The sequence below is a fragment of the Juglans microcarpa x Juglans regia genome, chromosome 5D (genome assembly GCF_004785595.1).
Source record: "Juglans microcarpa x Juglans regia isolate MS1-56 chromosome 5D, Jm3101_v1.0, whole genome shotgun sequence".
Taxonomy (NCBI): Eukaryota; Viridiplantae; Streptophyta; class Magnoliopsida; order Fagales; family Juglandaceae; genus Juglans; species Juglans microcarpa x Juglans regia.
The window spans coordinates 2,536,542-2,657,984 of NC_054602.1; the positions used below are offsets into that span (position 1 = coordinate 2,536,542).

The 121,443-nt window shown below is 35.2% G+C and overlaps 13 protein-coding genes, 1 long non-coding RNA gene and 1 other non-coding gene across 20 annotated transcripts in view; 5 read left to right on the forward strand and 10 right to left on the reverse strand.

Moving 5' to 3' along the window:
* The window catches only part of LOC121266516 (homeobox-leucine zipper protein HOX11), a 2,246-nt gene extending 1,989 nt beyond the window's left edge, over positions 1 to 257 (reverse strand). The window contains 1 exon segment of the mRNA XM_041170365.1: positions 1 to 257. This exon segment is cut by the window's left edge and continues 543 nt beyond it. The gene's annotated coding sequence lies outside the window, so the exon portion shown is untranslated.
* Positions 258 to 10,781: 10,524 nt separating this feature from the next.
* Positions 10,782 to 13,074, reverse strand: LOC121265012. Its single transcript, XM_041168431.1, has 2 exons — positions 12,815 to 13,074; positions 10,782 to 12,374 (listed from the first exon to the last, which is right to left on the reverse strand). Exon 2 carries the CDS (start codon positions 12,370 to 12,372, stop codon positions 11,128 to 11,130), a length of 1,245 nt encoding a protein of 414 aa, XP_041024365.1. The 5' UTR covers positions 12,373 to 12,374; positions 12,815 to 13,074; the 3' UTR covers positions 10,782 to 11,127.
* Positions 13,075 to 15,541: 2,467 nt separating this feature from the next.
* On the reverse strand, positions 15,542 to 17,232 carry LOC121266546 (peroxidase A2-like). The gene is made up of 4 exons (XM_041170408.1): positions 16,957 to 17,232; positions 16,675 to 16,866; positions 16,391 to 16,556; positions 15,542 to 16,297 (listed from the first exon to the last, which is right to left on the reverse strand). The coding sequence occupies exons 1-4, from the start codon at positions 17,167 to 17,169 to the stop codon at positions 15,879 to 15,881; spliced, it is 990 nt and encodes a 329-aa protein (XP_041026342.1). The 5' UTR covers positions 17,170 to 17,232; the 3' UTR covers positions 15,542 to 15,878.
* Positions 17,233 to 29,463: 12,231 nt separating this feature from the next.
* LOC121266098 lies at positions 29,464 to 31,858 on the forward strand. 2 transcript variants are annotated; one of them, XM_041169823.1, is made up of 4 exons: positions 29,464 to 30,060; positions 30,243 to 30,301; positions 30,729 to 30,796; positions 30,903 to 31,858. In XM_041169823.1, exons 1-4 carry the CDS (start codon positions 29,758 to 29,760, stop codon positions 31,547 to 31,549), a joined length of 1,077 nt encoding a protein of 358 aa, XP_041025757.1. In that variant the 5' UTR covers positions 29,464 to 29,757; the 3' UTR covers positions 31,550 to 31,858. The 2 variants fall into 2 exon arrangements, with proteins under 2 accessions (XP_041025757.1, XP_041025758.1); XM_041169824.1 differs by having other exon boundaries at positions 29,974 to 30,060; positions 30,243 to 30,796; positions 30,866 to 31,858.
* Positions 31,859 to 45,229: 13,371 nt separating this feature from the next.
* LOC121266561 (probable L-type lectin-domain containing receptor kinase S.5) lies at positions 45,230 to 47,925 on the forward strand. Its single transcript, XM_041170431.1, has one exon. It carries the CDS (start codon positions 45,437 to 45,439, stop codon positions 47,411 to 47,413), a length of 1,977 nt encoding a protein of 658 aa, XP_041026365.1. The 5' UTR covers positions 45,230 to 45,436; the 3' UTR covers positions 47,414 to 47,925.
* Positions 47,926 to 50,710: 2,785 nt separating this feature from the next.
* On the forward strand, positions 50,711 to 54,943 carry LOC121265311. Of its 2 annotated transcripts, none has more exons than XM_041168890.1 (2): positions 50,711 to 50,896; positions 53,196 to 54,943. In XM_041168890.1, the coding sequence occupies exon 2, from the start codon at positions 53,309 to 53,311 to the stop codon at positions 54,791 to 54,793; it is 1,485 nt and encodes a 494-aa protein (XP_041024824.1). In that variant the 5' UTR covers positions 50,711 to 50,896; positions 53,196 to 53,308; the 3' UTR covers positions 54,794 to 54,943. The 2 variants fall into 2 exon arrangements, with proteins under 2 accessions (XP_041024824.1, XP_041024823.1); XM_041168889.1 differs by having other exon boundaries at positions 53,265 to 54,943.
* A 759-nt stretch (positions 54,944 to 55,702) lies between these two features.
* LOC121265312 (nudix hydrolase 23, chloroplastic) lies at positions 55,703 to 61,724 on the reverse strand. Of its 2 annotated transcripts, none has more exons than XM_041168891.1 (9): positions 61,106 to 61,724; positions 60,224 to 60,355; positions 59,319 to 59,395; positions 59,002 to 59,137; positions 58,769 to 58,912; positions 58,611 to 58,669; positions 57,920 to 57,987; positions 57,720 to 57,753; positions 55,703 to 56,104 (listed from the first exon to the last, which is right to left on the reverse strand). In XM_041168891.1, exons 1-7 carry the CDS (start codon positions 61,376 to 61,378, stop codon positions 57,927 to 57,929), a joined length of 882 nt encoding a protein of 293 aa, XP_041024825.1. In that variant the 5' UTR covers positions 61,379 to 61,724; the 3' UTR covers positions 55,703 to 56,104; positions 57,720 to 57,753; positions 57,920 to 57,926. The 2 variants fall into 2 exon arrangements, with proteins under 2 accessions (XP_041024825.1, XP_041024826.1); XM_041168892.1 differs by having other exon boundaries at positions 58,769 to 58,909; positions 61,106 to 61,719.
* Positions 61,725 to 64,798: 3,074 nt separating this feature from the next.
* On the forward strand, positions 64,799 to 67,943 carry LOC121264705 (actin-like). The gene is made up of 5 exons (XM_041167995.1): positions 64,799 to 64,949; positions 65,685 to 65,754; positions 65,868 to 66,261; positions 66,742 to 67,355; positions 67,569 to 67,943. The coding sequence occupies exons 2-5, from the start codon at positions 65,695 to 65,697 to the stop codon at positions 67,632 to 67,634; spliced, it is 1,134 nt and encodes a 377-aa protein (XP_041023929.1). The 5' UTR covers positions 64,799 to 64,949; positions 65,685 to 65,694; the 3' UTR covers positions 67,635 to 67,943.
* Positions 67,944 to 69,219: 1,276 nt separating this feature from the next.
* On the reverse strand, positions 69,220 to 73,904 carry LOC121264704 (probable protein phosphatase 2C 68). The gene is made up of 4 exons (XM_041167994.1): positions 72,703 to 73,904; positions 71,011 to 71,375; positions 69,900 to 70,136; positions 69,220 to 69,801 (listed from the first exon to the last, which is right to left on the reverse strand). Exons 1-4 carry the CDS (start codon positions 73,007 to 73,009, stop codon positions 69,553 to 69,555), a joined length of 1,158 nt encoding a protein of 385 aa, XP_041023928.1. The 5' UTR covers positions 73,010 to 73,904; the 3' UTR covers positions 69,220 to 69,552.
* On the reverse strand, positions 73,766 to 73,837 carry TRNAC-GCA. Its single transcript has one exon. It is a non-coding gene; the product is annotated as a tRNA-Cys (tRNA).
* Positions 73,905 to 75,004: 1,100 nt separating the features above from the next.
* Positions 75,005 to 76,066, reverse strand: LOC121264105. The gene is made up of 2 exons (XR_005940454.1): positions 75,458 to 76,066; positions 75,005 to 75,282 (listed from the first exon to the last, which is right to left on the reverse strand). It is a non-coding gene; the product is annotated as an uncharacterized LOC121264105 (long non-coding RNA).
* Positions 76,067 to 76,952: 886 nt separating this feature from the next.
* Positions 76,953 to 80,479, reverse strand: LOC121263970 (DNA polymerase delta small subunit-like). Of its 3 annotated transcripts, none has more exons than XM_041166971.1 (4): positions 80,420 to 80,479; positions 80,130 to 80,321; positions 78,048 to 78,158; positions 76,953 to 77,149 (listed from the first exon to the last, which is right to left on the reverse strand). In XM_041166971.1, the coding sequence occupies exons 2-4, from the start codon at positions 80,235 to 80,237 to the stop codon at positions 77,060 to 77,062; spliced, it is 309 nt and encodes a 102-aa protein (XP_041022905.1). In that variant the 5' UTR covers positions 80,238 to 80,321; positions 80,420 to 80,479; the 3' UTR covers positions 76,953 to 77,059. The 3 variants fall into 3 exon arrangements, with proteins under 3 accessions (XP_041022905.1, XP_041022904.1, XP_041022902.1); XM_041166970.1 differs by lacking the exon at positions 76,953 to 77,149 and adding an exon at positions 77,167 to 77,486; XM_041166968.1 differs by lacking the exon at positions 76,953 to 77,149 and adding an exon at positions 77,518 to 77,925.
* A 6,345-nt stretch (positions 80,480 to 86,824) lies between these two features.
* On the forward strand, positions 86,825 to 90,876 carry LOC121263971 (probable plastid-lipid-associated protein 13, chloroplastic). Its single transcript, XM_041166972.1, is given in 8 exon segments — positions 86,825 to 86,980; positions 87,539 to 87,660; positions 87,735 to 87,818; positions 87,969 to 88,068; positions 88,435 to 88,436; positions 88,543 to 88,754; positions 89,415 to 89,467; positions 90,722 to 90,876. Coding segments are annotated over 8 exon segments (756 nt in total). The 5' UTR covers positions 86,825 to 86,893; the 3' UTR covers positions 90,818 to 90,876.
* Positions 90,877 to 93,558: 2,682 nt separating this feature from the next.
* LOC121266005 (VQ motif-containing protein 17) lies at positions 93,559 to 94,287 on the reverse strand. The gene has a single exon (XM_041169690.1). The coding sequence runs from the start codon at positions 94,211 to 94,213 to the stop codon at positions 93,731 to 93,733; it is 483 nt and encodes a 160-aa protein (XP_041025624.1). The 5' UTR covers positions 94,214 to 94,287; the 3' UTR covers positions 93,559 to 93,730.
* Positions 94,288 to 101,310: 7,023 nt separating this feature from the next.
* LOC121264660 (delta(12)-fatty-acid desaturase FAD2) lies at positions 101,311 to 105,612 on the reverse strand. The gene is made up of 2 exons (XM_041167937.1): positions 105,447 to 105,612; positions 101,311 to 102,682 (listed from the first exon to the last, which is right to left on the reverse strand). Exon 2 carries the CDS (start codon positions 102,668 to 102,670, stop codon positions 101,519 to 101,521), a length of 1,152 nt encoding a protein of 383 aa, XP_041023871.1. The 5' UTR covers positions 102,671 to 102,682; positions 105,447 to 105,612; the 3' UTR covers positions 101,311 to 101,518.
* Positions 105,613 to 121,443: the final 15,831 nt, after the last annotated feature.

The following is a 121,443-nucleotide window of genomic DNA, read 5'->3' on the forward strand; positions in this document are numbered from 1 at the left end:
CGGTTCACAACCTAGGGAAGAAAGACAGGTTTTGTCTAACGATCAAGCTTACCCTATAGCCAGTTGGGTTATAAAAAGAGTAGAAAAATCGAATATTTTTCACTTTTTTGTGGTGAAAAGAAGAAAAAGAAAACAGAAATAGAGAATTTCCTTTTATCAAGAGAATGTTTTATTTTAGATATCTTTTTTTATCACGGCACTAGAGAACCCTTCTGTTTTAACTAGAGGAAACACACCAGGCTTGGCCGCTGGCATGCATTCGTCTGTTTCCAGGCTACCTAATTTATGCTGGAATATTTGATGATGCTTCTTAAACTCCTCCTTTAATAAGTGAACACTGAGATTTTTGCCAGCAAGGATCGACTACATTTGTGCAGATGGATGGAGAAAAATAAAGACTGTTTAGTAATTAAAGTGATTATTACTCCTGAGTGTCACTAAATTATTGTGTTCTTACCAACAAGGGCCACATCATAACAATGAGAAAATGATAAGTCATCCAACGGCTGCCACGGCCCTGTTCTTTCATTGACTAAATGGATATATTATTACCATCATTAAATTGATAATTAGAGAAAATGAATAATGATTTCTTACCAAACTCACAATTATTATATGATATAGCTAGCGCAGTACTGTTGCCTTCTTTGTTTTCAAATGATGGAAACCAATTAAGCCCCCGCCCCCTTTTTTCCTCTCTAATCCTTTGCAGTTTTCCGAGTTAAAAGTGTTATATTACTGTGACGTAATTCGATACGAAAGGACTGATGGCTCGGTCCGCTGACTTACCAATCAGACAGTGCACCTTTACTGGTTTAACCCACGTGTCGGGCACTAATTGCGTGGGTCACAACCAAAGGTAGTAAGCGTGATGCGTGGACAGTGGGAAAAAAAAAGACAGAGAAAAAGAACATTGGGAAGGATTTAGTCGGATTGGCACGAGAATTTGACCATAATAATGTGTTCTACTCGGGCAGACAAAACGACAATCTTTTCCTACTTGAAGGAAAGTTCTGTTTTTGAGAGAAACAATTTTCATGGCATAATTGAGGGTGGCTAGCTTTCTAATTTGCTAGAGCTCAGAGCAATGAAATCCCCGAACTACCACCACCTGAAAGCCATCGTCGGGTCGACATGCATGTAGGTATCCAATGAGTTGTGTACGTAAGAACTGGGTCCCAGCTCATCGGGTTTTCATTTATGGTTGTAGTTTATTGTTTTTGGGTTGGTGATGTTTGATTTAAATGAGGAGGGTAGTGGTCCCACGCGCGTGGGTTAGCTTTTTAAACAAAGTCGTGATTAAAATAGACATCTAGAGGATGTGACCAGGTCAGATATGTCATGCTTTTGGGATCATTGCAATTATTGAAGTCATGCAGGCTTTAATGATAAGTTGAGAGAGAGGGGGAGAGAGATATGGGTGAATTATTGGGTGGGACCCTGGGAACCGTGGGATAAAGGTGACCCCATCCAAAAGCCACCCCAACTACTACTTACAACATTCCTAATCACCATTTTTTTTTTTTTTACAATCATTAAGCATACATATGAAATTTGTATTAGTGATTTGGTCAAGAGCATGGACATCATGTCTTATATATATATATATATATGTATATATATATTCATAATCTTCTATTACACTTGCTTATGAAGTTAGCAGCTCAAGATGACTAAAAATATGCATGATATCTCCTCTCCTCTCAATTCAGACAAAACACGTTAATACCTTGTTTAGTTACTGATTTCTCGTGAAAAATGGATTTTCGTTGTGGTGATGGGGGGTTTGTCGAGTCTAAAGTTTCAATCCTGGAATTGACTTCTCGAGAGGAATCTGGCATGAAAAGTCAGGATATAATCAAATGACATTCATGACTTGTATATTGGATACCCTCAAAAAAATCTAACGGTTGTGGTGATGGGGGGTGTCACACATGATCATGAACTTGCTCAAAAGACAGAAAACTACCAATCATTTGCTGGAAACGTAGTAGAGGGCCTAACTTGATGTTAATGGATGGGCATTCACATGTGTTTCTGACATATAAGATGGACTTCCCACCTAGTCATGTTAGGTGAATGGTCCAATCTTGGAATATTAAAAAAAGCCAATCATTTCGACTATCGATTTATGCAGTGTTGCAGCTCACACCCTACCCTTTCCTCATTAAAAAGCTCTGAAAAGGATCATCTGCCCTAAAACCGGGCATAATCTAGGGGAGGGGAGCTCTCAGTAATTTACTTCTTAAACATTATGTATGACCAGTCGCATATAAGGCGAGGAAGGAAAGTATGTAGCCTATTTTGACTATGTTGCGTATATATATATATGTGTGTATACATATATAATATATATAGTTGTGTACGATATATATACCAATGATTCAAAGTCCAGACCCCATAATCACGTGTCAATGTAGTTTGATCCGATAATTCAAAACCTGATTCAACCCTAAATTTCAAATTTCAAAATAGTTGGGAATGCAAATTCAAATGTTTGTGGTGAAGTTTCCAACACCATATATCAGAATTAGAATATCGTTGCCTTCGTTGAAGTTTTACAGCTTATATACTGAGATTTTCAATTTTAGTGGCATTTAAAAGTCTTTTGCTTTTGTTAATTAACTTGGCTTTAAGTTAAGGTTTTCTACCTATTCTTTTTGTGGCTGGATGGAGTCATGGGAAAGCTTTGTCATGTTTGACCTGGATGATATATCTTTAATTTCCCTCGCGTACATAAAATAACACTACCAGGTGTTTCCATGAACAGACCACTTCACATTTTGGACCACCATACCAAACAAATGGCTGTAAAACTGAAACACCCACAGCAAATTAAGCTTAGGGAAAAAGAATATCATCGAGCTAGGGGAAAATTAAAAGGGTTGTAAAATAATTTCAAGTACTTCCTTTGATGCAAATCACTGATCTATGTACTCGATTTAGCAGTCATGAGTTCAGTCCGGAAATTTTTACAACTGAGATCTAAAACCTACTTCTTTTTAATGCTACGTGCCAAATTTATAATCGGAGGTGCAAACTTCAAAGGCATATTTACTACGTATACGAGTGCAGTAAAGGAGTTTCGTACGTTGTTTTGGTTTTCACGGTGGTCCTATATTAATCCTGAACGGGATTCATTGATCTCCAAATACAGCACATATCCTATATATCCTCCTACTCACTGTTCAGGTAAGGATCTAATGGATTTAGGCGACACGTTATGGGTAAAGAAAGAGGTCATGTTCGTATTGTAATGGACAAATGCGGCCATGTGTCGTAAAAACTGCATTCCAAAACAAAATCGAAACATAAAATTATGAACTTTTTTACACTTCTGATTTAAAACATCGAATTAGAAACACTTTTTAAAATGAAAGACAGTATGCATGGTTACATGCCCAGCCAAGCATTAAAGTCTAGTCTAGACGTGTATATATACGAACAATGTGCAGTGCAGTACTGCAGCTCAGCATTATATGGAAGGATGGGACGTAACGACATGGGAAAAATTACGGAACATACATTATATTTTCCATATATAAACAGAGAGAGGCTAAGCAGGCTAGCTCTAGGTAGGAAAAAGATGAAGTCACGTGAAAGACCCGTGAGTAAAGCAATGATGAGTATGGCTCGAGGAGTCAGAGGAATGACGTGAGAGATAGTGAGATTAGAGAGATGGGTTATGGGCGCGAGGGAGCTATGGCGATGCAGATTGCAGCAGGGATGCATGCAGATTGCAGCTGCTGCTGCAGCATAGGTAGAAATTTTTTACAATATTACATCGAGACGAATGATCAATAATGATAGCAGACTGGAGATAGGGAGGATGGAGGAGGGTAAGGAGTGGGACCCAAAGGAGAGGGGACAAGATGCAGTGTCCTAAGGAGACAATTTATACAACAGCAATCATTTGTACGTCGGATGTTTATGTATTTGAGCTTCGCTCATTCTTTTTTGAATTATTATTTGATGGACCCCCCACCCACCTTCCCACCTCCTCTTATTAGTTTATTTTTAAATATGAAATAAGTTAAAATAAGATAAATTAAAATTAAAAAATTTGAATAAAATATTTTTTAATATTATTTTTATTTTAAAATTAAAAAAAATTAAATTATTTATTTTATTTTACATAAAAATTTATAATAATAAGACGATAAGTTTTCAAAATTTTTAAAATTTAAAATTTTAATCTTGAAAAGTAATCTAGGCCTTAATTATCGGTTGATTGTTTTGTGTAATCTCGACCATCTTTATCGTTTTGCTTTCCGCCTTTTATATTTTATGAAAAATATTTTAATAATATAGTGATTATATAAAAATAATCTCACAAATTAATATAATTTAATATAATTTGTCATGTTATTAAATTATTTTTATTATAAAATAGATTGAACGAATATATATCAGTTTATAAGATTATTTTTATATAATTTCTTTATAAATATGGCACTACTTAAATAAAATATTCACCTTTATTTTATTTTTAAAATGTTTTTGGGGGAACCTAACTTCCGTATTCAATTTGATTTCAGCATGAGGTTTGATTAGTCCTAATTATGAAAAAATCCATTGACATCACAGCGTGAATGAAGCTAAATAAAAGAATATTCATGCAATGCATCCAGGGTTGTCATGATGGGTCCAATATCTATCTTCATTTTTCACCATATTATATGAAAGGACTGTTTTCTGTTAGTCCAACTCTATAACAAATTGTGCATACTAATTACTATATATATTTTTTTAATTTTAATAGCAATGTTGTGAACTTGTAATAAATCCTAGCTACTACGACTAGTCATGTACTTTCTCTGGACTTGTAGACTTAGTGGATATAATTTCAACCCAATTATTGGATTTTCGTATAGATTAATTGCGTGTCTTCTTAGGTGGGATATGAAGGATCTTGAGCTACCTCTTATATGGTTGGCCTTATGCAAAGGATTGAATGTGCGTGGGAATGTAATATTTATCTCAATTCGTTTATTGAGAATTGTTGAAAGGCACTCATGATCAAAGTGTAGATAAAAATATTCGGTTTTGTTTATATTTAAAATTCACCTCAACTTATTTCATCTCATCATTACAATTTTTTCAAATTTCTACACAAAATATAATAAATAATTTAATTTTTTCAAATTTCAAAATAACTTTCCTAAATTCTCACACAAATATAATAAATAATTTAATTTTTATTCTACTATTTACAAACCATCTCAGTTTATTTTAAATTATCTATAGAGGTAAATGAAAAGTATTTTTATAAAGTAGTGTTAGTTTTATAAAATATTTTATAATAATATCTATATATTAAGATGTGTCGTGAAAAAGTACTGTATATCATTTTTCTTTCGAAACTATATATATTCAAGGGTAGTATGGGTTCTTTCTCCTGTTTCTCCCGTTTCTAGCTATCACAGTGTCGCCACTCAGAAGGGGGGGGGGGTGGAGCTTTGTCTCCTCCCCCTCTCCGATCGCCCAGCTCTAGTTAATAGGATTATTTCTAGTTTTTTTGAACTTTTTTCGATGATAGTAACAAGTTGTTCTGATCTGCTACTTGTCGGCACTTTCTGACTGCCACGCGCCTCTCTAATGGTCTCCCCAGCCGTCGATCTGTCGAACGGAGGAAGGAAAATATCCAGATTTGTGACGCGTATGGCTCACGCGCGGCTTTCATTGCGCGTTGGCTTCACGCGCCTCCACATCAGAAGGATTTCCAGTTGCCATGCGTGGCACCACAGTGGCCAGTGGCCTCGGATCTTTCAGATCCGCCTGCTTCTTTCTCCCTCAGTGTGGCGCGTGCCATACACACGCCAGTGTTGTTGGTGGCGATCTTTTGTCAGTGTATTAGGTCTTTTAGTTGTTATTCTCCTATGTTACTGTTTTCTCTAACCCGCAATCAAGATGATGTGGTCGTGATAGTCTCCTACAGTTAGACCAAATCAACAAAACGCAGCGCACTTCTTTTGACTACAACGTTTAGTCGTAGGTTTATAGTTTGTTTATCAGACTATGTTAAAATCGCTTTTGAGCAGTATCCCTTTGTGGGATTGAGATGGAGTCAAGTTTTTGACTTATCCCATTTTCTTTTTATTTTATTTTTATTTTGGTACTACTTTTTATTTATTTAAGAGAAGATTGTCGGGGATTTTTATTTCACTGATCTTTTATTCTTGTAATTATTTAGTTTTATTTATGCTAGGTTTAACTTGCTTTAAAAAAAAAAAAAGAAGAAAAAAAAGGGGTAGTATGGGCTTGCTCGGTGTAAAAGGTGTGGTAGGAGCTAAGAATGATGTGAAATATCAGCAGGAAGTAGCTCTTTCTCCTGACTGGGAGCGATCAGAGGGTAGATTCTGGGAGTGTGCAATAGAATCTTGGTGATTTGGTTTTGACAGAGGAGCTAGCTAGAGATGGGCCTAGTAACGGTAAAAACTAGCTATGTCGAGAAACAAAAAACAAAAATATATATACATATAGATTCAACTCTGCAGCAGTGCTCTCTGTGCAGCAGCAGCAGGACTACTGTATTTTAGTTTTTTTTTTTATTTTGCAATGATGACTTTTTTCAGGGCCCCTTCTGTCACCCTACGTGTGGTGAGTAGACTGCAATTGTATGTGCAGCTGAATTGTTTTATAAATAATAGTATAATAATAGTTAGTTGAGTAAATGATACGAGTTATGTAAAGTTATTTAAAATGAATTTAAATGGATTTTGGTGATAAGATAAATTTAACATTATTTAAGAGAAATTTAAAAATATTGTGTCTCTTATATAAAGATGAAAAATGATATTTGCAATTGTTAGTATGTAAACGGCGTGCAATTCTTTTAAAAAAAATGAATAAATTTGAGATCTACATAAAAAAAAATTAATTTTTTAATAGTAAATTTTATTTTTTTTCAAAACGACTGTACGATATTTGCACATCCTACGACTGTATGTAAAATTACTCTATAAAAATATATTAAATTGAAATGAATTAAATATTAAATTTAATTTAAAATTAAATTGAATTAAATTAATCTCAACTAAATCTTACGATCAAACAGCCAAGCCGTTTCAGTAACTAAAATCTGTTGTGGTGTCGGAAGCGTACCATCAATTTAAATTCAATACCAGCAATAATGAAGGATCGTTCCTGGTTTTGATGATGGCGTATAGTATTTTCCAGAGAGATCTTTATCCTCATTGAGAATTTCTCATTCTTCACACGTCTCGTACGTAATAGCTTGATGGGTTTTTCATATTTATTGTATAGTTTTTGTTGACTTCATTTACTTGCTTCATGTAATGATATCAATGACACCGTGGGAATTTTTTTCAACGAAATGAAATGAAACGAGAAAGAGAATCGAATCCCAATAATGGCAATGCAAATATTAGTCATTATTTTGTTGACTATTCCCAGCACAAAAGGAGTAAAGAGATGATAAGAGGAAATGAGTTTTGGCCTCGTTTTAATTAACAGTGTCATGATGATCATAAGTAGGCCGAGGGGATATGGATGCTAATGTGGAAATTGAAAGAGTTAAAAAGAGTTTCTGTAAGCATGCATGATATAATTTAATCATGTAAATGATTGCAGAGTGCAGCACTCATAATGGAAGACTAAAAACAACTTTAGTAAACAAATAACTGCTGTTTTGTGATTACCAAGATGAGTGCAGATAGAATGAAGACATGCAGCATGGCATGGCATGGCATGGCATGCAACCCTGGAAATGGAAGGATCTTTTGCTCCCTCCGTAGACATCATTATTAGGCCTTTGTCAAGCTTTTGTTTCATTATCATAGATATAATCATCACGATATCATCATCACAATTCCAGTGTCCCTTTTTTCTATCCTAAAATGCTGTGGAATGCTGGGACATAATGGGGACAGTAGACCCCCTCATCAAAAACTCCATCCTGAAAACCTGCATCTGCTTTTCTTTATGTACTGTTTACTCAAACACTTCTATTTCTTTATTTGCTTCTTGTACAGGGAACTGATTTAGCAAACGTTGACCCTACCCATCCTGAACCTGGGCTGTATTTGCTACCAGGTGGCCCATCTAGTATTGTAGCTAGGTTGCAGGAACGTCTGGGGCCACGATTATTTTCTGGCTCGTTTGTTGGGATGTTGCAGGCCTAATGGCAAGAAGAACCATATGCTGTAAATTATCGAGTTTTCCCACAATTGGCGGAATCTCAACCTTTTATCGGCTCCCGCCGCTCCAGTTTTGACAAAAGTGAGCGTGGATGTCTCTTTACAGATCCACTCTGATACTGATTCTTGGATCAAAATCGTTTCAAAGTATTATTACATTTTTTTTTTTTTAAATTTAAGAGTTTTATATGTGTTTTTTTTTTCTCATTTTAAATCAACTAATCTAATTGTTGACACTTTATTAAAAGATAATTTTAATTTTACTTAAGTACCATTCATTTTAAGTAGTAAACCAATTGTAAGCTTTATCATTTTCTAATAACTCAAACACTTGGATGGAATTGGAGTAATGATGAGGTTTGTAGACCGGAGGACAGTGGGAATGCACGACATGGGGCTTGAAACAGACACGACTCCCGTGTGCTCAATCATAGTCCCTGCCTATGCCCTATCATATCGTCCCATTGCCATTTTCTCAGGCTTTGGAGACCTCTGTTTATTATCGTATTCTGATAAAAAAAAAACAATAACAAAACTAATTGAAGGAAAGGAAAACCTTCACTTTATGTTTATCATCATCGATCGTCACTGTCATCATGTCTCGATCTCATCAGCTAGATTAGTGGGGATATATATGGAGTAAAGTATAAGCAGAGGCAATGGGGAGAGGATCCCAACAAACTAAAGGTTGGAATGAATCAAGCCAGCTAGCTTGCCTGGGTTGGGTTCCCTTGGGGGGGTATAATTATTGTCCTCTTTGGCTCAATAATGATCAAATAAAGCCACAAGAGAAACCCCTCCCTCTCCCACAAAAACGAACATAAATAAGAAAAAAGGAGGTGGAGTGGAAATCAAGTTATTACTCTATATGGAGCTCAGATATTAATTGGACCGACCCACGCATTGTTAACACTGTCTATTGGTCTCCCAACGGCTTTTCATGGTTAATTAAAAGCGAAAATTTTCAAATTGCATTCTTAGTACAACGGTAAAGTTTGTTGTTTTAAATACCATGGTCGATCCTCCACTACTGTGCGAAAATGGAAAGGAAATAAAGCAAACGGATGATCCTCTGGGAACAGGACCCGAGGAAGAAGTATATCTGCAACTGTCCCAATTAAGGCTTCCAGATTAGCTTTAATTTCTACTGCGGTTTGGTATTTTGGTTGAGAGGTTGTCTTCTCAAGATCATATTTAAGAGAAGTTTTTAAGGCAATATTCACAGCAGATTCATTCAGCAGGGCAATTAGCACAGCTGCACAGGTGATGGATGATGCGTCATGTGAATTTTAGAGGACAATGCTTCCTAGACACCAGCTGCCTCGCTTTGGTATCAATAACATGCAGACAGAGCGGTCAATAACATGCAGACAGAGCGGAGGCTTTTTCAGAACTTCCATCCATCTTAAAAAACTTTGACTAAAAAAGCAAACAAAGTAAAAGCACTATTCGCAGATCACCACCTCGGGAAATTAAAACGTTTTAGAAGCTTTTTCGATGCGGAGCAACTTGAGGATTATTCCTTGAACAACAATGTCAAACTGAAAAACTTTTTAAACTTCATGGTTCTGATTTTAGGTACAACCAAAACCCTAAACGTGCTTAATGAATGAAAAGGAAAACAAAATGTGATTATGAAAGTGAGAATTATAATTCCAAAGTATGTCTTCACGGGTCATACAAATCCAGAATCTGAAATCCCTGCTCCCTGATTTCAACAACGACAATCATGCATCCGAGTTTGTCTCTTAATGTCTCTCTATCTTGTAAAAATACGGCATATACCGCAGGAAACATAAACTTTCAAGTAACTGAGAATGGGACTGTAGCATGATTAGATCATGGGAAGCTTGAAAGAATGATGTGGGAAAAACGAAGGTGGGGAGGGTAAGGAAACATGTCGAATGGACAAAGTGCATCATGGTGCATTATACAGCCACATTCAAGAAACTTCCGGTTATGTTCTTCGAAATAGACGTACAAGCAGCTATGCATACTAATGCTATGCTTTTAAAGGCATGTGATGTTTTCAAGAACATAAAGAGTACGTATAAACATACCGTTATTAAGATTATTGTTTGTCACATTTACTATCCACTATACAACTGCGCATAGAGGCGAACATCCAGACTAATTCCAAAAAAGGAAAGAGGTTGGCCTTTTAAGATCAGTTCTACTGAAATTGATTCGTATGATGATTGGCCAAAAATCACCTAAAAAATATGTTCTCGGATAAAAGTTCTAGGAAACAGTACTAACATATAAAGAAAAATATTATTTACTACACCCTAATCTGATTCCTATCCTATGTTGACGTGCCATTATCTATTATTACCTCTTGAATTTGTTATTCTTAAAAGTAAGAGTCGATCTATGATAGATAGACAATACCATATCAAGTGTATCATATAGCATATCTCATATAGAATTGCTAGGCAAAAGAAAGAACTGTGAATATTTGATGAGTCAAATTTTCAAATTAAGACCAACAAAGATGCAATTCTGTTAAATCAAATTTGGATGGCGACAATAACACCAGACATGACAATTATAGTAGCGATCTAATATCCGTAACAATTATGAGTTCCTCATTAAAATTTCAAATCGGAAAAGAAAGAAAACAGGGAAAATTTAAAGCAACTTTACTCGAACATATAAAGTTTCCGAGGTTATGTACAAAAGAAAATTATAAAGCAGCCCCAGTTTTCCACTACAAATTTGACTTGCCATTCAAATCACAGATCAGTTAAAGGCGAAGGATAAATATTTCACGCCAGATATTTCATACAAATTGAAAGCAGCACATGCTGCAAAAGCTTAATAATCAACTCTTGACAGTCAACAGGATACAAGATAAAGGTGAATACATTGAAGAGTTAACGCGATATTATGTCAAGGCGAACTTTCATATGTGGAGTATTTCTCGGGCAATAACAGGATATTTGAATAAAAGGATAATTTCCTTTTCTCAATGCAGCCGTCTTCTTCTATGGGCACGAGAATCTCCACTATCCACATCTGAACCCCTTGAAACATCATTTCTTCTTCGGGAAGATGATGTTGAAAGGGACACCATGGAATCAATTTCCATAGCAGTGTCCACCTGACTTTCTGAATTTATACCAGCGGCAATGCTTGAGAAAGAATCTCTATCATCAACTGGTTGGGGCTGCTCTTGATTTCTACCAACAGGATGGTTACGGAAAAATGCATCAACTAACCTTTCAGCAGAACTCAATGCAGAATGAAGTGATGTTCTATGAGATTGTGACCTTCGGAGTAAAAGGGACTGCACCTGGCGGTTTTCTCCAATCTCAGGGCTACTCATGTCGCTCTGTGTTAAATCCACTACGTCAGGAGCCACTGAATTTTGCTCTCTGCGAGCCCGAGATGTCAAAATCCGATTCAACAAGGAAGTTCTATCTACTGTTTCGCGGGTGCTGTCAGGCTCTGGTGGCTGAATAAAGTCCCGGGACAAATCAAACCTACCTCCAAGGCGACGGATCATCTCCTCCACAGGGAAAAATGCAGTTCTATGAAGGGTTTGCCTCAAGCTCTCAATCCGTCGTGCATGAGGCCTAGGAGGAATCTTTAGACTGGAATCCTCCTCTGTCTCATGAATATTGTTCCCACGACCATAGATTGGGGTCACACTTTTGATTGTCACCTCTCCCTTGCACACTGGGCATTCCTTTGCATCTGAATGGACATGCAACCATCGGTATAGACATGCCCAACAAAATAAATGGCCACAACAAGTCACAACAGGGTTCGTAGCCAAGTCCAAACATATATTGCAGTCAAAAAAGCTCCCATCATTGCCACTACCCTTTTCCACATCAACGTTTTTCTCCGATATCTCATTCTCTAAAATCCCATTGTTATTTTCACATGTTTTGGGAATCTCATTAATTCTTTCTTCCGCAGGGCCACTGCCCTCACCTGTCTGCAATGTACTCCTATCACCAGAATTGACCATCAATTGGTTCAATTCCAAAGAAATGTTCTGAGCTTCAGGTGGAATGTGAACTGGCCGCCATCTCCTCCACCGCTGTCGAGCTCTAAGCCTAATAGCTTCCCTAAGCCTACCAGAAGGATCTTCAACCCAATCATCCAAATTCAACGGGTCATTAGGTACCGAGCCTGATTGAGGCTCGGGGATAGGACCCAGGTTCAAGTCAAGATTCATTGTATCAGAGGTCTCCTCGCTCATCGCTAATTGAACAGACCCAAATTAGAAAAACTTGAATCACCACAAATTCAACTACCCCAGATTAAGAAACTTAGCTTTATTATACGATTACAGAAACCCAAATCACAAAGCCTCAAATTTTCTAATAAAATACAACAAATTCGACACAAGAACCCTAACTTGGATGCAAAAAAATGAGTAAACTTAGAAACCTTAATTTTCAGTACAGCATTAAAGAAACGTAGATCAAAACCCCTAAACTCAACACGAATTTCACATAGAAATATGTAAAAACTCAAGCAGTAACGACGAGATTAGGACCTTAAACTAGGTTTAGGTCATCAAAATGGTGACCGGTATCTTGGGTCTCGTGCTAACAGTTTGTGGATGAGAATCGAGGGGTATGCAAGTGGGAAGAGATAAATAGAGCTAAAATTGAAAGGTGGAGAAGAAAATTCAACACCTGGGTCTGCGAGGATCGAACTCGATGATCAACTCAGACTCAATCTGAGTTCGAGGCCGACGCGGTGACCTCCTGACCCGGATTGGCTCCGAGTCGATTCGCCATGGATGGTTCGCCTGTCAGGTCAGCGATCTAGAGCACGGAGAAATGGAGATAGAGAGCGATGAGATTCATGACAGAGGGTTTCAGATGAGTGTGTAATGGAAACGGCGAGAGAGGGAGAGAGAGAGGGAAATACTCTTGTACGAACGTATTTGTGCTATTTAGAGCATACGGAATTCAACGGACGGTTTTGATGAAGTGAGTTTCGTCCGAATTAACATAGTGCCCAATTGTTAGTGTGATCCAACGGATAAAATTGACTTCTACAGTTGGACTACACATTCCCAAAACCTTATTTTGAAATCTAAATTACAACATTTCTAAGCCCCACTCTCATGACCCTTGTCTAATTTTATTTTTTGATAGGGACTCTTGTCATATTAAATATTAATTGGATCAAATTTATTTTCTTTTAGTGTAAGATCTTAATTTGATGGTGTATAATATTAGAAAAATTCTACTTATTGTCTTACACTATGCACTTATTTTAATTTTTTTTCTCTTAACAAGTTTGTAGTATAGGGATAATGAATATAAAAACTTACTTAGTTTAGTAGGAATAAAATAAAAAAGATTAAAATTAAAATGAGTGTAGTGTGTGGTGTAGACATGTAACAACCCTGCCCAATAATTCTAAAATCGAGATATTAATAATTTTTATTGAACCTAAATTATATAAATGAGCCATTTTGGATAAACACATGAAAAATAAATTATTAAGGTTGATTATAAGTTTTAATTAGACCCAATAACTAGGTTAAATCTCATTTATTATTTATTGAACGAGTTAGACTCATTTTAGAATTTAAATATCTGCCATTAGAAGTTTATTTCAATTTAAAATATTAATGATTGAAGTTCTCTATGTAATCTTAGTCACTGTCAATCCTACATTGAGTGAATTACTAGATCATGTTTTTAAATTCAAATTCTCTTCTTAGACGATCACGACTGTATGTTTAGCAGATTAGTATCATTACATGTATTAACCGAGTCCAACTCAAATTGATCATCACCCTCTCTCAAATATCTTCATAAATATCTCAATTTCGAGTGTTATTTGAAAAAAAAATTATAAACCTCCCAGTCCAGTACCATGATCAATTTTGTATAAAAAATTTTAGGAAGCAATATTATAAGGTAAGTAGTTTTATCATAAATTAGAATTAACATATGTTAGCTAGTTATATATACTACTATCAAAGCAAGTTCTTTCGAATCCAGTATTTACATACCACACACGTCATGATATTTGCAAGCACCTCATTCATCATATTTCATTCCACATATTATAGTTATGTCTGTATTATGCATTTCACATTGCATAAGACACGTAAATTTCATAAGATCAAGTATAAGATAAGCTCATAACAATTAATCAGATGATCATTCAGATCATGGTACCAATGCAGTTTAAGAGTGGGCATGCAAGTCATGGACTTAAGCTTGGTCCATCGTAATACACCAAAGTACTGCACAATCAACTTCCTTTGTTGTAGCAGGGGAAGTTAGTGTACAACCTTGCACACGAGGTTAAGTGTGTTGGCCAGCCAGATAAGTCAGATAAATCAATCATGCATAGAATATGCATCAGTATAATTAGTCTTGATTTTATGTTCACAGTATGAAATATTTTATGAATAATCTTATATTAAGTATGTTTACGTTATGATGAGTTTTTTTACTGAGTCATTGACTCATTTTTAGTTTATTTTTATATTTTTAAACCACCCCAAATTATGATAATTATGACGATAGAGTTACAACCCCATCTAGGAAGACGTGACAGTGGCCTAGATCATGTACACAAATTTTAAGTTATAATTTTTATGGCATGAGTTGTGAGAAATTTTAATAAATGCTTCCATGCACACTCTTTTACGATCTAAGTATTTTAATAAAGAATTATTTTAGTTATAGAATTTTTGTATCTGTCATTTCCTTTAGAATAAAAGAAAATATTTTTAAGTCAAGATTCTGTAATAGTACTCTGGCTCTCGAAAATTTTTAAAAGTGATTTTATTATTAATCATGAAAAGCAAGGTGCTACAAGCTGATGGTTGCATAGCAAACCTCATAATATTAATGCATCCACCTAACTATAAGATCGAGGATTGTATATAATATGTTACACAGTAAAATTTGAAAAGAAATTATCAACATAGGGTATGTAAATACTGTATAGTATGCGCACTCATTTTAAAAAAAGTGAGTAAATATAAAATTAATATGAAAAATTAAATTTTTAATAATAAACCACACTCTTTTTCAAAAGGAGTGCGCATTACTTGCATAACATATGACTGTATCTAGTATTAATTTATTTAAATTGCCTCACTAAGTTTACAAAAAGAGTGCTTGGAGGGTGTAGCACGATGATGGGTCGCGATTAGGCTAAATAAAGATCTCGGTAGAAATGCTCGGACCAAAATGGGGACTCTAAGCATTTCTCTTACATAAAATGATTTACCCAATGAATTACAGAAATTAGAATGTTGTCAATAAGGGGAAGCAATATTCACTGCACGAAGATCATCATGGCATGCATGACTTTAGTTCCACTTAATTCTTACGATCCAAGGAGCCATTTGTGACATCAAAACTTGTAGTCAAATAGGTACGTGCTAATTGTAAAGCGGTTCCTTTGTATTCAATTCATTGGTGTAATTAACCACTAAAGTTACATTACACGATTAAGGCTAAAGGCAATTACTTAGATAATGTAAATGTAAATACAGTAGAAAGTTGGTCTGTTTCATCACTCCCATATTACTAAAATGATTGTACCACCAAACGTTACTACGTTTCAGTCAACTTACAATCCAAAACTGTTTATTCTTTCTCGCTGGCTTTGCAAAAACGAGCTTTTGACTAATTAAGTAAGAACTATATATTTATGTGTTTCCCATGCTTAATTTGCTGAGTGTGCTAGCTACTGATCATCTAACACCCAGATATCTCATTAACTTCCATTAACCTTCTTGCAATCTGACCTGATCTCTCCATTGCTTCCAGTTAGTGGGCTTATATTTCCCATGTTTATCATGGACTGAGCAAAGCTCTGAAAGAAAGCACTTTGGTTGTTGCTAAAGTTATTGACAATGGAGACTGTAGCAGCACCGCTGGTGGAGAATAACTCTTGATCCGATTGGAGAAGGCCTTGATTGTTTTGAAGGTTTGTGAAATAGCTGTTATCAAAATTATCTGGGGTTGTGAGATCAAGATTGGCAAGAGCAGTTCCACTCCCGTTTTGTGGACATGTTTGCTGGAGAGTAGTCAAGTAGGATGAGTTTAGTGTTGGGTCAGGGTTGCCGGTGCCGCTGAAATTGTATAGCCGGTTGCTGAATGTCCGACACTGAGCACGTCCAAAAGTGTGAGCGCCTGTGAAAAATTGATTAAACATGGTGAATTTAACTGCTGTATCAGCTGATCATACCAATGAAATTTTAGGATGCTTAGAAGAATAATTATTACCGGATAACGCAACAAGATCATTAGTGTCTAGACCAACCGCAGAGAACTTGGAAGTAATGTTAGTCAAGCCTTCGAAAGGTGAGGGAATAGATGTATTGGCTCCACCCTGGTTTGCAGTTAGACTATCCCGTCTCCCTAATAATACACTCCATGAAGGGCCTCCTGACTGCATGCATAATTAGTTCAATGTCCGAATAATCAAACGAGGAAGAAAATTACAACTCCCTCCCCCACAGCTTCATTTTGTTTTTCTCCCTATTTAGAGATAATATATAGAGACTTACCAAAGAAACAGAGGATTCAGCAGCAAGGGCGAGAAGGTCAGCACAGGAAACAACACCTTGGCAAGAATTTTCAAGAGCAGTCTTGATGTTGTCAACAACGTCAAAGCCTCGGATGGAGTTTGTATTGGGAGCGGCGTCTTTCTCACTCTGAATGTTTGCACTGTTGTCTAACAAGATTGAAGCATCACATCCCTTTAACAAAAGCCAACGCAAAGTGTTAGTGAACGGTGGCTTGTTTATACAGTGGAAGCGAGTTTGACAAATTAAAGAGCTCGAGTTTACATTAACAAAGCAGTCATGAAAATGGAGTCGGATGAGACTGGCCCCAATCCTGGAATCAGACTGCAAAGCATTCTGAACCACATTATTGACGATGCTAGACACGTTCGGGCACGTATTAGCATAAAAGGTGGCACTCAATTGAGCATTTGATTCACGGAGCATTACTGTTACAAAAATGGTTGCCACTACAAAGGAAGCAATGGAAGAACACATTGTTTTTTTTTTTTTGGCGTAGTTGTGAGTGAGAAAAAAAGGGTACAAATTTTCTGATGTATGGCTTTGTGACTAGTAGAACCACTATATATAGAAATATATATATGCCACTTTATCTTATTTTACTCATGACAGGAACATAATTGTCAATAAAGTAATTATTAAAGCTTGATTTCAGCGTCATTGACTTATTGCTTTAATGGGGTCTCTTGCCTCCCTCTTTTTTTTTTTTTTTTTTTAATGAAAATAATCACATTTTATTAATAAATCAAAGTTACAACTGTGACTTATTAATACATAAAAAAATTCAAACTATAAGTCAACTACGTATAAGCTCTGGGACTTCTCCACACACAAATTTCTTTGTGGTGAACATTGTTTTAACTTCTTAATAAACTCTCTCTTAACAAAGAAAGAGTTCTGTAGACAGAACTTGAAGGCCCCTTTATCCTCTTAGGGAGGAAGAGTACGAGATACTACTATGGATACTAAATCCAATAGCCTATTTCTATTTTATTAAAAACTAAAATAACAACTACTACCTAACTACTACTAACTAACAACTAAACTACAAAACCACAAGCCAAGCATCAACATCTCGAACTTTGACGGCACGAGCACCCACCTCACGCACGGACACAACAGCCTCTACTACGCATGTTGCACCTACGTGTGAGCATTGGTTGTACGATATCACTGGCCATAACATCACCCCCCACTCTCGAATAGCTCTTGCCTCAGATTGCGTTCGATCTAAAGGCACAACACCTTATTTGGGTCAACAAAAAAAAGAAGAACATAAAAACAAACGCAACAAAATATTGGAAGAGAACAACAAAGAAACAGAAAACCAAAGCGAATGAACAATGCAAGATGCGACGACAGTGGTGCGTGCAGGGTCCAAGTCACTCGGGGAGGAAAAATCGACGGTCGATCTTGGAAGTCCCGGAGTTAAGGAGTGCAGAGAAGCCGAGCGTGGCATCGGCAGAGGGCTCCGCGATGGCGCGTGATGGGCACGTATCGACGAGATTCGGAGCTTCATCCCACACGTGTGGGCTACGCTCCACTCCGATAAACGCCATATTTGATGGTCTTGTCTCCTTCTTAACTTTTGAAAAAGACCAAACTTTTTGATTGATTAAGCATCAGGTGGAAAGTGGAAATTGAAGTGAAGAAAATTCAGACTAGAGAACTTTAAATGCTGAACAGAGACGAAAAAAAGAGCGAATTGAAATTATTTATATTGTTCAATGAACAGTCACTACTTGGGCAAAGTTAAAATCTTTGCGAGGCATAATGCAACATTTGCATATTAGACTTACCCATGAGTCGCCTAGATCGATTTACATTCCTTCAGTGACACCCAACAGGGCTCTAGGGGTATTCTAGAAACTAGTTTTCCTAACATATTACATCGATCGAGTGAAATAATCAAAATATCCCATATTTGTCATCAAAACATCAAGGGATATTCTGGAAGTAATTATCACTCTTAATTGAAAACTTTCAGCTGTAGCAATTTCTACTTTCATTAAATATTCACGAAGGAGAAATATTTTAATCATAAGAAGATCTTATAAAAATAAATTCACAATAAAATAATTTAATATTATATATTAGAAGATAAAATTATTAAATTTTATTATAAAATTGATGTAATGTATAATTATTAGAGTATTAGCAGTAGTCTGATACTACACCACCGACGTCTCATTGATAATTCTCGAATATCTTTTCCGCAATCAGAGGAGGCAGTGTATCAAATGTGGGTCCATTGCATTCAATGGGAGATTCCCAGAAATAGTTTACATAGCGAGTGTCTTGATTAGTTAGATTAATTAGGTAAAGGGTATTATTATCTACTATAGAAGTACACGTTGTTTGTAACATTATTACAAGTCTTTATTATCGAACATACATTGTCCCCAAGGCAATGGCCTGCAATGTCTTAAAACCAGACAAAATCTCGATAATAGGAGTCAAAATCTCTCACAGGATGCTCGAGGTAGTTATCGCTATCACTTAAAAGAGTGAACACATGGGTTTGGTGAGAGTGGTTTATGCTTTACAGCAAATTTTGATTAGATCGTTAGGCTCGTTTGACCAAAAACTGGCCAATGAAAATGATCTCGATCGCTAGCTAGCTATGTGCCAAACTAACAGCAATGTCCTAATTTGTTTTAGTTTTACTTTCAACTGAAGAACAGCATGAATTGCATGCACATTCGCATGCTAAATATTAAATTTATTGTTCATCGTTTTCCCCCCCGGTGCCCTACCATGATGTTTTCCCAGTAATTGACAATGCTTTCTTAATCATAGACAAGAATTTCAACAGGAAGCAGCCAAACTATTTGTCTGTGATGCATAAACCGAGGCAAATTATGTGTACTGTTTTTGACAATTCAAGCTGCATATCCTATTTTTTTTAAGAAAAATGCTATATAGTACAAACTTCGGTTGAAACATCCATAACAATCTTGTTTTTTTTTTTTTTTGAATCTATCTTGTTGATTTAAGAAAACGCGTTCATAAGATGTAATTAATAGGGTTCTACAGAGTACCGATCGACGTCCCATGCATTCTAGAAAGTTAAGCAAACGGTAAAAGTAGCACATGCACATACAGTCCCAGACCGTCCGTATATGAATTTAATTTTTTTTTTATTTGTTGATTAAAGAAATAACTAATAATATATTAGTATTTTTTTTAATTTTTTAAAAATATTTAAACATGTTTAAAAAATATTTAAAATAAAAAAAAAAGAAAAGAAAAATGTAATTTGCCTATGAGCACACCAAGTGGGCAAATTGATGGGCATAGTAACTATCCTTGTTGATGCTAAAAAATCTTACAATAGGCTGGAACGAGAGAAAGAGTAATTTCCAGCCCACTGAGTCGACTGAGTTTTGATCGGTATTGTTTGGACCTCCCGACAGTGTTTCGGTGTGACTGTACAGTGGCGACGCTTATGTCCATGGCAGTGGATGGAACATAGGCGCAAATAAATTAAAGAGAGATAAACATAAAGATTTACGTGGTTCGGCATTAGGCCTACGTTTACGAGAGTTTGGGGATGAGAGTTTCCACTATAATATATTTGTTTACAGTCACTTATGGTCCCTCATATCTCACTGTAAAAACAAAAATCGGAACTTCGTCTGTTTGAGACACTTCTTCCTCGAGAGGTTGCTGAAGAAGAAGAAGAAGAAAATATGATCGAGGGAGAGAGTTGAAGTTGTCTTGGCATCTCCTTTTATACGATCATCTTCCTTCAACTGTTGGTAGTTGTGTGTCTAACCCTTCACTGCGCACGCTAGCCTGCCATGAGGTCACTGGTTTCCCTTGCGTGTCTGGACTCCTCCTTTTCCCACTTCCCTTCTGACTTCCTAACATCTGCATGCTCCATGTCCTTTCTCGTCTCCTACACCACTCACCTGACACCACTCTCTTAACACTACTCTCCTAACCCATGATCATCTCTTGTCTCCCACTCCCTTCCTCTCTACCTTGTCTTCTAACTACCTTATCTTCTAGCTAGGTAAGGTGGGCTAGGTTCTAGCCATGGGCCGTATATTTTATTCTATACAGAAACCCGTGATTCTTAAGGATAACTTGTTCCAACAAAGACCTTGAGAATCTTTAAGATAAAATATGCAATGTAGGTCGTCAGTAAGAAAACAAATTTCAAAAACGGGTTCTCTGTTCTCTATTATGCTTGTGTTAAGCGATAAATGCATCCAAGGACGAATGGGAGGCGCGTGTGACTGCGTAAGGTGTGAGTGCAGAGTTTGGATGCGGCGGGAGAGCTTTAGGCTCTGGCTCTTAGCCAATTCATCGTGGCCTGCCAAGGGATTGGGCTTGTACTCCATGAAAGTCATCAAGTCTAAAGACCTATATTCTGATTGGCTATTATTTGGGCAGAGCTCGGGGACTCTAGCCCTGAGCCAATGCATCGCGGATAGCAACCTAGAAAGAAAGTCGGCAAGGCAAGGGACTTGTGTTCCAACTGGTTGTTATTCGGGTAGAGCTCGGGGCTCTTGCCCTTAGCCAATGCATCATAGCCAGACAAGGGAATGGGCTTATATCTCTCGAAGGTCAGCAAGTCTAGAGACTTGGTGTTCCAATTGGTTGTTGTTTGGGCAGTCGAGAACTTTGGCCTTGAGCCGATGCATCACGGGCATCAACCTAGCACGAAAGTCGGCAATGCAAGAGACTTGTGTTCCGAATGGCAGTTGGTTGGGCAGAGCTCGGGGCTCTTGCCCTTAGCCAATGCATCGTGGTCAACCAAGGGATTATGCTTCTACCCCGTGAAGGTCAGCAAATCTAAAGACTTGTGTTCCGACTGGCTGTTGTTTGGACAGAGCTCGGGGACTTTGGCCTTGAGAGCCAATGCATCGCGGGTAGAAACGTAGCACGAAGGTCAACAAGTCAAATGACTTGTGTTCCAACTGGTTGTTGTTCAGGTAGACCTCGAGGTTTTGGCCCTTAGCCCATGCATCATGGCCAGCCAAGGAATCGTGCTTGTAGCATGTCGTAGCATGAAGGGCCAATAAGTCAAGGGACTTGTGCTTAGGTGAGGTTGAGATGGTGTAGGGCTCGGTAGCCTGGCCCTAACCTTACTTCGTGGCGAGTCAAGGGACTCGGTTTGTCTGACAGAGATGCTTGTCCATGCCAAGGAGACTGGTATTATTGCCAAGTGATTTGTTCCGATGGAGCTGTATTGGGATGCCCGAGCGATGCCCAGATGGCCCATATTGCCAATGTTTGTCATTCCGAGCCACAAAAAATAACTTTGTTAGTAGAAACAAAATTCACATAAGTTTTGAGAGATATAAACCGAGAGTTGTTGTTAGTTGGAGGGAGCTCGTGCTTACCAGCTGGGGGAGTATGCAAGGTGAGCTTGTTGGGAGAGTCAGTTCGCCAGGGAGGGCTCGTTGAGGAGTCCGCTAGGTGAGTCTGTCGGGAGAGCCAGTTGGGTGAGCCCGCTGGGGAGAACCTGCAGGGTGAGCCTCGAGTAAAGGAGGGCCCTATAAGTGGGCACTATCCAAGCCTAACCCATGGCGTCCGAGTCTTATACAAGTGGAGACTGTACGAGCCTAACCAATGGTGGTTGATGTGGTGACCGCCAGTACAGCAATGGACCTCGCAGTGGGGTGGCGTGGCCGCGCGAGGCCCCTGGGTGCACGACAACGTCCACCCAGGCACCTGGCGTGATGCCTTGTGCCATGGCACTGTGTACTGAGCTTAAATTACACCCCCTGGGTAGGGGAGATGAGCGGCCTGGTCACTTGAGTTACAAGTGCCATGTGCGAGCACCTAAGCGTACAATATTATCAATTACATGGGTGAGGAAGAGTTTACTCGCTTGATTTTTGCGATAACATCATTAATAAAAATAACAGCAGGAAAACTGTCAGTACTTATTTGTAGGAAGTTTTATTCATCATTCGGAATTTATTCAGTGTACTAGAAAATCGTCATTCTTCCACCTCCAGCCCACTGAGTCGACTGGGCCTTAATGATATTGTTTGTAGCCTCGGGTAGTGTTTCGGTGTGGTTGTACAGTGGCGATGTGTACATCCATAGCAGTGGATAGAACATAAGTGCAGAGAAAGTAAATAGAGATGAACACAAAGATTTACATAGTTCGGCATTAGGTTAATGTCCCACGGGGGTTTGGGGGGAGTTTCCACTATAATATATTTGTTTACAGTCACTCATGGTCTCTCATATCTCACTGCATAGAGAAAGTTGGAGATCTTCCTGCTTGAGACGTTGTCTTCCTCGAGAGGTTGCTGAAGAAGAAGAAGAAGATCTCATCAAAAGAGAGAGAAAGAGTTGAAGTTGTCTGGGCATCTCTTTTTATATGATCCTCTTCCTGCAATTGTCGGTAGTTGCGTGTCTGACCCTTCACTATGCACGCTAGCCTGCCATGAGGTGACTGGTCTCCCTTGCATGTCTAAGTGTCTTTGCATGTTTGGACTCCTCATTTTCCCACTTCCTTTTTGATTTCTGACATCTGCATGCTCCATGTCCTTTCTTGTCTCCTACACCAATCACCTGACACCACTCTCTTAACACTACTCTCCTAACCCATGGGTTGGGTTATAACCATGGATTGTATATTTTTTTCTCCACAATCCTATTAATTTAGCTTTGCAACCAGCTTTTCATGCATGCTTTATCTCTTTATCCTTTACTAGCTTAAGAGAGGACCCAAATGATCATCAAGATTACAAATATTACAACCTCATCGTAACAACGATTGCAGAAACACCTAACGCTTCCTATTTCTCTCAACCTCTGAGAGACCTATATTGTAAAGCCCGACGGACACCGATTTGACCAGGTGGGTCGTCGATCGAGTTCATGGAGGCCCATATCAGAAATTTAAGCACAAATCCAGCTGTTCCCATGGCCTTTTGATGTTATTTTTCTCCTTTTGACCTTTCTTTTTCTTTAGAGAGAAAAAAGAGAAAATTCCATAATATATATTAATGATATAAAGTCATATCATAAACTCGTTCAAAAAATATTATAAACAAAATCCGGGTCAATATTTTGAATACCGTTTTAGTGACTGTTTCAGTTGAGGTATTGAAACGAGATCTTTTGATATTGATACCGTTTCAGATATCGTTTTAGAATAGTTTATATATGAATAAATTATATATATAAATATATATAAAATTATATTTTAAAATAATAATTTATATATGAATAATTTATATATATAAATTATAGATAATTTAGTCTGAATTAGAAGTCTAAAAATAAAGAATAAATGAAAAAAAGAAGAAGTAAAGATCGAAATTCAAAATATCAAAATTTGCAATATCAGTCGGTACCGGTTGGTACAAGTCGATACGGTTAAAATTTTGATTCGTACGAAACTCGGCCTTTCTCTGTACTGGCTACCCGGTCGATACGAAACAAAATTAAAAACCTTAAGATAGCTTTAATAACATAAGCCGTTTAAGATGATATCCTCAAAATAGATAGAAAATAAAAAAAATAAAAAATCTCTCTCTTGCTGAGCTAGAGCTCTGCAGTAGCTACGTTGATCGATACGTAAATGATGGATGCATAATTACTTTTTTAAAACGATTGAAAATGATAAATATTATTTGACTGACAATAAATAGGATAGTCCCAAAAAAATGAATTCTAAAGTAATATTACGACGTTCTAAACCTCTACGTTATTTAATTTAGGATTAATTTTAGAATTGTTTCATTAACACTATTAGAGTTTTAAGTAGAATGATGCTATATGCCTATTAATTTATGCTATTCATTTTATTTTATTGACGTGGTACTATAATGTGATGCCATATAGCTTATTAAAAATAATTTAAATATATATATATTTAAAATAAAATAGAGTTTAAAACACAAAAAAAAAAGAGAGCACTAAATCTTAGTTTCTTTTTACTATTTTATGTAGGCGTTTTGAATAAGTCACGTGGCACTATATTATTATATCACGTCTAGGAGATAAAGTTAGCGGTAAAAATCAAGAGGGGTAATAATATTTCTCTTTTTTAATTAATGCATGCAGTACTATCAAAATTGATAAATCTTAAAACTGATAACTCATGACTATCCTGAACTAATCTTCATCGATCATGTATGGATTGCTAGGCTTTTAAATGTTACGAAACAATATTATCTTGCAAAATAGAACATGATGCTACCCAGTGGAGGTATCCTATGTATGACGATCGACCAAGTCATCTAGCTATTCAATGGATCTTGCATGTCATGTAGCTCACTTTGTTCTCCGGCCACGCGTCATCGGTACTGGACTTTATTACTTTCTCTGGCCTTTAATTAAATATTCATAATTGGCACACAATTCATGTGTTATAAATGGCTTGTTGACATTTTGACTCTTGAAGTTATCATATGGATTCTTTTTTTTTTTAACGATTATAGAAGTAGATATATTTTTTACATATTTAAAAAAAGCTTAAAATAAAAAGAAAAAGAAAATATAATTACACAAGTGATAAGTTTGAGGGAGCGAACTCATTGAACTGAGTAGCAGCATCCTAAACAATAAGCAAAATTATTCTTCTTAGAAGTTCTATTAGGTTTACAACAAAAGTTAGTTACAATAAAAAGTCTATGAATTAATGTGATTTAATAACTAGATTTAAAAAGATTATAATCTAATATACCATATTAAACCAAATTAATTTATAAACTTCTTTTTGTAAAATTCATTTTTAAAAACAAACATTTTTCAATCCCTTATATACGTCTAACATTAATGATCATTTTAAATGGAATAATGTTACACATCACACTTTCAACCCATTTTCATCACATTATATAAGATGTGGCACATTTATCATCATTGGATGATAAAAAAGTATCCAACAAAGGATCATTCAATGGTGATAAATTTACCACATCTTACACAGTAGGATGAAAGTGATCAGATAATAATGTAGTGCATAGAATTATCTTTTTAAGTGTGCTTGCTTGTTTTGTTACATTTTATTGGGGGTAAGAATACTAGGCCCAGCCCATCAAAGAACCATTATTAGGAGGCAAGTGGGAAAATAGAGAAATAGGACAAGACAAAAGGAAAAACAGGGTGTCAGAGAAAAAGAGAGCTCCAGAGAGATTACCTTCTCCATAAAAATGGGTCACCATCCTCTATTGTACAGAGAGGAAAGAGAGATGATGGGAGACTGTCAAATACTTATATTATAATGAATTTTTCCTACAAACGACTATTGGATGTAAGTTTTGTGTCGAACCAGGTAGATCTGTGTCTTCTTCTATATTTACATTTTCAATAATTTTTTTCTATTCACTGCAATGGATGTACGTACATACACCATATCACACCCCCAAACCACCGTCATGGGTGTCAGGCCGATTTATTGAGCTCATGAGCCACCTCCGTGTATCAGGAATGACTCTTTTTCTTGTTCCGACCTGTTATTTGTTTTTTGGTATTAACACTTTTAACCGACCTGCGGCCCGGGGGGTGGTGTTTTGAATTTGGAGTAATTTTGGACAACTCTTTTAGCATAAATTTTTGGGTCCACATTTGTGGGGTTAATTCTTTGTTGTGATAGGTAGGTGGCAAACGGAACAATAAATATCCGAATTAACATCCACCAACGAATGCAACGTTCCCTTTTAGGACCAGCATCCAATTAGTAAACACTTCTTGCAGATACATGATGATAACCGAAGCAGCACCATTCTCATCCCAAAATGCCGTTTCCCAAATACATCCTTAATTCTCACGAAATAACCTAAAAACTGATGGCAAATTAACCACGTAAAGTAGCCTGATCTCCGCCCGACGAACTAAAAAGTAGAGATCATCAGCTAGCTAGGTCGACTCCTACTCCTTAATTCTGATCTGATCTTGTTAACGTTAAGTTCAAATGCCAAAACATTTGCAAAACTGGAGAGCACGACCTGTCGTAATAGATCAGGGTACTACACATATAGGGGTCAAGGACATTAGTTTTTCCCTTCACCATCTGCTGGACCCGTATTGGCTGCTCGATCGAGTTCCACCATCGTTGAGTGGGAGTGCCGCAACTTTGAGTTGCGGAACTTCGATCATTGAGCAAGTCTTTCATGCTGTCATATTTGTTACCAAACGAATTAGGCGAGATCATCAGTTTTCTGCCTGCTGCATTAATGAGGACGTTGTAGGGATTAGAAAGGCACGTACTTGCATGGTTTCCTTGGGGTCATGTACGTGCTCGGTCGGGGGCCGGCAGGAATTAAGAGTCTGTGCATCAAGCTGGCTGGCATATAATATTACAACACCATGCATGCATATTAATCTGCATGTGATCATGTCAAGAGATAGAGGATTTATGAATCGCAACCGATCGATAAGAAGATCTATAATTGGAACGTGCGCGCGCGAAACAACTCCTCCCTCTCTGCAGGAAAGATCCGATTCTCGATACCTGACTGACTGATTAGTACTACTCCTGGCTAGACGTTCATCAATCAAATTGTAGGTGACACTTGCCAATGCAATACGTGTGTTCTCGCGAGAATCCTGCACCATATAGTTATACGTTGGATTTCAAATTAGAAGCAAATAAGAGAAGCTCTGGCCCATTTATGCCTTTTGAATTTGGGAATAGGAACGTCGATAGCACCCGCCCAGGAGACAAATACAGCGTTTCATCGAAATAGAAATGCTAGCTCGTTTAGAGTTGGTGATATAGTCATGGAGGCCGGCCAGAAAGTTGGGCTGAGATAAATCTCCAGAAAAACTAGTTGGACTTTGAACTTGGGCCTTCTCTATCTCGAAATCAAATCCTGTTTTAGGCGAGTAATGATATTATGATATTGCCTAAATACCAAAAGTCCCACCTTAATTTATCACTTTCAGTGTGGGCCGGTTAGAGTCTTACAAGGCTTGTTTGGAAAAAGTTTACATCTAAAAATTCTTATTTTATTTCTAAATATCAATTAAATATAAATATTTTTAAATTAATTATTACAATTTTTTTAAACAAAAAATAAAAAATAATTCAACATTTTCATATTCCAAAATAAAAATAATATTAAAAAAAACTATATTCTAATAATATTTTAACTTTATATTCAAATTTTTCTCTTTCATTTTTCAAAATCTCATAAAACATTTCAAACTATCTCACTACTATTCACAAACTATCTTATTACTATTCACAAAATTCTCATCTCATTTCACAAACTATCTTATTAATATTTTTCAAAATTTGATTTATAATCGACCTAACTAATTTAATTTTTATGTTAACCTTCATTAGAATAAATTTTATTTGAACCAGCAATCAGTAGTAAAAATTCCCATTTTCTCATAAAGAAAAACCAAAACCAGTATTTTAAAGACAAATGATCATGAGTTTAGAACCCAAGATGAAATCATTCACTGGCATAATAATCTCCATCCCATTTATCACATAACCACAAAAAATTGTACAGAAGTCTTCTATAATTCTTTAATATCATACCATGTAGAAATGGTTAAATTCCAGCTACTTTTTCCCAACTTAAATGGCTAGATCATCATGTTATCCAGCCAGACTTGGTTGCTTCCACCAAGTCACCGTTCATCATATAAATATCCATTATTTAGACGTGATATTTTAAAATGACAAGTAATTATGTGGAGCTATATACGATATATCTCCTTTGATTTGAAAAAACTGTATAAATTAATGAATCTTATAATATTTATTGAACGAGTAATTACAAGTCCTAAATAGATAATAGATAAGTCTCATACAAATTTTTTGAAATAAAAATAGTCCTACTAATAAAGAATAGTATTTTTTAAATTTTTTTTAAAGTGGGGTCTATCTTTTTACAAGGGCTTGCATGAAATTTGCTTATTTTATTGAGAAGTTCCACATGACTTAGGAACAAACTCGTCTTGGACTTTATAAGGAGTTACCCCACTCTTCCTATTAGATCTTTTTATGGATAGAAATAAGTGTTTTTTTATGGTATCAGAGTAGGTTAACTTATGACTGATGATGAGCTCCTGTAACCTATCCACGATAATAGTACCATAAATACCGGCCCCACACGTGAGGGTGCGTATTGAGAAATCTCACATGACTTAAGAAAATGCTCATCCTGAATTTTCTAAGGAGTTATTACACTCCTCCTATTAGATATTCTATAAATAGAAATGAGTATTTTTATATATTTGAGATTGTACAAATAATTTCTCTTTATCTCTATTCTACTTGAAATCATCGAACGATTTGAGATATTCTTTTTCCATTGATCATCAATTAGCTATAGACACCAAATATTGGGTTAAGAAATCTACAAAACCATGTTATCACTCGGAGAAACATTCTGGAATAAATACTAGGCATTGCTTGCTAATTGAGAAAGGGAGAATAGGAGTATGAGCAGATCATCATCCAGACAAAGGAGCTGTCTGATGAACAGAAGAGAATTAGGAGAGCCATATGTATATGCATATACGGGTCGTTGTAACAAAGAGAACCAGAGGTTGGAAGGGGGGCGTGGGGAGTGGTGGATGGGACCCCTTCTTAAAAGTAGAAACGATAAAACTACCCAACTCCCCCATCATTTTGTATTCCTCTTCCCACCTTCCACCCTGGCATCCTCGTTCGTACCCTGTCCCCTTCTTCGTCCCGATTCTCTCTTCCCCCTCTCTCACCTGCTACCTACTGAACCAGTCACCTATACCCCAGTCCCCTCACACGTGCCATCCTTCCTCTAAACCTCACCCTCCACACGTGAACGCTCCTCCCCTATCTCTCTCTCTATCTCTCTCCTAGAAACGTATGCGTCCCCCTTTCTGTGGTGCAATTGGTGCAACAAATAAAAGTTAGAGAGAGAAAGAGAACCAAGATTATTAAAAAGCACCAAAATTTTTCTTGGTCTTTGGGGTTGTAGTAGTAGCATATGGTCTTGCACTCTCTCTCTTTCTCTCTTTCTCATCTGTGAAATCTGACCTGAAAGATCACTTCTGGGTCTGAGTGCGTGAGTGGTCTTTCTTTCTTAGCCAGCCAAAAAATCTCTTGGTTAGAGATAGAGAGATCAAAATCTTATCTTTGCACCGATGAGGATCCGTAAAAGGCAGGTTCCCTTGCCTCTCTCGTCTCTCTCTCCGGTTCCTCTCTCAGATCCCCTCCTCAACCGGTCTCCGGTGGTGCAACTCCAACTCCACGATGCCACGCACCCAAAAGCCTCAAACCCACTTGGAAATCTCACCCCACAAGGCGATAGAGATGCCCACTTTGATAAACCGCCGTCCGATCAACCCAATCAACTTCTCTCACCGATCGGAGGAGGAAGCAGTGGCCTGGATTGCTCGGATGATGCTGGTGGGACACACCAGGGGAATAATAAGAAAGATTTCTCGGTCAGTGAAACAATCTCATATCATTAATTTTTACTGCTGTTGGTTTTATGTGTGTTTTGGGGTGCACTTTGGTTCAATGTGCCCTAAAGAGGATTTTCCAGATGCCGGATTTGTATACATAGAGGGGGCACATTAGGGACAAGCATGTGTGAGTGGATTATATATTTGTTGTGATTTTGCAGGCGTTATTGCTAGGGGAAGATGAGAGAAGGAGCGAGCGAGAGAAGGGTAATGATATCAGGTAAGAAAGGAAGCGGAAAAAGCTAACCCATGTTCTTCCCATCTTTCATGAAATCTTGTAGTAAAAAAGGTGAAAAGACGGAGACCCATAACTCGATTTTACCCATAAGAAATTTTTTAGAAAAATAAAAAATAAAAAATAAAATACTGTAAGTGGAAATACTGTTTTAAGGTGTTTTTATATCAGCTTTGGGCTAGCCACCATACCTTCCCATCTAATCTAATCTAATCTAGCTAGCTCTTTTTTATCTCTATCTCGGCTGGCTAAAATGCCCATGCGGTGCACGTTAGCATGAGTTTGCTGGTCCCAGCTACAATACATCTTGCTCCATATTGCACTTTTTTTGGGGGGTTTTTGTTTGGTTCTTCCTTGGGCTGTAAATTTTATGTATGTGGTTGTGCAACTCCTGGGTCTGGTTTGCTTTTAGGAGGGGAGGCATCCTGGGTGCAGAAACTGTTACTGGGGTTCTTCCAGAATCAAGCACTTCCCATCAAGGTAAAGGGTATTTACTAAAGCAAATTAGCCATAGAATTTATACCGTTAAAAGGTATTTCATGAATGTAGTGCTGTTGGTGGTTGTTTGGCTGCAATAATATTATAGCACCTGGAAGATGGTGTGAAGGAGAGAAAGCATTCCCACCAAAGAAGAGAAGAAGTACCTTTGAAAGAAGAGCGAACGAAGACGCGATAATGGAGAAAGACAAGAAGATGATCAAGACTAAGATGAAGACGAAGATGAACAAGAAATGTGCACAACAATACGACGAAGGAGAAGAGAAGGAAACAAAGGAGGCTCCTGAGAATACCAGTGCAAAAAAGAGGGGTAGAGGTGGTGCACTTATGGAGGGATCGAGGTGCAGTCGTGTTAATGGGAGAGGATGGAGATGCTGCCAACAGACCCTTGTGGGCTACTCTCTTTGTGAGCATCACTTGGGAAAGGGGAGGCTAAGGAGCATGGCAAGCGTTCGAAGCCGATCCTTGGCTGGGAATAATACTGCTCCGAAAATGGATCATGAGTCGGAGCCAGTACTTTCGGCACCTTCGTCGTCGTTACAGGAAAACAAACCAAAAGATTCTGTGTCAGATAATGATGGAGATGATGATGGTCATGAAGATGAGAAGAAACCATTGATGGTCACGAAGAAAAGGATGAAGCTTGGGATGGTGAAAGCGCGTTCCATAAGCAGCTTGCTCGGCGAAACAAACAACGGGCATAATGTTATGGCTGATAATCATCATGATCAGTAGTAAGGCAAAGTACGTACATACTCTCTGAAGGCAAAACCTGCGAGGATTATTGCGTGTCGATCGAAAGCCATAAAAAACACAATGGAGGTTCAGGTTTGACGTTGTGTTACGCAAGCTAGTACTGGTGCAACTGCTTTCAACATCCGTTTGCGTTTGATAGTTTTAATGAAATAACGAATATTAATTAATGCTTTTAGTTATCATCAATTTCTTTTTTTCCTTTGAAATCTTTTCGTTAATTAGTTCGATGATCTTTTGTTTAATATCAAATTAAGAAGTACATGGGAATTTATATATTTTGCAGCTTAATATTGTCCTAGCTAGCTAGCTAGATTTTCTTTCGATCGAAGAAATGGTTCTTAAGTACTGATCTAATTACATATGTCTTTTTAGCTAGCTAGCAGCTACCTGTAATATCATATATATATATATATATATATATTGAATTTTGTATCTTTGAATAGTAAATCGAATATAGTATGAAAAGAGCCATTCATGACATGAGTTATATAGAAGCTTAATTTCAAAGGTTTTATGATGATAGAACAATCATCAGTAGGCCTTAGATCATATATATATATATATAGAAGGTATTGCCCGCCGGTCCGCATGCAAATGCCAAAATTCAATGACTTCTGATCCATATATATATGAAAGGATAGATATATCATATATATTAATCCCATAGAAAATAAGTAGAAAAATTAAGCTCCATTTATTAATCACTTGATCATCCAGTTTGAAATTCGTGGAATTTTTGTGAAATGATAAAAAATTAATATATTTATACACCGACCCTAATTAAAGTGTGCATTTAATTTGGATATATATATATAAATTTTCTCCTTTTTGTAAGGGTAAAAACAAATGAACTGGAGCCATTTTTAACTAGCTAGTAGAAAACAGAAAGCACCTTGAGGCCGACAGTTGGCAAAAAAGTTGGTTTCCCCTTTGTCCATAGGTTGGGTGGGGTATGAACTGCAATATGATTATTGGTTTGACGTCCATTTAATATTAAAATCAGTCCATAATTCTGGCTAAAATCATCAAATATATATTAATTCAATCTCAATTATTAATTATTAAATTATGAGACTTAGATAATGTGTGTTGTAAAAACCTTTAAATAGCACTATTTTTACCAAATATCGGTACATTTTTCTACTAATTATAATAAATAGATTAAATACTTTTGCATAAAAATGGACAAGCTAGCTAGAACCCTGATCTTAGAAACAACTACGCACTACAAATTCGTATAATTTTTTGTTATGAGTAATGCTACTCATCATCCTAATTTTCTTTATATTTTCATCATCTTATAATGTGATATTAGGTAATTAGAAATTATTTATTATATTTCACTCGTAAACTTATTATTTAATGTCACATCATGGCCGGATGATGAAAAAATGATGAGAGTTAAGATGATGAATAGATTTTTTTCTTTTATTATAGCTAGCTAGGCACGATCATGTATGTAGTAGAAATAAAAATTAACTATACAAAGTCATGTCGACATAGACAGACAAATGATCAAATCATTGCCCAATTTGATCAGGAAATGATCAAATCATGGACAAAATGGTACTTTATGAAAAAAATGAGTGAAACTTATACCAGTTAATTTCCTCTCTCTAGATCTCTAGCAAGATTGATCGACTTGCATATATATATATATATATATATATAGATATGGTTCGGCCAGCTGTACACGTCGTTAAATTCCTCTACCGGCCTCATGCATCTAAGTTAGCACGAAAAGTATATTTATTTAGGACCACGGTACTACTGCAGTACCTTTAATTTAGAATATATATATATATATATATATATGTTGTTTACTCAAAATCAGTTAAAACTTCAAAACAATTCCGTGAAATCAATCAGCTAGCTTATAATTAGATTCATGTTTATAAGATCACTCGTGAAATCAATCAGCTTTAATTATTTTAGTGGCTAATTAATGGTCTTCATCCATTATATATCTTGACTACGACGTATCACTGCTTGGCTGGATAGCGAGTTGATCATCTGCTCACCAATTTTGAATCGGACACCTCATGTTTAGTTGAAAGCTGATGCCAGTCGACGTACAGCATTTTTGTCAGAGTTAGGGACCTCTACGTAGAATTAATGGATGTTTTGTTTTTTTCATAAGAGTAATGCTCCAAAGTTTCAGCACTAAGTCTATATAATTAATTGGAGAAATTGCGTAAATACCGGAAATTAATAAAGTGGAAGTTTGTGGCATTTGAGCCAGCTTAATTTGAGGAAAACGATCGATCGAACACGCATTAATATATAATATATACTAGCAGGCTTGCAGCTGGCTAGGGAAGTTTCTTCAAAAAGTAATTAGAAAAAATATCTAATGAATCGCATAATCAATCAAGTTCACCTCCAATAAGCAGACGTCTGAAAAGCGAGTCATGTAGACCCCATGCATGCAGCAAGTATGGCACTAACTACTAAAAAGCACAAAAATAATATGTTCTAATATCAAGCTAAGCTTGGTTAAGGTTGACCATGGAAAATTAATGACATGCATATATAAATAATTACCAATTAAGCCGATCAATCGAATACGTACGTACTGTATATAATATATGTAATCGCAGTTTGGTTTAAGGAGGAATAATAATTAATAAATAAAGCCCTGCCCTGCCCTGCGCTAGCTAGCTAGCCAGCTACCTGCATGCAGCATTGCTTCTGACACAATTTTATATATATAATAATTAAGCGTCAATTAAGTTTGACCACTAAATGAGATTGTCGTGATCCCTAGCTAAGCTTCATAATCATCATCATCATGTGGAGTGGAGTGGAGTAAGGGCTAAGAAAATCTACTACGATCCCATCCAAATTTGAACAAAGTGCATGGTGTTTTATGCCTTTGAAATTTTTTGTCTATGATAGTAATTAAGAGCTTTATCATTAACATCTTCTTACTTTTAACCCCACCTGTTGTCTAACTGTCCGCCCTAAAGACACCCTCGGTAAATGTCAACAATGGTTGTCATGGAGCGCAATATGTAGGAACACTACTGGTACTGATGGGGTAGGCTTTGGGGGAATTGACAGCTAAAAGTTCCTTTTTTTTTTTTCTTTTTAAATTTTATCAGAAATTCAAAGATATGTAATTGCAGTTGTTTTTGGCTCAATCGCCCAACATGCATTGAGGAAAGTCCATGTACCTTTTCTTAAGGTGGAAAAAAAAGAAAATTAATTAAAGAGAAAAGAACATGTGCCAGTGCCACTCATCTAACTACATTTGTAGGCCGCTATTAATTAGTCATATTAGTGGATTTATTTTCCGGTGAAAAAAACTGACCCTAGCTATTCGGTTGGTGTTGCGAGAAATGTAATTAATATAATATAAACCATGAGATTTAGTACTATTCTTGGTCTTACGCTAGCTAGCTTTGTTTTGGTTCTAGACCAGCGAGGAGTACTAAGCTGGGTAGTATTTTTGAATGTTAGGGGTAGAATATTGAAGAAACATAGATCCTAGAATATTAGTCTTTCCAATAAAAATGATATGGGAATCGATTGTCTTGTTTGGGGTCTGTTCGGGTTTAATTAATTTGATCATTAATGGAAATTAAATAGCCCTGTATGCCTGGTTAGGAGTTGTTTAATTACTCGAATATATGTATGTACGTACGTATGTGCCAATGCCTAAAAGTCACTGCTGCAATTGCAGTACTGTTTTCTCGTTCCATGGATGTTAGCTAGGCTCGTAGCAAGCAGACGGATATATGCATGGTCACTGGCCTGTATATGCAGCATGCTGTACATGCGCGCGCCCGCCTCCTTGACCCACAACAATGACTTTCATGTCCTACATATGTCTTTTCTTAATTAGATAACTTTTTTACAAAATATATGTTTTGCTCTCTTTTTCCTGGTTTAGAAGGACTATTGTATTATGAAGCCAATATGATAATGAAGTCTCTATTTTTGCAGAATTCTCTCTCTCTCTCTCTCTCTCTCTTTTTGTGTGGTTTGATTCCTCTGATTAATTAAATATGACAATGAGATTCTTTCGGGATGGAGACCCTAAGGATGGAGACAATGACCAAAACGTCTTCCACATATTAGGAGACCATGCTTTTCCCCCCTACGCTCAATATGGTTTCGGAATCTCAGTCAGGTAGAAATCACTTTCGTATAGTAAGATCTGCACGAGCACCACTTAATTAAGTCTGACTATCCCATATATATGAATATATATATATATGAAGTAAATGTTTGCTAATTGCTTAACTTTCTTCTTAGTTTTAGACAGCATTAATTATATATTATATTGATATGTGGATTATAATAACTGATCAACCAAATATTATTCGGGATGTCTGGTCAAGAAGGAAAAGACATGAACCACACACACACACACACACACACACACATATATATATATATATATATTGTAGCTGATTTTGGGTACGTAGAAATGAGTCCGTACATGATCCTTTTAACCACTTAATTTGTCTCAGTTCCCTCTACTAGCTAGCTTCCATATGGCTAAAAAACAGTGTTGAGTTTTCTTTTCTGGTTTAACTATATATATATATATATATATATGTATGTATTGTATATATAGTTAGGCATGGCGGTATCTATAAAGCAAATGTATTAATATCTTGTTCTTGATCATCATTCGATTCACCAAGCTATGTTCTGGTTGGGTAGGCTTTCCAACGCGCGGGGTTGCAAGGCCAATGTCTTCGTGGCGTATATGCAAAGACTAAAGGGCCCGAGTACAGTTCGTTATCCTGTCCAACCTTGCCCCCACTCAGATAAATAATTAATTCAATCTCGATCGTGGGGCTAGACGGCCTGCCAAACGGGTATTGAACCGATAAAAAACTTTTTTTTGTTTTGTTTTTTTTAACACAGTTACAAGGCTGAATTATAGGTTTTAACTTCCTAGGTTTTCTCTTTTCCTTTTTATATAAAGACCACCTTCTTTTACAGTACTTTTACGCCTCTGCAATTTGATATAGATCAGCTAAAGCAAATATTATCCGCGGCCGGCAGAAAGAAGGTACAGCAATCAATTAATTAGAAAATGGCAGCCATGGAAAGACGATCTTACAGGCTGGTGCACTGCACAAGCATATGACATCCATGAAACCTGTTAAGATGATGATGATGATGATCAAAATCACAATCATTTGATAATTGATTCAACTTTGGCCCTAGGTGGAGTCTGAGGCTGAAAAGCTGTCTTATTAATTGCGTGTATGGATTCCAGTAAGGATCATATGAAGTTTTATAACAGTGGGTCATGAAATGTAAATACAATTGCCTTAATATTGGGGGGAGGGTGGGAATCATCCTTTGAGACTCCAGCTGCAGCTTGGTCGACTGGATCGAGATACCCTTTTAATTATTATTTGGTATTTGATCATTTTGTGAAATTAATCGTCCTTTCTATGTAGACTGGTCAGATTTTAATCATGTGTATGAAATGTTTCTGGTTCTTTTTCTTTCTTTTAAAAAGTCAAAAACAAAACAGAAGATAGATAAGCGCGAATATTGTTAGCGAAAACGAAGATGACGAGGAAACCATTGGTAACAAATATTGGCTTCGGAATCAATGGTCCACATGAAATACATAGAAGTTGCCAGCCGACATCGATCGATCCTCATTATACAACTCACAGCTAGCCTGCTGTCTGTTTGTTTACAAATTGGCCGGTAATCCTTGAATTAAGCAGGACATGCTAAAGACCAGGCGGATAATCAATCAGCTTGATGATCAATATATAGGCTGATCAGATCTATATATATCATGTGAATCCAAGTCCACAAATTAACTGGGTTTAATTTCGGGTTTTGAATGCACGCGTTAAGTATTTTTTGCTGTGAAAAAAACGAGTTTAACCTGTCGGTCGGAATCCGAACTGGACAATCATTTATTCGTGTTGTAGTACTGGTCTGTTGAGGAGGGGTGCCGTTTCGAAATTAGCTAACAAAGCTGGGTTCTGTGCGCCTATATGGGATCCCGGGAGTTGGCTGGTAATATTGAGTATATATATATATTAATTGACACACGGTTCGAATCAGAAGCAAGCGCGCAGTTCAGGTCGATATCACATTGAAGGCTTAATTAACATGATATATAGGATGAATTAAACAAAGGTGAGGGTCGGTCGTCATATATATATATATATATATGTGGTATTTGAGTACCGATCGATCATGAAGGCATGAAAGTACAGGAAGTGTAGATCGATCATCGAGTACTCCAATATATATATATATATATATATATATATATATATATATAATATTCAAGTTAATGAGCAACTCGCATGTTTATTATCGATATATTGTAATGCGCGCCGCCATTTATTATTTCCAATTCGCTGAGCCTGATCTTTGAGAGAATTAGACGAAGTTTTGTTATCATAGATCTAAGGGCTGCATGCCAATCTCTTCAAGTCCAGTACTCCGGTCTATTACGGAACGTACGTATAATATGGCCCATCTATATATATATATATATAGTGATAGCTAGGTTTATCATATAGAAATTAGCATATACGTACATGTAGCTAGCTTAAGGTTGTCGTCTCATGATCGAAATTAATATAGTAATTACTGCGTCTCTTGCCAATTTTTATAGGAAAAAAATCTTATTTGTGACGATTTTATCACTCGTGGTAACGAAAATGTGGCTATATATATATATAATTAAAAAATTCATTTTTTGTGACCACGTCTTATTTGCCGCAAAGGATTTTGGCCACCAGAATTAAACCCCTTTAATTTTTTGTAGTCTAGAGAATAGTTTTGTACGCATGGCAGATCGAAATCTAGTGTGAGCGCAATGTACCAAGAGCTAACCTATTTTAGTCAGACATTGCAAATGCCAAAAGGGTAACATTAAAGTATGATTAGAATAATTAGTGGAGCTAGCTTTCATTGTCCATTAGCTGTTTGTTTGTTTTTGGCTCACAGCAAACCTTCATTTAATTACTGATATCATGTAGTAGTTAGATAAATTCGATCTTGCCGTCCTTTCTGTCCCACATGCATATAATATATGGTTTATATATGCATGCAGTTTCATTGAGTACTACTTCTGATCATTATCTATATATATATATATATATATATATATATATATATATAATCTTTCACATGTCTTTTTTCTTTACAAAATTCTAGAGCATCATCTCTTTATCTTTTCCTTTCTTTCTTTCTTTAATCGACTGCTCAGAAACTAGAGATCAGAAGCAAAATTAAATGTATATTAAACTTGTTCGATCATTTATAATTTGGTTAAACCATAATTAATTAGTGGTGGTGATCAAGGAGTGCTAGTCAATTTTAGAAAATTTCAAGCAAGGATTATTAATTAACATGTGATTAAAACGACTAATTAATGGTATAATTAGTCTCTTGAAAAAAATTTATAAATTAAAGACAATAAATTTTGACTCTCAAGCGCTAGCTGTGAGATTAATCTATATATATCTACCATCTAATTGCTATATATATACTCAATCCTGAATATTGCAGATCATGGCCGTGCTAAATTTGTATGACGGTATCATGCGGCCTATCTGTGATTAATTATATCATGATAGAATTAAGAATGACTTAGTTCCGACAAATGATATTCACAATGCATTATATCATGGCCTGTTAGTATAACCACATGATGATTTTATAGTAGTTATGATCATTAATTTATATTTGGATTATTTACCAGAAGATATTACAATTTACAACGTCAATAAGTTTGCAAAACTGTAACATGGGGAGTTAGGTCCATTCTCGATCAAATTGATCGAAGTTGCAGCCAATAAGGGAGAAGAACCTAACCTCTCACATAGTATGGTAACTCTAATAAAATTGTGTTTGGTTGTTGAACCAAACTCAACTTTTCTCAAACTAATAATTGATGAGATCATCCACTATTTTTTCAACTTCCCATAAAAAAGTTAAACTCGTCTCAACCTCCTTCATATATTTTAACCTAAAGAAGTTAAATTCATCCTTATAGAACTCATAAAATATTATTATTCACAACTCAACTCAACTCTTCACAAACTTAATTAGTTTAAAACATTCATATTTTCTAAAAAGTGCTGGGTTAAGGCTGTGTTTGGTATTTCACTACTATTTATTATTATTCATAAATTATTTATTATTATTTTATTATTATTCACAAATCATCTAATTACTTCAACGTGCAAACGTAATTAAGTATTTATCACAAACATTTAAATATGTGCTAATATTTTTTTGTCGGCCCAATTACAACCAGTTGTCATTCTGGGCCAATAAAATGGGTTGAAATCCTAGCCCATTGGTATGAGTGTGACCCTAGGCGTAGCAAGTTGCTCGGATGGTGGGGACGAGCGTAGCGATTTATTTTGGCCCAATTCAACCGGTTATTATGAAATAACCACAAATATCCCTTTCTTCCTACTATGTGTAAGCAGCCAAAGTCACCGGTCTTCTTCAGGATATGACACTCATATTTGCTCCAAGTATCGAACTTATCTATAAAACGTATAAAATATGGTACAAATGTGTAAAAATTTCCCCAAAAAAAAAAAAAAAAAAAAAGAGAAAAACTCTATTGGCTAATATTATCCAATATAATTTCTTCAAATTGTTAAAATAATCAAATATGTGTAAAAAATATTGGCAAACATATTGAATAATAACGAGGTATGATTTTCAACGAAACCCGCCAATAATTTGAGAGATGGGACAATAGAATGCTCAATATCTATAAGAAAAATTATATTTATAGTTTTATGATATGCAAATCCTGCACATGACTTTCTCTGAAAAAAATAGATAAATTTAAGATCTACATAAAAAAAATATATATATTTTTTTAACGAGGACTCCACTTTTTTTAAAAGAGAGTAAGGTGAGGTTTAATTGGATAGTGAGTTGAGATGAAAATTGAAAGTTGATTAAAATATTGTTAGAATATTATTTTTTAATTAATATTATTATTGCTTTAAGATTTGAAAATGTTGAATTGTTTATTATATTTTGTTTAAAAATTTATGAAAGTTGTAATGATTAGATGAGATGAAATGAGATATATTGAGATCAACTTTGAATATAAAGGGATGAAACTTGTTCATTTTAAAAGAGTATCTAACATTACTCGTAGTAGTAGCCTAATAATAATTTATCTATTGTACATGAGGATACATATACTAATTATTGCGGCATTGATACGCATCAATCTTTTTTTATCTTTGGTTCTCATAACACCTACCTAGTTGGAGGCCGTGTGTGCAGCTAGCTTTGTCTTTAATTTATGAAAGAAATATATCACGTCATCGAAATAGTTAAAGTTTTACATAATTAAGCTTAAAGGACCGCATACATACATACATACATATAATAGTACAATATGTCACATCCTCCATAAATTATAACTACATTATACAGTTGTGAGCTAAGGCTAATGTAAATCGTGGACATAGTGTTGATATTAAGATATATATATATATATATATATATATATGTATGTATGTATATACACACAGAGGCTTGGCTTTGTTCCATTCATTTCTGAACTTTGAAAGGAAAGGACGGGGGGCTTTGAGAATTCAGCCTAGCTATATTCTTCCTATTCTTTGCTAGACGATAAGACGTTGGTCATCATCTCTACTCTGGGTGAGAGCAACTCGTCTTGGGATCAAGCAGTTGTATAATCTTGCATGCGCGCTGCTTCTTTCTCCATGAAACATCGATCAGAAACTCCCTTTCTCCTTTTCATAACGATAAGGGTAAGCTTCATTGCTCCAGCCGGGCTGTTGCCGCCGCTTACTAAGCGCTGGTTGTACCCCGGCTGGGCTGCTAGCTGCTTAAACCAGCCTGCAAAAGTTCTGTAAGCAACAATCCATGCTTAACTTACGAGATAATATATATGAAAGTACATAAAGGTTATGGATTGCTTGTTTGTGGAGAGAGAATCTGTTGCATCAGTCCAACCTGAGACGGGTCGCTCTCACCTGGAGTGGCAGTGACTTAAGGTATAACTTGATCTCGCCGAAATCCGGTTTTGTATGATAGGTAAAATCCAATCTTGTTTCCAAGAGTTTTTTGCCTCTGCTTTCTAACTGGTATTTTTTTAATTATTATTTTAGACTCCGATTCATTTATTTGTAATAATCTTGGTATAAGAGTCATATATATGTGGCTACTGGCTCCTCCCTCCTCCCTCATCCATTTTCTCTCTAGTTGTTTTTTTTTTTTTTTTTTCGTTTGTAATAGGACAAAATATAGACATGTTATTCTCCAGAGCCAAGCAACCACCACGCACCCCATTGCAAGAATCTTGTTGAATAGAGCGGCGCGTGAGCTACATGCGCAGCCCAAAGTAAGCGCTTGACATCCACGCGCCACCACAAGGAGAGCTCTATCGTCGTCACATGCGACTTTTCTGAGACCATGGTCATCAGTTTCTTCAAACCTGACGTTCCGCCGTACTTCCAGGATAGCGCGTGTCTCGGGCCACCACAGTCTCGATGTTTACATTTTTTATTTCCTTTAAGGTTGAAAATATATATTTACAGCTTTCCAAGTTGTAAATCACTATTTTCCTATGTATCTTTTACGTTTTCTGTTATTTCTTTTGTTTTATATTAAATAATATAAAAATGCATAGTTTTTTAGATTTTTGTACATAGAGTGTGTCATCTCCTCCGTCTTAAACAGAATGTGGAGTTATTTAATTCTGTCTTAGGACAAAATGTGAGGTTTGTTAAATCTGTCTTGGAATAGAGTGCTATCTCTCATACGATTTGTTTGTAGAGAGTTACAACAATGGACTAGACTTGAAGATCTTTAAAAGTAGTAATTGTCTTATATTCTGTATGTGTCGAAGTTCTAATGTCTCTTTATAAATTAATAGAGTTTGTTCTATCTTCAAAAATATATATATATATAAATATATATATATATATATATGTTTAATCTCAAACTCGCATATATTTATCCACCAATGAAATATGCGAGTTTGAGATTAAACCGTAATATCACCTACAATTAACCTCAAGGGTGGATTGGACAGGGATGGTTTTATCCATTACCGTTGTCTGATTACGGACTCCTAGCTATGAATACATAGAAATCCATGCATGGATGGTTTTTTATATCAATTTGAGAGGGAATTGGAACTTAGAAGATACCTAATTGGTTTTCTGGCCTCAATTTACGGAGAGACAAGTGGGCGGAGTGCAGGCCGTAGAGCGAGCGAGCGAGCTTTATGTGTTATTAACCTCTCCACATGAAGCTTCAGCAGGCTGCATGTGGAGACTCTGGTAGTCATGTAATAGTATTAAATCGCCCAATATAATAATTATAATCGTATTCTTTTTAGTTGCATGTGGCGCCGTTGATGTCGCACGTTTGACAAATATTAAATGCATACATTAATATTCTTTTATCTTACATATATACTCACTATGTAAGATATAGTACATTTATCACTATTGAATGATCATTGATAATAAATCATATGCCACATCTTACATATATAATGAGATAATATTGTTGTGTATATAATTTTCCTTTCAAATTCATCAGTACTTACCGTGCATCTTGACGTTCCCAACGTAACCAACAGTACCGTGAGTCACCCATCGAGACGGACCGCTAGCTAGCTCCGGGCACCATCACATGCAAGCTAACCTCTCATTCTCCATTAATTCAAAGCTGCCTCGATCCAATTACTGGGTTCTTTACTCGCTGTGATGCCTGGAGTACTAAGATGTGCAATTTCGCCTTGACATGACATGGTATATATGTGCTTTTCATCCCCTTAATGGAAATATCAAGAACAAGGCATGGGATAACAGGAAAAAAGAAAAACAAACGTTATAACTTAACCAGGATAATACCATCTTGCTTTACTAATTTCTTTGTGTGTTTTTCTTGTTGCTTTTAGAGTTGTGTACGTTTGGCATATTGCACTTCCCTTAATTGATCAGTTTCTATTTGTTTATCGAACAATGCAACTTTATGGACCAATTTTAGTCCATAAATATGTCCATTCTGCTCTCAATTTACATGTGATTAAGACGTTCATGTCCTTATTAGTGACACTGACTAGCGTTAAATCATTTCCGTGCATGCTAGGCATAAAAGTAGCTCAACAAAGCCTTTTTGCGCGCCTTTTATGCTAAACTGAAATATAAGAATTATGTAAATATTATCTACAGAAAGCGTACAAAAATAAAATAAAATTAGAGGATCTTTGAAAATGTTAACCACTCAGATCTGGCAAGTGATCATGATATTATTAGTGGAAACCATAATTTACAAATGGATAGTCCAAGACTATTCTAACAATATCATTTTTGTCCTTAACTGACCTTTTGGGTTGGATGAGGATCACGTACAGTACAACCACTGCTGTTTGTTAGTCCTTGATTGATGGCGCGCGGCTAACTTGCAAGCATGCATTGATCACCCTCCTGTTAATTTCGGCGAAGTTTCTTAGAACAAGACCCGCCCTATAATATCTGTCGCTAATTGGTACTTTTCTCTTCTCTTTTGTTTGCATACGCTCTGGTTTCTCGCACATGATCGTGTGCAAATTATTCCAATTGAATAGCACAAGATATATCACCATCCAAAGAAGACTTGGCTTTTGGGAATACTGACTCGTAATCGATCTGTCCATTCTCCCATTAATCTAGAAGCAGGATCATATTCAACGGTCTTGAACTATAGGCGATTTAATTGAGGCATCCGGAGTCTTTAGGCAAAATTTTCAAAATTCTTAAAAAAATTAATTTTCAAGTGTTTTGTTTTTTTTGTTTTTTTTATCAGTTAAATTATGTAAAAATTATTTTTTTTCCCTCTCCAAATCTTTCTTTTTATAACTTCCCCCTCAAATTAGAATTATTTCTAGTTCCGCCCCCCGTCTGGAGGGGTGTGTATATATATATATATATATATATATATATATATATATATATTGATATGGATTAGAATTCAAATGGACAGAAAATTTTAGCTGGCCGTTCTTCTTCGTATTTTGTCATATTATAGTGCTCCCCTTTCAAATTAATGTAATGATAAGTTGGATCGACAATGATATTAATATAATTTTCCTAGTTGATTCCGTCAGACCAGACGATCGACAACTATGACCAATCACAAAGTTCCCACGTAACCTAATTACTGTCTTTTTAGTTGTTTTTATATGTAAATATAATAATTCATAGTGGGCAGTTATAATATAACACAAGCCCACATATGTTGAGAGGAAAAAACAAATAAATAAAAAAGAAAGAACAGGACTTGTTCTTCTTGGACTTTCTGGAAATCTGAGCTCTATTTTATCCAAAAAAAAAGGTTATAATATTCATAATGAAGATTAATTATTTTTAATAGAAAAGATTATATCAAAGATGAAGCTAGCTAGGTTCCAATATTAATTATTGAACATTAATATTAAATAGTCAAAAAAATTATACTGCCATTAATAAATATTGTACAATTTTTTATTTTATTTTATTTCTCTTACTTTGAAACGCTTCATGTATTTTTGCTGTTGGAATTTATTTTTTTTCAAATTTTCCGTACAGTAAACCCTCAAAGAAAGGACTAAAAATACTTGTTCCCATGCCACCATCCTGTAAGGAAAAAAAAAAAAAAAAAAAAAAAAGAAGAAGAAGATACGCCGCCGCCGTTGAATAGAAATATTATATTCGAATTGCACAAATTACTGGGAATCTTCGGTTTCTCTGTTTAGAATGTCTTCCATAAAATACCAGATTTTGCTTTCGTTTTTCTGATCAATCCGTACGTGTCTAACCTTGGCAGAAATTGCAAAACCACAACCGATCTGTCAAGAGCTAAGACCAGTCTGTATTGATTTCCATGGGTAGAAAGAAGTTTTCTCAGGTAGTAGAGTCCCTTTTTCTAGCAATCCTCCTGTGTGGAGCTCTTACACAAGTAGGGTGCTTTAATTTTTCAAGCTTTCCTGTTCAAACCGACAAAGAACTCATTCTGAGCAAACACTCACGTCTTTTCTTTGATGCTATCCAAGTTACACCTGATGTTTTGGGAGAGAATCTCGCAAATTTTTCCGGACGTGTCTTTTACAAGAAGCCATTCAGATTGTGGAGCAAGAGCAAAGGTGTCACGGCATCTTTCAACACCACGTTTGTGCTTAGAATAAATCCAGTGACATCTCCAGGCGGTGAAGGCTTGGCCTTTATATTAACTGCAGATACCACTCTTCCAGAGGCCAGCCAAGGGCAATGGCTTGGGATCGTAAACGCGAGTACAAATGGATCATCTCAAGCTGAAGTGGTAGCCATTGAATTTGACACCAGAAAGAGCTATCCAGAAGATCTCGATGAAAACCACGTTGGCTTGGATGTGAACAGCATCTACTCGATCAAACAAGTATCTTTAACGGGCTTTGGAGTCGATCTTTCTTCAAATTCTGATGTAAGGGCACGGGTTGAGTATGATGGCAAAACCAAATCCGTCGTTGTTTCCATCAGTAATGCGACGGGAGAGCTCAAGCCAGTAATTTCTCTGCCTCTTAATCTCTCTGACCATCTTCCAGAGAGGGTTTCTGTGGGGTTCTCTGCTTCAACAGGTATTTACACTGAACTGAACTGCATAAGATCATGGGAATTCTCAGTGGAAGATATTGGCGATGAAAATCCGGAGCGGTTATGGATCTGGATCACAGTTCCGGCAGTAGTACTGGTCTTGATTGGGATTTTGGTTTACTTGTATTTGCAAAGAAAACGCCGAGAGCGACCAGAAGATGCATATCCAAGGATCGAAGACCAGATCGAAGGGTCCTCTGTGGGTCCACGGAAATTCAAACTGAAAGATCTGAGAAAAGCAACAGGCAACTTCAACCCGAGAAACAAGCTCGGAAAAGGAGGCTTTGGAACAGTCTACAAGGGATTCTTGGCAAATAAGCTGGAGGTAGCTGTCAAGAGAGTCTCAAAGGATTCAAGTCAAGGTAAGCAAGAATTTATAGCAGAAGTCACAACCATCGGTAGCCTCCATCACAAAAATCTTGTGAAATTGATTGGATGGTGCTATGAAAGGCGTGAGCTCCTCCTTGTGTACGAGTTCATGCCAAATGGTAGCCTGGACAAGTTCATATATGGCGATGAGAATTTAGGCATGGAGGAACAAAATCTCAGCTGGGAGAAAAGGCACATCATAATATATGGGGTAGCTCAAGCGCTGGATTATCTTCATAATGGATGTGCAAAGAGAGTACTGCATCGCGACATAAAAGCCAGCAACATCATGTTAGACTCGGACTTCAATGCAAGGCTGGGAGATTTCGGACTCGCACGCACCGTTCAACAAAGCGGAAAAACTCACCACACAACAAAAGAAATTGCAGGAACGCCGGGTTATATGGCTCCAGAAACTTTTCTTGTTGGTAGAGCAACTGTTGAAACAGATATCTATGCATTTGGTGTTCTTGTCCTAGAAGTTGTCTGTGGAAGAAAGCCTGGAAAACAGAATGAGGACAACGATTACAACAACGGCATCGTGTATTGGCTATGGGAACTTCACAGGAGAGAAGGGATCCTTGATGCAGTTGATCCCAGATTGGACGGGAAATTTGACGAGGAAGGAATGAAGCGGATGCTTGTACTGGGGTTGGCTTGCTGCCATCCAAATCCACATCACAGACCCTCCATGAAAACAGTCTTGCAGGTAATCATAGGGGAAGCGCCTCTGCCACCGGTGCCTAATGAAAGACCTGCTTTTGTGTGGCCTGCCATGCCCCCATCATTCAAACAGGACGCGGATGATGTCTCTCTTATTGGAAGCCAACTCAGTCCATTCACACAACTCGCTGGGAGATGAATCGTGCCAAGCTTTAGACTCGCTAAACTCCTTTCAACAATCTCCACAAACTCATTGCCATTCATCACCTGGCATGCCTCAATGGCCGCCATAATACATCTCCCTTTCCTGCTCAGACTTATCCTGAATTTCTGGAATCCCCTTGTTCTCTACTATGAAGGCACTATCATCCAACGAACACCCACCCTGCCCCCTCTGTTATTTCCGTCTTGTAAATAAGTTGCCGAGTTTTCATGTAAGAAAAACAAGGTCATAGTAGGTCAATTTGATGTTCGATTCTGAATGCAATGACCCTGTCGTTTTACTATAGGAAACGACAAAATGGCCGAGTATATATGATGATTGTGCGTGTGGGGTTGATGCTGATTCTGCATTTGGTTGTGTATTATTGAGTGAGTGGGTGAAGATCGTACGTGTAGATTGGATGAGTACGAGTGCATGCCATGCATACAAAAACATTACTGCTGTTATAATGTAATAGTAACGAATGAAAACATCATTTACAGATCTTATTAGATCTGTTGGAGAAATATTTTAGCATCAAAATTAGTAAATCCATATATTGACGCGATTGGTATAGTATGCTAGGTTATAAAGAGAAAAAGTTGTTTTGCTAGTTATCAAGTGGTGCAAGTGTATATTCTAGAAAGTGGGCTTTGGATATTATTTCCGATAGAGCATTGGCATTAGATTAGCCAAATACCTTTTCATCTTTAAATTTAACAAATATCATCCATATTTACTCCACATTGAATTAGCTAAATTGTTTTCATTCAAAATATAAGTTACAGTAAATCCATTCTTCTCTTCAAATATGAAAATAACTATAGCAAGTTTAAAAGTATTTTTTGAGATTATTATATTATAAATATGAGATTTTTATTCTTATGAGATTTTACCATCTATATACATATGAGATTATTATATTATAGATTGTTGGATTATGAAAATGAAAATGAATATGTTTGTTGGAAGTTATTTAAGATTATGAAAATAAAATAAAAAATTAATTAAAAAATATATAAATAAGAAAAAAAATAATATTTTATTATTATAGAGAGTGTGATGACTAATCTAATGTAGACTTTAAATTTTGAATGATTAGATAAAAATGAAAAAGCTACATATTAGTTAAAATTTAAAGAATAGGATGGTCAATCCAATGTTAATGCTCCAGCATCCTCAATAGATTAGCTAAAAGTTAAATTCATTGAGGATTGAGCTATTAGAACATAAAATGACATCATAATGGATTAGCTAAATTCCAAATAGCTACTGTCATTTCCAAAATAATTTTTAAATTTGAAAGTAACTATTCATATATCAAATACATTTTACATCAATTATTTCTCTGTCCCTTTTAAATGACAATTAAAAAAATATTATTAGAATATGATTACTAATTAATATATAATATTATGAATAGTAAAATATGATAAAATAAAATAAATTCATAATTAAAAAAATAAAAATATTTTTGAAATTATTAACTACTCATTACTATATAATCAATAAATAGATAATCTAATGTGAAGATTTGATGTGAATAACCAAAGTCAAATTCATCTTATATTATTTTATTTTCATATAATGAAAAAATAGTTATTCTAATGTGGAGATTTATGTAAATAGAATAGTCAGAAGTTAAATTCATCTTATATTCATAAAAAATATATTTTAACTTTAACTAATTCATTGAAAGTGTTGTTAAAGCATTAGCATTGGCTTCATCAAAATCATATTCAAAATTTGATAAAAAGTACATGTTTTCCATAAGTTCAAAACCTCTCTATCCATAATCCCACTTTGGATTAGCCATTGGATTCATCAAAATATAATATAATATTATTTTTTTAATAATAATATTTTTAATTTTTTTTCATATTTTACAATTACACTAACCATATAATAATTTAATTTAATATTTAAATTATTGTTTCCCAATTAATTTTTTTTCTCAACCTAATTACCCAACAAACACATTTCATAAACTAATTTTCAAACTCAAACTAATAGTCTCCTATATTTTGTAATAAAATAATAAGATAAACTAATAGTGAGTGTTCAAATATAAAAATGAAACTAAATTTCCTAACTCAAAGCTTGAATTTTGAGTTTTACCAAATTCAATACCAGCGTCTTAACTCTAAATCCATTTAAATTTTAGACTTCTCTTCATTTTATAGAATCCGCTGCCAGTACTCTTAGTGGGCCTTATAAGTGGGGGGTCTATAACCTGCATCAACCTCTTCTCATCTGTTGTTCATATTAACAAATTTCAATCGACGAGTTCAATCTCAAAGAAATGCTTTCTTTTAATGGACATTCTAAATTTTCACCTCCCCAAATCACACTCGGCAAGAAGGTAGAAATTTATTGAGTTTCACATTCAGGTAGCATAGAGGCAATTGACTCTAACAAATTCTATTTTACAGTAGAATTAAATCGTTCAGATCTCGTTTGTTTTCACATTAAGATTAAAATTAAAAAATAAATAAAATATTATTAAAATATATTTTTTAATATTATTTTTATTTTGATATTTAAAAAAATTAAATTGTTAATTTTATTTTGAGTAAAAATTTAGAAAAATTATAATAATTAGATGAGAGCATCATCATTGGTTTAGTCAAATTCATCTTCAAAAGTTAGCTAATATCACATTTTTTTTGTATTTGTCTACTCTATTTAAATTCAATCTCTACATTAGATTATCCATTCACTTTCAATATAATAATAAAATATTATTATTTTAATATTTTTTATTTAATTTATTTTTATAACATTTTGTAGCTCTACCAATTAAATGTTAATAATAATTATATTTTAATTAAATTAATATTAAAAAATCATATTTTCAAAAGTCATTTAATGCTAATAATAAAAAATATTTGATTAAATTCATCTAAATTTCTATCTAAGTTTCTTAATTACAAACCAAATAGTATTTTTATTTGGAATGAGAAACTAATATTTTAATATTTATTTGGAGTGAAAAATTAGTATTTTAATATTTATTAAATTAATTGTAACTCTTCATCTTTAGCGAACCACTATAACAAAAAACTAAATTATTTTAGATTTGTCCAAACTAATATGGAATGTTTTTTATATCAATTATATAAATTTTAGTCAACTTTTTTATTTGGTCAAGTTAATGAAAATGTTTTAAAATAAAAAAAAAAAAAAAATTGAAAAAAATTGCGAAAACTAACTAATTTTAATATAATTTTTTACAATGACTTGGCTAGAAAGTCAAGCAACAGGTACAATAAATTAAAGATGCTCGTCACCAAGGACGTTGTCGAGTTAGTTGCGAAATTGTCCCCAAAAAAAAAAAAAATCACAGAGAGGAAAATACTTCTGCAAATCGACGGTGCATCCCTGCCAGCTTGCTCGCCGGGAGCCTCGCCCTCGCTCCCTCTCCCTCTCTCGGCAACAGACTCGCTGCTCCCTCAGCAGCTCATAGATAATTCCACACAGGTACGTTATCCTATGCTTTTAAATTTGCTAGGCAGATGCCATGTGTCTCTTTTTATTCATCTCATCAACGACAGTATCTATGAGATTATTGTTAGTTAATTATCTGCGAATTAATCATCCGAAGAGAAGATTGTATCTAAATCTAAGAGGGAGAGCATCCACATCCAAGTAAATATTTTTATTTTTATTTTTTAACTTTCGCTTAAATTTTATTCATCTTTTCAAAATCTCTAACATCTCCTTCTATTTTTTTTTTTTTATCAATTTTATTAAAATAATATTTCTCTATTCTTTTTTCTCTCCCTTACCTTTACAATATTAACTACTTACTCTTTTATATTTTTCCTCTGTTTTGAACTATTATATCTTGTTTATTTTCACAACTCCTCTCAAGTCTCATATCATCTTATATAATTTATTACAATTTTTTCAAAATTTCACACAAAATAATATAAACAATTCAATTTTTTTTTAAATCCTAACACAAAAATAACATTAAAAAATTATATTCTAATAATATTTTATTTAACTTTTAACTTTAATTTTAACTCATCTCATTTCATCTGTAAAAACAAATGAGACTTTACTCTCTAGCAAATATTTTAAACAAAAATTTAAATTATTTTTCTGCAGATACAATAATATTTTTAGAAATAATATAACTATTTAATAATATTTTCTAATAATATTTTCAAAATTATTACTTTTTTTAGAATAATATAACTATTTAATAATATTTTCTAATAATATTTTCAAAATTATTACTTTTTTAAGAATAATACAACTTGTTCAATTTTATAATAGTAATATTTTGTAACGGTTAATTTTTAGAAATTAAGTGTGAAATTTAAACATATAATTAACGAAATAAGAAAATTAGAAATATATAATTATTAGGGAATGGAAATCGTGCATAGCACTGAAATGTGTGTTTGTTAATAAAAATCAGTTAAATGTTTAGTAAAAATGACTATTTAATATTATTTAAAAATATAATCTCTTTTCTCATCATCCTCTCATCTCATGATCCTCTCATCTCATGATGTGACATTAGATGATAAGTTCATAAGTGCAATATAATAAATAGTCTCCAATCATCTAATACCATATCATAAGATGATGAGAGGATAATGAGAATTAAGATAATGAGTAGAATTACTTAACTAGTTTTGAAGAAAGAGTAGAAATGAAAAATATATCTAAATATATTATTAAATTCGAAATAAAAAATCAAAAGAATTATTTATGTCTCTCTTAGTTACACGGATGAGATGAGATGAAAAATCTGTGAATAGAAATAAGATAATTTGTGAATAATAGTAAAATGTTTCGAGTTAAGATTTTTATAAAATTTTGGAAAACGAGAAAACAAAAACTGACTACAAAAATTACAAAGTTAAAAGATAGTTAGAATATAATTTTTTAATATAATTTTTGTTTTAAAATTTGATAAAGTTGAATTATTTTTTATATTTTGTTTGGAAATTTAGAAAAGTTATAATAATTGGATAAAAAAATTAAAATTTTGAAATTAAAAAATATTTATGTTTGAATAGTAGTTGAATATTAAGATGAGATGAAATGTGATGAAATAATTTTAAAAGTTTGCGAAACCAAATCAGGACTTATGCCGGCTATAGGTGATCTCCAAATTGCACCAATCCTAAAATCAAAAGTTCGTATGACGTGTCGGATGTACCAACTTTCCTTCACTTTTCTTATTCTTTTACTAAAATTTGGCTAAGGAGCAAGTATAAGGAAGCGGAGGTGGATCCTTTCAAGGATGTAAAAGGCATCTGATTTTGTTTTTGTTTTTCTGTATTTTTCAAAGTTTATTTTTATTTCTTTTATTATTATTATTATTATTATTATGTTTTAGTAACAATTGTGATTGGTTCACGTGCAAAGGTAATTTAAAAACTTTATGTATAGTTATTTTTACATATTTTTTATAAAATAATTTTTTTTTATTAATGTAATTGGCCTTATGCTTTACTAATGTAATTAGTTGTATCATTTTTTTAATATAAAATAACTTTTTAGTCAATTACATTAGCAGAATGTCTAAGAAGTATGCAAAATTGATTGTATATGATAGATCTCAAGCCAATTTCTTTCATTTGTGTTCACGCGAACGCTTTTATTTAAAGGATTTTCTTTTCTTATTCAACACTTGAAATGAGGTCTTGGTCCTCCCAAAGTGAGCGTACGCTTTGGTCTTTGAGATTTGTTTGGCCCTTTCCCCATTTTTAATGGATCGAAGAGCTAATAGAATAATTTTCTTTTCTTTTTTTATCAGTAATTACATATTTTACTAATGCTTGAAAAACTAACCGCAATCTGGAACGGATTACCAAACATCTCTCAGTTGTGAGCGTGTAAAGAGAGAGAGAGAGAGAGATCTTGAAGGAGATGGATCTCAAACATTTCAGTCACTGGCATCCATTGATCTTCATAGAAGAAGTGAAAAATGAAGGTAAGAAGGATATTATCTGCTCGGGATGTAATGAACCGATATTGGGTCCCGCCTACAAATGCTCTGAATGCAATTTCCTTCTGCATCAATCGTGCACGCAGCTACCTCGCGAGATACAACATCCCTTGCATCCAAACGATGCCCTTATCCTCCAAGCACCTTCGGCGAGTAGTCGTTGTGATGCTTGCCGGAGATTTTGCAGCAGATACTTCTATTATCGTTGTGACTGGTGCAATTTCGATCTTGACATTAAGTGTGCCTCTCGTTGGCAAATTTGTCCTGACAAATGTCATCAACACGCATTCGTCCCCATTTTGAACCAAATCCAATTCGCCTGTGAAGCTTGTGGCGTGGAACGCAAGGATATTGCCTACCTATGCAACATATGTCGACTCTTGGTTCACTATGAATGTACTGAATTCCCTCGTACCATAAAAATTACAGGACATGATCACTCGCTCACTCTAACTTATTCTCTTCATCAAGTCAAGGAGGACCACAACATATTCTGTAAACTTTGTTACAAAAAGGTGAACATAAAGTATGCAGCTTATTATTGTCAAAGATGCAGTTATCTTGCCCACTTGAACTGTGCAACTGACACTTTGTTTGAAGATAGAATCGCGGACTACTCGATTACTGCAGATTTCAACTCGTTCTCGAACAATTCCAATGATTTTGTCAACCTAAGAGATGGTGAAGGAGCTAGAGAGATGCAACATTTCAGTCATCATCACAGCTTGAACTTCAATGAAGAGGAGCTCAAGGATGATGAGCTTTGTGAGGGATGCATGCAATTAATCTCGGCACCATTTTACAGTTGCCAACCATGTAAGTTCTTTATCCATAAAAGATGTACTGAGTTACCCAAAAAGAAGCGACACCTACTCCATCGGCATGTGCTCACCCTTCACTCACAGGCACCTTCCATTGATGGCATGTTCTATTGTAATGCTTGCAAGCATTATCGCCATGGCTTTACCTACAGATGTGATGAATGTCAGTACAACCTTGACGTTCAGTGTAGTTCAATGCCAGAATGCCTTAAACATGAAGGTCACGAACACCCCCTCTTCCTCGCTATAAATTCTGATGAAGAATGCAATGCTTGTGATTATAATGATGCCCACCGCGTATTTGTATGCACGGATTGCAGCTTCACTTTGGGTTTTAAATGTGCAACTCTTCCGCTCGAAGTTGTACATAAATACGATATGCATCCCTCAAGCTCACCTACACTGCTGAAGATGACTCTGGAGAATATTATTGTCAAATTTGTGAAGAAGAAAGAGATCCAAATCACTGGTTCTATTACTGTGAAGATTGTGACTTTGCTGTTCATCCCCACTGCGTTCTTGGAGAATACCCGTATATTAAATTTGGAAGCAGTTATACAAATGAACAACACCCACATCCTCTAACTATTGTGCAAAGGAGTAAATACTTCCCTCCGTGTGACGCGTGTGATTTACATTTCGATGGCGTGGCCATAGAATGCACTCAATGCAAATTCAACATTCACCCATGGGATGATTGTTTGTGGAACCTTACTCAAGAAACAGTTAAGTAACCTTTGAGTGGTCATTGGAGAATGCCAGACAGATAGATATCTTCTTGTTGTTGGTAACTTGGTTGTACCAGTTAGAATATCTGTGCTCCTGCATGTCTTGTCGTAGATATGTAAAGATAGTGTTTTTTCCGATCACACGTGTTCGAAAATTTGAAGTAGACTTCGATTACGAACAGGATACAAGGTTTAAATATGCGACTTTTACATTGGCTTCTGGCTTTTGAACCATCTATCCTTCACCCTAAGTAAATGTTTTATCATGGACACATTTTTAAGTAAATGTATAACAGAAGATTTGATACCACTTAAAATGTGTTATACCAACGTATGCGATTGGAGAAGATAAAATCTAAAATAACGAGTATCATGGTTTCGAACATATAGGATTTATTATGCATTAATAAGGGTATCCCTTGACGTGAGCTCATTAATCCATCACCCTTTAAACGATTTTCAAATGTTGTTTTCAAATGTTGTTCCTGCAATCAGACAGAGAGACCCAAAGGGGTCTAAAGACTAAATTTGGTTGGATCGTCAGGAACAAGGTAACGACCACCGGATTCAAATTCACACAGCTAGAACAGAGTGATAAACGAATTCACTCAAGACTTGAGAGGTCAAACGCAACCCAACCAGACCCCAGCAAAAATCCACTCCCCGAAGAACAAAAATTGACCGACTCATTTGTAAAATATCAGGAGGAAAATAACAGTTTAATGTACTTATCAAAAAATAAAAATAAATAACAGTTTAATGTTGCTGTAAAACATTCCATTCATTACTTACCCAGAAAAGGAGTATATTCCAATTTTCTCTTCGAATTTCCATTGGAGGCTATTCCAATAATAATTTGAATCTTCCCCCGGAAACACAAGGCAATCAGCCAGCTCAATCACATAGATTTGCGTTCTCTCAGAAATATCCTGAATTTTCACCACCTCAAATTGCGACACAGATGTGGTACAAAGAGTAGAAGGGGGTTCTGGGTCTGTTTCTGAATTCGGATGAGATGCACCGATTTCAGAGTATCCGAAGAAACAGTGGTGGCTCTATGGGATTTTTGGTAGAAACATTTCCCAACTTGATCAATATGTTCAATTGCTCTTGGTTCCCATTTTCAACTAACCTGGCGGGGCAACCTTTTCTGCTAACTTATCTGGTCCTGCAACCGGCAAAACATCAAATCACAGAAGTCCAGACAGATGAAAGATTGATTATAGGAGAATTGCCAAAAAAAAAAAAAAAAATGAAATGAAGAAAAACAATTTCCACAGCAAGGCATATTGAATAAACTCTGATATTAATTGTAATATCTACAGTGAGGTAAAATAACAGTTTGATGCTGCTGTAAAACATTCAAATCATGACCTATAACTTATCTTGATGGCCCTCATGCAACCTCAATGAAACATTAATCTTAAATTTTTTACGTTCATTCCTTTTTTCATCTCATTTTTCTAGAGAAGTACTAAAGCTACAAAGAAATTTCATAAAAGTTAATTCACAAACTGACTTGACTTGATGTGATATATTAAATCTATTTTACAATAATGTAACCTTATAATTTAACATACCATATCAAATCACGTCAGTTTGTAGATTTACATCAAGTCACGTTAGGCCGGTTGGGGTGTTTCTCTTCATTTTACACCTGCGAATTACAAGCTGCCACGTAGGCATTGCAGCAAAATACATCTTACACTCGCGCGCAGGTGAAAAACTTCTTTCCCCACTTGCACGATCATGATCAAAACTCAAGGGAATTAATATATGATGAAGGGGAAAAAAGGAGTTTCGGCACTAAATTCATCAACCAAAGGCCATTTTTAAGAAAGAACTAACAGCAGGTGTAACAAAGGTAATTAAAATATTGCTCAAGCTTTTCATCAGCTTCAACTGGCAGAGTTTAAACTGGGTTTCAAGTTTGTTTGTTTAGCAAGACAGCCACAGAAGCATCGCTTGTAATCTTTTCACACATTCCTAAACAGTCCAAGCTAATCTCAGCTCAAACTGATAATAGCCATGCTAAGCATGCATGATTGGCATCAATTAGAGTTGAACCCAAGCTTCAACAAGCAAGCAAAACAGTTCTGACGAATCTATTGAGGTAAGACAACTAACTAAGCATTTGAACAAATTTACACCCCAAAGTGCACTCAAGAATAAACAAATAAACAAATATGCACAATATGCCAATATATCACAATATTCAGTCCTGAGAGCGAGCACAATTTGGCTCTCATGGTTAGTGATTTCTTGGAGAATGGGAGTGTTGGGGCAGTCTTTCTGTAGCAGTGACAGTGATTGCGCTCTACTTGATCTTGCTCGCCTTGCCAAGAAGATTCCGGTAATTCTCTGAATAAAATCTACAGATGAAGATGGCCTGTGTTGAAGGAGATGAAATCAATGCAAAGAATCTGTCGAAGGAGATGAAATCTGAAGATGAAGATGGCCTTTGTTGAAGGAGACGAAGATGGGTTCGAGGGAGAGCTTCGGGGAGAAGAGGGAAGAGAGACGGGAGAAGAGGGAAGAGGGAAGAGAGAGGATGTGATTCTACCGTAATTTTAATAAGTCTACTACATGTTACAATTTTACTGGCAGGTGTAAAAGGGAAATCGACACCCGACCGGTTTGAAGTTTTTCCTTAAAAAATAATTTTTGACAAGATATTGAGACCGTCATCATCGTGTATCACCCAAATCGTTCAGAGAGAACCTTGAAAAAATAAATCTTATATTTTGGGTAGGAAAGTGCAATGTATCATAATTTTTGGTTACCTTGTTAAATGCAAGACTCTCTTAACGCCTCCACCTGCAAATTCATTATAAAGAACACATTGATGCATTAGTCAATGACCTCAACCATCAGTCATGACTTACAGGAAGCAATGTCTAGAAACTAAAAGCATTTCAAATCCAGCTGTTGAATATGTTATGTTCATTTGTTTTTCCACTTCATGAAATCACAAGGGGCTCACCGTCTTGTCAGCATTGAAGATGGTAATCAAGAGTAAAGGCATGAATATCAGAAGGACTTGTGCCAGGCCTGAGAACATCCATTAGCAAAGAATCATATTCCAGTAAAATAACTTGGGAGAGAGGGAAGGGGTTGGAAAAAATGTGATCAGCAATCATGTAAAATATATAAAACATCATTCAAGACCTTGACCTGAATTCATATACATTAGTTTAAACTATTTTAGTGGTTGGTGTGTAGGAAGAAATGATATATCACAGATACTAGGTTATTTCCATTGCCACTATAAGAAGCGATTGTACAACCCTATTTATAAGGACTGAGGAAGCAAGCAAAACAGCTCTGCTCCTAACCCTTATGGATATGACTAGAGCTGTTTCTGGGAGCGTGAAATCTTTACTTCAACAATGTAATGTTTCTGTTCTGCCCATCAGCTGCCAAAGGCAGAGAGAAAATGCAACTAAAAATGGATAGGGAGAGCCTTAAACTTGATTTTAAACAAAGAAGATCCCATGATAATGCTCAGTATAGGCATGATCTAATAGCACATAAATGAGTTGCATTTTATGTTTCACTTCACCAAACATATATCATTATAACATTATCTTTGGGACCATATTATGCAGTTAATAAGGTATGAGAGTTAATAATTTCCAAAATCTAGACGTCTCCCCACTATAAGATGAACATACCTCTTGTTGATTGTACCATAGTGGAACTTTGGTTTTCCAGTCTTGACATCTTGAATATACTGCAGCCAAAAGATGAATGTGACCCACAACATAGAATTCATGTCTATACGGAATCTGACAACGATGATACAGTTTTATGGTTCAAAACTGATCCATACCAAATTCAAGGTTACAAACATCGATGAAAATGCCAAGGAATTAAAAGGTATATCATCAAGGGCAAAAAGCTGACATTCGGATGATTCTGGACCTGGTGAGAACTGCAGTTTCTTGAGCTTTGCTAAGAAGATTATGTAAGTCTGCTAAAAACCAGGCATAATGAATTATGCAAGCATGTTCAGCAAGTGGACAGAAAAGAAAAATGAAGTAGATAAAAAAGTTTCTCTCTCACTTGGCCAATAAGAGGAATATCCAGTTGGGCAAAAGGAGAAAGCACTTCCACTTCAGCATTTGCTTCTTCCCAGGTTTCCCTGATTGCCCCTTCTGCACCAGACTCCCCAATTTCCATGTAACCAGCTGGAAGAGTCCTATTAAAAAACACCCAATCACCACATTAAGATTATGGTGAATTAAAAACAATACTTGAAGCAACCTTCATCAGAACCAAAAAATAAAAGTGCAGGAGCCCCAATTGTGTTTTGCATATTTTTTTTCTTTCATTCAGGAAATGATTGTGAAGAAGAAGAAAAAATATGTTTACATAAATACCAAAGACCATAAGATGGTTGAATCTTCCGCTTGCAAAGTAGGACCTTATTGTCATGCTCAATGAGGCAGCCCACGACCTACAAGTATCGATTTGACCAATTATTAAGCAAAATGAACCCGTATTGAGAAGAAGGTAATTTAGTTTTTACATTTGTAGCACAAATAAAAATAACGCCAAACAGATGACAAATGCATTAGCAGCTAAACTTTGCCAACCAAAAATTCCATGCATACTTAAGCAGTTCTTATTCCAATTTCAAACTCAACTATCAGTGGTCTTTTTATTTTTCACATCAGTTAAACTGATATTAAGGAAAATAGAAAATTAGACCCTGGATTTTCATGAAATAAAAGTCAATACCTTAATTCCAAAAAAGAAAAAAAAAAAAAAAAAACCCAAAGAACGACTTCCTCAGTTCCTCCCATTTTTATAATTGGCCATTACGTCATATTTCTGTAAAAAATCTTAGATGAAGCATTGCCGGGTAAGCAACTTACCTCGTGATAGAGACACACGGCATGCAACCAAGTAGTGATCAACACGTGGGTATGGGGTGGAGGAGAGGGTTCTCCCCTCCCCTCCCTCCTGCTCTAGGTCCCTCCACCTTGCACAGTGGTGGCATGGGATGGAAGGGGGACCACTCCCCTGGTCCTATGGGAGGGCAAGGGGTGGAGAGGAGAGGGTTCCCCATCTACCCTGGCATTATGGAGGTGACGCAGACGCAGTGTGGAGAGAGGAACCCTCACCTCCACCGCATACGATGAGGATGCGAGGTGGAGGAGTGCAATGGGGGTGCAGGGTGGGTGAGGGGGCTGCCACCCTACACTGTTTATTTCTATATTTTGACTTGCACAAATCGAAAGAAAATTCCATCCCCATACAAACCATATTCGTAGAGTATTACCATTTTTGGGTTCTGATAGGCAATTTTCCCACAAACTGTGCAGATAGCTCTCATCTTCTCCTCTCCATCAGGTATCTCATGCTTTGTTGGGCCACCACACCACTGACAGAAGTTGATCTTGCGAACATTTCCCTGCATAATTCAAACAAATAGAATGAGAATGGTAGAGAATAACTATCTGAAAGGGAATTCAATAGACATATTGCGAGAAAATTTTGAGGTTTTGGTTTTTCATATTTTGAGAACTTTTACAGCACAGCTTTCATAGAAAAGCTTAATATATCTGTAGATGATGTGTCAAAGAAGAAAAATGAAAATTTTGATAGTTTGGCCACAGAACTGTGTCCTAAGTTCAAGAGTAAAAAGGAAAAACTCGCACCTAGAAACACACCCGCAATCATCAGACATTGAAGACTATGCCATCGAGAACTAACCAGGAAAGTTCCTACCAACGAGCAAAAGAATTTCAATTCTTACCTCCATCTCCCTCTATCAAAGTTAAGGAGAGATCAAGACCGAGCCGCCTTTTTTCTACATGCATGAGATTTTTACTCCCCATACATGCTATCAAAATGAGACAAAACCATATAACTTAACCACGAATATTCGACTTCATCACCAATCCTTCTTTCTCTTTATACAGAAATCCAAAAAAATAAACCAACAAACATTGCATCAAAATATTCGACAGTGGAAACAGAAAAACGAAAGAAACTGATCATGTACATCAATAAAAAGAATCATAATGGTACTCAATCTCTCTAACCACAAATTTCTCATTCCCGATAAGACTCAAAGCCAATAAAATCAACGAGCACGGAGAAAACAAAAACTCAATCGAGCCCGTCAAATAGAAAGAAAAGTGCTACCAGAAAAACTCACTGCTGAAGGCTGAACTGCGATCGATGAAGCGGAACCGCCATCTGGGTTTGACTCGGAACGAGCTGAGGGCGCATGAAATGGCCGCAGACAACGAGTCCCGCGAGCTGGAAACTTGGGCAAAAACGAAGAATTTGTGCCGGTTACTCTTCTTGAAGATGAAGAATACGATAATGGTTTAGTGGAGACGGAAATGAAGGAGAGCCCGCCACTGCAACGGGGTTTCCAAACTAACCCAGATGCACAAGATCCCAGTATCTGTGTAGCTTTGAGCATATTATTCTATCTCCCCAGAAAATTTCTCCAAAGATTGAACCGAAAAATAGAACAGAGAGAAGAGAAAAAAAAAAAAAAAAGATCCGGAGCGTTGAGAACGATGCTGGGTTTGGATAGTGGTATACGAATCTACGATACTCCTAAACCGATGCTCCACATAAAATTGATGATAAATTGATAATACAGAGGAATTGGAATCCCGTGTTAACTCTCAGACAACCCTGGACGAGTTATTGTGTCCCCTGTGTGTGTGTGTGTGTGAAGTTTGAACGGACTGGTTCTCTGTCTGAATGATTGGTTGAAAGATTTTGATCTCAAGAAAAATTGGATGAGAAAGAATGATTTGATCTGATCTTCACACCCAATTTGATTTAGGTAACCCTGGTGACCCTATCAAGTCCTTCCACTTCAGCATACATAATCGGCGCCTATACATTATAATTTAATTGGTAAATTGCTGGAAAATTGATTGTACGAATTTCTTTCTTAAAAAATTGAAATCACAAAAATATTGCTTACAATGCCGCAAGTCTCTCTATGAGATGATTTTGAAACCTATATCAATCCTATACGTGTAGAGACGACAAGGTCCAGCGGGCCGGTAATATCTTGGATATTGAAACTGAAAGCCCAACAGATGACACCCAGAAATTGGATTGCTTAATGTGGCCGGTAAGTTTAGCCCAAATGAAATAAAGCTAACGGAACCGCCTAACGCATACTGATCTACTACCTACGCACAATATTCAAACCAAGACGGGAGGTAAAATAATTGGAGAGAATTAAAGTACATTAACATATATATATATATATATGGAACTTATTAATTAATGTAGCTAATTAGAATTAAAGTAAATCATGAATCCCCGCCGGCCGGGGACATGATCATACTAAGAAAGAAAGTTGCCTTTTTTTGCGTTCGTGCGGGACCAAATTAATTAGTTGATGTGATAACCACGAGCGAGCCAAAAGGGAAATATTCTCACCGTCGAACCACCAAATTAATTAAGATCATGTTCCAACTAGATTCCATTTATTGTTCTCTTAATCATTATGGTTTACCCCTTTCAATTCTAATTAATTAGTTAAAGCCGGCTGGCCAACTCATGCATGATCGCGTAGTACTTAATTTCTATAAAATTGTCTTTTTTTTTTCTTTTTTTTTTTAAAGTAGTGTTACAAACTTATTTAAGCTGATATACATGAAAAAATCTATTATTTTTTTTAAATAACGGACTCCATATTTTATTTTTCAAAATGAACGTGCAAAATTTGTATATCTAGCTAAAACTATATATAGTATTACCTATTAATAAATGATCATGTGCTAATTACCAACTTTAAAAAAATGGAAATTAAGTAGAAGATCTCAAGTTGTGATCATGCAACCTAAAAAGATAGTGGTAGGTCATAAAATTATGCAAGCACGATATCTTACAGGTCGACAAGACCCTTTATTTTTTAACCTTTTCTTTCCATATTGTTAATTATATATAGGTATTCATATATAATATTTTCATTTTTAAGTATTTAATTAATATAATATCCTTAATCAGACATATGTAATCCAATCTAACAAACACGTAATAGGTTGTCACTATATATAACAAATTATTAAAGACAAAATCATCAAATTAAAGACTACTGACAATCCTAAGATTTTAGCTCAATCCAGTCAAAGCCAAACCTCTTTATAATTTTTTTTTTTTTTTTTAAAGTAAACCTCTTTATAGTTAAAAAATATAGGGCAAATGCGGAATTTCGCCAATATATTTTTTGATGACAATATATAGTATTTTCTTTTTGATAACAATGGTAAGGTTTGTTATTATATATTAATGGGTAAAATTAATTTAAACAGGATTCTATGGGTGACCACGTTGCATGATTCTTGGCAGTTATGCTGACACGTTATGACTCTCGCGGGTCACCGTTACATTATTGACCGGTTCTATCGGTCAACAATGAAGCGATATAGGCGTCGAAAGGCTAGTTCGAATGGACAGATGTCAGTGCATGTTACTGCACCCTGGGGTCCTGAACAAACACGCCCGACATGAACTCTGGACGGTTGGAAACGGAATGCTGAGTTGGCATTTGCTCCGTTTGTTGTAACCCAAACGACATCTGTATCATTACTCGCACCCAACTTAGCCCTGACATTCCTTTTACGCTAAAAAGCCAGCCAAAAAATAAATAATAATAACAATCAACTTTACGGCGGGAGCCCACCACCTGGACGGTTCTGTCCCTTTCTTTGTATCATTTACCGACTGTATCCCAAATGTATAATCTCACGAGTGCGAGTGGTATTTGTGGAATTTACTATGAATGTATCGAATAGCTTTCTAATAAACGTACACATTTAAAAAGTCCTAAAAATCAAATGACTGGATTTTAAAAATTAATATTCTTCCCACGAATAATTTGAGGTAAAGTATCACCGTGTAAGAATATAATTAAATTTTATTTCTTCAAATTATTGGTTGAATAATATATCATTTGGTTTAGGTATCATTCCAGTCCAAATAAATTGTTTTATTAAAAAGTGAATAAAATATTATTATAATATTATTTTTATTTTAAAATTTAAAAAAATTAAATTATTTATTATATTCTACTTGAAAGTTTAGAAAAGTTATAATGATTATATGAGATGAGATGAAATGAGATAATTTAATTTTATGTAACCAAACCAACCCTTAATTATTTGTGAATTTGCCGCCCCATTTTCAATTTCTATTGTAATAAATGCGAGATACTCTATTAATAAAAAATTGGAAAAAAAAAACTAAATTTCAAAATAAGGAAGTATTGTACTTTCATTAAGGTTTTATTTGTTTTCAAAAAATATTTCATCTCATCTTATTTAATCAATACAATTTTTCTAACTTTCAATATAAAATAAAATAAACAATTTAATTTTTTCAAATTTTAAAATAAAAATAAGATTAAAAATATATTTTTTAACAATACTTTATTCAATTTTTTAACTTTAATCTCAACTCATCTCATCTGTAAAAACAAACGAGGCCTAAATTAAAAACTTTTATATTATTAGAAATTAATATTTAGATAAATAATTTTGCTATCATGATATTTTATAATAAAAAAATATACAAATACCATCAATTAGGTAAGCTACTTAAAAAAACTGGCTAAAAAAATAAATAAATGTCAAGAACCGACGGTTCAAAAGTTTTTACTTTTTAGGAGGACAACCAGGCACGTGCTTTACTGATTTGCCCTTTGGTCAGACGTAGGGAGTGTGGGGGCCATTTCCACGAATGCCAGGTGGGTATATCCGTCTTAACAGAGCAACCGAAAGCGAGCCAGCTGTTTCCACTACGAACGTGACTCGTAATGGGGTCCGTCCGATCTGATATTCCAAAACAATGGCCAGGATCTTGCGATAGCGCATTTGGGGTTCATTTAAGCTGAATTTCATTTGCACGAGCTTTACTCGTTTTTAAACAAGAGGGCGGGTACCTGAGCCTCTCAAAACAACAGTCCCTTGAACGGAGAGACGCAGAAAGAAACCAAAACGAAAGGAGAGAATTTCATCTCAAAGGTGCCTGCTTTCTCGTATCTGATTAGCATTTTCACATAATCGCAGAGAACGCTGACGAGTGACGATCGTTTGATGTTCCAGATACTCTGCTTTTGTGATCTATTTTTGTGCATGATTCTTGACAATGTTGCTGCATTTTTTGTTTATTGTTTTAACTAAGAAGTAAGAAGTGATGGCTAGATTCAGATCATGGATGAATTGAAATTCACTTCATAGATTAATGTGCGTGCGTTGGATCCATGGTGGGTTTTGATTATTGAGGGCATTGGATTTTGCTGTCTTCCTCTCAATGTTCTAATATTTGTAGATGCTTTGATCGTTTCGAAAAGTTGTTTACATTATGCAACAGTTGCCATTGTTAGCTAGTATATTTTAGATCATAGGTTAAGTTTTTTCTTTTTTCGCAAATTGGCAGTTGTAAAGATCGTAGATGTCCCTGTATACTTTCAAATATGCGGTGCGAGAGCGGTTGCTTTCTGGTATAATTAAGTTATAATGGCTAAGCAATGGATAGGCTTATGTTTTCGAAATGGCGTATATATATTATTTTGAATTGAGAATCTGGGAGTCAAGGATTAGAGAAACTGGCTATTACCATGAATTGGCATCACATATTTGCATGCATTTTGCTTGGGTTGAATGATATGGATGTCATAAGATGGTGAATCAAATTGCTCGTGATATGCTGTGCTATGCATAGTTATGATTTGTAATGGTCTGGTTTTTATGGAACAGGCAATAGGAAATGGCAGAAACTGAGGATATTCAGCCTCTTGTCTGTGACAATGGAACTGGGATGGTCAAGGTACTAATCCAATATCTACCGTAGTGTTCACCATTTTTGTTCTGGTTCGGTTTTGGTTTCTGTCTAGTTTCAGACCTAGATTCTAATTGCATTGACGGATCTGATATTTTCAGGCTGGATTTGCTGGAGATGATGCTCCAAGGGCTGTGTTCCCTAGTATTGTAGGTCGCCCACGTCACACTGGTGTGATGGTTGGTATGGGCCAAAAGGATGCCTATGTCGGGGATGAGGCTCAGTCTAAGAGAGGTATTCTGACTTTGAAATACCCAATTGAGCATGGGATTGTTAGCAATTGGGATGACATGGAGAAGATCTGGCATCACACCTTCTACAATGAGCTTCGTGTGGCTCCAGAAGAGCATCCTGTTCTCCTCACAGAAGCGCCTCTCAACCCCAAGGCCAATCGTGAGAAAATGACTCAGATTATGTTTGAGACCTTCAATACTCCAGCAATGTATGTTGCTATTCAGGCCGTCCTTTCCCTTTATGCTAGCGGTCGTACAACTGGTGCGTAATTATCAATTATTCATATGTTCTGTTAATTTGTTTGATTTGATACATGACACTTAAAGTTTAGAAATAAAGTCTCAAGAAACTCTTGGTACAGGCAATACATTATCATGAATTTCATTAGATTCTAATGTCTGATAAATTCAAAACACACAAGAGTTTGCCCTTCATGACTTGAAACATGTTCCTGGAATTGATTTGAGAAACAAGTTATGTTCATCACAATGTCGGGGCATAATTACTGATCATCAGCACTTCTATGTCAGAAGTTGCTCTTCTGGCTTTTTACTCAGCCAGTTAATACTGGGTGAGGTTATATTACTTTCACACAAATCAATCAAATGTGTGTCTACAAAGAAATTCTGGGGAACCAAGTGATAGTGCCCTTCAAGAACTCCTAGTTCGTAGAGATGATCTCTTGCACTGTTCGTGATACTATGTGTTCATATATTTTACATTGTGCTTGTTGTCTTTTAGGTATTGTTCTGGACTCAGGGGATGGTGTGAGTCACACAGTTCCTATCTATGAGGGCTATGCCCTCCCACATGCCATCCTGCGGTTGGACCTGGCAGGCCGTGATCTCACAGATGCCCTTATGAAAATCTTGACCGAGCGTGGTTACTCTTTCACCACTACTGCTGAGCGGGAAATTGTAAGGGACATGAAGGAGAAGCTAGCCTATATTGCTCTTGACTATGAACAAGAGCTTGAGACAGCAAAGACCAGCTCAGCAGTGGAGAAGAGCTATGAGCTACCTGATGGGCAGGTGATCACCATTGGTGCTGAAAGATTCCGCTGTCCTGAAGTACTCTTCCAGCCATCCATGATCGGAATGGAGGCTGCTGGCATCCATGAAACCACATACAATTCTATCATGAAGTGTGACGTTGATATTAGGAAGGATCTCTATGGCAATATTGTCCTCAGTGGTGGTTCCACCATGTTCCCGGGCATTGCTGATAGGATGAGCAAGGAGATTACAGCATTAGCTCCAAGTAGCATGAAAATTAAAGTGGTGGCACCACCAGAGAGGAAGTACAGTGTCTGGATTGGAGGCTCCATCTTGGCATCTCTCAGCACCTTCCAACAGGTACTGTGCATTTGTGCTCACCTGTGTGAGTTGCTTTGCGTACCAACATGACCATATATGCATGAAAAAAAGATCCAAAACGAAAAATTATATTGATGGTAATAACATAACCATCGTTCGGATGGTCATTTTCTTTTTAAAGAAAAAAAGATATATTGTTAGATGGTAATTCAAGCATTTCTGACTGAAAAAAATCCCTTCTTCTTGGTGCAGATGTGGATTGCAAAGGCAGAGTATGACGAATCTGGGCCATCAATTGTTCACAGGAAATGCTTTTAATCATGCAAAGAAAGAGGTGGGCAAAGAAATTATACGATACATTTTGGGTTACAGAGAGGCTTCCAATCAAGTGGTTGCAGACTTCCCTATTTTTATTTCTTTCCTATTTTCCATTCATGTTTGTTTCTCTATGTTTTTTCTTTTGTTATCCTGGGTCGGTGAACATGGAGACAAGCAAATTAAGTTTAAGATTCAATTTTTTTCGTAACTACTTCGTGGTAGAAGGGTTGTGTATTGTTACTGATTTGGTTTGGGGTGAAGCAGAAATTCTTTTTTGTTATAATTTATTTGAAGGGTTATTTTGATTAATTATAATCTCATCCTCTTTTTTTTGTGTGTGCTCTGTTTTCTGCAACGCGAATGAACGATTGGTGTTTATATATTGTCGTAGTTGTAGCCTACATAGATGGATATCTACTGATACAAACACAAGAACTTTAGTTTTTTACATGATGGGAATTGCGTAAATTTCCACATCGACTACTTGAATACTCATCTCTTCATCAGTATGCCAATCTGCGAAACACCAACGAATATGAAGGCTCTGTATCTCGCTTCTGTTTTGCATAAGCATTGACCATGAACGTATCCTACTGTTTCATGCGCCAAGCCGGTGTATGTGTCTTCATGTTGCATGGCATCAAAGGTAAGAGTTGCATATGGACGAAAGATTTAAGGAGAGAATTGAAAGAACTAACGAAGATGTTCTTAATAGAAACTTTGCTAAGGGAAAAGTCCTGAGAAGAAGAGAGCTCACGGGGAAAAATTGACTGAGAAAGTGTCGTTTAGTTTCGTTTCTTTCTCGCCAGGACATTGTGGTAGTTGAAAAAATAGCACTTGAACGTTATCACGAGCTAACACGACACTCGATGTTTTTGCCTTTGCAGTCACTTTCGTAACGGTGAGTTCAGATGCGGCCTCGCCTCACGTGTAAAACTTTTTTGCGAGGTTGGAGATGTTAAGTGGGAAAAGAACACTTGCAGACGAGAAAAAGAGTCGGGGTTTTTTGTTCATCACGAGTGCTAGTTTTGTGGGTTTAGGCCCAATTTATTTTCATAACTCTTCTCAATTCATCTTATCTAATCATTACAACTTTTTTAAATTTACACACAATAAAATAAATAATTCAACTTTTTCAAATTCTAAAACAAAAATAATATTAAAAAAATATATTCTAACAATATTTTATTCAACTTTTAACTTTAATCTCAATTTATCTCATCTTATCTCATATGCGAAAACAAACAAGGCCTAAAGTCCCAAAAAAATGAGTTGTCAGGTTTTTTTTAATAATAATTTTCAAGATAATAGACAGAACTGGACGAGCAATACAATTATTCATTTTAAATTTTGTCCGTCTCTAATCATATATCAATTGATATGATTGGGAATGATAAAATTTAAAGAAAAACCAACTTTCTCTCTAGTTGAATCCTGAATTACATATGTTCTAATAAACGGTAGTGTTTGTAAAAACAAAACAGGTTCGTGTACATTAATTTCTTGTAATGCAAAACGACATCCTAGTTCGCTCCAATATCAAGACATGTACAACATTTACCAAACTCATTCAATTAAAGCAATGTTCAATAACAACAAATTTATTCAAACAAACTGTATAATTGCACAACGTCTGAGTGTATACAGACCCCCAACATAAGAACCTCCAAAAAAAAAAAAAAAATCCTTAGATTTCCTTACAAGAACCATCGAAAGGGTGCATATCTTATGGAAAAACGGGTTCCAACTTTGCTTGTAGAAGAAACTTGGAAAGGACAAAGTCAAGACTCAAAGAAATGATTATGGCGTTGCAAAAAACGTCGAATGAACAATTAAAAGGCTTTATGAACCCATCTTCTTGTACCAGACTGAGCCATTCAAGTTGCCGGGTACTTATTTAAGATAATGGACCAAGCACTCACATCAATCCTTGAAGAATATTGAAATTTGATGGACCAACCGTGTCAATGAAGCCTTTTACTGACAGCTCTGGTACAGATATTTTCTTACCCAGCAACTCATGGTCTATGAAGATAACGACAACTGTAATATCATCGTGAAAGAACCGCCTGACCCCCTTTTCAACCTTTTTGAGATCATCATATCTCATCTCCCTTTTCCTAGCTGCTGCGTTTAAAGCTGCTTTGAGAAGTCTCCTTGCGATTCCCTGATATTGCAGGAAAACAAATAAAGGGGGGGAAATTACCTTCTCAAATAAAAAGGGCTAAGTATGATGAAAGAGGTGCAATAAAAGAAAAAACATACAGATCGAGGGTTATTATGCACAATATCGGCAGCTTCCTGATTTGTTATGTGTTCCCAAAGTCCATCGGATGCAAATATGAGAAATTTGTCATTGGGTTGTAAAACTCTTGTACATACAGATGGTTCTGATGTCAGCACAGGTCGACGGATAGGTTCAGAAAGGTGGAATCGCGGAAAAGAAGGATCGAGAGAAAACTCTGGCCTCTTCAAGTATGCATCACCTATAGATCTAGATACCTGAGACCAATGCAAGTTAAATAGTTACAAGCAAAGTAATTGTCGCTGATCAGTGTAGCAGGCATAAAATTTAAAAAATGAGGACTAATCAAAGACATAAGTTGGTACAAATATCTCTATGCATGGACTTGACTATTCAAGAAAAAAGTCACATAGCTTCTGTGACATTTTAAACAAGATAAAATAATAATAATAATAATAATCTTACATGCAATTAAAATTAGGTTATAGAGCACCAAAAAAATCAACCTACTCCCACAAGATCTTTGAATTCGTTGAAGGCTCCAATAACCCCAGCATCCATTTGGACTAACCTTCAAATTCAGAAAATCTTAAAAACTATCCATGTATGTACAAATGTCTCAGAAAATATATTAATACTACGAATTATTTATTCAAAAGTAAAGAGACTAACGATAGCAATAAAAACCTAACAATAAGTTTTCTAAAACCCTTGGAAAGCAGAAAACTATAATTGGGTAAGAAGATTTTTTCTGTAAGCCTGTTCAATTTGCGATCAATTTGAACTAATGACTCAAGTGCCTAAGGTTTCCATAAAACTGCATCACCAGAGATGAAAGATATACCATGAGTGCCCCATGATGAGGCCATGTGCCCCAGTCAATAAAAAGTCTTAATTCTGTCGGGGTTTGTGTGAAAATTCATCCACAAGCACATATATGTGTGCAATGGAGGCATATAAATGTATTTAGGTACAAAAACATATCTAATGACTTAAAAAATTCAGAAGTGCAATAAATTTAGAGAAACAGGAATCTTTTCGAGAACATATCTTCAAAAACAATTAGGAACGTACACTATTTGGGGCAAAAAGAAATCACAGAAGAGGGTAACCACTAAAGTAAGAGCCAACCTGAATGATGCCTTTGATACGCCAGACTCCATGCTTCATGACTACAACATGTGAATCATCTGGATGCCTGGACCTGAGTTCTTGTCTAACTTCCTCCAAACTTGCATTGTGATCCCTGGTCAATTGCTCAGCAATAATCTTATTAGATCTACCTAAAGAACCAATAACAGCTCGAGAATCACCCAAATTGGCAACATATAATGTTCCTCTCCAGATCACCCCAACCAGGCAACAAGAACCAATTGCAGCAATTAGTGGTTTTATTCCCCATGTCCTACGAACAAGACCAAGGAACCCATCCTCAGTTGCAGAGAAAGCACTCCGGAGGACATCTTCAGATATGGTTCCATTTTCTTGAGCAAGTCCTGTAGAACAAAAGATCAGATTCACCACTTGAGATTCAAAACTACCTAAAATCAATAAAGAAATAAAGGGTGACACATGGAGTATGAAAGAAATAAGCAATAATGCAACCTAAAGAACATAGGAACATATCTAACTGCCTGCTTTGACATAACTTCTGACTAAATTTACATGAAATCCACTTCATATTTTTTTTCATTAAAATAATACCAGGTGGAGGAAAATAGCAGTTACCATCATCAGTACAACTATACCAAGAACAAGATGAAAATCCAGCACTTACAACTTTGAAAACCATAAAAATCCAGATCCAATAGTCAAACAAATATAAACCCTATCTTAATATAAACAGCCTGTTATTCAGAAAACCAATCATTTTCCAATAGGAAAAACCAAAGCCCTCAATAACATTGAAACTCTTGACTAGAAGCATAGATACACAAATGCCAGACCGAGTACTTGGATGAGAAAAAAACACACTGCCAGTTTTTCTCTCGTAAAGTCTGGGAAGATAGAATAACATGCCTGCTAAGCATTTTCTTTTCGTTCCTTCTTTTATCAGTAAAAGATTTTTCTTTGGTTCCTTTAATTTTCTCCAGTTCTTTTTGGTTCTCATATGCACCGAACAACAAAGAGAAATGTTCACAAGGGGTTCGAAACTGCTGTATTCATCATTTTCTGCATTCAACTCACTTTTCCAAATCTATAACTGCATTAGTTTGCATGGAAGTTGGATTTCAGTACTGGAATCACAGCCCTATTTTCCAGATTCATCAATAGGTGATTTATGATTTTTCAATAACTTTTGAATCAAACTACATTTTATCCAAGTGAACCAAGCAGCAAGGGTTACCAGCATTAAATCTACAACAAAATTGAGATCGTCCCAATTTCACAAAATTGGAAAACCAATTAAAAATTTATGCACAATTCATACGAAACCCCAAAAACCTAAATACTTGACTCCAGTCAACATCGATACAACGAAACCCAATCTTTGATAAGCTCAACCACCATGAATCACACACCAAGCAGGAAGAGAAACAAACACAACAAATTCGCCGTAAACTACATACATTAGCTTTAGTAAAAATTACTACCAAAACCATTTACCCCAATAGAAAACTCATTGATCTGCCAACAAAAATTAGAATATATATAAAATAACAAACATGAAGATTCATCCTGCAAATTAGTTCAAGGCTAAATAACTTACTCAGATTACCAACATGCCACCCAGCATAAGAAGACAGCAAAGATATACTGTCACCGAAACAGACCAATAAACCAAACAAAAGAATGAAACTCAGGAGGAACTCAAAGACTCACTGAGTAGATGAAGAAAAAGATGGTCTCGGATAAAGCGAGACGCTTCGGGGCCGCCATGGCCGTCGTAAACGCCGACAAAGGTGGCGTTTTGGCCGGTCTCAACCTGGCTATGATCCTCGATGACCTCATTGGCCTGAACCACGGCGAAGGAGAACTCGCCTAAGGAGTGCTTCTCGAGGTCCCGACACCAGAGGAGCGAGTCACCGAGCATAGAATCAACGTCATTAATATCATCCTTGTTCATACGGGCATACCGCCTTACTGGCTTCCAACACGCCGACGCCATCCTTGCCAGCCACGAGAACATCCCTCATTTCCCTCACCAGCAAGGCGCGGAGAATTCAGAAGTGAAAAAACAAATCGTTTTGCAGAAGAACCAGAAGAGTATGACTTTGTGTAGCAAAAAGTAAGAAATTTTAGGAAGATGCGAGAGACCCAGTATATTTTTATCTCCCCCTGTTTTCTTCTTTAAATTATGGAAGAGGTTACTGAAGAGTGAGTGATGGATCAAAGTAGAGAGAGAGAGAGAGAGAGAGAGAGAGAGAGAGAGAGGCAGTGAAATCAAAGATAGCAAATTTTATGAGAGAGGGTGAAGAAAATGTGATAGTGGGTTGCACGGGAGAGGAAAGAGGTTGGTTTGGGGATCAGAGTGAAGAGAAAGAGTGCCAGTGGTAAAGGATGAAGGAATCTGCGTGTGCAGAGTGTCTTTGCGAGAGAGGAAAAAGTGGGAAATTCAGGTTTCCGGCTGGAGAGAGGGGTTTTACAGAGAGGGGAAAGGAAATAGTAAGAGGAAATGATAGGTGGGGTGGAGGAGAAGGGAAAGTTGACAAAAAGCGTGCGAGGAGAGATGCTAATTAGCAGAGTATATTAATTTTTCTTGGGAAAATCCGTTTGTTAACAAAAGGCAAAAGCCAACACGGAGTATTATTTCATTACACCTTTTGGTCCTAAAATCATTTTTTTATTATTCCAATTCTAATTTGTTATATTCAGCCGAGATTAGTGGTTCATCTTGGCCCCACAAATATTTAAAAACAAAAAATAAGACATTTACCTTTACTAGAGGGCCCAACCGGGTTCGAACCGGTGACCTCTTGATCTGCAGTCAAATGCTCTACCACTGAGCTATGGACCCTTGTATGTTAAAGAAATTAAATAAAAACTATTATTTTATTTAACGCGATGAAAATGCACCTGCAATTATGTAAAGAGTTAGCATTTTGCAATGCATCTGGTGGATATGCTTGCCAGATTATATATGTTGCTCCAATGCAGCTGCACCCCATCTGGTGTTGTAAGATGAACTATGATGTGGGCAAAGGACACGTGTGAGAGTTGATTGAGTAAGTGTGGCTTATAAATTGACACACCTCTGTTGTCCAGAAGGAAAAAGCAGGATGAGTAATAGTTGTGTTAGAGGTATGTTGTTTTCGTCCAACGGGCGAAACACACATGCGACCTGTGAATCAACTTTTTCTTGTGCTTCACATTCACAAAAGCCCCCCACATTTATTGTATTCACCCCTTCAGCTTACCTACATCTTCTCATCTCATCCCAAAGAGAGTACCAAATTGTATAGTTAGCATTTATCATTTTTGTTGCTGCCAACCCATTAAATTCGACGACTCTCAGTATGAACAACTGCTCAACCCATCTTTGTTGCTGCCAACCCATCTTCTCATCTCGTTAATATCATATGAACAACTGCTCACCAGAAAATCAGTGTCATATTTTAAAATATGTTGTGAAAATGTATTGTGCGGGTATCATTAATCAACCTATATTTCAATTTTCAACCATGTCTAATGTCTCCAAGTGGTTCAACTTCTCTCAGTATTTCAATAATACCTGCCTAACTACTCGAACTTCTCTGATCCATATTATTGTAAAATTCTAAACAGAAATCCATTTTAAGGAAGATAGGGGAAAGTTCCAACCCATTTAAAAACTTCAAGTCAAAATGTAAATAACACGTGATATCTTTGTGCATAAGTTCATACTTCATAGCATACGCCATACTTCAGTTTTTGTTACGCTGTGTTTCGATTCACCTTGGTTTCCGGGCAAAGAGTACTACTTTTTGCTTGTGAATTATTGGCTTATTCTGCAAATCTTTCTACTATATGCAACCGTGCTCCATGCCAACAAATTGTCTTCTTTTTTTTTTTTTTTTTTTTTTTTGACTTTAGAGCTCTGAGTACAACTGGACAACGTACTGTAAAGATGGATGCCCATTTATCATCTTAATATTCACAGGCGTGTTAGAGAGAGAGAGAGAGAGAGAGAGAGAGAGAGAGCGAGTGAGAACTGAATCGTCTTGATTTATTCCTTATTGGTTTGGTGAAATGAATACTAATATACTTACAAATAAAAGATATGAAATTTAATGCCAATGTACAAATGGCGTACTAGCATTTCCCCTTCCCATCTAAAGGCAGTAAAGGCACATCGAAAAGCTTTAAAATCCCAAGAGAGAGCTCAAGCTCAATCTAAACAATGTCATTTATCAAACGCTTATGCCGGTGGTAATGCTTCTCCATAAAAACTTTTGAGGCCCCTTCTACGGTTTTATGCCATGTCTGCACAGATTTTTCCAAAGGTAACCCATTAGAGAAGAATAAGAATGAAGAAAAAAAGATGTATGGTATCACCAGAAATGTATATACATATAATTGTATATGTAAGATTCGAAACATAGAAAAAAAAAAAAAAACAACACATTTGAAGGGTAATACAAGCAATTAATAAGCTCACCTTCTCAATTCTCCCCAAGATGGATTTGTTATCCCTTGCCCTGAAGGGTGACCTCCCAATCCCAAGTTGCCGAAACAATGCCGACCTCCTTTTCACTGCCAGAGGAAGAAGCGACCTCCTCTCTAGTAAGCTCGTACTACCATTTGATGGGCTCTCACACTGATCACCTTCTCTCGTTCTCCTGCTCCTTTTCCGGGCTTTGACACCCTCAACTCTTTCCTTCCCGGTGCCTCTTCGGCAGAATCCGAATCCAGTTCGGCAAACTTTCTGAGCAGTTCATCGGAGGACTTCTTGTTCACATGTTGAACCTTGGCGGGGCTAGAGGAGTCCATTATCGAAAAAGAGAGAAAAATATGTATGAGTTCAGACAGGGATGTGAAAATGAAATGCATAAATATATGGGGGAGGGCCAATAATACGTTGGGTTTGTGTCTTATTACATGAAAAATGGACCGTTGGGGAAGGCAAATAATGATTTGAATAATGCCAAGGCAAAAATATAGCCGTTGGAGAAAGCAAAGGTACCTAATAGGTCAATGATGTTAGGCACGTCAGACGCTGATAGGCAAATAAGAATACAAACGTATTCCAATTAGATATTATTGGCAAATTGCCACCCAAGATCATTGATGACACATGTTGGTGCCGCCTAGTGGTAAGTGGCATAAAATTTGGATCTGGTTCGAATCTGGGCCACGATATTTTTTATATGGGTTTTGGGATATCATTTTTAATTTATTGTTTGAAAGCCATCTGTTCGTCTTTTCATGTATAAACATTTAATTATACCTTATTAACTGAACCTGAAAACTACTTTTTTTTTTAAAATAAATAAAAAATATCAATCGAGGTTGAACAATTGAAGCTCGGTTGCAGCACCATGAGAGTCCAATGCTTTAAGTATTAAGAATTGGTAAGAAAAATGTATGCATCCGCACCCAACATCAACATAAGCGTTCTTGAACATTAATTTATGATATACTTGGGGACAAAAAGCATCGATGTATCCTATGTTACAACCATGGTTGTCTCCTCATGAGTTTGTTTTCACGATCATTTTCATATCATCTCATCTAATTATTAAAATTTTTATAAATTTTCATACAAATAAAATAAATAATTCAACTTTTTCAAATCTCAAAACAAAATTAATATTAAAAAAATATATTTTAACAATATTTTATTCAACTTTTAATTTTTATCTTAACTCATCTCATCTCATATGTAAAAACATTCGAGGCGTAAGTGTAGCTGCTTTCAAAAGACTGATAACCTTTAGTCGTGTCAAATTGAAAAATTGGATAGAAAAATATTGGATTCGTATTACTATCATTAAATAACTTGTCAATGAACTCCAACGAAGTTTGAGAAAAATGATAAACTTACAACTATTACATTTCCATTTAGTAGTTGTATAAAATTAAAATTATCTTTATTGAAGTGGTATAATTACATTGATTAATTGTAAAAAATGAGTTAAAATAAACATATTTTCATGGTCAAGCCCCTTTTGGCATATTTTCATGGTCGACCGTTTTTCTAGCATCCAGAAGTAAAAATGGAGGAAGGTAAACCAGATCATACTTGATTTAAGGGGAAGCTCTATCTGAGGTGGTAGGCCAGCCTCCAGGACATCTTGAACCAAAATGTCGCCAGCGTCAGTTTCCTTTCCATGCAAAGCAACAACAATGCCTATCATGCGCACCATGTCAATGCCAATAAACATGCTTTATACAGATAATGGTTTATACCAAGTTGCACTTCTGGGAAAAAAAATACAAGACAGACCAACCACAACTCAAATTTTAGGCAAAGCTGAGAAGAATAAGAATAAGAGATTCGATCATTCACTGCTAATTCCACACATAAATTTCACATACTTTGATGAAAACTATCCAATCAATTGTACTACAAAGACCAATTAGACTTATATTATGATTTGAAAGAACAGCTCAACAAGCCAAGGTCCAGATGGCATAAGATCTGATCTGGTATCCAAATGGGACAACCAGGTTCGAACCCCCACCCCCTGTATATAAAAAAAAAAAAAGGAACAGCACAACAAAAGCTGCATTCATAATGCTCGAAATAAGGAACATTTAAAAGGAGTAATGAACTTAATAGATTATCTCCACCTAAAAGTGGACGACTAAATTTCTAGAATGACAAACTGTAATGCAACTAAAGATGACTAAAATCACACTGGCTCGAAAAAACATTAGCAACTCATTGAAAAAATAAAATTTCCCAATAGCTTAAAAAAAAACTAGTTTACTACGATCAGATTGTGAAAATGAATTTTCTTCCGACGGTATGATATGTTTATCATGAAACAAACTTGTTACATTTGGACCAGATGCTAAGGGCACATTCCCAGCAAGCTTAACTCTTCCACTATTTTGTTCTAAAACCAGCTTATCATCTGGGTGCACAAAATTATGAGGCTTGACAAGTCGAGTCGCAGATCTCTGTAGATTGCAATGAAAAGCTATTCCTTCTAAAACTCCAATCTCAATCATGAAAACCAAATATGACTAAAGAAAAGGACAGATAAATAAACTCATTCATAGTCAATCACAATTGACAATACCTCCTCGGAGTACTCATCCAGGACACAAGGTTTGAGTTTCATGTGCATGTTCAGGGTTCCAGCTAGGATGCATTCCTTGCCTTCTTCTAATCCAATTGCAAACTGTGCAAACTGCAAACCCAACAAATCTCTAAAATTACTCTACCGAACTGATCTATTTATCTAATTAGTAGTACCTTGCTTAGACCTAACAAACAAACAAGCAATTCTTTGGTTGTGAAATTTATGATAAAAACCTAAACTAGGCATTCGAGATGCCCCACAAAATGAACGGGAAATCCATGGTCTCAATTCTCAACCAATAAAATATAGCCACCATAAACCGGTGAAATTGAAGCCTCATTTGGATGGTCATAAATCTATGAATAATAGTGAGATAATTTATAAATAATAACGAAATAGTTTGAGTTAAGATTTTTATTGAGTTTGGAGAAATAAGAGAAAAAAAAATTGATTAAAAATATTATAAAGTTAAAATATTATTTTTGTTTTGTAATTTGAGAACATTGATTTTTTTTTTTTTTTTTTTTGTATTTTCTATGGAAGTTTAAAAAAATTGTAATGATTAGATGAAAAAGTATGAAAGAGAAATTGAAAAATGTTTATGTTTTAGTAGTATTTGGATGTTTAAATGAGATAAAATGAGATGAGAAGAAACCTTATCAAAGGAGGGATGAATAAGCAAAATGTGGGTGCTAAGATTTTGATTTCCTAATACCCCAAAACCCTGGTCGTAAATAACTTTTCAGTTATAAATCCGCCATTCTCAAATTCCATACGTCCCTACAAAATATCGTGTAACTAACAAAACCCACGGAGTTTATCAACACGGCATCACGAAGTCCCCAAACCCTGGATTTCACTTTGTGAGGAAAATCTAAAACCTAAGTCGAATTAATAATGTACACGAGTGAACTGAAAATTTAAAGAATAATGATACTTGGCAATTAAAACTTACAGTTCGGATAACCCTCATGTGGTGGCACGTGTTTATTAAAAAAATAAAAAAAAATACAAAAAATGGTAGAGGAACCTAAGATTTGAATCTTCATTTTCTTGTATTTTTTTACGCCCTTTTATTTTGAATATATTTTTTAAAATTTTTTTAATATATCACGTAGAACTAAATTTAATAAACCACATATTGGTGCCACATCACACTAGGTGCCATATCAAGAAAGGTAATTTAAGCGGTAAGCTTAAACTTCCACAGCTCTCTTGTTTTATTTTGAAAAGGATATGGATTAAGAGGAATTATGTAGTCTTTGGAAAAGATTTCGAGAGTCCACACCAGGTGATAAAGGCTGCTGATTCAGATAGGGATCTTTTCATACAATCACAAATTCAAGAGGGTACTCAGCAAGTTGAAGGGGTTACTGCAAGAAGTGAATTAAGATGGAAAAGACCAAGTAACAGCTGCCTCAAAGCCAATTGGGATGCATCAGTAAGCTTGCAGCAGAAGCAGACATGTTTGGGCATAATTATAAGGGATGAATTAGGGGCTAGAATGGTCTGTGTGTAAATTTGGGATATTATATGAAACCTGTTGTAGCAGAGGGTATGGCCCTGAGGAAGGCAATGAAGGTCTGTGCAGAACTGGGGTTTGCGAGGGTCGAATTTGAAGGTGACTCTCAGGTTATAGTAAAGGCTACTAATAGTGATGAAGAATTTTGTACGGATTATGGGCTTTGGTGTATGATGCTCGATCAATGCTGATGGAAAGTTCTGGATGGCAAATTTTATTCACTTACAGATAAGCTAATGGTGCTGCACATCAACTTGCAAAACTTGTTTTATTGCAAGAAGATGAGCAAATTTGGACGGAAGAGGGGCCTGAGCAGATTAAGGCAATTGTTAGTATGGAACAATCTATGTAATGACTGCATTATGTTATGGCAGATATATATCAATGAAGTTCTGTTTTTCTCAACAAAAAAAAAAAGAAAAAACAGAGAATAACAGTACTCAAATTTAAAACTGAAGAAAATACAGTATACCAAAATGAATGAAGAGATTTCAGGCCCAAATTTGATTGCAGAAAAGGTTAATAAATACCCCAAAAGATTTAAAAGCAAAAGTTACCTGGTAAATGGGGTTTCCAATGGGGAACGAGGGGATGAAGTAATAACGTAAATCAAGCAACAGTCTACAGAGATAACGGAATCTGACTCGAGTCAACACCTCGGCCATGACGGACAATCAAACACCAAGATCAAGCATCCTCCGCTCCTGTGATACGATCTTCTCTGCATGGCACACCAGCTGGCATATCTCCTGCACTTATTGTAATTGTTTATTGCAGCAACTTTTTACCTTAAAAATCTAAGCATCTGTACACGTAATGAGTGTTCAAATATATAAAATTCTTATACATTTTTATGGAGGGTTCGCATCAAATGGAGACGAGCAAAGTAAATCTGGCTCTACTGTTGTAACGCCCGTCTTTGTGGTGGGTCTTTTTATAAAATATTTTGATAAAGGACGACGGGAATTACCGTCCGATTTAAAACTTTTTGCTTTCTTCCCAAGATGTAAGACTCTACGTTTATAAAATAAAATGTGTTTTTACAATAAAAGAGGTTTACAGTGGAAAACATCAATTTTATTAATAAAAGACCTCTCTTACACTTAAATGCTCCTGCCTAGACTTCTGTGCTCTTCCCCATGGGCCGTGTCTGTCCCGACGCGTACTTCATTTCCTTCCCTGTGGGGGGGGAGGAACATACATAAAAACTAAAATGAGTCGAAAACTCGTAAGCATTACTTCATGCAGTTAAAATATAATAACATAGGTTTTCATTCATGCATTCATCATTCGTATATATTATACTTACATGCATGCGTGCATACGTGCGTTCATTTGAAAATGTCACTGGACGGGATTTTCCTTTGAAAATGGACTTTCTTTTCGTAAAACGTATCCTCTGTCAGTGCCTTCATTTCTGCAAGAGTGCAGTGCCTTCATTTCTTAAAGTGCATTCATACATACGTACATACATACATACATACATTCTTTCTTTCACTTTCATAGGCCAGTACACACTGTTACGCCCTGTGTGTTAGGGTTAGCGGCCCTATGGCCAATGGATTCGCTCGTGGCCACAGGTTGGAATCTCATTTCGTTAGGTGCAGCACTGGGTGCACTATCAGTACTACTGCCCGGCATTGCAATCTGCCCGGCATTGCAATCTGCCCATTCATTTATTGGGTACCCATTTTCATTCATTCATGTGGCCGTTACATATCTTCCTACATTTCATGCATTTCTTTGCTTTTCATTCTTTCATTCATGTCAGCTTTAAGGAGCTGGAGCTTTCATTCATTCATGCCAGCTCTAAAGAGCTGGAGCTTTCATTCAATTCTTTCTTTCATTTAACAGTCCTTTCATGAGAAAACATTCATTTTCATGAGAAAGCATTTCTTTTCATGAGAAAACATCGTCTGGGACGTAAGCCCAAAAATCATCTTTCCTTTTTCAGTTCATTTCAGTTTAACAGTTCGTTCGTGGAAAACTTCATTTAAAAACATGTATGGCTTAAACGTCACCTTTCGTGGCATCCACAAGCATCACCTTGAACGTCGTCTCTCATGGCATCTACAAGCGTCACCTCATGGCGCACATGAGAGCGTCGGTTCGTAGGATCCATAAAAGCCTCGGTCTAAACTTGTCTTTCGTGCATTTACATCGGTTCGTAGATTTTCTTAGAAAATACATACAATATATACAGCGTATAGTCATCCATTCACATGCGTACAATTAATACTTTCGTTGCGTAAAAAGGGCTGCCAAGGAGGGGCCGTACATACGTATACATTTGAACACTTACAATTTTCTTCAGTAAAACGTCTTTCGTTTCATTTCGTTAGGCATCGTGAGGAAAAGCGTTTCTTTATATATTTTAGAAGACTCTAGAAGAGCATGAACGTAATACTTACCTGGACTCCATGCTACTTTCATACCATGCAGTCCATTCATGCGATTGTCAGCTGGCAACCTACATGCATACATAACCTTAACGTCATTCTCTATCTAGTGCATAAGCAACTTAAATATAAATAGGACTACACTATACTTGGAACACTCTCCTTCTATCCCGTGCACTTACGTGCCCTTTACTATGTTAAACCCTTCGGAGACCAGTTACGGTCACTACTTCTTCCAAAATCGACGTTCCACATCAAGTGTTCATTCACTAAAGTGAACCCATGATTCACCTTAGGATTAAGACACTAAGATATTCGTCTTATTCTCCTTATTGAACTCATCTTGATGCATAACTCAGACTAACTAAGTCACGCATCCCAATCCTAGACAATACACCCGTCACTCCCACCATACATCCTAGCCCGTACTAAATCCCCATTCCCATCAATACAAGCCACACGGCTCTAAACCAACTCTGAGGCTTAAGTATTGTGTAACTGTACTCAAGACAGACTACCCATTACATATGGTGAATCCGTCCTGCACATGTGTCTAACCAGATTACACATGTACCTTATCCCTTTTATCACCTAAGATCAACATATAACATGTTGATCACCTGCTCGAAGGGACAAGGGTCATACTCAGATACCAACCTTCTCTTAACCCGGCCAGCATGACTCTTCATGCTAACCGTCCCTTCTTACAGTTCATCCCAACACTTAGTGCGACAAGGCTCCATTCACAACTATGCCTTGCGTCACGTCACATAGCTCAAGACTACTCTCAAGCTACACCGTGACCTTATCACGTCACCTGATATCCTGTTACGCCATTTGTAAAGCTAACTCCTTATCCATCGTAAGCACGACTGTCAGTAACCACGTCACTTCGTGACGTTGCCCAGTCATGCTTCCGCTGCGCACTCTTATACTTGTTCTACTACTTCACGCATATTCTTAGCCATAAGTCCATCACAGTGACACTTGTCATCTCAGACTACAGGCTATGCCATAACTACTTCGGGACATTGTTCCACAATTCCCGACACTATTCACCACGTTCTACGCCCATAAATCACACAACCATCTTTATCTCTACGACACGTCACAAGGAGTGTCGCTGCCTCGTGGAGTACACTCCACGTATACTCTCTTTCCAGACGCTACAACCTATCATCAATATGGCATACCCGCCATACGATGCATCACTCTACCATATAGAGTACACTCCGCATGTACTCCCTTCATACACACTATGCCACATCACCACTATGGCATACCCGCCATATGGTGCATCACTCTACCACATGGAGTACATTTCACGTATACTCCCTTCATACACACTACGACCTATCACCATTATGGCATACTTGTCATATGGTGCATCTCTCCACCACAGAGAATACACTCCACGTATACTCTATTTTCACACGCTACAACCTATCATCAATATGGCATACCCGTCATACGATGCATCACTCTACCACATAGAGTACACTCCGCGTGTACTCCCTTTCCACGCGCTACAACCTCTCATCAATATGGCATATCCGTCATACGATGCATCACTCTACCACATGAAGTACACTCCGCGTGTACTCCCTTTTTACACGCTACAACCTATCATCAATATGGCATACCTGCCATACGATGCATCACTCTACCACATAGAGTACACTCCGCATGTACTCCCTTTCCACGCGCTACAACCTATCATCAATATGGCATATCCGCCATATGGTGCATCACTCAACCACATGGAGTACACTCCGCGTGTACTCCCTTCACACTCGTTACGCCATATCACCATGATGGCATACCCGCCATATAGTGCGTCACTCCACCACATAGAGTACACTTCACGTATACTCCATTCACACACCACGCCATACAGAGTACACTCTACGTGTACTCTTACCATTCCACAATACGCCAGGAGAGTATATTCTACATACACTCTCTTTATGTCACACTAGGCCACACACAAAGTACACTCAGCGTGTACTGTTCCCACTCCACATGCCACGACAGCAATACAACGCATAGTCCGCAGCCACACTACACCGCACAGTCCACAACACTGCACAGCATAATTCCCAACTACACTCCACACTTCACAGCGCACTACACAGATAAGCCCAACACTTCACTACATAGAATGCCCAACACTTCACAGCGCACTACGCAATATGCCAAACACTTCACAACACAACACATCATAAGACACCCATCATTTCGCTACACAGCACATCTCCATACTACACAGTCATTCCCCTAATACTAACAGCACAGTCCACAACCTAATCAACTAATCAATATCTAACATAATTAAAAGGGATAGAGAGTTATACCATCGACGGGATAACTCGTGTGATGTTCGCTGATCGTCATAGCCGATAATGCCGGAAGGGTCGTACGTGGCGGCTAACCCACGTACATTGACTATTTGGGCGTTTGGATAGCTAAGTGTGGTCTTGGAAGGGCTCGTGAAGGCCTTGTGATGGTGGCAAGGAGCGTAACATGGCGGATCTAGCTGTGTACAGTGGTGGTCAGTCACGCGTAGTGACTGTCCATCACGTGCAGTGATTACCCACCACATAAAGTGGTGGTTTGACCCTAGGGCTTGGCTAAGGGAGGTGCGGTGGATCTCGTGGTGGCGTCAAGGTGGCGCCACAATGGCTCAAGGCGGCCGATCTGGCTGCATAGTGGAGGAGAAGCCGTGGGAGAGTGAGAGAGAGTGTGCGCGCATAGGTGGCAGATCGGGGCCGTGGGAGGTTGGGTTGGCTTGGTGGTAGCCTGAGGAGGCTAAAGGTGGTGGTCATACGCCGTGGGTGGCAGTGTACGGCAGTGGAGGAGTGCAAAGCCGTGTGTGCGTGAGGAGGAGTGTCCATGCATGGAGGAGAGGCTATGGGCCTCGGGTCCAAGGGAGGAGGAAGGGGAGGTCCATGGTGGCGCCTAGTGGCCGTGGGTGCCGTGCACGGTGAAGCCGTGCGTGGGTCTCCTTGTGCGTGCGTGTGTACGACGAAGGGGGAATGTGGCTGCATGGGAGGTGCTGGTTTTGCTGGAGGGTGGTGGCAGGTGGCAGAGGAAGCTGCCGCGGAAGTGGTGGCGCCGGAGGATGGCACACGGCAGCGCTACGTGCATCAAGCCCATTCAGGCTTTGCACTTCCAAGGGAGAGGAAGAGAGAGCGTGAGAGGGAGGGGCTGCCGCGGATGGACTCGCCGGAGGGAGAGGAGATCAACGGTGCCGGCGGTGAGAGTGGGCGGCGCACGACGGCGCCGAGCTAAGCTATGGAGGCTTCGGCGTGGAGGACTATGTACAGCGTACGCCGAAGGAGAGAGGGAGGAGAGAGAGAGGGCTGGGGGAAAGTGAGGGAGAAAGAGAGAGGGGTCTGGGTATTTAACCCAGTCCCTACGTCTTGGGGTCTACGCAACTATCTAACGATGGAGAATTAAAATACTGATTTGAAAATGCGTAAACGTTAATTTAATTAAAAGCACTTAGAAGAATTAAGGTAAATATTATTTTAAACTAACTTTAGTTTGTAAAATAATATTTCTTTATCATTAATAAAATGATGAAGTCTTATTTAATATATTTAAGAGAATAAAACTATTAAATTAATTAAAGCTTTTAACATAATTTAAATCCCATAATATTTCAAATAACTGGAATCATTTTAATAATTAATATTAAAATGATTTCTGACAATTATAATATTATAATTATCTCATTTAAAAACAAGTTTAACTCAAAGATGCTGGAAATACCTCATATAAATATTTTCAGTATATTTAAAACACTGAGCGTGCTTTAGAAGTCATCTAATATCTCGAGAGACACGTCGTCATAGTTCGGCACACATGACAATGCTCGCAGTCGCCAAAAAAAATGGCAGACTGTTGTATAATTCTGTCATCGAAATTTGCTTACGTAAAAAATAATGAGTCTTACGTAAGAAAGATAGAAGCTTACGTAAGAAGAAAGGAGCGGGGGTTACAACTGCTTGCCCCTGTGCGTCTCCTTCTGAATCTCAAAGTTCTTATCCTGCAGTCAAGAATGCCAAAGTCAAAATCACGAAAAAAAAAAAGAATCAAACAGATGTCAAAACCGTCATCAAATTGCAGAAAGTCTATGGCGTTAGGGTTCTGAGAGACATAAAAAAACCTCTATTTGCATCAGGAGATTTAAGAATTTATTGAGAGTTGGAAAATGGCAAGAGTACAAGTTTATTGATAATTTTTTTTCTATTGAAAGGGGAAAATGCTAGTGGGATGCAAGAGTTAAAAATTAATGAATAAGGAAGAGAGAGAGTAGTTACCAGGCAGGTATAGGAGGTAGATTGTTCTCTCTGGAGATTCTTCTCTGAGTCGACTTCCATGGCAGGAAAATAGAAGCACCACCGAATTTCACTCACCAGTAAATAAAATTTTTTCCCCAAGTTTAAATTAATAAATAGAATTAATAGAACTAAAGCCATTCCATGTGGGTTGGGGATGTAGCTCAAACGGTAGAGCGCTCGCTTTGCATGCGAGAGGCACGGGGTTCGATACCCGCATCTCCATTATTTCTCTAACTATTGTTTTAGCTAAACGAAAAATACCTTCGGACCGACGTCGTCCCGTCTCTCTCTCTCTCCCTTCCTCCGCCCACCGGTTGCCATTTTCCGCTTCACCTGTCTCCACTAAGTCCACTCCCCAGACCTTGGGTTTCCCGCTATAGCTCTCATCCTTCAATGGCGTCCGTACAAGGCTCACTCCCCTCAATCTCCACAATCCGCCCTTGTCACCAATGCTCGTCTCAGTTTTTCTCTACCCCAGCCACAGGTACTCCACTTGTCTCCCTCGCTAGGTCGCCGGGGTCTCATCGGAAATTGTACGTTTTCCGGAGCATTGGCAGGAAGTCCTTCTTCAGAGCAATGGTTCAGCAGGCCGTACAGGGAACTCCGGCAGCTTACGGTAAGGAAATGGAGAGGCTTTCCGCTAAAGAATCCCTTCTTCTCGCTGTGAGTGTCACTTTTTTGTTCCTATTTATAAAATATAGAAGCAGAACGTCTTATTTTATATTATACTCTATTTTCGCATGATTTTACTTGTTCAAATTGGTTCCCTTATTTGCTATAGTTTACTTTAGTTCTTCAATCCGATGCTTAAGTCAATTATTGTAAGTTTTATTTTTAATTCAGTCCAGTAGAGACAAGCTTTTAGTTTTACGAATCTGCTTGGTTGCTGAGAAAATATTTGAAATGAGAAGTACAAAGTTTTTGGCATGTTATGTAATTTTCATTTCTTCGGTTGTCTTGGTCCTTAGTTTCATTCATTTGATCTGATACATATCGAACTTAAAGCATTTATTAGTTGTTTCTTCTTGCTTTAAGTCAAAGATATGTGGAAGAGCAAGAATTCTAAGCTTTATGTGTATTCATAGCTTCTATGTCCGTCTCCGCGCTTTTGATAGGTATAATTTTATAATTTTCTGATTTGATTCATACGGAAAATTATGGCATTTTGTAAATTCTCAAGCTCAATCTCTTTGGTATTTGTTTGTGGGGCCATGCTTCCAGTTTAAAGATTCTGGTGGTTTTGAGGGTTTAGTAACTGGTAAAACAACGGATATACAGCTCATCGATGTGAATGAGAGGGTAACTGGCTTGGAGCAGCTCAATCCGATGCCCAGACCAACTACGTAGGTGCCTATTCAAGCAAAGAATTTGCATATCTATATACATAGTATGAGATGCTGTTTCCTCAGCTATCCAGATCGCCCTTTCTAGAAGGTAGATGGAATTTTGAGTGGTTTGGGTCTGGAAGTCCTGGATTATCTGCTGCTAGATTTGTATTTGTGTGAGTGCTTTGTTTATTATTCAGTTTGCTAGTATTTTCAACCTTTACCCCCTCCTTGGAAGTGATGGTAAAAGCCTTCTGTTATTCATTTAAATTTGGTCGAATTGAGTGGTGGCTAATAGCCTTGGTTTGATGCCTGTATTGTTGTAGGAGATTTCCTTCAACTTTGGCTAATTTGTCAAAAATGGATGTGTCGATCAAGGAAGGATATGCAAAGATTACAGTGACCATGAAATTACTTAACTCGGTAGTAACTTAAATGTCTATTTATCTGTCCTCACTGTAGATGATTGCATAAATATGGTATTCTTGCATGGAAGTTTATTTGCGATTCAGTATCCAGAAAAGGTCTAAAAAGATATATTCTGTGCTCTTTGGGTTAAAAGGTTGGTTTGGAAAGTATGGGAGTTTCCCATTTGGAATGCCCTTTTGCTTAATGCAGAGAAATAATCATATGCTTAGTGGTGCAAAGTTGTCTGTTGTTGATTGAAATCAGTGTTCTTCAGATTGTTGTTCCAAGTGATCTCTGCGCTTGGCACAGCTTTTATGATTTCTTTTGTACATTTTATCAACTCCCCTTGTTTGTGTTTGCAACTGTTGAGAGCTTTGTGTACAGGAGTTAATGTGGGCATATTATTGCTTGCCACAGTGGACTTTTACATCCCGTTTTATTTTTCTCATTTTTGCTTTTATTCTGGAGTGCTTTTTGGTGAAATGCAGATAGAAAGCAAATTTTTCTATCCACCAGGTTATCCGTGGAGTGACCGCTTCGTATGAAAGAGGAATATGTTGAAGGTATCATGGAATCTCCGACAGTTATTGAAGAAACAGTACCAGAACAGCTAAGAGGTGCTTTTGGTCAGGCAGTTAATACGATGCAACGACTGCCTGTTCCTATTCGAGATGTCGTTGCCACTTGGCTAACAATTCCTCTTAGCTAGTAAGTCTTTTTTAGTAATTTCATTTCTAACTGGAGTTGAACAAATGAACCTCCAAATCATAGATTTCTACCAATCCATTGGGTAGATTTGTCTTGGGAAATCAACTTAATTTGGTTCTATTATGTATAACTTTTATCATTTTAATTGGAAATTGAAGTAGCTGATCATGATCCGGACAAAAAAAGGTGTCATTGATTTTTTAAATCTTCCCACTCGTTGCGCGTAACCTTGGGTGGTGCTGTACATAAAGAGTTCAACTGACCATGCAAACCTGCCTGAGGTGTCAGAACCTGCAGAGGGCCGCAGAGTTTTTCACGTAGAAATGTTATACATCCTTGGTGTGTGGGTTTGTGTATGAAAACACTTCTCAACAATTTTCTTCAGGATTTGGGCATATTGAGTGATGCTGTTTCAATTTCTTTGCCGTTCTTTGTTGTGGTGGGCAAGTACTCCCTGCAAATGCCTCATTGGAAAAATATAAATTCATAAACAAGTTATATATGGAAAATAATGATTCAAATTTCTTTTTTTGTTAATTTGATAAGTAACAGTTCAAACTTTTATGGAATCCAATGGGAGTTATCATATTTTACCTGTATTTTTTCAGTTGTATGCTGAGCTGTTGTATGCTGAGCTCTTGATTTCCTGTATACAGGTGGATCTTTCCAGAGACTATTTATGATTTCTTATCTTGATGATGAAATACTTGCAAGTATTTTTACTGAGCATAATCTCCTTGAACAAGTTTGAATAATATTTATATGTGTCGTCCTTGAAATTTTGTCTCACTGATACTGCTGCAGAAGTATATAATGATGTATACAAAGTCAATCTCTGCCATCTTCGATTGCTGTATTAACTCTTAACACGAATTTTAGGGGATGTTTGGGAATAAGTTTCATCTCATCCCATCTCATCTCATCTCATCTCATTCTCAAACATTACTCAAACACAAATGCTTTCAACTTAATCATTACAACTTTTTCAATTTAATAATTACAAGTTTCCCAAATTTCTAAAAAAAAAGTAAAAAATAATTCAACTTTTTTAAATTCTAAAATAAAAATTATAGTAAAAAATTATATTATAACAATATTTTAACTTTATAATATTTTTTATTCAATTTTTTCTCTCTCCTTTCCCCAAAACACAAAAAATACTTAACTCAAACTATTTCACTACTATTCACAAACCATTTTATTACTATTTACAAACTATCTTATTACTATTCATAAAACTCTCATCTCATTCCCCAAGCATTCCCTGGTGCGACTTGATCAATGCGATTAGAGTTATAATCTATAAATAACCTTTGCTTTAATTGGTGATCTCGAGCTGGAAATGTTTTTCAGGGGAAAGTTTTGGTAAAAATGCTTCATTTGTTTTTTGTTATATTTGGAAGCACCAACCTACCCGTATCATGGAAACCAATCCTGAAGGAAAAGTGGAGGGCCTTTTGTTTTGGCAGGATAGGGAAAAGTCAATTCTAAAAAAAATCGTCTTTTTAGTTCTTATTTTTTCCGTTTTCACCTCTTGCTACCTTTCACATTGCTGATTCCTTATCCTATTAGCACCATTAAACTATTTCACTTGAACATTTCTTCTTGTACATTACTTAACATCATCGAGTGGTTGCAAACTCGACTGCCCAGAAAGTAAAAGAGGATGATATTTGCAGTAAATAATCAGTATGAAATGGTATAAAAACTAAAAGATTGTTAAGAGTACTTTTGGCTCTGTGCATAACCTTTAGATGTGGTTGGGAAGAGGGGTGGCCGAGATGATGGGCAAGTGAAATAACATAGATAATCACCATATCCTGTTATGTTACTGTCATTTGAAAGGATGATAATGAAGACTTTTGAGAGTTTGGTCAAAACCTTTAACCTGATTTGTAGGAATATATAGCAACTAGTACCAGAATTGTTGATTTTTGTGACCATCTAAATTCTTTTTGCACAGATAATAAGGGATACAGCTGAAGTGCCTGAAGTTTTAACAAGATTGGTTGCGCCCCCTTCTCCCTCGGCAGAATCCGTTTCGGAGTATGAGAGTTAGGAATTTGTACATGTATGAAAACTGAAAATTTCCTCTACTTCAATCACCCTATATGAGTTTAGAATTACATTCTTCTCTCTCTCTCTCTCTCTCTCTCTCTGAGCTGCTTCGAACATTTTAGTCGTGCCTTGTAAATGTGAACAAACTTGCTTGTGTGGAGTGTGAACTTGCTTGATTAACAAGTGCCGTGCAGCTTTGACAAAAATAAATTGCTCTACTTTGGCAATTTAATACTTGTTTGTTCCTTTCTTTTCTTTTCTTTTTTTCTGGTCTTCCATGCCTTTATTTTTACCTCTTAAAGACAAAACCCCATTCCCATGGGTCAGCAAGACGGCGAATTTGTCATTTGAATCCGATAAGATTTTTTTTATAAGACGTGTACCATATACAAACAAAACACTCATTTGATGTACTATTAACGGTTAGATCAACTGTATTTTTCAAAACAACAAATACAATGATTGATAAATAATGCAAATTAATGAAAACGCTAAAAATAAGAGTGAAATAAAAGTGATCATCCCTCTAAAAGTTTATAATCTGTTAATGCCACTCACAATTCGTTGATTCAACCCGAGATGTGGGACTATTTTATTTTATATTTTTATATTTTTATATTTTTTTGTTATTTAGGAGTAAGGACATATAATATATATATAAAACAAGTAATTATTACTGGAGTCATTAATTTTCATTTTCTCCCTTAAGGGAGAGATTCCAAGTGAAGCTGAAGTTTTGATTTTGGAGAAATCAACACATTACGCCACCAAAGTTGTAAAATATTATTAATCTAATAGTTTTAATTATATAAGTAACGGCCAAATTAATCCCATTCAACCGCCGCCCATGGAATCAATATTGCAATTTGTGATTAAAGTTTACCAAAACATGTTGACTTGATCATTTGTTTTCAAGTCAATTATTAATATTAAACTTGATGGCAAGCTAGGGTCTTTCTTTAAAAAAAAAAAACAAGATATTCATTTCACCAGATCGATAACTTGCAATCCAAGACTTAGAGGTGGTAATATGCGATACGATCCGTTAACCCAACATGAACATAATACAATAATAGCAGGTTTAGATTTAGACTTAACAGGTTTGGGTCAAAACGGGTTGACTCATTAAGACACGATTGCTTAACGGGTTGATAAGTACGAGTCAACCTATTTTGACCTATTATAACTTATTATAACCTGTTAAGAAAGTTAAAGTTACAATTATACCATTATACCTAGAAGTAAAATTGTTGAAATTTTAATTTCGATATTTTTATTGTTTGGATTGTAATTTTGGACTTATAGTTAGTTTTTATAGATATTAAATTATGCTAAACTTAATCAAGTCAAATGGATTAATTTCATATATGTTCAACCCATTTACACAACTGGGTTAAAACGAGTTGGATCGTGTCGTGTTAACTTATTTTGTAGTATTCACTAATGGGACATGTCATGTCAATCTGTTATATTAATGAGTGGTGTTAGGGTTTGAGATTTTAACACAATAAATTTAACAGGTCGTATTCGGATTGATCCTGCATATAATATAATATACATATCTTAACACGATACGAACACGACCCGTGCATTAACACGATTTGACACCCCTGCCAAGACTCAAACTTTCTCACACCCATTATTTTCTCCTTTAATTTGTTAGTCTATAAAATTATCATCAAATTATAGCGCCGAGGCTAGCTCAAAGTACCGAACGCGCTCGTCGATCCAGTTCTAGTTCATGTTATTTGTTACTACATGACTACAACCAAAAGATAGAGAAAGGGAAACGTGCAGATTAGTTGTAAAAATCAAATCCGAGCTCCATCTGTTCTCGTTGATTTGTACACGCTAATCATTTACGTACACAGAGAGCGAGCAAGTGTTACGAAAAATGACTACTCCTAGCAGTTAATTAGAGATCACTCAGACTTTGGTCCTGCAGTACATGTATTACGCGTAGTAAATATGTTAAGATTGTCTAGGCAGTGAAAATGAATGAGAAAAAAGCATTGCAGTTTGCCAATATAACATGCAAAGATATCATCATGTAATTCAACACGATCTCCTTTCCAGATCTTATATTATTTTCTATGAGAAGACTCCATTTCTCCAATTGTATGCATTGTTGCAACACCAACAGTATCAGGTGAACTGATCATGATTAAACTGGTTGTAATATATGGCAGTGATAAAACTATTCTCAGTACTGTGCATGTGATTCTGATTGCTTATGCCCACTTAAACCCCATTTAGCCCATAGATAGGAAGTTCTCAATAGGGCTTGCTAAACTTGGCAGATGTGCCTGAAATTTGTTAATCATATGAATTGTGTTTCAGTTTGATGTCTGTCTTGACAGGATAAGAACTACCTAGAGACGACTTTACTAATAAATTCATATAAATGAAAATTTTAACAAGTCCTGCAAGAAAAGTAATATATTTATCTATATAAAACTCTGCACGTTCTTATGCTGTTCACAGAGAGAAAGAGAGAGAGAGAGAAGAAGCCCACGCAGACAAGACAAGATCAAGCCAGTGCCACATCCAAAAGAAAGAAACAAAACCCTAATACATCAAACTAAAATTTCGAAGGAGTCATTAAACAAAGAAAGGAAGTCGAGAAATTTTTTTCGATTACTACATCCAAATGTAATCATGTAGAATTAAGTGCAATTTCTCTGCAAGAGGAGAATCCTGAAAGTATAGCTCTTCTATTTACAGCATAGAGAGATCTTGGAGTATCAGAGGTTCAGAAGATCAAGTAGAAAAAGAGATACAATATAAAAGATAAAACTGTTAAACCATCTAGCTAAAACCATCAAAACAAAGTTCTGACGATCAAACATTAATCATAAACAAATGAAAAAGAAGAAGAGGCCATAAAAGAAAAAACCATTTGATTCATCACTATCTAGGCAAGTAATTGAGCTTCTCCAAACCCATGCATGTGTGACGCATCCAAAGGAAGAAATGGGAATTCACCAAGCTCTTGAATAAAACCCTCCAAGTCTGCAAAGCCGCCCAAGAACCCACCTGAATTCTCACCATTCCACATCCCTTCCTCATCCTTAACTCTCTCCCTTGACTCCAAACCACGAAACCCAGCTCGGAGCTCCAGTTTGGCCACTGGCTTGTCGGATGAAGCATTTCTTGGCTCTTCTCTCAGGGAAATTCTCGGTTTCTTATTGCAGCCCTTTTCCGTGGGTTTTCCAGTAAGTCGTTGCACTAACTCGCGGAAGTTTGCTGCGTCGGTTTTGATGATTTCGGGTGCAAATATGTGAATTATGCGTATCTTTGGCTTGGGCTTGGATATTTTCTTTGAATCATGGCGCATGGCTAGGGGAGGTGAAGTTGAACAGGGTGTCCAAGTTTGTTTCTTTGCCTTCAAATCCATGGAAAACTTTGATCAGAGAGAGAGATCAGGTGCGGAGAAGTTGGTGTGTTTGTTTGAAGGGAATGCTTTTATATATATATGGGTGGAGAAGTAATGTACTAATGTTTGAAGGGAAGGAGTCAGGACAATATACAGAGATAATTTTAAAAGATGGAGACAAAAAATAAATAAATAAAAGAAAAAAAAAAAAGAAAAAGGAGCTCTGATCTGTTGTTGGGAGCAAGTAGTAGATGAAATCCTGTCTGGCAGATTGCAAGTAAGTCAATAAAGTAAACAGAACTCAATGGTCCCCCAATTCCCTAAGTGTGAATTAAATACTAATTATAATGGATGTTTTGTCTATGAATATGCAGTTTAATTAGCTAGAGATTGAGAGACCTAGATGGGGACGATATATACATATATATATATATATATATATATGAACATAATAATGCATATCATCTTTCTTGTAATGACCAAAAGGCCCTTTTGTTGCCTAGATAATCTCTCTAAAAGCTTACAATATGCTAATTAGCCTCGATTGATTTTGTAGAAGATATGAGATAAGTTGAAATAAAAGTTAAAAATTAAATAAAATATTGTTAGAATATAATTTTTAATATTATTTTTATTTTGAGATTTGAAAAAATTAAATTATTTATTTTATTTTGTGTGTAAATTTAAAAAAATTGTAATGATTATATTAGATGAGATGAGAATGATGTGAAAACAAATTGAAGAGGCCGCTCATTTTAGAGGTCCTTGTTGGTGTCTCTTTCTTTTGATCATTTTTTTTTTTAATTTGTTTAGAAGACCCTTCAACAACCATTACTCAAAATTGGGCGTTAATGTCACAATATATATATATATTATTTGGCATTTATGTCTATATATCACCATTAAAGAATTAAATTTTCAGTAGTAGAAGTAGAACCTATATATTTATAGTGAAATAAGGTCCATCAAACAATAAAATATAATCAACACATAATTAAAAAAGTATTATGACTTTAGAATAATTACAAGGCAATGTGACGTGTGTAGTCGGTGACATAATGGGAGGAAGAGCATTAGAAGAAAATTAATTCCCTAATATGGCGCTGATTACCATCCCAAACACATCATTTTCTCTTAAAGAGTAGACCTTTTCCATTTGTACGTACAAGCTGCTTTCATTTTTCCTAATAGAATAATTGAAAAGATAACACATGAAGTATACCGATTATCTCAAACATTAATGAAATATTTTGAGCTATCAAATCCATCCCAATAGTGACCTAGCTTGCTAGCTCGGAAATTAAATATATTTGAATTTGTTACCACCTATTATTAAAAAAATAAAAAATCAAGCAGTATGAAATAATTTCATAAATTCTTCTTATTATAAAATAAATCTAACATATCATGTAAAATCACGTCAGTTTGTTAGATTATTTTTATAAAAAAATATTTATGATTTTATCACTTGTCTTTCCTAATTAACTAAACCGAAAATATCGTAATTTTCATAGACAAACAATGCTTATATCATAGAGGTGGGAAAAATAATGGGATCGATGGAGTTGGAGCCGTTTGTAATGTGGGCTGAAAATTCAGAAGGGGTGGTCTGGTCCCAAAACCATAAACTATACGAATCACGCCAGTGGTTGGAATACAAACCGAAATCATGGCTTCCACAAAACGACAGCCGTACGTAATCCGCGTTGCAGACCCAACCTGCAGGAGTCCTAACCCGTTTCTTGTTTTATATTTTAAGTTACTAAAGATTCTCTGGTTTTTTTTTTTTTTTTTTTTTTCCCTTTCAACGGCAAATCATTAATAGTTGAATCGATTAAAATGTTTTGTGGTAATTTATTGTAATTAAGTGCAACTGATTGTTGAGCTATAAGTCTTGTGATATTGATTAGATATTTAATATTATTCAAGAGATGAGATTTAATAAATTTTATATATTAAACTCACTTGATATGTTTATTTTTCTCGTCTTATAAGTTTTAATGTTACGTTGGAACAATCTCTAATTTTAGATGAAGGCAATTTTTATTATCATTGATTTGCGAGTCAAATATTATCACAACTGTTCATGACATTCATAGGATCTAATTTACTCTTTTTTGAATAATCATATATATATATATAGAGAGAGAGAGAGAGAGAGAGAGAGAGAGAGAGAGAGGGGTACTATAGGATTAATTAATGGAGCCACGTGGCTAAGTTTTAGGAAAAATATATTTTGAATCTAATGGCATGAAAGCGACCTTGATCAATGGCGAAACTTGATGAAATGACAGCCTTTATTAGGCTCAAACTAACAAGTACCCCTATATGATAACAACATAAAAAAGAAAGATTTTTTTTCTGAAATTAATGATTAAGAAAACAAGATTGTATAAAGAATGAGGGTTAAGATAAGATAAACAAAGTAAAAACTTATTAAAATTACTTCATATAATTAGCATATCGTGAGATTGCATAAGAAGGTGTACTTGGTCATTCTCAATGGGAGGTAGATTAAAAAGTCTTTATGGGCTCTGCAGAACAATGACTTTCTGAATCGAAAAAGATGTGGAGACAGAGAGGTTGGGAGGTACAAACCAAACATATATATATAAGATGAATGTTATATACAGTAATTTTATGGTGAGGTTTTTTTTTTTTTTTTAAAAGTAAAATTTACTGTTAAAAAAAATATATTTTTTTTATGTGAGTATCAAGATTTGTCTATTTTTTGAAAGAGCGTGCAAATATAATTTATCATCAAATAAAATCAAGACAAATATATAAATATATAAATAAAATCAAGACAAGTATTTCTCAACAAACAAATCTGCATTTTAGGAGAAAAAATAAATAAATAATATTTTTATAAATGATTAAATACTAGATGTTTATGAATAAATTAAACATAAGAATCACATAATTTCTAGTTGGATGATTCGTATATGATGGGTGTAGTGGTGGATAGAGAGAGAGAGAGATCGTACGGTTCTGATTGTGTTATAGTGGGGTGGGGAAGCCCACGTGAAAGCATATGCAAGAAAGATAACGTGACGCCGGCCCACAAACCACACCACACCACACCACACGCATGTATTATATTTTCCTTGTGTTTGCCTCAGCAAAACCAAGACATCACACCCACACGAGACCCTCGTGCCGGCCCACTTTATAATTTTTATTTATTTTTTACTGGTAGTAGCCAGTACTGTACCACTACGTAGGAGAATCGTAACCGCCACGTGGAGACGTGCGCGTGCGTACGCTTTAACCAATGCTATCAAAGCTCTTGCTGTTGCGGGGGGAGACGCTGCCATTGACGTGGTTCCAAGTCCTTTTGTGGGCCGCATCGCTGCAGAGCCTCCGCCCACTTCTCACTGTAGTCTCTCTTTCTCCCATATTTCTCCATGAGCTGGATCTTGCCTGGGTTTTACTCGCATCCAACGTATACTCTGTCTCCAACTTGATCATTCTCTGTTTTTCATGATATCGTTATTGCTGGATACAGTTTTAAAATGAATTTTGTAGTGATCCGCAGGTTGACTTGAAGCACTTCATACCCATATTCGATATGATTAAAAAATAAAAATTATACTGATCATCTATACACAACACAAACTATATATAATTTTTTATTTTTATTTTTTATTTTTTACTAAATATGTAATGTATAGATGATAAGTAGAATGAATCAATTAGTTTAAGAAGAATAAAACAAAAAAAAAATTAAAAAATGTAGTGTGGTGTGGAGAGAGATGAGAATTTTTGGTTTTAGATGAGAGTTTAAAATATTATTTTTTAATATTATTATTGTTTTGAAATTTAAAAGAATTGAATTGTTTATTATATTTTGTGTGAGAATTTGAAAAAGTTATAATTATAAGATGAGCTGATATGAGAATTTTATATTTTATTTTTGCCCCCAAACTTGCCATAAACTAAAAAAATTTTAAATGTATTTAAGAAAAATTTACAAAAAACTTACTTCGCCACTTGTCAATTATTAATATGCTAAAAATGATGAGATTTGATATGTAAAATTTGAATTTCAAAAAAAAACTAATCGTACAAGTCTTATAAATAAAAGTATAAGTACACGTATCACTACTCAATAAACTAACACTATTCTTTATAAACAAAAAGAGATTAATGTAGTTTCTCAGATTTAATTTCACTAATCATATGGCGTAGTGCAGATGTCATTGAACATGTATGTACACAGAACAAATGAGCAAACGATGCATACGTTGACATGAAGTGAGAATTATGAACGGATTCAACTATTTCACACTAACTTTAATTGCAAAACCCCACGTCTATATATATGATCATGTGTTGCACGTACATGACCTACTCAATGAAAACCTTAAATTAATTAATCTCATTTAGGCCTATTTGAATCGTGAGTTGAGATGAGAAGATTTTAAATAAATGTTAAAAATTAAATAAAATATTATTTTTTTAATATTATTATTGTTTTAGAATTTAAAAAAACTGAATGGTTTATTATATTTTGTGTGAAAATTTAAAAAAATTTTAATAATAAGATAAAATGAGATAAGATAAAACTATTTATGTATAATTACCTGCTGTACCGATATGTTCTAGTTCAGATTTATCTTATAGTTGAAAGAGCTTTTTTTTTTTTTTTTTTTTTTTTTTTGTCATTTCACAGATCCTATGGTTTCCAACAATTAGGATCGTCCTGTTTTAGACACCAATCATGCACTCATGATGATTATCATGTGTTCACAAATATATATATATATATATATATATTTATATATATGGAGAGAGAGAGTTTTATAATATAGAGTTGAACATACTTTTTGGAACCATCGCTATCTTAATAAAATTAGTTTTCTACTAATTTTATTAAGAGTTACACTCTAATTAGACCATTAATAATTATTTTTTGGTAGCCAGTAGTTTTCATAATCAATATCATGTGGTCCTAATTATTCATTTGTACAAAGCAGAATGTCATCATGTCAGACATATGGCTCATACTCATCCAAAAAGGCTAAACTGTTCTCTTTTTTTTCTTTTTTTTTTTCAATAAACCAAAACACGCAAATCTCGATGAACAATTAAGGAAGTAAACGAGGAGTATTCGTTACCATCACGACCTGATATAACATGAATCGGTTTTTGGATTTACGGTTTATGAAGTGATTATTCTCTGCCAATGCCATAGCATGCTCATGTACATGCATGGGACAGATGATATTGATAAATACTATGGCTAGAAATGTGGAAGAAGGGAAATGGACCTTGACATTACAAGTCAAGGGCGATCATGCATTAAGCAATTCTTACAAATATAAAATACTTATAGCAAATTCCCTTCAAGTTTATTGCAACAGTGAAATAATATATATTAATCCATCCAAGGCATCATGCATATAATATATATATATATATATATGGTCAAGCAGCTCTCCAATCTGTTACATTACTAATTACCATATATATATATATATATATATATATATTCCTCAACAAACATATAAAAAAAAATTGACGAGGAAAATCCGATCCTCAATAATTGTTCAAAAGAAAAAGAAATGTTTGTTCATAATGAGGCAGCAATTAAGTATGATCAGTGTAATTAATTATAGTAGATGATAGTTGAGAGGTTGATTATCAACATAATTATCTATATTATCATTTCATTAATTTATTGGTCAAATTGAGCATCTTCATCAGTACTACTAGTTCGACCCTTTTATAATTTGATATATATATATATATATATATATATATATATATTTATTGCACAATAAAAACAACCAGTAGTACTGGAGTTTTCATTTGGTCCTAAAATAAATCACATGAATTGAGGAGAGATAAATATTGCTTTACATGTTTTAAAATAGAAAAATTATTTACATCAGCTGCTGTAGCCGCAACACACCATGTTGAGGGAGGGAAAAAAAACAAAAAACAAAAAACAAAAACAAACATGTAGGATGTGTAAAGAGTGCGGCTGATGTATAGCCGTGCTTTTTAAAATATGGGTTGAAACATCTCTAATTTGTCAAATATTTTAGATGATCAGTAAGACTTAGGCCTCATTTAGTTATACAGATCAGATCAGATGAGATGAGATAAAAGTTGAATAAAATATTATCATAACATAATTTTTTTAATATAATTTTTATTTTGATATTTGAACAAGATGAATGATTTATTGTATTTTGTGGGAGAATTTGAGAAAATTGTAATGATTATATGAGATGAGATAATTTGTGTAACCAAAGAAGGCTTAATTATAAGATCAGTAGTACTTCATCATTACATGATGTCACCATGACTAAATTATGAATTAATAGACTATACATATATCACAAGAATATTGCGTGAAGTTAATGTTCTTCATCATCATCATCATCAGTTGAGGGGAAATAAATTGAACTCTTGAAAAAAAAAAACCTACCTAGTGATTCAGTACTACTACTTCTGTCACGACTTGGGAAAACCTAATCATCAGTACTTGGGGGGAGAACTTCAAACAATAATACATAAGATGATGAATGCTGATGATATATATATATATATATATATATATATATATATATATATATACATTCACCACTTTTAGATACTCCATTTATAATATCACAAACTGGCCGGCTTCAAAATCTTATGAATGTTAACGATAACAGTAATAAATCAGGCCAGCTTGGCTAAGGAGACCAATTCACAACATGACCAGGGAGCGGCGTTGCATTCCTAACCTTTCCTTTCCTTTCAGAAATTGGGCTTTTGTAGGGTCATATTAATATATAATTTCAATTTCAGGAGTTTCCTGGACCGCCCCCATCTTCTCCATTCAGTTAAATGGACCCCAAATGGGAACAACTTTAGCAACAAGCTAGTCTTGATAAATTGGCTTTGCAAGATACTGGTATTTCCACAGTACTAGTTCCATTTTCAGTGTTGCACTTTCATCCCAACCATGTCGGGCTTGAAGATGTTTTCTATAGCTGAAACGGAAGATCGCCATAAGGCCCATTCTACCACTAAGCGTATAAGCATCAAATAACTGTTTAGGTTCCTTTAGCATGCCAACCCTAATTCCTCCTACTTCATAACAAATTTAAATATGTGCCAAATTTTTATCGAGAAACAATACTCATATCAGAACATAAAATGTCTTAGTTTCTACCACGACAAGGGCTCAAGAAAATTATTGGAAAGCACAAATAGAACTGGAGGGTCCAATTCGGTGTGAGCAAACAACTTAAAATTACCCTGCCAGGGAAGCTAATATTCTAACGAGAATCTGAAAATCTCGAACCAACATTTTGCCAGTTTCAATCATCACAGCTTGTTGTTGTACCAGAACACACCTTTGCTCTGCCCACCTTCATCTGGTTCAACATAAAGACACTCCTTTGCCTCCCTCCACATTGCTTTATAAACCGGTGTGCCATCAAACTGATAATAATCTCCCAAAATTGGCTTGATCGCCTTTGTAGCTTCCATTGCATGATAATGCGGCATGGTTGAGAACAAATGATGTGCCACATGAGTATCTGTGATGTTGTGGAAAATCTTGTTCAAGATTCCATAATCTCTGTCAACAGTTGCCAAAGCTCCTCTCAACCAGTCCCACTCGGAGGAATCATAATGGGGCAATGATGCGTGAGTGTGTTGTAGAAACGTGATCAACACCAAAAACCCATTCACGATCAGCAATGGTACTCCGTAAATGCATATAACCCACATAAGTCCTTTCACCATGGCAAGACGGTAGAGCCCATAAGAGACAGCAAGAACACCAGCATCAGAAATGTATATTTGGAATCTCTGGCGATCTGTGTAGATGGGGCCATGAGGGTCATAGTGGCTTGCGAACCGATCATATGGCCTGCCTGAAACATTAAAAGTTAGGTAGAGAGGCCAGCCTAGAGTCAGTGTGATTGCTAGTGTGACCACCCGGCCTGGTGGATTGTTCAGGTATTTGGAGTACCATGGGATACTAGATTTTTTCTTAGGGACGAAGACCTCATCACGCTCAAGGGAACCCGTGTTAGAATGATGGCGGCCGTGGCTATACTTCCAGGAGAAGTAAGGGACAAGAAGAAAGGAGTGGAGGATTAGACCAACTATGTCATCAAGCAACTGGTAGTCGCTGAAGGCATGGTGTCCACACTCATGAGCTATGACCCAAACGCCTGTCAGGACACATCCTTGAATAATCCAGTAAATTGGCCAAGCAAGGTAAGAGAGTGGTTGAGGAAGGTGGTGGAAGTAATTGGTAGCAATATAATAGAAGATAGCCGTTATAGTGAAGTCGTAAACAACATAGGAGAATGAGTGGAGTACAGAACGCTGGAAACAATGAGGTGGGACGGCTTTCTTGATCTGGCTGAGGGTAAATGGGGGCTTTGAGTGTGGAACTCGCTTCAGACTGCCAGATTCAGATTTACTGGGAGTTAGGGGAGCTACCATTCGGCCACCGGCACCCATTGCTTTTCCAACCTGCAAAAACGTGATACCACTGAGTAGTGTATGATCTTGGACTGTTTCTACAACAATCTACTAAAAATTCCAACTTTCAAATAGTTATGTAGGTTCAACGAGCAATTCCATTGATTTCATTGAAAATTCTATTTTTTTTAATATATATAGTTATAAAAAGGCTTTTGCAATCTTTTAACGGTTAAACCAGCTCAATGCACTACGAAATAGCCATCCGGACTTGCTGCCCTGCCAGCAGTACAAATTACATCTAATATTTTTCCAGATCCCCTAAATACGTACTCAACTCCACAAGCTGTTGAATTCATATTGCACGATATATCCCCTCCCTTATCCCAGGGCAATCAAGCTTTCTACGGGAAAGTTTAAAACAAGGAATTCAAATGTACAAGGAGACGACAACATCTCTGGTATCCCTTGTTATTTCGATGAGTACGTGAAAACGGAAAAGGAGGCGAAAAACTCAAATATGTGAAGTCATATGGGATGCGACGAAAAATAGTAACAAACAAATATTTTTCACCTTTTTCGAGCAAAAAGAGAAAGCAAAAGTAGAGTGAAAACCAGTAGTGGACTTCCTTTTCACTGTCGGAAAGAAAGCCGAATTGTAGGGTCCAAAAGCAGGAGAAAGCAAGTGAAATTGGCAGGGACTGTCTTTCTTTTTATAGTCAAATTCTCACCACTAGAGAAGTGATTCCATCCTTGAGAGAGAAAGGCTTAGTCCTTACCAAGGTAATACATAGAACACAAAATTAATCCCGCGACATATACGATGTTGTAGGGCACAAAGTTACGTCACTCTAGACTAAGCAAACACCAAACACAGTAAAACCCAGGTCATGCTGCCAAGACGAAAGAGAAAGTAAATACAAATACAATTCCTACCAAATATTAAACCCAACATTCAACGTACCTAAAAAATATAGATTTTTTTTTTTTGATAAGTGACGTACCTAAAAAATATAGATATAAAATGCACTCAGCTTTTATACTCCAATAATTTGACCTACCAAACTCGCGCGTGAAATAAAAAACAAAGGGAAAAAACGAGTACATACGCCCAAAGCAACTCCTTTAGAAAAAATATAACTTGGTCAAGAATATCATTAGTGCACTCTTGAAACGCAAGTTAGGAAAGCGACTCGTCCAGCAAAGATATTAGTATACGGATATTAGCATACGACTCGGTTCAATAACGCGTGGGTGCTGGGCCAAGCAGAAGTTGATTGTGCATTTCATGATTCACGAACACCGACTGATTTATTGGAAAGATCTGATCCCGTGCGCCGAAAGATCAAAAACATCTAATTAAACAGCGAATGTCATCTTCTCCATGATCTATTATTCTATTCTTTTGCTAATTACTTCCACTATTATTCATCATATTGTTGGTAGCTCTTAAATATTGACAAGTCTTAGGACCACTTTTTCTCTTTGAAGTTCCAATGAGACTCTTCGTACTAAAACCTTTTTTTATTTAAAAATAAATCAAAGATAGATATTTCAACAAGACCAACGAGTCGATGACTCCATGGTCTACCCCCTCATCAAAAAAAAAAGAAAAAAAAAAAAAAAACAGGTGCCTGAACTTTCGAAATATTGCGATTTACGAATGAAGAGAGCTACAGATGGTTTCCTTCTTTACCTAAATAGTTAGGATCATTCCCACCTTGTGGTAATCCATTGTTGACCATTAATATAATACCCCTGTTTCTCGAGGAAAGCAGTTATGTGGCTGTGAGCCTTTTATTCGCATAATTGTACTAGAATTTCGGAATATTCGTTATAAAAGCAAAAAAAAATTTATAAATAATAACGATTATGCTATTTTTATGGCACGACGCTTTTCTGTTGAAGAAGACATCTTTGTCGACAATGTTCCTATCACCCAATAGAGAACAGGACAAAAATAGACTCATTCGAATATAAATGGGCTAGAGTGAGTGCAACGCGTTTTCATGTACTAAAAAAACCTTTCAAATCAATAAGCATACGTAATGAAAGCAGATATTAAGAATCAAGATACAGCCTTGCAGTTTGTAATCACACAAGGAGACAATATAATTTTTCTAACCAACAATTTATAATGCTAATAATCAGATTTGATAAATCAGTAAGCTCGACGAGTGAGGAATTGAACCAAAAAGGAACACTTAGATTTACAAAACAAAAAGATTAACAGTTAGATCGAAAATCAAAATCAAAACCTATGGCCATAATAGGCTGGGAACTACGAGTCTACAACATGGGATGAGGTCTTGCAAGATCAGGTTTAGATCCAACCTACGAAAGTTCAAAGCGTTTAAAAAAAGAAGAAGAAGAAAGAACCTAGGAACATAAAAATGTTCCTACGTCGTCATATTAGGATTCTCCCCACCAATCAAAATCGAGAAGAAGAAAAGTATTCCAGTCTCCAATTATAATATGATAATATATGCATCCTTAGATTAAGCTCAAAACCATAGCATTTCTTGGCTCAGGAATCGCGAGTTTAAGCTGGAAAATAAATACTAAGACCTCGCGTTTTGGAAGGAAAAACAAAGGCAAAGATCTCAAACATGGAGAAGAGTTAGGAACAAAAACCGATCATTTCTGACTAGATCTAAACGAATCACACCACAAAAGGAGGATATCGAGCTTCGATTCGAATAAATTTTTCATATTCAATTAGAAAGCACAGAATGTGAATACACCAAATCGAGCTTTCACGAACCTGACCAAATAGAGAAACTAATTAACATCAGGGAAAGCACAAAAGAAATACCTGAGAAAATAGAGAAGCACAGCCCTTGAACTTCAATGAATCTCTACCCCCTCTCTCTCTCTCTCTTTCTCTCTCTCTGTGAGTGGAGACGCTGGCCGATGAAAAGCCGGCCTCTCTTCAGACCTATCGCTAAGCTTGTATTTAAGCCTGCCGTTCCCTCCACCAGACACTCACTGTATATGTAGTGTCTACAACATGTTGTTTGTCCTTTTACGTAATTTAAGAGTCTGCCAGCACGTTCTTGCATACGCGGCAATCTCTGAGTGGCTTATTGCTTGGTCCACTGACCGAATCAAATTATTTTGGTCACGAGTCGGCACGACTCACGTGACTGGGAGGCATGGGCCATATTTTCCAGTTTTTTTTTTAATGGCCATGAAAAAAAGCGGCCCGAGTACACTAATAATTTAAATCCCCAAAGAAAAAAAAAACTAAATTAAATCCCCTGGGGCTGGGGTTGGAGCTCCTATGACGAGGCGCGTCACCGTCGATCACTGACTGGTGCGTGCTGTTGCATGCGAGTTTGAGCGTGGGGGTGAAGGTGGGTTTAATCGTTAATAAATTAATATTGCATTAATCTTAATTCGGTTTCTTTGATCTAATTAAGAATGTTAACCTACCAACAATTAAGTAATTTGTCTGGATGTTTCTAATTTGTTTTTTGTTATGGGACATGAACACTTATATTGATTGTGTTTTAAGGATTCAGTTTAACAAGAATATAATCAATCAGATAAAACTATCTTATAACATATGCACCTTTCCATTCTCTTTTACTTTATTAAGAATGAGAAATACTTTATTAACAAATTGATTATATAAAAATAAATTTATAAATTAATATGACTTGATACGATACATTAAATTATAAAATTAATTTTATAAGATAAGTTTAATTAATCATACGAAATCGTATTAGTTTATAAATTTACTTTAATATAATCTATTTATATCTATAACACTTCTTACTAAAAAAAAAAAAATTATTATGTTAGAGTAGACATGGTAAGGACCAAAATTTGAATTGGATCACGATTAGATACTAGAGGTGATTCTGTTATGCTACAGCCACTCTTTTTTTATTTTAATGAAAGAAAAGTATGAACGGTAAATAAATAATACCTGCTTTTACCTCTCATTTTTATGGTTCAGTGCCCACTGGGCATGAATCTATCATCAAACATTTTGCATCAAGAAACCGGAATACGAATAATTCAATCATCATGATCTCAAGTTTGAAGGATGCGTGAGATTCCGGAGTTGTATTTTTCTTCAACAATAAATAGATATATTAATATATACATATATTTAAGGAATTAATGGACGCAATAATCTATTTAAATTATAGTTAGTTTACATATAGTCCTCAAATAGAAACAATTCGTGCAAACTCATACAGTTATGTTTAAAAAAAATTTAAAAGTACAATAATATTATTTTTAAAATAATTTTTTTTTCTTTTACCTTCATTCGTCAATGAGATTATACATACAGTCTCCCACTCAAGATTATAAATAGAATTTCTTTTTAAATTAAGTTATTTATTTCCCAACTTGGATTGTACATGCATCTTAATTTTCCAAATTGACCTATTTAATTAGATAATTGATACTTTAATAGTACTGCTGCTTGGGATTACTGGTATTAATATTAAATATAATTTTAGAATGTGCAACGCCACATGATTATTTTAAAAGAAAATGAAATCTATTATTTAATTTCATGTAAATCTTATATCTATTTATTTTTTATAAAAATAATTATACGATATATATCATTTCTCAAACTGAAATGCGAATTTGTTTCCAAGTATTTTTTATTGTAAATATTATTTTTCTAACCGCACGTCGAAGACATGCACATTCCCCACTGTTCTGTTTCCGTTCAAATTCGGAAAGGACTTTTGTTCGTTCTCTATTCATTGCATCTTGGTACGGTACCACAGCTCGTGATGTGTGCCAACCTTTGTATTGGAGGCTGGCACGTCAATTTTTTTGCCAAACAAATTAATTTAGTACAATAAAAGAAAATTTAATATTTAATAACATTTAGTCGTGTTATATATATATATATATATATAGGAAAATGATAGCTATCCATTGGAAATCACTCAAACATCCCGCTTTATTTTTTTTTTACGGATTAAGAAGATATTATTTAATAAAATTATAAATTTGTTTTTTTTTTAAATACACTTTTAAATAATTTTTTAAAAAGAAAAAAATTAACAATATTATTAAACAATATTTCTTTAATCACTACATAAAAAAACTAAAAAAAATGAAGCTGGATGCTTTCTGTGCGGGATCCCTAGTATTTTTAATTTTCTTTTTTAAACAGCATCACTTGATCACATTTTATTAAAAAATAACAGAACATAGCTCATTACAAGGTTTTGTCATAATATTGGCCATATATATATAACATTCAAAGCTAAGGTGTATGGTGGGGTATAAGTATTTCCCTTTTAACGTCTGTTACCATCGGAATTTGAAGGATTTGGGTTATGTGAACGTGAAAAGAACAAACGGACGTATGGCAGTAATTACTAAATAGTGGACCAGACTTCTCCTTTTCCCAGCGTTAACGACGGGAAAAGAAAAATAAAAAATGGACCAAAGAAAAACGACTTTTTTCTTGTATTATTAAAACTCGATCATCTCATGTCGTGTCAGTCTTAATCAGTACTCACATGATTCTTAATTATTTACAGTGACGTGGTTGATAATATCGTTTCTTGTGTGGGCGGCGATTTAAGAAAAAGTTTCGCAGGCAGAACCAGAAAATCTGATTTGGGGGCTAAGTTATAAAAAAGTAATTCTGAAGGATTAGATATTAATTTTTATATAATCTTCTTTATAAAAATATCTTTTAAAATTTAATTTTTATTAAATTTTAAAAATTTTGAAGGGCCAAGTCTCTTAACAGGGGCGCCCTATTGGCATTAATTATAAATATGAAATTCAACTAGAAAATTAAGAAACTAAAAAGTTAGAAATATTTTACATTTTTTAAGAAGTGATATTACTGACATATTTGTGTCTTTTTCATTATTTAAAAATTATTTTCTTAATAATAAATAAATAAAAATCACTGTTAGGAGCCCTGTGCGAGTTTAGCGTTTCTGGTCAAAGAAAGTGGCAAAGTTGGACACGAGTTAGCTAGCATGCATGCACACAGCTTAGCCAGCGGAACCGAAAGAGGAGACGCAGCAGTGCTACATGGAGAACAGAAGTACTGGAGGAGTTGGGCGGTGAATGCCGAATGGTAACGAGAGACGGTTTGGATGGGAGAAGGATCAGAGACAGGTGATCGGAGGAAGGACACGACGCAACCCATGCAGATGATGACGAGAGAGGCGGCTAGCTGCATAGACTTTGATCATCCAATTAATTAATGTTGTTTTTACCACCTCCAACTTTTCGCAGCCAAGGACGTACGTAATTCATAAGGTCAATTCATTTGACAAAGCTGTTCATGCATTAATTAATTGGCTGCATGCTAGTCGTGTACCTTTCCGGCAAGTTTTAGATTCTTTATATAATATAATATAGTTAATAGAATTATAGTTTATGTTTAGAGTGAAAAAGAAATAAATATAAAGCTGTGTATTAATTCATAATATTTATAATTATATACGTGTTTGAAATTAGAAGAGTATTAATTAATTAAATACTGATCAATAATATATATATATATATATATATATATATATTTTATAATCTACTCGACGGTTATATCTCTTTTTATTTTAGCTTACAACGAATTATAAAGAAGAATAACATGATCTTTATCAAGTATGATATATAAGTTCCATTTGGATAGTAAAAATATTTTTTTTATTTCATTTTATCATTATAATTTTTTTAAATTTTTACATAAAATATAATAAATAATTAAATTTTTTTCAAATTACAAAATAATAATAATAATATTAAAAAATAATATTATAACAATATTTTATTTAACTTTCATATAAAACCATCTAAGAGCATTAATTAGTAGTGGGCTCAACAAATTTTGACCAAAATTTGACTAAAAAAATTCACTTTTTACAAATTTAGCTAACTACTTTTTAACAATATCAAATAACAGGCTCAACAAATCTTTTATTATTCTATTAAAATATTGATTTTGAACTATTTATTTATTTTAATAGTAATTTTAATTTATTCTTGTAAATTTCTTATTTAATTATGGTAGATATTCTTTATTTATTTTACTTATTAATTTTTGTTACTTGGAAAACTAATAGGAATTTTACCTCTAGCGTATATTCTATTATAATCGTTGAGCTAGCACGTATTGCAAAATTGAGAATTGTAGTTAAAATTTTAATATATATATAATATATAAAGAAATTATATTGAAAGTTCATATTCAAAATGTCATCAAGGTGGCCGGGGGAGAAGAAGCAAACAGTGAAAAATAATGCATTTTTATTTGTGCGGGAGAGAAGCAAGTAGCGAAAACATAATATTTTAGTCCAAAAATAATATTTGGCCAGCCCTTTTTGCTCAATAAATTTGACTAGTGATGTAATCTGATTACTATTCATTTGTTGAACCCATTGTTACACTTTAGCCATTCTTTAGCTAAAATTTGATTTTGTTGAGCCCATTACTAGTAATATTCTTATCAATCTTATTTTATTATCCAAACTGCATGGTATATAGTAAGTGAGACGTAAGATGACAACTGCCATATTTGTATGATCGATGAACATTAATAAAGTTGAAAAATGATAAATACAGAACACTTTATACAACACTTTATATAAAGAGGGATATTTTTATAAAATACCTTATAAAACCAACATCGTTTTATAAAAATATTCTTATTTTATAATGTGTTGTAAAAAGTGTTATATAAAGTATTGTGTATTTATCACTAATCAATAAAGTTTGTGCATCAGAAGCTCTAGATCACGTACGGCTTTCCAATTTGGAAAAAGTTTCTGCACGTTCTGAAGGATGTCATGCAGTACTGCAGATATTTGAAGAGCTCCGTTAATCAATATCGAAAGCAGATGGATCGATGACCTTCTAAACTTATATGTGATGATTTCATCAATGAAGAAGCGAGAGAATATATAATTGCCAAAAGAGCCTGCAACTAGCTTGCCTCCGGATCCCCCTTATGTTATAATCTGTGGTGCATTTCGTAAGCCTTAATTTGTTAGTATGTAATTCTACTTGTTCTTGGATATCATGACATATCCTCGGACAGAAATTAACAGTACTATTAATTAACACAACGCATTTTCTACCTTGTCAGTGTAAAGGATCGATGCACATATATTTCCATCGTGGAAATGGTTGAAAAATTAGGCTGAGAAGTCACGACGTCAATACTAAACATATAAAACGTACGTCGCCAGCTGGGGATCAGGAATAATATTATATATTATAAAGTAGTCGATCAATAGTCCAGATCAAGCCTTGTAATGCCTAGATATATATATATATATATATTAATATATTATTAAGTATTTTTTTAACATCCTTGCTTACTAAGAAAAAATTAAAAAAAAATATATAATTTTATTAATACTCACTTCCTTAATCATTAAATAAAATTAAAAATTAAAAAAATCAAATATAAAAAAATAATAGATTAATAGTAATCGAATAATAATTCTATTATTATTCACAGATTTAAGGCCAGTGGCCCAGTATTGCAAAAAGAAGTGAGCATCTAATCATTTGGAAAAATTGCAGATTCTATATTATATGAAGGGTTCACAATTTACTTTTAAGATGACAAAATTCAAGAAGCAGGATCGAAAGAGATGAAAGGACGATAATTTCAATTCTCATTCATGTAATAACAAAACAAAATTCTGTACAGGCTAGGACTTGTGATATATATACCGCAAGAATATACTAGAAGTTAGCTAAAAGAATAAAGGAATGACACGTATCTGCCAGCTCATCTAATCAACTACAATACAAGGCTATGTAAAAACAAAAAGATTCTAACTAATTTTATTCTTGCACGGTAGCCGTGTAATGGAAGGAATAAACCAGGGTTGTTACTCTGTTCTGAGGTTGTAGGGGAGCTCAGTGCTCTTCTCATGTCACTGCAATTCTCGAGACTCCCCTCAAGATGGGTATGTATCTTTAGATAATTAATACTTTAATAGTGCTGTTGCCTGGGGTTGCTAGCTAATTGAATAATGTTAAATATAATCATAGAATATATAAATATTGAGCAATCATTTTGAAAACAAACAAGATTTATTATTTAAAAATTTATTTTTTTCATATAAATCCCCGAACAATGAGCATTGAAATGTGTATCTATGAAAAGCTCGCACCTTTTTAACCTACCAAGTTTACAATTTACAATATCGGTACTGTCCTCAGCTCCGAGTTTAATCAAGCCTCATCAACTTGCATCTATGTTCTCCAATTAATATGCATGATAAGATCATGCAAATCATCATGCTGTCCTCTCGAACTGTTGATGAGATCATCCAATTAATATGAAAAGCTCGCATTTAGTGACAAATACATTAACATTATTCATGCTGTCCTCTCGAACTGTTGAAGAAAGAAGTTGATTTTTCACCTTAAAGAAGGTAAATAGTTATCGGGGGTGTTCTAGAAGAGAATTTGAATATTTTGTCGGCTTGATACGAAATGTTATGGACTTATCTCGGGATGGATGAGGTGTTGCGGTCGTCAAGCTGGCTCAATATAAATTGAAATTTAAGGTGAGATTTAAACGAGTAAGTCGTAATTATAATATAATAAAATATAAATTATTATATAAAATATTTTCAAACTTTACAATAAAATTAGATTTTATTTAAAATTTTTAAATATAATTTTTGTAAATTTATATTTACAATAATTTAAAATGATGTCTCAATACAAATTTTGTGTCCCAATTAATGACGGACCTCCTTATGTCTAAGGGGGCATGCGCCCCCCCCTCCCCCCCCAAAGTTTTTAAAAAATTCAAAATATACCCTATTTTTTATTTATAATTCTATAAATATAGCAAATGGCCCCCCAAAAAAGTTATAATCCCCACATGTTCTTTAAAATTTTTGAAAATTTCAATATACCTAAAATTGTTTTTCTTCAATTTTTTTCCTATAGTTTCAAAATTTTGTATAATTTTTATATATTATTTATTTTTAAGGATGTGACCTCCCTAAAATTAAATTAAAATTAAGTTTAAGAAAAATAATAAACTTTTTAATATGGATCTCCAAGTTTTTTTTGTTATATAATATTAGACTTCTTAATATAGAATTCAAACTAAAAATACAAGAAAAATCATTTAAGATTGATGATTTACATGAAAAATAATTGAGAGGTTTTATCCTCTAGACTTCATTGAGTAAAAAAAATTATTTAAGTTCTCAATTATAACATTATATGCTTAATGTGACACGAAAATATTTAGATTTTGCATGAAACTTTATAAATTAACTAACATACTAGAATGAAAGATGACATTTTAAAAGATCACTTGATAGTTTTATAAAGAAAATAAATTCTAAATATTTGATTATAAAAATAATAATGAATTAATATTATTCAATGAAACATTATTGTCAAAATTTGAAAAACATATTAAGTTGTGTATTTTAGAATTTTATTTCTATGTATATGTAACAAATTATTGAGATCTAATTTTATATACAGTCATGTTTTTATGATTTGTTTTAGTTTTTATTTTATTTTACATAAGTGTGTAACACAATAGAAAAGTTGGCCCCCTTATAAAAGTTCCTGGTTCCGCCACTGGTCTCAATTTAGCAAAATCTTAAAAAATTATTTAAAATATAAATAATTCATTGTATTACTTATCAGAAAAAATTCATTGTATATTAAATATTAAATTTAGTATTATGGGCCTTGCACATATTGAAAACTATAAAAATGATTTAAAATTTTATTTAATGAATTAGTTTTTATTTTTATTTTAAAAAAATTTTTAAAAAAAAATACTTCATTTTTATTTTTAGGAGCATTACATAAGATGGAGTCTTAAGCAATAGTTTAAATGGCCTTACCATCGAGCCGGCCGTGTCCCATAGGAGTGAGTTAGTTAGTTGCCAATCGAAAATATTCTATGCATTTTTTCTTTTTTTAAAAAATCAAAATTCTCAAATATTTCTGCATTTCTTAGAACCAAACATGACCTTATAATTAGTTTTCAGGGCATGGAAGGGTTTCAATAATGACAGCAGGCATATGGCTGCCAACACAAAAACTACACTTGTTTCTCTTGGTGTGTTGATATCTTTTGAAATTAATGGTAATGTGGCAACGTAAGGCAGGCGCAAAGACCATGTGAGTCGGTGTGACCACTTCGCAATGATGGCAAAGAAAATGAATGGTTCAGATCATGTGAACCCTCTCTTATATCTTGTCTCAATGTGTTTTTTTTTTTCAATATATTTTTGTCTGATTTCTTTGTGATCTGATATTTTTTGTTTTGTTCTAGTGATCTGACTTGCTTTGTGTTCTGATGATTTTTTGGGTTTTTGTCTGATCTGCTTGTGGCAAAATTAACAAACAGAAAATAGCAGTGAAAAAACTTTCGAAAGCTTCAACACAAGGATTATAGGAGTTAAAGAATGAGGTTACACTAATAGTAAAACTGCAACATGTTAATCTTATGAAAGTTTTGAAATTTTGCATCGAAAGGGATTAACAAAGTGTGATTACATGCCAAACAAGTTAAGTCTATCTGTGTACTGTGGTTGAGAGGAGTGAAAAAAAGAGAGAAAAAAAAATCCTATAAGGACTCTTTTCCTGGAGAAAGAGGGGAGGGGGGTGTAGAATTGGATCCTATTTGGATCCGAGTTTTAAAATCTGGGCGGTTATTCACCTGGATAAACCCAAAAAAAATCCGGGTGTTAACAGAATATAAACCTGGATATCTGGGTTGTAACTAGCTATCCAGATTTATTACCTTTTTTTTTTTAAGGACATTTTAAAACTTTTAAAAATGTTTTTATAATACTATTTTCTTTAAATTCAGATATCATGTTTAATATCTTGATTTTCTTAAAAAAAAATGAAAACCTTTTTTAAAAGTTTTTTTTAATCTTTTTAACAATTCAAAAGGCTTATTTATATAGGCCTTTATGTTTTTTATTTGTTTTATACAAAATAAATAATAATACATCAACACACAATACATGCATACTACATATTACATTATTGTTTACATCACAATGCACATCAATTTACAAAGAACAAAATAAATAATAATACATAACAATAATATCAAGATGTTATCAATGTTGATCTTCTCCATCCATTAATATTATTGTAGTACGTATGTACCATGCATACATGATTTTTATATTAATGTTGATCTTGTCCTTCGCATTCCATGCATAATGAAAAAAAACATCATTTCTTTTTCATTTTTGCTTTTAAATCCAAAGAGAAAAAAAAAAGCTTAAAATAACTCCTAATTTTGTAATTAGAATAATATAATTATGGAATGATATATCAAAGCTTAAGTTCAATCGATCCTTATGTGCTCTATACAAATCAAAATAATCCCTTTAGAATATCATTTTTTATATTATTTTTATTTTGAATTTTAAAAAAATTAATTATTATTATTATTATTATTATTTTGAATAAGATCTGGTTTCATCTTATCTACCCGGGTCCAATCCGGAAGGATAACCGCCTAGATTACTGGGTTCCGAATCGGACTGGAAAAAAAATAGGGCCCGGTTCTACAACCCTAGTTTGTGATGTTGGCTTCTTTAATTCTTTAACATGTCAACACCTCTTCGCAAGAATTTCAGGATAAATTACGAGTAACTTGAGTGTCATTTATGTTTGTGCAACTTCATAGGGACTAATTATTAGTGACAGGGTCTGGATTAGTGCCTTGTAATATGCTCGAAAAGTGATGCCCTGTTTGCAATTAGTAGAAACTGTAAATTAAATTCAGAAACCGGGTCAAAGATTGCATTGGCAGTTAAATTATCAGCCAAAAATCCCTCCATTGCTGGGGGCATGCGGGACGCCACCTTTGGGAAAAAAGAATAGGCATGATGATGCTTATTTCTGTGTGTACATGAATGGTAGATTTGTAAGAGAATTTTTGCATATTGGGTGTTTGATGATATTTCTTTTTTCTGTGGGACATAGATTTTCCATCCTTTTCTTTCTCAGTTGTAGTAACTTGTGCAGATTGCCAAAGAACATGGTGGTATCATGAGATTCATTTAAGTTTCTTGCTTAGGGGCATCTCCATCTTGTCCATCTAGACTGTTTAAAGCTAAAGCTACAGCAAAGCTGCTGTTTTGAGAGAATTACCAGAGGTAAAACTATTTTTTTTAACAAGTTAAACTTTATTACTGATCAAGAGTTTTTTATTAATGATCAAGAGTCTTATGAAAATTCGTGTAAACCAAAAGAATGGTTACTGATAAACCTATGTGTTGGGCAAGCTAAGCACAGAATGGGCTTCATCTGTATATGTTGTTGATGTTGCCGGTGCAATTGTTGCGGTCTTGAAAGATGATGGGATGAGCATGGGAAAAGTTTATCAGTTTGGTGTGCCACAGGTCTGTGGTACACATGAATTGGTAAAATTCTCTTCCTCCTTGTTCTGGCTTTTTTATAGGTAAAATAAAGTTTTATTAATAAAAGAAATTATTCTGGTTGTTGCATTGTTATCTCATGGCCTTTCATTGTGATTTCTATGCTTCTTGTATTATGATCTCTCCTTTTTTTTGGGTTAAATAATATTCCCTTTTTTTATATAAGTTAAATAGTCTTTCTTTCTGGTTGCCTTATTCTACTATCTCTTGATTTTTATGATCTTGTGATTGCACCTCATAAGCTGAAAGGGTGCCATGTCGAGTACCTCATCCAGTATCGTAAGAGCAACCTCCCAATTCGGCTCTACGGTCAATGAAAAAGTTTCTCCTAATGCATCGCCATGAGGTTCTATGGGTTCCTATCCTAAATGTTTTTAGTTCGTCTGGTTGAAAGACTTCGAGACAGGCTTTTAATGCCTCCAATTTCTTTTAGCAAAGTGAAATAGATTTTTAAGTGTATGATTGTTGTGTCTTCCATTCAATGAATTCTACATCATGTGTATCTACATCATTGAATTCAATTCACGCCTATGTTCGATAAAAACTAAGATTAATAAAAGTCAAGATCCTTCGTCTCTACATATATATGGCATGTACTACAAGAGTTTTCATATAATTAAATTCTAGATCTCCTTCATAAATAGAAGGTACGTGCAATAGATTTTGACGGTCATTTTTTCAATTCTTTTGCTTAAAATAAGAAAATGAAAATTTTATGTGAATCCTTTGCTTATAATAAAATAATCTTTGAAATTATTTTCTGTCTATTTGTCGACAATGATGAAGGTGTATTGCCAGAGTTAACATGACATGTAGAGTACTACACGTTGCATGCAAGGTCGTTAATGTCTTTCACAATTAATTACAACAAAATCAACCACGAAGGAAAATGCTTCACCCCTGGCCTAAACAGTACTGTACCCGTGTACCGGGAGGCCGTGTAAAGGCATCATTTAATATAAATAGTACGTACACGCACCGGCCTTTGAACTGGTCAAAGAAGGTGGCAAAGTTGTATACAAGTTAGCCAGCAATGATGCCAATTAAAGCGAAAGAGGTGACGCAGCAGTACTACTTGCAGAACAGAAGTACTGGAGCTGTTGGCCGGTGAATGGTAACGATCGATTATAATTATTGATTAAAAATCAGAGAGGCGGTTTGGATGGGAGAAGGATCAGAGACAGGTGATCGGAGGAAGGACACGATCACGCAACCCATGCAGATCATGACAAGAGAGACGGCTGCATGGACTTTAATCATCCAATTAATTAATGTTGTTTTTACCACCTCCAACTTCTCTTATCCATGGACGTACGTAATTCATTAGGTCAATTTATTTGACAAAGTTGTAAGATTCGTTATATAATACTAGTAAAGGGCAAACAAGTGCACTGCACGTGTGTCCAGTTGTGACAATATAAAAAATATTTTAAAAAATAATATTTATGAAATCTAAAAATATGTAATAATAAAAAATAAGTTAATACATATAATTATAAAATGTAATTGTTTTGTTTATATTTTATAATTCTTATTCATTATAAAAATAATCATATATATAATTTGTAGAGTATTCATGATTATAACATAAAAATTTATACGAACATATTTATAATCACACAATGTTCTGTTATAAAAAAAAAGTGACTATTGGAACGAAAGCATTATCATTATAATTACAGATAAAAAGTAAAAGTTATCTCATAATTACATATGAAATTTTTATAGCTATACATCATAATAATTGGAAATATAGAAGAAACTCTCTGAAACAGTTATTCTGCTGTCTCAAGTATGTCATTGACAGAGAATACGTTAAGTTTGTTTTGGCGTAGTTTTCCAAATTCATTCATAGATGCACCTAAAACAATCATCCACTATTTATCTTGAATCTTATTTGTAATGTTCTCTATGTACGAACGATCCTCCTGTAATGACAAAAACATATAAAAAAATAATTTATTAAATTTATTAAATGTGTCTAAAAGTATAAATCTTATCTACTCTGCATGTTGTACAATATCTGTTGTTGTACAATCAAGAATTCGTTCCACTGTAGGTTCAAAGGCTACTACTGTGATCGAGCTACTGTCATCAAATGCCTCTAAATAGACACGAGATCTAGGAATAATAAATAAGTTATTATCTCTTGGTATTACCAAATAGTATTTTGTAATTATAATGTAAAATTTGTTAACTTGAAAATATCATGATGAGTATTTACCTTGGTTGTGCAGTTGTTAGTTCTTTACAATTATAGCATTAAAACTCTTCATCTTTCTCGTATCCAGTGGTTTTACTACAATTTGTACATGATAAGTAAAAAAATGGTTGATGCAGATCAGATATTGTAAATTTCCCTTTGCTGCATTAAAATTGGCAAATAAATATATAAAAAAAAATGTAATATTATCATGTTAATAGAAACTAATAAATAATCAATATTCTAAGTTCAAACATATGAACTGTTTTAAATTGACAATACAAAAATTACAAATGTAAATCACACATCATAAATCTGACTTCAATCATGTATGTATTAAATATATCAATAAAAGTTTAGTATTATTATATTTAGAAAGATGCGCTGTTTGAAATTCACAACATACAATTTAGAAATTCTTATCCTCCATCTTTATTTTATCCTGACCAACCTCCAATCTCCATATTTTTTTTCAAATTCACAATATCTAATATAGAAACATGCATTGTTTCAAATCCATAAGACACAATTGAGGAATTTATATTTTCCATCTCTATTTCATCCCAACCAACCTCCAATCTCCATATTTTTTCAAATTTATAAGACACAATTGAGAAATTTCCATCCTCTATCTTCATTTCATCCCAACCAACCTCCAATCTCCATATTTTTTCAAATTCACAATACACAATTTAGAAACATGTACTGTTTGAAATTCACAACACACAAATAATATTAATTGAATCATAAGAAACAATTAATATTTTAAATTTAACCACATGCATTTTTTCAAATTCACAATATATATTTAAGAAGTTTTTATCCCTTATCTCTATTTCATTCTGAGCAATTTATAATTTTTATATTCTAAATCTACAATAGTTAATTTAAAAACATGCACTGTTTGAAATTCACAACATACAATTCAGATATTCTTATTCTTCATCTCTATTTTATCCCGACCAACCTTCAATCTCCATATTTTTTTCAAATCCACAATATCTAATATAGAAAAAGGCACTGTTTCAAATCCATAAGACACAATTGAGAAATTTCCATCCTCTATCTCCATTTCATCCCAACCAATCTCTAATATCCACATTTTTTGAAATCCATAAGACACAATTGAGAAATTTTCATCCTCCATCTCCATTTCATCCCAACCAACCTCCAATCTCCATATTTTTTCAAATCCACAATACACAATTTAGAAACATGTACTGTTTGAAATTCACAACACACAAATCAAAAGTTTGCATCGTGTATCTCCATTTCTTCCCGACCAACCTCCAATCTCCAAATTTCAAAAAAACATAAGAAATCTAAAGAAGTGAAAAAGATAATTGTTTATAACAAATAAGATATGATTTTAAGCAATAAAAGTATACCGTCATTGCTGGTATAGACTTTAAGGTTTCGGCAATTTCTGATATTTTTATTAATGGATTGGTAGAACCGCCTGAAGTTGACGCGCCTGTCCTATTCAAATTTTTGGCAATTATTTCTTTAAGTAACGAATTGTTTTCTGTTGCCCTAAACATTTGAATTGATAGATAAAGTAAAACATTTAAATAAGAAGAAATATATATTAAACATATAGGATAATATATTAACAGAGATTAATATATTAATAAAGGTTAATATAAAATTTATATTGTATTTAAATAACAAATATAATAAATCAATTTAAGCATATAATTTACCATGTACGTAATGAAACGGCAGATGCAAGAAAATGTTGAATAGTGAAAATACTTGTAGGTCGTGATAATAACGATAAGCCTACATTATAGACATGTATAAATAAATATATAAATGTAAGATAAATAATTAATAAGAATGTTGATATTAAGAAAAAAATACCATTATACGAAGAGATTCTGATTTTTGTTCCAAGAATAATTGACTTTTGCATAATAACATTACAAATTTCAGGGCATTCATCATGAACAAATTTGTTCCACATTGCCAAACGTAGAACCTTTAAACTACAAAAAATAAAAACAATGTTAGATTCACAATAATAAGAGTATTATAAGATATTAAAGTAAAAATTTTATCAATATAAAAATATATATATTCATACCTTGAATCGACCACATATATGTCTTGCACCAATGATTTTCCATGGCTTGTGTTAACTTCTCTTGGTGCATTTGTGTTAATTGCTATTGCTAGAATATCTAATTTATAAACATATTATTATTATTATTTTGTAATAAGAGAAACATATAAAGATATTGATATATTTATATATTACGTACCTACTTCTGCATCTGTATCCTTGTACATATCAAGTTGATTTAAAGGAACAATATTATAATCTGGTGGTTTAAGCGATGATTCGTCGTATTCAATATTTTCGATAATGGTTCGAGAATTAATTATCCACTGAAGCTCATATGCCTCCTTTCTATGTCTTGCATCTAATGGTTTGACGAAGGCATTAACAATGTAGTAGGATTGGTATACATTGAGCGTGTCATCACGTAAGTCAATGTCTTTTCTAAAAATGACTGCTTGCACACGATTTCCCTATAAAAATATAAAAATAAAATTTATTTGTTTAATTCTAAATCACAAATAAGACAATGATAAGTAATGAAATTGACTTTTTTCATACCTCAACATCCATGAGTACCAAATTTTCATATCTTGTAGGAGAATTTTGAGCTGCACATTTTGGTGACTTCTCAGCAACAATCATTTTTATTTTTCAGTTTCTGGTGTTTTGAGTGATATCTTTAATAGATTTATAGATGGTCCGCATGTTTACTGCAAATAAAACTGCGAAAATTAAGAAATGTTAATACATAACATAGAATCTATAATATTAATAAAACAAATGAGCAAGTTTATAAATAATAATGACGTTAAAATGATCTAAACACTTACATTATATCACAATGAATTTGTTAATTTCAAGAAATTTCTATATACAATATTTTTTGTATAATTTATTTCACAAACAGTACTTGATGTTGGTCTTATAAGCAATTTTACTGAATCAGAAGTTCTAGCTCTCGATCGTGCAACATACAATTGGCAATGTGAGAAAACAGGTTCTGGTAAATATATTCCAACATAATTTAATGTTTGTCCTTGCGATTTATTTATTGTCATTGCAAAACTCAATCTAATAGGAAATTGTGTTATTTTAAATGGGAAGCCATTAGCTTCATTTGTTTCTGGTAAAA

Bases quoted from the DNA above. Each gene is read 5' to 3' on its own strand.
- LOC121265012 (XM_041168431.1), bottom strand. From the start codon at position 12,372: ATGAGCGAGGAGACCTCTGATACAATGAATCTTGACTTGAACCTGGGT.
- LOC121266546 (XM_041170408.1), bottom strand. From the start codon at position 17,169: ATGTGTTCTTCCATTGCTTCCTTTGTAGTGGCAACCATTTTTGTAACA. The intron at 16,557-16,674 runs GTAAGTCTCTAT...TTATGCATGCAG, and splicing joins CTGAATCCTCTGTTTCTTTG to TCAGGAGGCCCTTCATGGAG. The intron at 16,298-16,390 runs GTAATAATTATT...AATTTTTCACAG, and splicing joins TGATCTTGTTGCGTTATCCG to GCGCTCACACTTTTGGACGT.
- LOC121266098 (XM_041169823.1), top strand. From the start codon at position 29,758: ATGAGGATCCGTAAAAGGCAGGTTCCCTTGCCTCTCTCGTCTCTCTCT. The intron at 30,061-30,242 runs GTCAGTGAAACA...GTGATTTTGCAG, and splicing joins ATAATAAGAAAGATTTCTCG to GCGTTATTGCTAGGGGAAGA. The intron at 30,797-30,902 runs GTAAAGGGTATT...ATAATATTATAG, and splicing joins ATCAAGCACTTCCCATCAAG to CACCTGGAAGATGGTGTGAA.
- LOC121266561 (XM_041170431.1), top strand. From the start codon at position 45,437: ATGGGTAGAAAGAAGTTTTCTCAGGTAGTAGAGTCCCTTTTTCTAGCA.
- LOC121265311 (XM_041168890.1), top strand. From the start codon at position 53,309: ATGGATCTCAAACATTTCAGTCACTGGCATCCATTGATCTTCATAGAA.
- LOC121265312 (XM_041168891.1), bottom strand. From the start codon at position 61,378: ATGCTCAAAGCTACACAGATACTGGGATCTTGTGCATCTGGGTTAGTT. The intron at 60,356-61,105 runs GTGAGTTTTTCT...TGAATTATGCAG, and splicing joins TCGCAGTTCAGCCTTCAGCA to GGAAATGTTCGCAAGATCAA. The intron at 59,396-60,223 runs GTAATACTCTAC...CGATACTTGTAG, and splicing joins CCTATCAGAACCCAAAAATG to GTCGTGGGCTGCCTCATTGA.
- LOC121264705 (XM_041167995.1), top strand. From the start codon at position 65,695: ATGGCAGAAACTGAGGATATTCAGCCTCTTGTCTGTGACAATGGAACT. The intron at 65,755-65,867 runs GTACTAATCCAA...TGATATTTTCAG, and splicing joins ATGGAACTGGGATGGTCAAG to GCTGGATTTGCTGGAGATGA. The intron at 67,356-67,568 runs GTACTGTGCATT...TTCTTGGTGCAG, and splicing joins CTCTCAGCACCTTCCAACAG to ATGTGGATTGCAAAGGCAGA.
- LOC121264704 (XM_041167994.1), bottom strand. From the start codon at position 73,009: ATGTTCTCGTGGCTGGCAAGGATGGCGTCGGCGTGTTGGAAGCCAGTA. The intron at 70,137-71,010 runs GTTGGCTCTTAC...CATTGGTCTCAG, and splicing joins GTATCAAAGGCATCATTCAG to GTATCTAGATCTATAGGTGA. The intron at 69,802-69,899 runs GTATGTTTTTTC...CTGCAATATCAG, and splicing joins TGCATAATAACCCTCGATCT to GGAATCGCAAGGAGACTTCT.
- LOC121263970 (XM_041166968.1), bottom strand. From the start codon at position 80,237: ATGGCCGAGGTGTTGACTCGAGTCAGATTCCGTTATCTCTGTAGACTG. The intron at 78,159-80,129 runs GTAACTTTTGCT...TTGGGTTTGCAG, and splicing joins TTGGAAACCCCATTTACCAG to TTTGCACAGTTTGCAATTGG. The intron at 77,926-78,047 runs GTATTGTCAATT...TGCAATCTACAG, and splicing joins TGGATGAGTACTCCGAGGAG to AGATCTGCGACTCGACTTGT.
- LOC121266005 (XM_041169690.1), bottom strand. From the start codon at position 94,213: ATGGATTTGAAGGCAAAGAAACAAACTTGGACACCCTGTTCAACTTCA.
- LOC121264660 (XM_041167937.1), bottom strand. From the start codon at position 102,670: ATGGGTGCCGGTGGCCGAATGGTAGCTCCCCTAACTCCCAGTAAATCT.